This window comes from Perca flavescens, chromosome 3 (assembly GCF_004354835.1).
Source record: "Perca flavescens isolate YP-PL-M2 chromosome 3, PFLA_1.0, whole genome shotgun sequence".
Taxonomy (NCBI): domain Eukaryota; kingdom Metazoa; phylum Chordata; class Actinopteri; order Perciformes; family Percidae; genus Perca; species Perca flavescens.
In genome coordinates this window covers 31,604,862-31,742,781 of record NC_041333.1, presented here as the reverse complement: position 1 = coordinate 31,742,781, position 137,920 = coordinate 31,604,862, and the positions used below count along the sequence as shown (strand labels likewise).

At 39.8% G+C, this 137,920-nt stretch overlaps 1 protein-coding gene and 1 long non-coding RNA gene across 12 annotated transcripts; one reads left to right on the top strand and one right to left on the bottom strand.

The window, feature by feature from the left end:
- Positions 1-16,300: 16,300 nt before the first annotated feature.
- On the bottom strand, positions 16,301-18,323 carry LOC114553357 (transcobalamin-1-like). Of its 2 annotated transcripts, none has more exons than XM_028574625.1 (5): positions 18,247-18,309; positions 17,894-17,932; positions 17,646-17,787; positions 16,846-16,982; positions 16,301-16,714 (listed from the first exon to the last, which is right to left on the bottom strand). In XM_028574625.1, exons 2-5 carry the CDS (start codon positions 17,928-17,930, stop codon positions 16,653-16,655), a joined length of 378 nt encoding a protein of 125 aa, XP_028430426.1. In that variant the 5' UTR covers positions 17,931-17,932; positions 18,247-18,309; the 3' UTR covers positions 16,301-16,652. The 2 variants fall into 2 exon arrangements, with proteins under 2 accessions (XP_028430426.1, XP_028430425.1); XM_028574624.1 differs by having other exon boundaries at positions 16,563-16,714; positions 17,894-17,938; positions 18,247-18,323.
- A 1,729-nt stretch (positions 18,324-20,052) lies between these two features.
- LOC114549958 (uncharacterized) lies at positions 20,053-125,664 on the top strand. 10 transcript variants are annotated; one of them, XR_003691632.1, is made up of 7 exons: positions 20,053-20,228; positions 21,893-22,062; positions 66,596-66,647; positions 74,908-75,009; positions 85,996-86,053; positions 117,172-117,225; positions 118,130-124,339. It is a non-coding gene; the product is annotated as an uncharacterized LOC114549958 (long non-coding RNA). The 10 variants fall into 10 exon arrangements; XR_003691631.1 differs by having other exon boundaries at positions 74,908-75,014; XR_003691630.1 differs by lacking the exon at positions 74,908-75,009 and adding an exon at positions 22,851-22,883.
- Positions 125,665-137,920: the final 12,256 nt, after the last annotated feature.

The window sequence follows — 137,920 nt, the reverse complement described above, 5'->3', positions numbered from 1 at the left end:
GCGCCAGTGTTAGTAAATCAGGCCCTAAGTGTTCTAATCTCTGTAACAGGATTGTATGGTCAATAGTGTCAAAAGCAGCACTAAGATCTAATAAAACAAGTATGGAGACAAGTCCTTTGTCAGCAGCAGTTAGAACATCAATAGTAATTTTTACCAGTGCCGTCTCTGTGCTATGATTCTTTCTAAATCCTAATTGAAAGTCTTCAAATAAGCTATTGCTATGGAGAAAATCACATAACTGATTAGCAACTACTTTCTCAAGGATCTTGGAGAGAAAGGGAAGGTTAGATATAGGTCTATAGTTTGCTAAGACCTCAGGATTGAGGGTGGGTTTTTTCAGAAGAGGTTTTATCACAGCTACTTTAAATGACTACGGTACATGACCTGTTAATAGAGACATATTGATCATATCTAGTAGAGAGGTGTTAACCACGGGTAATGCTTCTTTGAGTAGCCTCGTTGGGATGGGGTCTAAGAGACAGGTAGATGGCTTTGCTGAAGATACCTTTACCATTAGTTGTTGAAGGTCTATAGGATAAAAACAGTTAAGTATATGTCAGGTCTAGTCGTTCTTTCTAGCAGTCCTGCGTTGAAAGGTGAACCATTAGAAGTTGAGGGCAAAAGGTGATGAATTTTATCTCTAATTGTTATAATTTTATCATTAAAGAAGCTCATGAAGTCATCACTACTCAGAGCTAGAGAAATAGATGGCTCAGTAGAGCTGTGACTATCTGTCAGCCTGGCTACAGTGCTGAAAAGAAACCTTGGGTTGTTCTTGTTTTCTTCTATTAATGCTGAGTAATAGTCTGATCTGGCATGTCTGAGGGCCGTCCTATAGGTTTTCAGACTGTCTTGCCAGTCCAAACTCTTCCATTTTGGTGGAGCGCCATTTACTTTCAAGTTTTCGCGAGTTTTGCTTTAATTTACGAGTTTGGGAGTTATACCCAGGTGCTAGTTTCCTTTGCTTCATCTTCTTCTTTTTGAGAGGAGCAACAGAGTCTAAAGTAGTCCGTAGGCAGGCCGTAATACCATCTACACAATTGTCGATTTGAGAGGGACTAAAGTTTACATAAAGATCCTCTGTTGTATTAAAACAAGGTAATGAGTTTAGTGCTGTTGGAATGTCTTCCTTAAATTTAGCTATAGCACTGTCAGATAGGCATCTAGTATAGTAGCTTTTATCTAATTTCGTATAATCGGGTATTAAGAATTCGAAAGTAATTAAGAAGTGGTCTGATAATAAAGGATTTTGCGGGAATACTAATACATCTTCAATTTTGATACCATATGCCAGCACGAGATCGAGGGTGTGGTTAAAACAGTGCGTGGCCTCATGCACACTCTGACTGAAGCCAATAGAATCTAGTAGTGAGTTGAAAGCAGTAGTAAGGCTATTGCTGTCAACGTCCACATGGATATTAAAATCCCCTACAATAAGTACTTTGTCTGATTTAAGGACTACACATGATAAAAACTCTGAAAATTCAGATAAAAATTCAGAATACGGACCTGGAGCTCGGTAGACAACAACAAATATATTCTTCATGGCCCAGCCATGTTTCAGTAAGACAGAATAGATCAATTTGATTATCAGATATCAATTCATTTATTTGTACTGTTTTAGAAGATAGAGATCTGATATTTAGTAATCCACATCTAATTTTCCTATCCTTTTCTATCATTGCAGTGGTAGTTTTAATTCCAATTAGGTTGTTAAGTATTGCCCCTCTCTTGGTTACCTTTGATTTAACTGATCTTAGTCGAGGAACAGACACCGTCTCATTTTCTTTTGGGACAGGCTGTGGCTGGCGTGAACTGGATGCTAAATTGACTATGTTTGCAGTCAACTTCTTATTACTTAGGGGCTTGACCACTTTGTATGGTCTGTTGTTGATTATAATTGGAATAGTACTAGTACTACATGTTACTGGAATAGTACTAGTACTAAATTTTACTGGAATAATACTAGTACTATATGTTATCCTGCAGAAAACATTTTCAGATTCATCCACTTGTATAGTGCTATCAGGATCAATACCTGGGGGACATGAATCTGTGATATTTTCAACAGAATGTCAATACAATACAATTAAATTGGAAGAAGTTTATTAACAAAAGGTACGGTTGTTCAGATAAGATTGTGTACCAAACACTAATCTTTGACTTAGCTTATCTCAAACACTACATCACTCTCACAGTATAACTCATAACTAATGGTGCGCAATGTAGATCGAAACTCAGATTGTAAGTCTGATGTCATTAGAAAACTAAGAACACAAGATTGTCCAACAGTGACTAAAAGGTCACAAATGAAGAGATGCAGTATTAGCAACACTGATTAGCCTTGTTTGGTGCACAATATAACCCCAAATAACACCATTAACATTAACCCTGTGTTAATGCATGGACACACATAAAATTACACTTATTGCATCTATATGAATCTTTTGCTCCTGTGCATGCTGGGACGCTTTCTAACACACCTACCCCCTGTAAGTGCAATCATATGATCAGCCAATCATATAAATACTAGTCGATATCACTTCCGGGTTGGATTCATGTTTTTTTGCCGATGTCCGTTACCTTCCGCTTTCTTTGTGTTGGAATTTTAAACTCCAGTTGATTTCTGAGGACTATGGTTAATTGCTCCTCAGATCTCTGCAGGGTAAATCCAGACAGCTAGCTAGACTATCTGTCCAATCTGAGTTTTCTATTGCATGATTTAAACAACCTTTGAATGTACACATGTTCCACCAAAACAAGTTCCTTCCAGAAGCTATTTTGCAGCGGCACCGCAGCTTTTCCCAGTGCCTAGCATTAGAGCTGAAGATCTTTGTCGGGTTTGGTCTTAATTTCTATCATTTTACACGGGCTCGGGCTTGTGCTCCGGGTTGCGCGGTAAATGAGCGGTCAGATTAGGTTCGATTAGCGCGAAAATGGATGCTGAGGAGATGAAACGGAGGCTGGCTTCTGGAGAACTTTTTTTATTCTCACAACTAAAACAACTTCCCGAGGCTATTTTGCAGCGGCTACTCCGGATCTTAGCGCCGCCCATGACGATTGTGATTGGTTTAAAGAAATGCCAATAAACCAGAGCACGTTTTTCTCCCATCCTGGAATGCTGCGTGGACTAGCTAGACCCTCCTTTGCTGCGCTGTGGAGGAGGGTCTGGCAAAGCAAGACTATATAAATACTGAATACTTCACCTAAGATTAACAAAAAGAATTGTTCTTCTGTTTGGTCCTGCAGGTTCACCTACACAGAGGATCCAAACTATGGCCCGTACCTGGAGAGTGTGAACGGAGTGGCTGGAAATGATAAAGACCATACATACTGGGAGCTGCTGGTTAAGACTCCAGATGACAAAATCATAAGACCTAACGTTGGTAAGTCCACTATGCATATTTATGATCAGCCTTTCTTGTAGTCATTTTTACTGTATATCACATTATGGATCTTTTTGTGCAGGTATTGGATGCTACATTCCCAGTGAAAACGAACAAATCATCCTGAAATTTACCAAGTGGTGAAGATTCAGCAGCCACAGCACATCAACATGAGATCAGAGCCGGTGTTGTTTGACAATGTATTTCATAAGTGAACAAACAACATGCATATGTGTTTAATGTTGAGTGATAATATCATCTGAATAAAAAATATTCTTCCATGTTTGGATTTTACGGGGTTTCAAAGGTTAATTAACATTATGGATAAACAGCTGACATGCTTGTGTTTTGAATATGATATCCAATGTGTTTCCAAGTGTCCTGACAGAAGGCCAATCACCCTTTTAAATGTCCCTTTTTAATGCTGTGAGCACCAGAAATGAAATTATATTCAAATGTCTCAAAACCTGGACAAATGAAATGGTTAGATTGTAATAAGAGACAAAACGTTTTTGTTTTTTTTGTAATCTGGGTAAACTGACTCCACAGAGTCTTTACTGTGTTCACTGAGTGTGTGCAGATTTTGGCAGGTTCTTTATATTGGAATCACAAATCCATTAGAGCAAGAGTGAGACAAAGAGAATGACATATTAACTGAAGATCTTAAAAGGCCCCACCATTGTTTAAGTGTTTAAGCCAACAACCACGATCTAAGCAGCCTACACCTTCCATTATTATCATGTATTCATTTACCAAAGCATACAGCCGTGTTTTAGTTTTTATAATATTGTCCTACAATTAATGTATCTCTGTATAGTCTCAAGAGGGACTCCTTTAAAGACAAGATGGACCCCTTGGTTTGGCTGGTTGTAAAGTTGCTAAACACAGTGTTAAATATCAAGTCTCTACCTCACCTGCATCATTGCAAGTGCTGTCAATCATGACTTAAAGAGCTCATATTATGCTCATTTTCAGGTTCATAATTGTATTTAGAGGTTATATCAGAATAGGTTTACATGGTTTAATTTTCAAAAAACACCATATTTTTGTCATACTGCACATTGCTGCAGCTCCTCTTTTCACCCTGTGTGTTGAGCTCTCTGTTTTAGCTCCAGAGTGAGGCATCTCACTTCTATTCCATCTTTGTTGGCAGTCGCACATGCGCAGTAGCTAGGTAAGGACTGCTAGCCAGTCAGAAGCAGGTTATGAGGGCGTGCCATGCTAGCAGCTAGTCGAGCATTATAATGTGTGTTACAAAGTGACGCAAAATAATGTGCGTTTGTCACTGAAGTAAAGGCTGGACTATAATAGAGCTGTTTGGAGCAGTTTGTGAACAGTGTTTTCTCTGGGAGATGGTAAGTCCCTTTGGGGTAGACTCTTGGCTTTTTCACTTTGTAAACCGATTACATGCACAAAAAAGATATAGAACAACATGAAGGAAAGAGAAATAGCCAAAAAGCATAATATGAGCACTTTAAACCATTCCCCTTTCCAAGGATATATAATCACCCTACAGGCCTGTAACTCTCTTTTCCCTCTAAACCAAACCACATCAGGCAGAACAAAGAGAGTATTGACGTGAGTTGAATGGACATTTTCACCTGTATTGTCATCATCATCATGAATGTTTTGCCTAATTTGTTATTATTAATTGTTTAATGCTATTCAGATCTGCAACATTTTCTTTAAATATTCATTTGTTTAGATGAAATAATCCATCCACCATCCACAACCCCACAACCAAGTGTAAACCATGTCTCTGCATTGAAGACAATAAAGCGTCACCACTAGATCCTGGGTTTTAACGTGCAAACCACATCGGATGTTCATTGAGATGTCCATTCTTACACAGATTTGATGCTGTAAAAGAGATTTTTATTTTTATTTCTTGATTCATAAAGATTCACACAAAGCAGGTGTATTACAGTAGTATGCTATCCTAATCCCTCTTTAAAGAAGGAATGAGAAAGTATCTGCTTAACAAGCAGAACAATTTAAGGTGAAGGTAGGGATTCCCATTGGAAAATAAAGACAGCTCTTTGCTGGTCAGTACATTTTCTTACTGCATTTAGCACACTGTTTACATTAGCAGCCATTTATCACGCCTTTATTTCTCGCTAAATAAGAAACACAAATTAATTTTCGTTGAATCATAATGTGAAATACATAATCATACAGTTGAATCTGGCTTTGATCCCATGGTGATTTCCTGCAGCTGCTCATCCTTTAGTACTTGGCATAGTTCAGGATGATTAGGTCATTCGGATTTGGGATGTAACATCCAATACCTGCAAACAAAATCAAGATGCAACAAGATTATACATTTTCAGTAAGAACAAGATACTGTGGATGTTGACTGCATAAAGACAAAGGTGTTCTCTTGGTTGACTCACCGACATCAGGACTGAATGTTTGATTGTTTGCAGGCTTGACCAGCAGCTCCCAGTAGGTGCTTTTCTTTTGACTTCCAGCCAAACCGTTCACACTCTGTAGGAACGGGCCGTAGTTTGGATCCTGTGTGTAGGTGAACCTGCAAAGACAACAGGAGATGGGATAGAACGTGGGCTATCAGGATACGCATGCTGCAGGGATGTCACATGAATGTATGAATTGTTAAATGACTACAAAGACAAAAGAAAAGACTAAATGGAAATGAACTCTCACAGAAATGTATTGAAATCACACAGAGAACATGAAAATAATGGCAGATCCTTTTTGGCTTTTGAAAAGTTGTTAGAATCTTTACATTTATCAAATGATAGACAGAGACCACTGAAGAGTCAAAGTTCATTTTACTGGAGAACCCAACGAGGAGGCCTTCTCCGCACCACAGAACATTACAGACAATGACCAAAACGAAAAGCTCTCTACAGCTGTGTTTTATAAAACCCAGGTAAATGTAATAAATCATGATACAGAGTAGATGTCGTCAATTGTTTTCTTGTCAGAGTTGATGATGTCTCCCCTATCTGGTCTGGCAGGGCATGTATGCCCTCAGGAACACACCGTGCTCAGACAAGGACACGCAATGGCTCCATGTTATCTTGTTTAGAGTATTCAGTATAATAATATTCTATGCAAACAGTTTAATAAATAACCCTAGGGAAAGTAGGTATCATAATTCCCCTAACAAAAGTGTTCTTTTAGGTATTGGCAATCAGGGGCAAAAGAAATAATCTCTGTAACAAACACAAATATAAAACTATTTAGGTTTTTCCTATAAAGTCCATACACTTTCATCCCAAAAGTTAGTTATGTCATCTTTAATGTATTATCTGTCTGCTATTTGACATCAGTAAGCCAAATCATACTCATTTCAGCCTCCAGGCTTCTTTCTGCCGTCTCAGCGTCTCAGGACTGTAATCTCCCAATACACACACAGAGACCTAGGGAATAAGGCCCTCCTCTATGGGCTCTCTATTCAGTGAGCAAACTCCTTGGGCACATTACTTCATGTGATTGGTCCACTAAGCTGTCAGTCAAAGTCTTGGTCATTTGCCCTTATCAAAGACTGCTGCCAGCTAATGAAAACAGATCACTGTTTAGTACAAAACACAGCAAATAGCCATTCAATCGTGGATTTATCGCTCTGGAGTTGCGTGCGTCGTCTCCGCACAGGCTCCGAAAAGTCCTGTCTTCACGGCCAGATTTCTAAGCTTCTGGAAGGGCTATGAAGACATCGATTGGTCCAAAAGTCGCAAAGCAAACGAAACGCGCAAGTTGATTTTTGGATTTGTAATCATTTATTTATCTTAGTAAGACATTAAAAGACAAGGTAATTCTATGATGGTTTAAAAAAGCTTCTGGGTGGGCTACAATTGTCAGAGGACCTCGATGAAACAGCGCTTTTCTCTGGTTCTAAACAAAAAACACTAAGTCTCCACACTGTATTGATCTGGAGATATTAAATAAGATATATGAAGTGTTATGAACGAAGTGTTTTTCCATCGTCTGTGACAGCGCCGACCTAATAGGGTTAATGCTAACAGCTGATGTGATATTACCTAAAGCCTTTATTTGACTTCTGCAGTCTCGTCAGTCCACCCAGCAAGATTCCTCTGTAAACCACAGAAGTGCTGTAGGTCTTATTGGGACTGTTGTTTACAGAGTTTCTCACCAGGACACGGATGGGATATAGAGTGGGATCTGAAAAAAAGGAAGTCAAAGTTGGTAAAGAAAATACAATAAGGAGGATAAACAATATTTTGCAAAAATACAATCTAATTATTCTCAATGATCACAGCTGAGGAGATTCTGAGGCTTACCTGCAGATGGAACCCCAGGAAGAAGCAACAGCAGCAAGGCCACAGAGAGGAGAGCGGGAGTCATCATTCTGACTGCTGAACACCAGACTGAACCTGAACAGTTATCTATGAAGACAAAGAAATTATTTAAAAAAAAATATCATCCTTAAAAAAAATGCTGAAAAGATTGTTAACAAAAACAGTTAAATGTCACTTTAGCTTTGCAGCATTAGGGTTAGGGTTAGGGGTTAGGGTTTAGGGTTTTGACAAGATATTTTTTTTTTATCACAAGTTTTCAACTCAATAATTCCATTCATCTCTCAGTACAGAGCTCTAATCCTTCTGATGGAAGGCTCCTGTCTTTGAGACTTTTATACTGCTACCGCTGCAAAATGAAAATAATATGAAAATGTGTGAACTTAGGCTGCATGCAATATTCAAAGTCAAATACAGGCAGACTGTACCACCTCACGCAAAACGGTCAAAACTATTAGAAAGTCAAATCAGTAAATCAGCCACCAAACACCATTTGAAATGATAATTAAAAAGGTGGTTACAGGATCTTATTATATCTCTCTAACCTCTAACAGACCTGTAAGGGTGCAGGAGATATGATGGGAAATCCTACCTGTAGTAGTAGTAGTAGTAGTAGTAGTAGTAGTAGTATTAGTAGTAGTAGTAGTAGTAGTAGTAGCTCCTGGTCCTCGTTCTGTTGGAAGGACTCTTGCTCACTAACTTTTATAGCTCTCCTCCACACGTCATATCATAGTAAACAACCAAACATGACATATCAGGCTGAGATCCAGCCGTGTCACAATCTGTGACCAACAGTCTTAGGACAACATGTTCAATCATGAACAATGCACAGTGGAGACGATAAGCTAAAATAACACACCATCCCCAAAAGAAGCAATGTCACTCTTCCAGTAAAACATGTTGGTTAGGCTTTATGGATACACACAATGGGGCTGTTGCTCTGTCACTTAGCATTTGACTAGCTTAGCTGCAGTTTATAATCCAGCTGTGTGCTAAGGGGGACCTGATTGCTGGGTCTAAACCAGCGCAGGTTCAGCTGAACCACAGCTGGGTGTGTCAGAGAGCCTCAATGTTTTGGCAGATGATCACTGTCCATTGGTGGATTACATCCTTAACCTAAAGATGTCAGCTCTTTTTCTTTGCTGGTTGACTCTTTGGGATACCAGTTACACAGTTACAGATCCAGCAGCTGACGCACTATTTTGGGATCCATTGTTAACCCCCATATCTGTCCCTTTTTCTGCACCTGCCTCCACCTGTCTACCACTATCTCCTGCTATACTCTTTTCTACCCCTGTCTGCCTAACAACATTCTTTTCATGTTTGCTGCTCCTTCTACTTGGAATGACCTACATAAAACACTGAAACTACAGTGTCTAATTTCCTTAAACGATTTTAAAGGTTATGTTAAAACCATAGAACATGAGTCCATCCACACGTGTAAATGTTTTAACTAATGGTACTTTTATTTAATTGAAATGCACTTGAGATGTCTTTGCCTCTTTTGTGATTGTTTTGTGATTGCAAATTGTTGTTTTATGTAACATACTTGTTCTGCTATCTTGGCCAGGTCTCTCTTGAAAAAGAGATTTTATATCTCAATGAGACTAACCTGGTTAAATAAAGTTACAAAAAAATAAAATAAAATAAAATTCACCTCTTCACTCACACACACACACACACACACACACACACACACACACACACACACACACACACAAATAAATGCGTTTCAAAAGTGCACAATACCAGCATCTGACAAGCACACCTCAGTGACTCACCCACTGCCACAACCAATGACGCAATGACCACCAAGGATCATGCTGTCCAAATTGCTTTCTCAACTCCTCAAAAGCCCACAAAGTCCCTATTAGCAAAATGAGTGAGAGAGTTGACAATCTAGTCTCATTTGAATGAATGAATGTGCTGAATAGTGTAAGATAAATGTATGTAGCTTTTGATATAAAACACGATTGGGAGGGTAGATACTTTATCCCAAGTTACTCTGGGTGTATCATGTTGCTCTTTTTATACACGTCAATGTGTTTTAATGCAGATGAAATCACTATTTAGTTGTTCTCATGTACATCTTTTCTGATTATGTGGTCAGACAACTGAACAAGAATGACATTTGATTGTGACTTATTAATACTATGTTGACCAGCAGTCATTAGCAAGTTGCTGAGCTGCAGATCAAACCATTATTTTATGGTCCCGGCATCTTCAGACAAAATAAACAAAAATACAAGCTAATGACCGCAGCTGTGTTGTGAGATCGGCTATGCTAACATTTGAAATGAGTGATGACAGAAAAAGTTAGAAGCAATACAAGGTTGGCATATTCAACTACATAAAGACAATAAGTATATGTTACCATCTAAATGAGCTGTTGTATTTACTTGTAAAACACGAAAAATGTCAGCAAAACAAGTCTAAAGTGTACTTTAAACGTGGCTGATAAAGAAACGTCAGCACCTCCTGCCCTGTTTGTAGCCTCTGAGGATGCCAACTCTCCACAATGGCTGGGAAACACCAACTATCAACTACACAAAGGCTCAGTGTATTCATGTTGTACAACTTCCATCCATGTACACTCACGTTTTCCCGTAAACCAGGATGTGTTCCGCTCAAGGAATTAGAAATATTTTGCCACTTTCTTCCTTGTATTAGATCAACAATACAAAATGACAACAATGCTACCAGTCAGAAAAGTTGAAACTGTATTCCAATAATAAATGACTTGAAAATCAGTTTTTCTATCCTCTGTTTTCAACAGGTAAACAATGTTCTCCAATCATCTTCAAACTGAACATTAAAGTTGCGTTGATTCTTGCAAACTGTCCCTTTGGACAAAAGCGGTTGTGTTTTTACCACACCTGCTGTCGTAAAGGTCTTTTCAGTGTGCCGGCTGGTGCTGTATTACCCACTGTATTACTGAGTTAGCGTTACCGGGTAAAATGAGTGATGAAAATAATTTTGTGACTTTGTGGGAAAAATCAGACCCGTGCAAAGGCATTAATAAAAACTCTATGAAAAAAACTTTCTTTTCACTGTTAGTCTTGTTTGCTGTTACTGGTCATTTATGATTTATCAGCTGGAAAACCGAACAGTTCAAGAAACATTTAAAAGGTCCTCATAGTTACTTTAAGAAAACTGTGGAGACAAAGCCTGTTATACATTTCTCTGATAAGACAAAGGCTGGTCAGACCCTCCTTCAGGCAATCTCAGCATATCAGCTAACCAATGGGTTTAAGCAATAATATTTATTTATTTTAAGATATATCAAATCAAATCAATCGACAAGGTTTAAAGACGTGATTGTCTTAGAGTCATGCTGTATGAGGAACTTAAGGTTTTGTTCATTATCATCCTGTGTTTTACTCTCTTATTATTATTATATAGAGACTATCTATAAATTAATAACTAGATTGCAACAAAGTTGCAACCGAGTGAATTATACGTTAATGGATCCTTCCCTAGTCTGTCGTTGGTTTCAGCTCCCAGCAGTAAACATATAGCTGAAAAGACAAATGCCTGTTAGCAACATTTCTGCTGCTTTTGTGAGACTGAATTGTCTTTGCAGTTTTGAAACCCATGCAATCTAGTTCATGGACTTAGTTCAAAAGACTAGTTCTGGGAAACAATTCTTTACAATGATGCAAATGGTGGTTGTTGAGAAGGGTCTCTTTTTAACTACCTAATTTTAATTACCCCAAAATAACATGGATGATCCCATACAACGCGTGTTGCAAGTACAACAAAAGCTCGGATCTCTACTTTCATTCAATTTTTTAGCATTTGAAAAATAAATTGAAATGTTTTGACACAGTATCCCCACTCAACGTTGAAACATAACCTCTCCTTTAATATTAGTCTGAATAATTCATGATTTCTGCTTATTTAACTCTAGGATTATGTAGAATTTTTGGAGGCAGAAATAATCTGAGCAACATCTCAGTAGGCAGCGTAGAACCAAAGAACCAATTATACATTATACAACCTATACTGATGCAGGCGTAAGGCCAAAGAAGAGAAAGCAGATGAAGCCCTTGGCTCTTGCAACTATCTGCACACTAGCCATACTAGAAATAATACACTTTTATTAAACAAAATAATAAAGATAATTATTTTTTTTTAAAGAAATTCTGCTGCAAATATTGTCAATTTCAAAAGTGTATCTGCTGGACACTGTCTCCCACTGACTGTATGCATGTGGATTGAAACTATAAAATTATTTTAAATTGGAAGAAGTTTATTAACAAAAGGTAAGGTTGTTCAGATAAGATTGTGTACCAAACACTAATCTTTGACTTAGCTTATCTCAAACACTACATCACTCTCACAGTATAACTCATAACTAATGGTGCGCAATGTAGATCGAAACTCAGATTGTAAGTCTGATGAAAAACAGAAAGACCTTGTTTGTGTCATTAGAAAACTAAGAACACAAGACAACATAACACCAGTAACATTAACCCTGTGTTAATGCATGGACACACATACAATTACACTTATTGCATCTATATGAATCTTTTGCTCCTGTGCATGCTGGGACGCTTTCTAACACACCTACCCCCTGTAAGTGCAATCATATGATCAGCCAATCATATAAATACTAGTCGATATCACTTCCGGGCTTGCTCAGGATTCATGTCTTTTCGCCGATGTCCGTTTCCTTCCGCTTTCTTTGTGTTGGCATTCTCAACTCCGGTGGATTTCTGAGGACTATGGTTAATTGCTCCTCAGATCTCTGCAGGATAAATCCAGACAGCTAGCTAGACTATCTGTCCAATCTGAGTTTTATTTTGCACGACTTAAACAACCTTTGAATGTACACATGTTCCACCAAAACAAGCTCCTTCCAGAAGCTATTTTGCAGCGGCACCGCGGCTTTTCCCAGTGCCTAGCACTAGAGCTGAAGATCTTTGTCGGGTTCGGTCTTAATTTCTATCATTTTACACGGGCTCGGGCTTGTGCTCCGCATTACGCGGTAAATGCTGAGGAGGTAAAACAGAGGCTGGCTTCTGGAGGACTTTTTTTATTCTCACAACTAAAACAACTTCCCGAGGCTATTTTGCAGCGGCTCCTTTGGATCTTAGCGCCGCCCATGACGATTGTGATTGGTTTAAAGAAATGCCAATAAACCAGAGCACGTTTTTCGCCCATCCCGGAATGCTGCGTGGACTAGCTAGACCCTCCTTTGCAGAGAGGGTCTTTAATGTTGAGCTATAATATCATCTGAATAATAAATATTCTTCCATGTTTGGCTTTTAAGGGGGTTCAAAGGTTAATTAACATTAGGGATAAACAGCTGACATTATGTTTGTGTTTTGAATATGATATCCAATGTGTTTCAGCAGTCTAGGCTACGTTCAGACTGTTGCGGTCACACAGACCCCTGTAGTGAATTTGCAGCCATAACCCCACAAAAGGCCAAAATAGCCAATTTGTCTCTCATTCTCCTCCTCCTCAGCACCTGCTCATTAATGTTATGGCTGCCATTACACAAACATTTTGAAATAGAAGTGAAAATGTTTACTTAATTTCTCCATAACTTCCCTAACTTTAGTGCAACAGCGTGCTGCGTCTGATGTCATTGTTATTGTCCTTTTGCGCATGCAGGTCATTTCAAAACTGCAAAAAGTTCACACTGAAATCTGATATAGGCCACATTTTAAACGGTAATGTGAACAGCCAAATAAAAAATCGGATCTGAGCAAAAAATCTGAATTAGGCATTAATTATGAGGTCATAAGGAGCAAGGTTACCTCCCCACTCTCTGCTTGGCCCGCCCAGAGAATTTGGCCCACCCATGAGAAAGAGACATCATGGCTTGCAAACGAGCAAAGTGGCAGTTGGTCAAGACCACACCCCCACTCTCCACCTTGCCCCCCTCTCTCCTCCTCAATACGCACAACCGGCGCAACGTCATAAAATGTTTCATAAATGAGCAGATTTACGCCCACTTTTAGGTGAAAACAATCCTGCGTTCCCCATAGACGACAACAGCGTAACGACAGACGAAATGTAAATCACTCCAAACTTTTACTTTAAACAAACGGTTTTGAATTAATAACTATGCCGAAAGGTTGCTGAGTAGTTTGTTGCACCAACAATACATCCAAAAACCCTGGTCTTCGATTGTCCTCTTGCCATGTCCTAAAATAGATCCTGATAGATGGGCTTTGGCTCCAGGCTATAGATCAGACCAGCATCACCAAGGCTCCCTATGAGAGGGAAGAATCATGCTGTCACATCAGGAGAGAAACAGCTGTTGTGTAGTGGGTTAATCGAGACTTTACCACTGATATATGTCAGTGTCAGTGTGGTAAATGATGCTGGTGACAGTTACTACTGATGGATAGCTAACGTTAGCTTTAGTAGGAAGCTGCTAATAGTTTAGCAGCATCAGACTGTCGTCTCCGACTAAATCTCAGCTTATAGATCAAACAGTTATTAATAACAGGTTGATTAATTACAGACAACACTCAGCCTAACAATAGTGATTTAATCAGATATGTATTTCTACATTTAGCAGTATGCGGCCACCGTGTTGGGTCATTGATCTACTGATACAGGGGAAGACAGGGGACGTGTGTATGTGTGTGTGTGTGTGTGTGTGTGTGTGTGTGTGTGTGTGTGTGTGTGTGTGAAGAAGGGTGAAGGTTGTTAGGCAGACAGGGGTAGAAAAGAGTATAGCAGGAGATAGTGGTAGACAGATGGAGGCAGGTGCAGAAAAAGGGACAGATGGGGGGGTTAACAATGGATCCCAAATGGACAGTGATCATCTACCAAAATATTGACACACCCTGTTGCTGTGGTTCAGCTGAACCTGCGCTGGTTTAGACCCAGCAATCAGGTCCCCCTTAGCACACATCCCAAATCCGAATGACCTAATCATCCTGAACTATGCCAAGTACTAAAGGATGAGCAGCTGCAGGAAATCACCATGGGATCAAAGCCAGATTCAACTGTATGATTATGTATTTCACAGATTATGATTCAACAAAAATTAATTTGTGTTTCTTATTTAGCGAGAAATAAAGGCGTGATAAATGGCTGCTAATGTAAACAGTGTGCTAATGCAGAAAGAAATAGTACTGACCAGCAAAGAACTGACTTTATTTTCCCATGGGAATCCCTACCTTCACCTTAAATTGTTCTGCTGGTTAACCAGATACTTCCTCATGCCTTCTTTAAAGAGGGAGTAGGATAGCATACTACTGTAATACACCTGCTTTCCCCCTTTCAAGCATCAATAATAACATTTTAGGGACAAACAATGGCCGACTTTGTCCAAATCCTTCACACCTAGCATTAAAGTAATCTGATCAGTATTTAGACTACACATGAGTCTCTCTATATCACAGTCATGGTTACCCTATACAGTCACAAACTTTTACATTAGTCTGTGTTGTTTTGTAGCAAAATTACTTATTCAGATCAGATGTTCAAAAACGTAAACGTGTATGGTTTGAAATAAAACAAATGTACCTGCATTTCTTTTATTTGAATATTTGTTTGCAAAAGTTAAAATGAAGCAATGCCTTCTGGGAATTTCAAGATAGAATTGAGCAGACCGCGCCTGCGTCTTTATATATACTGTCTATGGTCTGCGTCAGCGTGGTTGTTGGAAGTTGAGCGGCTGGCTCTGATGATTTATTCTTTTTTTTTTTTATATATATCTATGTTTTGGTGCAGTTGTTCATAGCATGGGATTTACGTTCACCATCACTGGGGCTATCAAAAGTGTGTGTTCTTTCCGTGCATCAAAAGTTCAATCTGCGACCCCAGTTTTGTTCCCAGTCCATCACTGCAAGTACTAAAAGATGAGCAGCTGCGGGAAATCACCATGGGATCAAAGACAAATTCAACTGTATGATTATGTATTTCACAGATTATGATTCAACTCAAATTAATTTGTGTTTCTTATTTAGCAAAAAATAAAGGCGTGATAAATGGCTGCTAATGTAAACAGTGTGCTAATGCAGAAAGAAATAGTACTGACCAGCAAAGAGCTGACTTTATTTTCCTATTGGAATCCCTACCTTCACCTTAAATTGTTCTGCTTGTTAACCAGATACTTCCTCATTCCTTCTTTAAAGAGGGATTAGGATAGCATACTACTGTAATACACCTGCTTTGTGTGAATCTTTATGAATCAAGAAACAAAAATAAAAATCTCCTTTACAGCATCAAATCTGTGTAAGAAAAAAACAAACTCTTTTGTGCTGATGGGGTTGGCTCAATGAACATTCGATGTGGTTTGCACGTTAAAACCCAGGATCAACCTTGCATTTATTATTTCATTTTAATTACATGTGCTGTCACCAACATATTTTTTTGGAAACACAGTTCCTTCCAATAACAGTTTCCCTCTAGCCCAATTATCCTAACGTTTGCTCAGTTTAATTCATACTCTGACCTCGGAGTACTGCCTCTGAAAAATATCTGTGATAAAAAAATAGTTTACAAAGTGCATTTTCTAAAATAAATTATGTCTTGCATTTATGTCTTTGTGTTTCAAAAGATTAGCAATATTAGAACTTGAAAAACAAATTTTCATCAAATTGAAATAATTGATTTGAACATTATTGATCCAAAATCAAACACTCAAACACACACTTCTCAAAATGCCACACTGTGGCAGCAGTGAACCGCACACATGGAGGCACAGCCTTCTAAATCTCTCAAAAGGGAAAACTAGAAAACCCATCCTAAAATTAAGGCTTAGCTTCATTTGTAAATACAAAAAACTATTGATAAAATATTAATTTTTTCTATCCCACTTATACAACCAATGTTAATTTCCATGTCTCTACTTGCCTTTGTAAGCTGTTTAAGTCAATAAATGGAGGAACATGTGCTTAGCTGTTCATTCTCTCAAACAACAAACACCAAGGCATCTTTTTTTTATTAATAATTATGAAATATATATTGATACACTTGAATCTGGTCCCATTATGATGTCCAGTTATCTTGATTTTCAGTACTTGGTGTAGTTCAGGATAATTTCCTCGTTTGCACTGGGAATGTAACATCCAATACCTGCAAACAAGATCAATACAGTATAAAAATAGTATAAGTTGATTCACAGCGAGAGTAAGAAGAACAAGAGAGATTTTTGACAATGAAAATGACAGATGACAGACAGATTAACTACTTCTTGGTTGACTTACCAACATCAAGTCTGATGATTGGGCCATTGGGTTTCTTGCCCAGGAGCTCCCAGTAGGTATGTTGCTCTGGATTGCCAGCCAAACCGTTCACACTCTGTAGGTACGGGCCATAGTTTGGATCCTCTGTGTAGGTAAACCTGCAGGACCAAACAGAAGATGGCTTGTAGATATGGGCTATTATTATCAGAAGGCGTTGTTCCCTTCTCATACTAAGTCATTAAAATATATTTGCATAGCAATTTTCAACACTAAGTTACAAGGTGCTTCATGAAAAAACCCAGCAGGCAAAAAAAAAAATAGAGAAGAAACACACACACACACATGCATACACACACACACACACACACACACACACACACACACACACACACACACACACACACACACACAAACACACACACACAAAACTCCACCTGCTGATCTGAGGCTGCTCAAAAGACTCATATGGGTTTAACTGCAATTAATAAGACTTTAACGTCGTTGTTTAGTATTAGCAAAATAACATACTGTTACTAAGTATAATTATGTGACATTGTATGATTAACTATCATTCTTTGATATATCATCTGGTGTTTCCTGTGTTTCCCTGGAAGTTAGAGCAGCTAGAGGGGTTAAAGGTTGCATGACGCCATTGACAGGTGACAGACTTTTAATTTCCCTGAACATTGTTGCAAACATTTGGAATAAAGTACACAACTCAACAAGATATATAGCATATAAGTCGTTTTTAGACATTTTTACAGAGAAATTTTACATGTTAAATCTTTAAAGAGAAGAATCAGTTGGTGCAATGATCTCACATAAAGTCTTTGCCACAGTCCTGCAGTCTCCTCAATCCACCCAGTAAGATTCCTCTCTCAAGCACGTAAGTGCTGTATGTCTTCGGATCGTGGGGCGTTACCGAGTTTGTCACCATCACACTGAAGGGGATATGAGCATCCTCTGAAAAACAGAAAAGGAAAACTATTACACTCCTCTTTTTTTTGGGCCAGGATTTTTAGCATTCAGTAATAATATTGAAAGGCATTGTTCTAAAATTGAAACTTGCCTGCATCTGAGATTCCAGAAACCAGCAACACTTCCATTTCTGTTGCTGGGTATGAAAACACATTGTGAGCTGCTGCCATTATTGACAGTATATAATCATATGCATGCAGGGTAAATACTGGAATGAGGTCATGGTATAATTTAAAGTATGGGCAAACGTAGTGGGACTCAATGATGCATAGACATTAGCTCAGGCAGGGATCTTTGAACCAATCTGAACCACTGCAGGTGAGTAACTCATACCAACTCATGTCAAACAACCCACAATATCTCTTAAAATTGTCCCAAATATGTAAATTGGCAAGCAGCATTTAAAATAGCAAAAAACAAATAGGTCACAAAAACGTTTCAAACCTTTTTTTAGCTACCGTTGAGGTTGTTAAGAACTGAATAGAGGATCCTTCCTATTTGAGTAGCTCCTGGTCCTGTTGGGAGGACTCCTGGTCAGAAACTTCTCTTATACAGTAGCGTATCACATCATTGTAAAACAACCAGTGACTGTAACAAATAAAAACAACCACTAATTAAGTAATACTGTACTTTTCAATATGAGGAAGTTACTTTCATTATGAAACTGCTACCGCCTGTTTGCTTGCGTGTTCTCAGTGGTGTGGTCTATACGCAGGTATATGCATTATACTCACTAAGAAAACTCCAGGATTTCCATATACCCACTTAAAAATGTACAATGACACACAACAACATACTTTCCGTTATATTTTTGACATATTTTAAATTGTCATCTGTGGGTTTTTTTTCTTTGCATATGCTAAATAAAGGTATTTTAGCCATGAATTGCTGCATAAAAGTGTCAAAATTCAGGAAATGAAGTCTTTGAGGCTGGAAATTTCCCTGGGGGAGGACACCCAGACCCCCCACTATGATGAATCAGTCTCGCAAACTGGATTTCTTTTTGATACATTGACCTCTTTCCAGACAGACAGACAGACTGGTAGCCCAAAGGTTGCTGGTTGAAATCACAGCTGGCCTATGATGTGATTGGTTTCGTTTCAACATTGGTGGGGACACATATGAAGTGGGGAGTCTGGGGGTCCTTCCCCTGAAGAGTTTTGAGCATTAAACACTTCCTTTCCTGCATTCTTTCTGGTGAATTGTTCTGCACCACTTTATGGGGAAATGTCTTCATTTATGTAAAGGAAAACACAGGTGATAATTCAAAATATAAAAAAACTTTGTGAAATTTAATGCAGTAGGGCTCTAAGGCATTCTGTATATTTCAAATATTTATTCTCCTGTAGATCAAATTTTCTTATTTAATGTTATCTCTGCTGATTCAACATCATTTACTCTTCCTCCTCTTCTTTGTCTTTTGTTTGGGGGAAGTGACCTCTTTAAAAGGGCATGTGACACCTGTTCCCGTCAATAATTTAATTCACTTATAAACCCCCTTAGTTGTTTTTGTTAGTGTGAGTATTGTATGTGTTTGTGTGCATGTATGAAAGTGTGTCGTGTTGCACTTAACACAAATAAATTTTTTTTTTAATTATTTTTCATCCTTTTGCAAAATAAAAGAGCAAAGTGTTAGGATCTGTTTTTGTTGTTGTTACTTTTAGAGGAAAGTGTTTTATTTTGTTAGAATTAAAACTTCCAGGTATGATGTAATCACATAACTGTTTCCCCCCTCTATGCCACCGAAGTACACTACTATTCTTTTGCAGGTGGGACTTCCATAGAACTTATCAAAACTGATAGATAGATGTATGTATGTGTGTGCGTGTGTGTGTATGTGTGTGTGTGTTCCAAGTTCTGCTTGTTTTTGTGGATCCACACTTATTCCTCAAAGTCCTGACTAGCACATTATTATTCTTAACAAGCTGTGACTTTCACAGAAGTGATCATGGAAACTTGTCTGTGTGTGTGTTCAAATTCTGCTAGTTTTTCTGGATCCACTTGTTTCAGCAAGATATCTAATCATGTTCAACTCTTATTTGTGCACATTCAAAATATAACTATGGAGGGTTGTGATATTTTGAGTAAAAAAAGTCGTAAAATTACGAGAATAAAATCACAATTTAATAGAAGTAGCCACAGTGTTTGCCTTTCACACATAGTGGTGACGACAGTGGAGAGCTATAAGCCGTTACCTTGTATATGCATGAGTCCCGATAGTAGCCTATAGTTACACATCAGCCACTACAGTGGACTCTACTGCGTCATGCCAAACACTGCCACCCATTGGTCAGCCGTAGGAAGTGCATCCCAAATATCTCAAAACCAAGATGGCCGACGGACGCACAGATACTTGTGATACATGCTAGAAACCGATTAGCTCAGGAATATCTTGCCAATCCTTCTATAGCAGGAGACCTTTGCAGGTAAATAAAATTTGGTAACGGCAAGTAACATCTAGGAGTAATATAGTTGATACAATTTATAACAAGCCTATTGGTTTTGTGTTGGGAGGAAATTATGATTTATCACCTGTGCAGTTAATTAGATATCTAAACTACAATTCATACAATTACGGTAAGTTTGTTCTTGAAAATACTTCATCAGCGGCAACGTTTTTTTCTTTTAATTAGAATATAACTTTAACTAACAGTTTTTGTAATAAAAACAATATTTTCTGCAGATAAGTTATGAGAGCCATTATATTTAGTGCAATGTGTGATAGATAGGCTTAGCCTACAGGATAGTGAAGCAAATACCATCTGAGTCAAGTGCATGGATGTATTAAAAGCACAAGGTTGAGTCAGGATGCTAGTGGCAGTGATGATGAATGGCTGCCAGAAAAATGATTAGCAAATGCTAGCAGTAGTGGCGCTGAGGATGCTAAGGCATTAGCCTAACAGCATTATATGTATACTTTTTTAATTTTCACAAAATATATCATTTTATACACTGGTTTGTTAAATGCATATTTTTTCAGTTGAAAACTCAAACAATGAAAAACTCAATGCATGTAGGCCTACGAAGTTAAAAAAAAAAATCGTGACTAAAGAGGAATAAAAAAACACTTCTGTCACACATTATGCAGGAAAGGAGACTGTTTATTCTGCTGTCTTTGTGTCCCTTAAACACACACACAACTGTGGTGTGGTATATATTGGGTTGATGCCCATGCAGTCGTTATTGGCCTTCAAGGGAGGCATCTAAAAAAGGAAGATAGGACTTGACTCTTCTAGTCATCCTGTGTGAACCAAAGACTAGGGTGTACCTGATTGGCAAGAGAATTATCAAGATGAAAGTTATAGCTATAAGGCTCATTGGAAATAAAGCTAATGTTTAATAATATGATCCATAAATTGAATAAGTAAGTTAACATTCAAAAGTGAATTTTTCTCATGGTGGTACCCTCCTGATGGGAGTGATAACACACGATAAACAAACGGGACCTTGGTTCCTTGTGAAAAATCCAAAGCAATTATTGGAGAGCAGTGAATCTTTGCAATCTAATAGTGCTCTCTGTGTTCTTTTCAAGCTTTTAAACTAATCTGTGATTGATTGCTAATTATCGGTGACGAGGCCCATGGGGACAGCCATGCCCCTCCGTCCTTTTCATTGCGTGAAAGCAGCTATAACTTTCAAACCGTTGACTCGGCGCCTTGTTCTCGCAGCTCAATAGTCTTCAAGACGTTTGAAAAATTTAGCGTGGCCTTTTTCCCAATAAAGAAAGTGGAGCTTCCCAACAATAAAGCACTGGAACCAATATTACCTTGTGGATGGTGCAATAGTCTGGGCCACAGGTAAATAGTCTAATGATCAAAAGTTCTTTGACTGCATTATCATTTTCAGAAATATGTCCATAGCAATCAGCTGTTGAACTTTAATCCTCAAGCCCAACATGAAATGAAAAGTCCAGGTCTAGTCTACTTGTTCATGTTATTGACTGCGGTGTTGAGTCAAAAACGCCGGATTGATAACCTTCTCTGCGTAATGACAGAAGTGTCTCTTAATAGCGCACCGATTGATGTTGGCTGTTTGGAGGTGAATCGCTCTTCTCTCTTCATCGATGGCAATGTATTTATTTTTTTTCAAGGTCGGATCAATCGAGGGGCAGGTTTTGTCTTGGAAATCTATGCCTCCAATTTGCTGCAGGATCCAGACTATAAAAGTGGAGCTGATGTGGTGATGCTGCTCAGAACTGCTGTGATGGTCTAACCAGAGGAACTCCTGCTAAACTGCATGGAAACGGCACAAGTTGAGCAGGTAGGTCATGACCACTCTGACAAATAAATCCACTTAAGCTGTAAGAGTGTATTTATGAATCGAAGATTGTAGAACAATTTGCAGGTCATGATAAGAAGAGTGAAAGGTCATTTAGATTGGCTGGAAGCTAATAAAAGTGCTTTGGTTCTCCAAGGCCGGTTTATATGAATATTGAACAACTTATTTCATTAATAATAACTACTCAAGTAGAGCTGCTAAAATGAATCAGTTAGTTGATCCAAAGAAAATGCATTATGCACTATTTAGAAAACCGATACATTGCTCGAGTCATTTTACATGTAGAAATGCCGGTTTGGAATGTTGGTTCCACCTCAGATGTGAGGATTTGCAGCTTTTCTTTGTCATATATGATAGTGAATGTGATATTTTTGGGTTTTGGACTGTTGGTGAGACAAAAAAAGACATTTTAAGGTGTCACTTTGGATTCTGGAAAATGTTCACTTTTCACAACTTTTTAAGATTTCATAGACCAAAGTCTTAATGGACTAATTGAGGAAATAATCTGCATATGAATGAAACAACGATGACAACGATCAACAATGAAAATAATCGTTAGCTGCCGATGTTAAAGCTATTAATATCATTATGGAGCGGTTTTTTAGCTGTTGAGGCTTTATAAGTTGGAAGAAGGCTACAGATATTACTGGATCTTGTCACCACAGCGTAATTGCACAGAAAGTGGGGAACAAAGCAGATGTTTTGATTTGTCACAGTAGGAAAAGCACAGGTGTAACTAATAACATGATTAATGGCTGTGTTCCATTCAGGTGTGCTGGTTCCAGGGTCTTGCTATTTCACAGGTAGAAAATATGACTCACTTTGTGGATTTAAATCTAAAATTGTGCCACTGTTCAAATTAGAGCCCGACCGATAAAGGATTTTTAGGGCCGATATCGATACAAATATTTGGTGATTTAAAAATCCGATATTCCAATATATCGGCAGATATATATATATATTTTTTTTAAATCCAGAAACGCGTAGCAAAACAAACAGATTTCCATAACATTATTTGTAGTTATTTATGAGTCCTCACTAAAATTATATGATAATGCAGTTTCAAAATAAACGTGTTTGTTTTATTGTTACAACAGAACAGAGGAACATCAAAATATATTAAAGTTCTGATAAATAAAATGTATAAAAATACAAACTTAAAATATGAAACTTAAACACGGGTGTTGCCAACAGGGACGTTATGTTTTTTATTTTATTTTTTAAATATTCATTTATCGGCCATTATAAATGCTGATAGCGATAGTTTGGAAAATGCCTAATATCGGCCCGCCGATATATCGGTCGGGCTCTAGTTCAAATGCACGTCAGTGTATACAACAATAAGTGAACATATCACACTTAAATGAACGCAAAGTTGAGCTTTTGTTGGTCTTTTAGTAAGCTTTTAAGCAGTTAGTGTCACACTATTAGTAAAAAGCTGCTGATTCGGTCAGTGTCAACATTCAGTATAGTCCGTTCAGTTTGAAGACTTGGTGTTAAAGTTTTGTTTGCACATGTACTTAACACCTCTAATGCTGGCTCACTGGAATGGTTTACTGGGACTCTAAGCCATTGTTAATGTTATTAGTTATACCTGTGAAAACTAAACAGAGAAGCAGCATTCAGTTTTTATGCACCACATATCTGGAACAAACTCACAGAAAACTTGAAGTCCTGTCAGTGCTTTTAAAACATTTCTGATTTCCACTTGATACAGTTTTATTCACATGCACATTTATCATTCTGCTTTAGCTTATTTGTATATATTCTATTTTATTTTGTTTTACCCTTTTAATCCTATTTATGTGTGTATATTTTATTCTATTGCCTTGTGTTTATTTTACATCTTGTCCCTGATAATGCCTTTATGTCAAATGGAAGCACTTTAAATTGCCTTGTTGTTGAACGGCTATACAAATATACTTGCCTTGCCAATGCTTCTCCTGCTATGACAAGTCAAAAGCTATGTCCCAGTTCCATACTACATACTGATTGTATACATTATTTACTATATGCTATAAGTCACAGAATACTCAATTTGCATCGATCACCAAATAATCAATGTACTTTAATGTTTTCTATTTAACATAAATGAATGCAATACATCCACTGATGTACAGCAATCAAACTTCACTCAAACTTCACAAAAAAAAAGCTAAATGTTTTCCCCAAGATTTAATACAGTTTTTGGTTGTATTTCAAGAGATCTTCTCTCAGCTGTTTAAAAAAAAGAAAATATTTGTCAGGGACAGCTCATATTAATAAACATTTCTGTAAATATGCCAGAATTAGCCAAAAGGCTTGTTTTTATCTGCAGTCCCTGGCCAGATGTTACAATAGGCTCCCTTAAAAACAATGATAGGCATCCTAACACAAGCGTGACATTAAATACAAATATAAATACATGTGCACTAGATAAAATCACATTACATTCTTGTCTTTTCACCACCATCTGCAATTCTTTTTCTTCTTTTTTTCCAGCTGTAAGCAGCTCTACACATATCTTTTGCATTGTGGGAGAATAGTCTACATTAACTGCACTCAAACATTAAGTAAATTAAGTGGACTTCATGTCCTACATTTCAACTATTAAAACACTATCTACTTAAAACCTGCTTGGAATTGCTATGTAGTATGGAGCTGGGACACAACTAAAATCATCCCTGGATAAAAAGCTCTATTTCTACCATACACAGACACCTACATGAAGAAAGTGATTCTCTTGATAGCCTGATTGCAGTATGAGTTTAGTCCAAAGGGTGGTGCTAGAGCTCCATGTTTGGGTTTACTCCACAGGAAAGAGGAAAATCTTGAGCACCATGTCTTACCTTCTGGTCTCAATAGTTCTCAATATCAATCATCTTGTTTTAAAACCCAAACATGCTTTATCTCCAATAGTTTGACCAAAGTCATTCACTGTAGTCTGTTTGTGCACTGCCTCTGCTGATATATCACATGTCTTGTTACACCTATAAGAACATGTAAAGAGGTGTTGAGGTGGCAAAAAAGAATGTGTTCAGACATTTGTTGCTAATGATGCTTCAAGCGTTTTGTCAATATGATAGCCTATAACCACGTCCATCAACGCCTGGCAAGAATAGATCAATACTTTTGCAAAATCAATTAATTGTTTTATCAATAGGTGAAAGTGTTTCACAGTATCTAATGTCATGTCTGCTCACAATTAGTCCAAATTGGACAATGTAACTGCTCTTTTGTAAAGGCTGAAAATTATTTAGTATTTTATTTCACTTAAGGAACAGTGAAATAAAATAAAATATTTTATTTCAGAAATAAAATAAAATTTTATTTCAGTGGGTGTGATGATGGAGGTTTAAATGGATATCCTGCTTTCCTAAAAGTGATCCAAAGGGCTTGAAGACATACTGTATCTATTTATTGTACTGTGTGTATTTGTACTGTATGTAGAAATTGTCCTGTTACAACCTGAGGAGCTTCTTGGCAAACATGCAAGACTTAAAACTTAAAAAAAAAATGTATGTTCTATTAATCAAGGTAGCTACTGGTCGAAAATATATAACAATGTGATGATGGATGCTGGGTTTAGTAGCGCTGTTATGATAATGGTAAAAATATTTTAATTGATTTTGATTCCTTTATATTTTCATATCCCTTTATAAATGAGATAATATTGAGCTAACTCTCAACTTATTTTTCACTTGTAAGACGGGATCAATACAAGGCAGCATCATACTTGAATACAGGCACCACACTGCTTAGCAAGTTGAACATGCCTGTGTGTTCTTTAGCTACTTGTTATTGGTTTATTGACTGAGAGAACGAGAAAACAAACAACTGCCTTGCCACCATTATTGCTTTCCAACCCCCCCTTCACTGCGCACTTAGGGTTGGCTTGCTGCACCAATACATCTCACACATCTGTGTTTGCACAGGAGCAGGTTGATGGACACTGTTCCATTATGGCCTGTAAACAGCTTGTCAGTCCCTGCCCTCTTCCGATGGCGGGGGTGGCGGGCTGGTGGTCGTCAGGGGCGGGGTCAAAGTTGATGAACGGTGCGTTGTGTTTGTCTGACCCACTTCATTTCATCCCAGACAGGCTGCAGGTTGTGGCAGAGGGGGCAGCTGAGCCACAGATAATGACAGGGCTTTGTTCAGGGCTGGGGCTTTCGTCAAAATAGGCCCGAGCCAGACAAAAGCCGGGGTCACAGGTCCTCGGAGACCCAGGGTGAGAGGGCTAATGAGTCAGTGTTGAGCTAAGAGGAGCCGGCCAGTGTGGTCTACAGCCACAGGCTCAGATGGTTCTGACACAGCCAAGGCTAATTTGTCTGTTTTGTTCCTGACTGGAGACTGCAGAGCCGACATTACATACAGTTACTGTCTTATCAGCATTAGCAGCATCAACATTTGACAAGTAACACATTTTCTTAAAACGGTTGAGTTTTCAGGGACTATTCTTTGTAGCTACCAAGAGAGAACAACTGAAGAGTTGTTTAGTCAGCACTCATAGAGCTGGATGGCTGTTCATGGCTGTGTGAAGGCTGGAACTATAGGTCCGGATAGCGAGAGGGTCCAATTCGAAAAAGGACGTGTGCAAAACCCACCCAAATTCAACATGCATCAATTCATTTTCAAAAACAAAATACTGTCCTCAATACCATCATGACTATTACAAAATATACAGCATCACTGGCAGCAGCAGGATGTGCCACCAATTAACAAGCAGTCATGGTCAAAAAGAGCTGGAATGCATATATTCTCCTCAATAATTATTCGTTATGGTCCGCTCTAATCCACTAGGTTTTAAGATAATATTGACACCAAGATGGAAGACGCAATACCCTTCCCGACTGGATTAGACTGAATACAGTTTGGATCCTGGGTCAAGTCTCGGTTACTTGAAGCCGAGTGGACCCATGAAGACCTGGTGCATGGTTGGAGATGTTAGTGCATACTTGTAATATATATAACAAATATTGGCTATAAAGCTAATGTATGTCTTTTCGTCAGCGTCCTTTTCTTTTCTCTGCGACCTGTGGTTATCCATAACCCCCCAGATGTACAGTAGAGCCACAAAGATATTGACATGTATCTATGCAAAAGTATAAAGGCCTCCGTACGCTTCAAACTAAGTGCTGTTGGGACTGTCTAACAGTGTCTTAAAGTGTCCTTCCTAACTACTTCCGTCACTTTTTCCTGTGCACAACCTCCGGTAACGCCATGAATGCCTTTTGAAGACAGACTGTCCGAAAGTGTGTGCCCTTATCCTCATTTGCAGGATTCATTGTTTCAAGACTACAAAGACAAACGAAAGACACAAAATTCTAGCGAGAGATCAGAGGAGGAGGAGGCCAGGAGGAGGTTATGACGTGCGTAGTAAATTCTGTGGACCTGGCATTTCTTCCATGTTTACACTCCCACAGTTAAATCAACACTGGCAATATTTCTGTGCATGAAGCGCGCCTGTGACTCCTTGAGGCTTGACTGGCCCCTCTCTTCCTTTTGTTTGGCTTTGGGCTTTGTAGCTTTTCATTTTGATCTCTTTACACTTTCGCCTCCGCTCCCCATCACTCTATCAACCGCCTACGACCCAGACACATGCGGCTCTGGCTTATCCAGCCGTGGCATTGACCTCTCATCTTCGGATTGACCCGCTGCTTCCCATGACCTCTGACCTCTCGGGCTGAACCCTGCAGCCGTCTGGACCTCCTCCTCCTCCACCTGGCCCCTATCTCTACCCTTCAGATGGTCCAGATGGATTACTCTCTGCTCAAGATGTGTACCGGATTACATTGTTGCCTCAACAGAGGATCCTCGAAGCCTCAGGTCTAAGCAGCAGCAGCTCATACTACAGAATTATATTTGTGATTATGTGGAGATATCTTCCATCAAGCCCTGAATTGGCAGACGTTAGGTTCTTCCAAAGCATTTCTTTGGATTTGTTACTTGTCACTTTAGATGGCAGTTATGTGCTGTTTGCGTGAGTTGCACAATACAGATGCCAAACTCTCTCTCTCTCTCTCTCTCTCTCTCTCTCTCTCTCTCTCTCTCTCTCTTTCTCTCTCTCTCTCTCTGTCTGTCGCTCTCTGAACTTGCTGTCCCCATTCCATAGCCTGGTTTTGATACATAGTGTTCTGATAGTTTGCCGGGGAGAATCTGGGTCAGCATGGGGAGCCTGAGATAGAACTGGCACAAGGCTGACTTGCTAAAGAAATGCGTCACTCATTGCTGTACAAAGACTAGAAAAAAACAGTACTGTTCTCCCGCTTCAGAACCGCAAATTCCATATGCCTAACATAACCTGTCGGAAGAATCCGCTTGAGTTTTTAGCAACATCGCTATGTGTATTGTTGGGACCAGTAATAAGTCACAACAGAGCCCTGTTGCCTATGCAGACTTTAAATAGGATGCCATATAGGTTCAGATAATATTTTTTTTATCTCACTCAAGCAGAAGAGATGCACGAAATTGTTCACATGAGGACATTTCATTATCAAAACTGACTGTGTGTGATTGCCTTGCCATTTTGAGCGACATTTCCATTAGTTTTGGGTTAGGTATTACATCACTGAAGTCTAGACAGACATCTAATGTGCGATTGAATTACATGGACTGGAAATGTGCAGAAAGCCAACAATATAGTTAATTTGGACAGCAGAGAATGTTTTTCATATTTTCAAATTGGAATATTTGTCTTTTCCTACACTGTTGTTTCAGTCTGTTGCGTTTTAAAGTGTGAAATTGTTTTTTCGTGCAAAGTGGGGCTTGCTCCGTGGACTTTGGTCCGAGCAGCATTCCTGATCCCTGCTGAACTGAAAACTATAGTGAGAGGAGAGGGAGGGGAGGGGAGAAAGAGCTGTGAGGGAGGAGGGGTAAGGCAAGCACAAGAGAGGAAGTGAGTGTTCATTACAAAGTGTGCCTCTCGGTTATGGGCATGCCCAGTAGAGTTAGCCTTGCAGCCTGAAATCCAGCCTCTAAATTTGAACAGGAGGGAGACGAGGTGACTGAACAGACTTTTGTTGCTCTCTCTCTCGCTCTCTCTGCCTCTCACTCTCTCTCTTCCTCTCGCTCTCGCAATGTTAATTCCTACTCTTCTCCCAGTAGTGAGTGTGGAGAGATTTTTTTTGCTCTGGAAGAGCAAGAGGAGGTGCAGATTTCATCTAGTGCAAACTAAGGGGGAAGTAAAGAAAATAAGAAGAAGAGGAAAAAGAGAGAGAAAGACATCACCCCCATCACACTCCCTCATTGCCTCCTCTGCCAACGACTTTCACCTCAGAAATAGCGGCGGGACCAACTTCAAAAGGAAGTCAGCAAGGAGCTGGAGTGTGAAATCTGAGAAGAGAAGCAAGATGAGAGGCTGACCGGCGCTGTGTTTGCTATGCTGTCCAGGTCAGTGCCCAGGAAAGACCAAACAACTGCTCACTCCTTTCCTCTACCTGCTTTTTCTTCTTCCAAACTCCTGTCTATTGAGTGTACATTGTGCATACAGTGCTTTTACATCTGCTTGTTAGAAAAGAGTGGGTGTAGTGGTGAGGGGTTGTGTAACAAGACTGACAGACAGATTGACAGACTGCGCACCGTCTCCTCTCCGCACCATCCAACCAGTGTCACACACAGCCGAGTAAAAGTACTCAAACTCCAGCTGCTCCCTTCAGTGCTAGATGTGGGAACTGTATAGTTGATCAGCTCAGATGTTCACATGCATACACGTGTTGAAGGAGGACAAACTCGCCGAATGCTGCCACGTGGTTACGATAAGGGAGAAATCACGGAGACGCACCGTAGGCTGGGTGCACACTCCCACTCACGTGGGGGGCATTGCGGCGGTGGTACAAAGACGTGATCAGAGTTGCAGTAAGAACAACTTCAAGTTCTGAGACTTTTGAATGCATTTCTGACCAAACTTCTTTCTAGGCATCAGTACATGCTCACAAATAGGCAGCAGATTGAATGAATTGCTCTGCTTAACGATATGACAGCCGGGGGGAACGTATTTTCAGTCGTCAGCGTGTCATGTCTTGCTGCTCAGTTTCTACCTTTTTAAAATTTCCATTTTTAACTTTAACATTGAGGATGTCTCCTGATTTAGTTTCATACATGCATTTTACTGAGAACCCACATATCTCCTATATCACAGAGTTAATTAACAATGTCTCATTATTACATTTATTCCCTGTAATTGATGGTGTATTGGCCTTACCTTAAATCCCCCCAATCAAACAATATTACTGGATGTAATCAAAGTGGATTTGCAATTATTCAGTAATAGCATGAAGTCAGTGGTTTTTTTACAGCAGAGATCAGTGATTTGTGATTTTAAGTCCACAAAGGTTGAGAGGTTATTATCGATGACTATTTATTTCATATGGGAGCTGTCAGACAGCTCACCTGTCTGGGGCTGTCCTCTGTCCGAGGCACCCCTGAGGGCCTGTCCCATTAGCTATCCCAGCATGCCTTACCACTGACAACGAAGTGTCAGCAGTGGCCTCCCAGGAGGCTGTTGTTGACAGGTTTATTATTCCTAGGCTGGGGTAGCGGGGCAATACTATGGCACTCTAGGTGAGAGGAGAGTGACTTTTATATTTACAGTAAAAATTATGAGTATTAGTAGTATTACATTCCGGCAGTAATCACATTTTTTTGTGTCATGGCTTTATTATTTAACCTAGTTTATATTTTCATTTTTGATAAAATGCTCCTGATTATTTTCTTATTTTTTTAAATGTCCCAATTATAATTTCCCAGAGCCCAATATGACATTCAGTAGAGCCCAACAACTCAAAAACCACATCTTTGTCAGATAAGACAAAGAAAAGCATCAACTCATCGCATTTGAGGTGCTGGAACTAATGACGAAAAAAGACAATTAATTATAACCTTAATTCAGTTTACTTTATACATACTTTAATGTACAATATACGCTGTGACCACTAACTATTTTCAAACAGTATAGTGTCTGACTAGTAATACTCCATGTGAATAGTTTTATTGAATTGAATTTATAGAGTTATTGTTGAATTTGTGTTGATAGAAGTGATTCATGTTTTGTCAGTATTACTCTCCTTCTCAGTGATAAGCAGTACTTTCATATGTTTACAGTAGTAGTGGCTGTTAACGTCATCTCCAGCATACCAGACATTCTGTAGCTGGCCCTCTCTGCTCACTTCTCATGCCTGTAATGGTTACAATGGGTGTTCCCTCAATATCTCAGTTTCGTATATGTACTAGTGCTCACAAAATCTGTCCATGGAAATTGGCATGGGTCGGTATACGATTCTGACGGGATGATAACCTTCAGCATAAATATCACGGTTTCACTGTATTGCAATTACAAAATGTATTTTAATTTAATTATAATATTTTTTTTAAATGTCTGGGTAAAAAACTAATTTTCTTCCCCCCTTTGAACACAATGTGTTTTATTTTTTAACACTCTGCACACTGGCAGGGAGACGGATTACTAAACTGCAGTACCTCTCCTTGACCACTCATGAAGAACAGCTGATACCTTAGGAACGGTATGACAGAAAATGTTACTGGTTTTGAAATCTTGACTTTTTCAAACCGCGGTATACCTTGAAATCGGTAACCGGCCCATTCCTACATGGAAACATTTAAAGGATTGATTATTGGTATCACTGTTAACACTTTCATTTCATCATTATAGACAGTCTACTACTACTCTTAAGGTCTCTCTGAAGGGAAAGGCTTTGTTTGTTTATGTGATTTAGGTGAGATTTAAGACCTGTGAATGGTCAACATTGTATGACCATTTAAGGTCTAGAATTGTTTTAGTAAAATGTGTTTAATTTCTAATTAGGTTTTTAGGCCAGATGATTAAAAAAACGGGAGCAGATTGTGGCAGATTTCTTTTGCCTAGCTTGGGACAGAAGACAAAGTTCTTTGTTGGCAGTTTGTAAAAAGTTCACTCATAAATGTTCCTCTACTGAAATGGTAATTTTGATATGTTGTGCACTACACATTACCTACACGTAAGATAACTAACTACTAGAGTGGACATTTTTAAATTTCTTATCAACTTACATACGTACTTGATCGAAAATGGTCTATGGAGACAATATTTAAATTTGATTCAAGCGTGGAAGTTCATTCTTGGCCATTTACAAGAAAATCCCAACCCAAGGTGCACTTACTAGCTTTGGTCAAACTGCTGAACAAAGCTAATTCAATTTTTTCCTCATTAAAATTAGTTTCAAAGATTAAAATTCCGATTTACTTTTCTAAAGAATCATTTCTTTTTAATCTAGTTTCTGACTAACTGAAGGAAGCACATCACAACTAGACTTTTTTCAACTCGAAGATTTTCTTCATGGTTAGAACTAACTGAGCCTTTAAAAACAGTTGTCTGATGTCTTCTGCGGCTGTGGAGGAGCTTTTAAAGTTAAAGTTTTGACAGAAAATTGGGCTGGGTGGAATGAAGTTTGAAAGATAAGGGCATAAGATTGAATTGAAATATTCTGTTGACTGACATTATGGGAAATGTAGCATTTTGTTAAAACTTGACTCATGCTAAGGACTAAACGTTAGAATGTCTGAACCTCCACTTGAGAGAAGTTGGAGGAAAGTGCTACATACACACTACGTTGCTGGAGTACCCCTTTCAGCCTCCACTAATCTGGTTTTCCCCTTTTTAAATAAAAGATCTGTTCTGTCAGCTGTAGTCGGGGTTCACTAGCATGAGATCTTCACAATTATTTTTTATTTCCAACTCAACTGCATTCATTTGCAAGCATCATTCTTGACATTTTTTCTTTTTCTGCCCCATATATTTAAGAACAAATACATGCAAATGTACTGAATAAATTAATCCTTGTGGTGTGCATAGAGGTTGTCAGAAGAATCGGTCTTGTCTTTTCTTAGCAGCAGTATTGTATTGCTCCATATGGGGCAACTCCGAAAGCTGTTGTTGCTGCTTGTATCAGAACCATCAGGAGTTCATTTATTTAACTCTCAGGATGACTCCCTTCTTCCTGGGAGACTGGGTTCCCATGCGTTCCTCCGTGGGTCCCACCCCTGATGGCCTATCTAAGGCTCCATGATCCATCACACAGCAGGCGGCCATGTTTTCTGAAAGGGCTGTGAACTTGTTACCTCCCTCAGCCCGCCTGCCTGAATGTCAAACCCATTTTTCTCTTCTTGTGTCCCCTTTCTCGGGTCTTCCCCTTCCCAGAATTGCTGGTTTATTGAAATAATTGGGCTGCATTCAGTGCGACCAGGTTGCCAGCGCAGCTTTTTGAATTGAGATATCAAGTCTGGTGCTGCGATTTCCCTCTGACCTTCCTTTCAGAGCTCCTTCCTCCGCCTCTGCCTGCCTCGCTCTGAGGTCGTGATGGGTCACCATCATGACTCCAGCCTCTCGGTACAATGACACGACATCCATGGTACATTATCTACAGTGGGTCAGCTGGCCTGGAGCTCTGTCTATAGACTATTCTTCACTGCTGCGTTGTCTCGGTGATCTCTGGATCCAGCCTGTTCAACATGGCACACATTCAACATGGCAACCTCAAGGGGCGTTTTATTCTTCCAGCAGAATTAAATCACTTTTCTCTCTCTCCCCTTTCTGCCTCTCCACTGAGTTATTCAGAGTTTAATGAGGAAGGGAAGATAAAGGGAAGCTTATGGTTTGCCGGATGATGGAGAGGCTGCCTTTTTGTTTCTGTTGGAGGAGCCACACAGGAAGCGTTCAAGTGAACCAGAGGGGAAGGTGATTGAGATGTCTGAGAATGAGCCAGGGAGTCTGGAGAGGCAGGGGTCGTTAAAGTGTCAGAGGAGCTACAGTTTATCAAAAATTCTTCTGCATTTTAGAGACAGCCTAGGTTGCAGTGGGTTAATGTAGAAGTCACGTGCAGTATGGAGATATAATCTGTTGTGCGGTGTTAGGATTATCGAACATTAATGCACTGATTTCGCCATAGGCATCAAATAGTTATGTGCCTCTATACCTCCAGTGCCGTGCATCATTTTAATGACGGCACAGGATTATCCTCTTACATAAGCGAGTGTGGGCGGTTTGGAGGCGGCTCCTGACAGTGTGGGAGGGCATCAGACCGGACCGGAGGAAGCGCCAACCTGACGCTGTTGTTGTGAGGTTCAGCATGGGGTCAAAGTCCATACTACGCATCAGCTGTCAGAGAGTGTGTTTGGTTTACCGGCTGCATGGGCGTCAGCAGCGACGCAGGGTTCTTCTGTCTGACATCAGAAAAGACACTCAGAGTGGAGAGGTAAAAGAGGTTAGCTGGTTTACACACTACTTCTATCTCTCTGTCTCTCTCTTACACACACACACACACACACACACACACACACACACACACACACACACACACACACACAAAGACTCTGTCACTGAGGTCAGCGCTGGTCTATCTCTCTGGAGCTGTTTGTTACTGTTCCCTTCAGCAGTTGTACCAGCCAGCTGCTGTGGACATGCAGTTCCTAGAAAAAAAGACCTGTTCACAGTATACAAGGACAGTTTTAGTACAAAATTTACAGGGATTTTGACAGATGAGGCAGTTTGTTGGGGGGGGGGAACCATACACTCAACTCATGATTCAGTACGATTCATGGTTTTAAGTTCACGCTGCGATTTTCTCGCAATAATGAAATGACTGAAAAAATATTTCTTTATTTATATAAACTGTGCAAAACAGCAGATGTGTCCTCTTATCAAAAGTGCAATTAAATATTATTTTATCTTAAATAAGAAAAAGCAAAAAATGAATCAAAGATTAAAGAACGGCTTGTTTATTACTTTTTTACGTTTTTCATCCTTTTTAGAGCCACGGCACATTTTTTACATAAAAACAAAAATCCTGCGGCACACCACCAATCAAAAATTTTACAAAATGACACATTGTAGCCTAATACAGTATATATAATGAAAATGTAGTCTCTCAATTTTGTTTATACTCACTTAGTGTGAAACCTGGGCCTGTTTTAGATCAACACAAAGCTGATATCCTGCCAGGAACTGAAGAAAGGCTCACACGAAGCACTTCCTCAACCGCTCTCAGTCGCTCTTCTTTTTTTAGTTTTTTATAGAAGTCATGCTTGAGAAGCTCAGCTCGCAAAGATATGTTGTGGAAAATGGGAGCAATGCTGAAATAGCTCTGTTTTGCCAGAATGGGGAACTCCTTGGCAGCAGTCAACCAAAAACTGTCCAAAGGTAGATCAGCAAAGCTTAGCTTTAAACCACGGTCTTGTCTCAGTTCAGTTAGTCCCTCCTGCTCCTGCAAAGTCATGTCCTTTCCAAAAACTGCTGCTGAGCTATATGGGTCCCTAACCCAGTCAAGGCATTCAGTGGAGGTTGAGGGGAAATAAAATGACAACTTCTCCTCAAGAGTTTTCAAATGTTTACGTATTATCTCACACAGTGCAGCAGTGTTGAGTCTCCTTGCCATTTCTGGGTGAGTGGGAACATGTCAAGCTTGGCATTTTCCAGATGTTGTTGCCAGAGGTGCACCTTTTGAACGGAATCCATTTAGTTTATCTGTGCTTGTGAGCAGGTTTTCATTTTGGCCTTGCATTTGTGAGTTCATTTCATTCAGATGCTGAAATATATCTGCCATATATGCCAGCCTTGCACACCACTCATCGGATGCAAGCAGCTTTGCGTCATCGCACCTCTCATCAGTCAAAACGCCGCGGCACAGTGGTTGAAAATCACTGGCTTAGGCCATTATGGTCATATTGTAATGATGTATTTCAAATGCAATTTGACAACAACTTTATAACAACTTTTTTCACCAGTCATTTGCTGTTAAACAACAAAAAGGAGAAACACTAGATGGCAAAAGGGTATTTTACAACAACATCAAATGCACCACTGAGTCCCGTCTCTGTTGTTTCTCCGGCTGCGTCCATGCTGTCTCAAAGTGCAGCTGGTCTCCTCTGTGTCTTCAGCTGCAGACTGTTGTACGTCCCGGTGATGGAATCCTTTCCAGTGAAATACAGTCACACTTTACACCGTTTAGCTGTCAGCATTTTAACCTTCTTTAAGCCAGGCTAACGTAACTAGCTAACGGTAGGCTAACGTTAGCTGCTAGACTAGAGTCACGCCCTGGGCTGTTTAAAAATTGCATCATCATACTCATTGACGACTCTGTAATGTGCATTGTATAGTCATAACATAGTCACCTGTAGTCTATATAAAACAGTTAAGAGGATGCTGTAAATTGTTGCTGCTGAAGGATTGTTAATGTGAGCAATAGAGACAAATGTGATCGGGGATTAGCCTATGGTGTTCTGAAAAGTAACAAGTTATTTTATAATAAGGTATACAGTTTTAATACAGGCACATGTTATGGGGGTGCAGAAGGTCATGGGCTTAGTGCTGCATTTGTTCGCTGAATGAAGTGATGCAGACCATTACATTTTATAAATTGTCTCTGCAAATGTGTAATTTGCACCCTCAAATTACTTTGCTTTGCCACTGTCCCATGTAAAATATTTAGCCCCACGTATTGTGTGTAGTGTTTCAGTGTAGTTTTTATGAAATGACATCATAAAAAGCTTTTACGGTTAAATCATTTTGTTACCCCATAAAATACTTTTTAGAGAAGATTAACAGCATTGTATTTAACGGCCAAAACCTGATTTACAGCTACGTGTTACAAATTTATCATTTGCTTTTATAAGTTTTAACTAGTGATTTATCAAAAAACGTACCCTCCTGAAACGAATGTGGCACTGAACACAGTAGTTGTGATATCTCATCATACCACACTCACCTGTCAATCTCAGTGTGTGTCCAGTACTTTCTCCTTTTTATTTTCTAGGCGACGCTCCAATCTTTGTTCGGTTATGGGGGTTGTTACTGCTCATTCAAAATACTCAGTTCTTGTTCTGTTTCTTGTAAACAAAAGCAGAAATGTAGAACCCGTCGTTTCCTTTTACACAAGTGGATTTCATGCCAGGGAAAGCCTCTGAGCAGCAAATGTAAATACTGTCCATGAAATGTCTACGGGTTGACTCAGGTTACATCAGTGATAGAGAAGAGAAATAAAACGGACAGCTATTTGAAAATGTCAGAGATTGTTTCTTTAAGTGCTGAAAGCTTTTATTTGAAAGATGGTTATTCTCAAACTGACCACCGTGGCTCTTACGTTTCCACACTCAAGGCCTCTAAGCAGAATATAGCTCCCAGTGCTCCCAGCTCACACTGAAGCCGGGTGTCTGTGTGTCTGTGTCTGTGTGTGTGTGTGTGTGTGTGTGTGTGTGTGTGTGTGGTGGGTGTGTGTGTGTGTGTGGGTGGGTGCGTGAGTGCGTGTGTGGTGGCGGTGGTGGGTGTGTGTCTAACCGACTCCTGCCCTCTCTCTTTGTAACTCTCTTCATCTCGGTCTCTCTCTCTCCCCAGCCTCGCTCCACCGTTTTTCATACCCCTCCGTTCTCGCCTCGGCGGGGGTGAGAGTCACAGGTTGACAGTCTCACAGGTTTCCTCATTACGCCGTGTCTGAGCCAGCAGAGATTTATAGAGATGATAAAAGCAGTCTGGAGGGTGATAATGACCACGGGCTGTGATGCAGGAGGAGGAGTAGGGGAGAGGCAGGGCTCTGTCTGGCCGCTCGCTCTGCCTCTTATCACTCACTGTGCTGCCCAAATGACTCATAGGGAATAAAACAGCAGGAGAAGTTACCTACGATGTTGACTGCTGAATATATTCAAATCTATATGTTCACATACCTTTTCATATCTTTTAATCCAAATCTCCCTCTGGTTCATGTGTGACCTATAGGCGGTCGCCAGCATGAGGCGAAACTACCAGATTTCATTCTCATTTTCATAAAAATATAATTCCATGCATTATTTCCTTCTTTATACTGTAACTTTGCTTAATCAGTGCTACTTACTTGAAATTATGCTGACCAAAAGCTAAAGCTGACCTTTTACCCCCAAAAAACGTAACGTCATAAGTGTGACAACAATTCGTCATTATTTCACAAAAACGTAATTTTTTACTGGCTAGTTTCGAAATCTTTTTTTTCAAATTTGTGGTTTGTGAGGGATGTTTGTGAGCTGAAAAGAAAATATGTTGCCTCGTCAGTTTTATACTGTTCACTTTAAGTGAAGGAACATTTACATTTACTTCAGTTGAGAAGTGGAAGGGTGATTTTTTTTTTTTAAAACTTCAAGTGGTTTAACTCCATCAACATCTCTGTAGCTTTATGAAAAGAACATAGTGTGTTCACATTGTAAATGGCGTTGTTCCCATCAGTTTCTGTCGCTTATCTTATTTTCTCAGTTATCAAGTGTCCTTCTCTAGCTGTTACATTTCACTTGTGGCCTCGCACTGAAGGACAAAGAACAGTTCTTTCTATAATGGTTTCAACATGAGACTAAGAGCTTGGTCTTTTATTGAAAATCATTACATATGTTCTGTATATATTGTAACTAAGGCACTAGTCAGGCAATATTATGTACTCGTCATTATTTTTATTAGTTAGATTTTTTCTGGCATGGTCAAATTAAAGATTACTTAATATCTTCCCCAATTTTGTTTTGGTTGTAATTTAAAAAAGACATTGGCATTGCCCTTTCAAACCCGTAATTCATGGTTAAAACCCTTGGCGGGGACAACTAACTGTTCATTTCACTTCAGTCTATGTCAACGTCAGTTTTATTTGTATGGCACCTTTTTATTACAAGGAAACCCAAAGTGCTATACATTAAAAACACATTTAAAAACAAAGCATGAATAGAAATTGGATTTAAGTTTATTTGCATTTTATCTTCATTACCTTGTCCTATTTCTAATTTTGCACTTACTGTGACCGTGTGCCCCCTTCATTCTGCCACCATTGAGCTCTAGTGATGTTAGAGAGCGTGCTCAGTTCTTCCTAGGTGTGTTTGCAGATCTAACCCTAACCGACACACTGGCTGTCTCTTCTAACTGCTCCTCTGCCCTAAACCCCCCCTTAATGCATCTTTACACCTGTACTACTCCCACCCTACCTTTACTTTCACCTCTCCTGCTCTCTCCCCCATCTGAGGGTTAGAGGAGGACAACACACAATTTTTCATTTGACCATTCTCTGTGAAAATATAAATATTTTTTTTTAATAAATATTGGCAGCAGAATAACTTGGCACAACTGCTATTTAATGTTAACTTTTGAAGCTCCTAAAAACTATTTAGGAGTGGTATGTTAATATTTTTCTATAACATTAAATAGCCATGACTTAATAATCAACAGTCAAAGTAAAATCATCATATTTATTAAGGGGTTAAAACCCAGGACTGTGTGGGTGTGGGTCGATGAGATTTGTTTGACTATGACCAAACGAGCCCACAACTTTCATCATATTCTGATTTAAATGTAGCTAAATCCTGATTATTGTACAGTGCGTGCCATCACCTTTTTCCAACTGAGCCCCATCTATGTAAAAAAAGCAGCTGTTTGAAACGCTAAAAGAAAATAATGCACTATATAGGTTTTCATTGCTCGGAGTAGAAACTAATTCTGAAAAAAAAACTTATTTTTTCAGCCTTTTAAAATACCCCATTTTACAAATATTCATACATACTGTATATTTTAGTCTTGTATAACATGTGTGAGGGGCCGTTTGATGCTTGGGATGAGCTGTTGGAGTTTTCCCTGTAGTTTCCCTTTGATTGGGTCCAAAAGTGTTTGTGTTATAAAGTATGGCAGAGGATGCTCTGAATGCTCAGCCTAAGGGTAAGCGAGACTTCCCTGGTTTTAAAGCTACCAGACATTGAACAGCTGTAGTACCTTCTTTAGGTGGCATCTGTACATGTATGTCTGTCCTAGAGTGACATGAAGAGAAGAGACAAATTCTTACTCTCAGCGAGCCAGAAAGGTAAACCAAGCGCTCTGAAAATGAGCCATTTTGCCTGGACTCACTCACTCCTGTGTCTCTCTCTCTCTCTCTCTCTGCTCCCAGTTCCATTTTCTGGCCCATTCATATGGTAATAGGGGTCAGGAGATGAGGGGGTTCTCACGTTCAATGTGAAACTTGGCCTTTTGTGTTGCCTCGGCTCAAGCTGCCGCGACAGAGGCCAGAGGTGAAATTGAATTCAGATGAAATTCCCCAGTGTGTCTGGCCTTGGGCTGGACTGTGCTAGACTGGACTGGTCTTGGTGCAGGGTGCACGTCACGGCTCTCTGTTTGGCCAGGGTGTAAGAAGATGTTGGCTCGGTAAACCTGAAGCTGAGCCAGGGCTGAAGGGATTTCTGCCATCTCTAGCTTGTCATTTAGGTTTGATTGGCATGTTTAAGAATACCACAATGATTTATGGATTTGAAGCTGCAGTGCTTAATATTTTGCACTCAGTCAGTGTCTTTGATTTAGAACTTATAACATTACATTACATGTCATTTAGCTGACGCTTTTATCCAAAGCGACTTACGATTCTTACATATCAGAGGAGCTTAAGTGGGGTTAAGTGTCTTGCTCAGGGACACATTGGTTGATGTATCGCAGTGGGAATTGAACCCGGTTCTACCACACCAAAGGCATGTGACATATCCACTGTGCCATCACCACCCCGAAGCTTAATAATTGTCCGATTATTAAATGTTTATGCCAGAATGATCTTCAGTGAAGTTCAGTTCTGAGACTGATTTAAGACTATCAAAAAGGAAACCAAAGCAGTCAACTGAAAACAACCCTATTGCTAGACTGTACATTGATATTAGACGATTCCACAAAACCCTAGATTATGTTCAATTACTAAATTTCTTTTAATCTCATTTCCTACAATATCTCGACATGGCAACTACATTATGATTCAGGCTAAGGATAGATTGTGGTTATGGCAAATACAATTTGGTTAAGGTTAGTGAAGGATCATGGTTAGGGTTAGGCAAGACTAAGATTCAAAGCCAAAGTACAGCTGAGGATGAAGTCATTAATTGTTTTTTTATTAGGAATTTGGCCAGACATCGAAGTATTGGACACATTTTCACCTGTTGATGGTATTTTATGAAAAGTTGGAATCACCGAAATACAAATCATCATGAGGGTATCATGAATATGTGATATTGAGAATGTTTTCGCATGTCTGTAAAAGACAAATTACATGTGAAATATCAAACCAAGTCATTAGCAGGAGTAATCAGATACTGAAGGCTGCGAGTGGATAACTTAAAGGTCATTTTGGGAATTACTTTGTTAAGGAAGTGGTACATTTTATTTTATTTATATGGACAACACACATTAATCAACATGTCTGTAAATGTGCCACACTCTAAGAAATATCTGTGTATTAACAGTTGTATGTCTCTAAATTTTAACAGAAAATGTCCATAGAACATGATTAACAGTCAACAATTTACATTTTGAATTGCATAATTTGTGCCCCGACAACTTTTGTTGGCCAAGGAGGGTTTTGGGATATTAAAGAAGTCCACGTTGTGACACTCTCCACGACATATTTGTTTTTTTTTCCTGCAATTTTTTTTTCACATTTTCAGAAGTTTAATAACTGCTTTGTATGAAAGAATTTGATATAGGCCTAACAAAATGTTCTGTATTTTAACTGTAGCTACACACATACTTTATGTTTTTTTAATTTACGGGACAAAGTCCGAGACATGAGCTGCCAGAACTTTTTCTGTTTTTTTACGGATTTATTTTTTAGAGTGCAGCCAACCGGCTAATTTTCAAGATAGACTATGAATGGACTCCATTTTGTGTGTGTAACCTTGAACTTTGAGTAGCAGTGGGAACATTTACTTTTCAGAGAAGTGAAGTCAACCCTTTGTCATCCTCCCTCAAAAGCATTTATTTGTGTCCGTGGGGCCTACAAGCATGAGCTGGATTTGTCCCATTTCTAAAAGATGTTTACACCACACACATTCACTCAGTACAGCACCTTGGGTTTCTGAAATGTAGAGTGGTGAAGGGATGAAGGTTTTAAATGGAATGAATAAGGGTGCACAGGAAATCGAAGGTGTCCAATGATAACAAAATGTCACTACTTGTTTATTAGCAGCGAATGTTTCAAGCCCTAACTGAGGTGTACACATTTCACAAGCAGTTACTCCACTTAACTATGCCACATTTCCCCTTTCGGTGTCCTGTTTCAGGAAAGACAAAGAAATGAGAGGTGCTATTTTTCAAACTGCTTTCAACATCCACCCAGGGTGGTAATTCTGGGAAATAGGAGACGGCTATTTCCAGCCAAACTAATGTTGTTGAGGGCCTCAGAGAGAGCAGCAACATGCCCTCAGACAAAAAAAAAAGACACAAGACCAAAGTGTCTTGGGAAATTTATAGTGGCCTTGCATCATAATTTAATCATATTTGTTTATTTCCTAGTAAAGGGAGTTATGATCTGGATAAAATCCATCACGCCTCTCAAAGTATATGTGACACACACGGTGGGTGCATTGGGTTCAAAGAAAAATCCTGTTTACAGTAGGAGCCTGTGTTCTCTAGCGGAGGAGCCCGCTAACTGCCATTTTAACACATTTACACTTGTACATTGCAGGGGGAGTATGGAAGCAAATTACAAGGCGGTTACATTTGGCTCTGGGTGGAAAGAAAAGTAAGCTGGGGAGGCCCAAGGCTAGATCCCATGAGGTCCGAACCGCTACCCTGCCACCTGTATGTGGTTGGAGCTATGTTTGTATATTTGTTTTTGAAAACCGCAGTTTTGGGATATTTTATAGTTTTTATATGAATAAAAAAACAAACATCCTGGGGTGCCTGGGTAGCTCACCTGGTTAAGTGTGCGTCCCATGTACAGAGGCGCAGTCTTTGCTGCAGCGGCTGCGGGTTCTATACCGACCTGTGGCCCTTTGCTGCATTTCAATCTCCCTCTCTCATCCCTTTCATGACTTCAGCTGTCCTCTCAAATAAAGGCCTAAAATGCCCAAAAAGTTATCTTAAAAAATAAAATAAAAGTATCCTGTAAATTATTAATGGCCATTACTTGGCCACTTTGGAGCAGTGCAATAAGCTGTAAACAACACAACATCTGCATTTATTTATTTAACTAGGTATGCCGACTGAGAACAAATTCTCATTTGCAACAACGACCTGGGTAAGACAAGGCATAAACATGCGAGACAACATACAGTTACACAGGAAATTTTGCAAAATATAAACATACAAAATACTGCATATAACCGCAGCACAAACTTGTCACAGTGACCATGTTAGCAAACAGTGGTAAAGGGACTACATTTACATAGCACTTTTCTAGTCTTAGCTAACACTCAACGGGCTTTACAACACAAGGCAGCATTCACACACACACTCATTCACTGGTGGCAAAGGCTACAGGGCGATGACCATTCACACGCACACTCAGACACACACACAGATGGCTGTGCTTGAGCAATTCATGGTTCAGTATCTTCGACGTGTAGAGTGCAGAGGCCAGGGATCAAACCACCGACCTTTTAATTAATGGACGACCGCTTTACCTTCTGAGTACAAGTAAAGATGCGGACCTTTAAAAAAAACAAAAACTAAAAGACGGTAAAGAGCTCCATCGGGGAACTGCAGACTGGATGATAAATATTGGTGGGTTTGTCACTACAAGTGAGGAGAACAGTTAAGCTAGTTAGCTATTTTATTTTTATTTTATTTTCTTCTTCATGTTGATTCGTTATGTATAAGCTCCTAGGTTTTGTTTACATGCTCGACCCGAGGCAAAAGCTCTATTTTTGAAGTGGATTTGTAAAAAAGCCTTGTTTGTTTGTATATCTGTATTCTGAATAAATAATTTTTTTTTTAAAAGTTAAGCTAGTTAGCAACTAGTGTTAGCTTCCTCAAGCCTAGTAAAAATACCCTAACCCCCTACCTCTAACCATAGACTGTCTATGCCTCTAACCTTATCCTTCTAACACTAACATATTCCCCTCAGTCAAAAGTCTTAACTTAAATCAACTTTAAATCACACCACATGCCTTGATTAATACATTCCCACGCCAAGTTGTCAGGGTCCAGTTAGAGACATAAAAACCGCCTAACCCTAACCCTGAATATAAAGTATACAAATGTATGGCAACAACAACAATATAATGGATGTTGGGTACTTGCTGTATGTGGAGTTTGATTAGAACTAACTTCATTTTAAGGGCTTCCCAAATGCAACTCTTCCATTGAAGGCCCTAATACCTGCTCGGTTCTGTAGTAAATACACTATTTTCATCTGAGGTGAGCTGTGTGATGTTTATTAAGTGTTTGTGCTGAGTGAAACTTTAGTGACAGATGTGATGGCCCTGAGGAGCAGAGTGACATGGGCTGATGAAGAGAGAGAGAGATTTATTTATTCTTTTTTTTTGCTCTCTGTTTCTCCTCAAATGCTGGCAGGCGGCCAAGCACCACAGATAGTGTTTATTTTGTCACGAGGCGTGTGAGAGGTGCATGCAAGCTGAAATGAATGTTCTTTGCCATTATCCTCTGCCACTGGTCCATCCCTTCATCCTCCAGTCCATCCGTCAGCAGGACTTTGCTTTCCATTTGGGATATTTTGTCCGAATAAAATGTCTTGATTTTTGAATTGTTGGATTTTGCAGTTTGATATTAGGAGTTTTGGACCGCACGGTATTAAAGTTTATATTTGTGCAAGTCATTAATTTCTTTAATTTAATTTTTTTAATTTAAACATACCATTTTTTTTAATGCGAATTCAAGAGGAACCGGTTACGTCAGCTAACTGCATCTTGCATTTCAGATGCTGCTTTAGAGCAAATGGCCAAGCAGCCAAAGGCTACGCTATTAAGTTCATTTGTCCATTCGTCTGTCTTTCACATTTTCATTATTTATAACCAGAAGTTGCATTTCATCATATTTTTTGTTTTGGAAGTTAACTTGTTTTTGTCATCTCTTTAATATCATACTTCCCATACTTCTGATAGTGAGGTTGTGCATGCATGTATCAGTCAGGCTCATTGACAACCAGTATCCATCAATTATATTATACAATTATACAAAATAAAGTCTAACTCTGTTACAAAGATAGAAGTGGAAGTGTGAGGTTTGTTTCATAATACACACAAGTCTAAAAGCAGTTATCCATTCTGTGTCTTATTTTGTGTCTTGTTCATCATACTACTAGCCTGTAGTTGCTAAAGTGTTTCGTGTGTAAGCCTGCCTAGCCGGACAGATGATTGACATCTGGTAATAAATTGTAGAGAAATGTGAGAGACCAGCACAGCAAGAGGAAGTGCAATGAGGGAAGATAGGTGAACAAGAGTGCAGTAAATTAAAATATAGCTAGAGAGGGGGAATAAGAAGACTACTTTTTTTCATGCTGCTTCTCGCCACAAACTATCACCCCCGTGTGACAGGTAATTATTTTGGCGGCCAGCAGACCTCCCCAAAGCCTCCCTGCCAACCCGGTATCTGCACTTCTCTCAGGGGGCCATCTGTGCTCAGCTACCCCAGATAAGTGAAAGAAATGTGGGGCAGCCATGCTGTGATGTGAGAGGCTTGCCTGGAGCTAAGGTCCTGGAGGCTGGGGCTGCACCTGGACTTTGTACATAATTGTAGAATGGAACAAGAGGTTTGTGGAGAGGTTGGAAGCAGTTGAGTGTGTGTGTGTGTGTGTGTGTGTGTGTGTGTGTGTGTGTGTGTGTGTGTGTGTGTGTGTGTGGGGGGGTCAATACAGTCGACAGACATCTGTACCCCCTCTGACATGCAGATTTGTGTTTCAGAAAGATTTCATAAAGATGATGTTTTTCCACCACATAGGCATTACCTAACAATAGCACGAGTTGGTCAGACCTTCATATTAGAGGGATCGCTACCACTTATGTTAAAGCAAGTAACTTTTGGGTATAATCTTAAGCGCTAAATCTCCAAAGTAAATGATTTTGTCATGTTGAGGAATTCTTTTTTCTGAATTTTAGATTTCACTCATGTAAAAATCTGACATGCTATTGTTTTTTGTGTGGCCTAATAACGCTTCTGCAATATTTTATTCAGGGCTTAAGTGTGAATTCAATAAAGTTGAATTTGTTAATAGGCATGCATTTGCATGTAGGATGTTATGTTGTATGCATTTGGCATGTTAACCAATCACAAATGATTGTAAATGCTGGCTTTGATCATAGATCTCATTATAATGCAGCAAATTTGACGATGAAGAAGAGACTTTTGACAGCTACATTAGCGCCACTCGTTTGGTAAAAACGAAAGGAAATTTAATTTAAGAAGTTATAATGCAGAAACCTTCTATTTATTTTACAATCTGGAAACATAACAGCTAAAATATAAAGGTTAGGTTTTCAAGATTGACAATACACAGTGTGGATAAAGACATGCTTCAACTGTGTTTTTATTTTAAAATTTGCTTGTTTGGCACAGCTAGCAGGTCAACACTGTGTGGAATCAGCACTCGATGGCCACTTCAGTGGTTTCTCATGCTAATTATTGTAGTGCTTTAGTCACCTTGCAAGAATCAGGCTTTGAAAGACGTGGCTTGCTTTCTGCAATGCAAAATTAATGAAGGTGTGAATCTGTAGGCATACTGAAAATAATTCATTTGCAAGATAGTAAGATAAAGTGAAATGTTTTGACACTAGTACTGTATATGAGAGACAGTCATCCTTTCCATATTTGGGACAAAAGGTGAAGAAGTTACTTTATTGTAGATTTGTATGAAGTTCTGTTTGTGCCAAAATAGTGTTACAGTTTTTGTGTTTATAGCATACTGTCTTTGCATCGGTCTGATGTCCTCACTACTGTTTAATGCCTGTTCTTTCAGTTGGCATAAAGTTATGTATGAATGCAAATGATTTAACCGAACTGATGTGCAAAGTCAAACAACAGAGGCGATCGACAAAGTCAAACGAGAAAAACACCACACAATCAAACACAAGACATGCACAAAGTCAAGTCAAAGAACAACAAGAAGAATATCTGTAAACAAAGATGAAACATGACCGTGATATATGCACATTTTTAATTCCAAACCACCCGGGTAACAGCCTTTTCTCCCTGTTGAGGTTAGGAAGAAGGTAACGGATACACCAGGCCAGCACTGAGAGGCTCAGAAGGAGCTTCTACCTTTTTGATTTTTTGATTTATTTTGGATTAGACAAACAACATAATCCAAAGGATAGCATGTTAAAGTGTAAACACTTATTTCCAACGTGGTCCTTTTTATGCTTCTGCAGAGCCTCCACACTGAGCTTTCAGTGAAAGCCTATGAAAGTGGCCTGAAGTTTATACTTGTGCGTTGGTGTGCGTCAATCTCTTCTAGAGAATAGCAGGGCCGGCATGTTTGTGTGCATGGAGAATGTGGTAGAGCGAGTGAGAAAGTAACGGTGATAAGCTTCGGAGCGAGTACCGACTCCAAAAAACAAAGCGTCTCCCCTGGGCTTTCTGACCACAGTTGGAAATCTGTAGCAGGAAAAGTGAACCCTCTCCTTGATTTCATGTTGTTTATGGAGAAGGAGAACCAGGAAATGATTTTGGGGGGAATGCAACGCTACCAAACCACTGCCAAGCGGACCAGTCACAGTTGTAGCGGTTTGCGTCTCCGCAATGTGTAGTGACACTTTTTAAAGGAGAATTCCGGCCAATTTTTACGTTAATCTTGATCGCTATAGCTACGCGAGTACTTTCGATAGAAAAAAGCCCGACCCAAATCAGTGCAGGTAACACGGAGAAGCTGCAGCTACGTACTACAAGCGTCCCCTGAGCTAAAACGGCAGTGCTCGGGGCAAGTTTTAGAGTGCCTTTGTGCCTCTTAACAGACACAATATGCAATTAATATGTCTGTGCCACATGAACAGGGCCCTTACGTGTCAACAAGATGCGTTTTCAACTCAGACATTATTTAAATTCACCTACCCTGGTCCCTGTCTCGAGCTCTGCAGCAATTCAGCACACGGCAGATAGTGCGGGACAGGAAGTCGAGTACAGAAACAAAATAAACATCCGGTTAATTTTCAAAATAAAATACACCGTGCTCACAGCGGCTCATATTACCCTGCACTACACCTTGAAAACACAGCACAGAGTTGTTTCCCCTCTACTCCTCTGGATGGAAACAAACTGTTGTTGGTTTTGTGGTTCTATTCTACGTGAATTCATGAGATCTTGTGGGTCCTCGTGACTACAGCTGTCAGTCATGGCCGCAGCCGTGCTGCAACAAATCCAGATACCTGGTGGGTATTGACGGACGGCGGAGCACGCAGCCGACACGCAGCGGAGCCGGTCCGCAGACATTCCGGAGTTAGTCTACCGGTCCGCCACCTGCAACACAGCATGCTGAGAAAACACAGATATCAGGGTGAACAGCACCATTCTCTTGCCGGGAGGGAAACAGCACACATTCAAATAATAAAACATTATGACTCAGGGTCATAACACCCCCCCCAACATAAACCTGACAATACTGAGAAGAAGAGCCTTGGCAGAATCAAATGAGTCCTGACACACAGCAATCCAGACACATTGTCTGGAAGGGCTTACCAAGCTAGTGAGGGGCGCAACTACGCTAGTACAATTCTAACAGAACCCATGATAACAGCCACACATTCCCAGAACCACGTTTCTGGCACAGGGAAGTCCAGAATATGTGTCAGGGTCATAACAAAGGTGCATGATGAAAATATAATATCCTGAAAGGACACAGATGCAGAACTCGATAAAGAAAGAGTTGTTTGTTAACCTCCAGTGTCTACAGTATATGATTGACAGAGAGCCTCAGAAGCAAACAAACTGGCAGACAGGTGTTCTTACACCAACTTGCTATCATGCCTCACACATCAGTCAGTCACTCAGTCAGTCAGCTATCAGGTCATCCAACCAGTCAGTCAGTGTTTCATCTGTTCTGTCAGTAAGTTCATCATTCAGCCAAGCAAGCAGCCAGTCTGTCTGGCAGAGAGCAGCAAAGGAACACATAAATAAAACATACTGTAGTGAAGGCTTTAGAAGTATCGAGCTCTTCAGTTCCTCTGGGCACGAGACATCTCATTTTCTCTCTCTCTCTTTCTCTCAATTTTTCTTCTTTAAGACAACTTACTCTCACTGCATTACTTTATCTTTGCTCCCCCTTTTCTCTCTGTCTCCTTAGTCGGTTAGTCCGCATCTTATGTGCAGTGTCTTGGGCAGGTTAAAATCCGATAGCATAATATTTATTGTGTTGAATTCTGTTAATTTAGCCATCAATCTTACATCTTGCATTCCAGATCACATACTGGAAACAGCCATTTTCCATTTGAAGTTCATTGGGTTCATTGTGTCACGTTTTTCTCCTCTGCTGCCATCTCTATTTATTTTACCGCCTTCAGTGGAAAACGTCCTCTCTTGTCCGTGTGCCTGTTTCACACACACTTCCTCTCGGCTTCCTCCCTCTGCTAAGCCGTTAAAAAAAACACTAACTGTGCCCCTCTATATGTGCCCCAGCAGAATGTGCAGTATACTGTGGCGACTATAGCGACTTATGAGTTATAGCCCTGCAAGAGAGCCTGGAGCTGAAACACTCAAAGGAAGGGGAGGGGTGGGTGTCTTCCGCTAGTGGTGTACTAGAGGAGCTAACACTGCATTGTGTGTACAGTAGGTACAGGGTGTAACATCACCCTGTTAACCCAATGTGTCTGTCCTCTAGTTTCCCATGCTCGATAAGACAGTGCTGATTGATTTAAGAAAGTTAATGAACAGGTGAAAACATGTCTTGTCATGCCTCAAGTCTTTGAGACATGACATGCAAGTCAAAAAGCAAGTTTGTCTGGTCCATTGATGCATTGTGTAAAAATGACAGCAGTGCAATGACCAACAGCATTCTCACATGTGTTCCTCTGGTCCAAGTACGCAAATTGTAGTGGGTCCAGAGAGTCGGGGGAGGGGGGCGGGGCGGTTAAGAGTTTGACTAACCGCTTAAAGCACTTTGATGATGGTGGAGCCGAGTGCTACTGGGCGGTAGTTATTCAGGCAGAGGGCTTTAGTCTTTTTTGGGGACAGGGACAATGGCGGTCTTCTTGAAACACCAAACGGTTTGGTTTGGTTTGCACACACCTTGAGAGCTCGACCAGGGATGCCATCAGGTCCAGGTGCCTTTGCGTTGATTAATCCTTTTTGAGGGATCAGCACACATCTGCCCTGGATATTACTAGTGGACATCGGTCCTGGGCCTATTGTACCTCCTCAGATTGGGGAGTTTTTCTCAAAGCATGTATAGAAAGTTCTTGTGAAGTTGTTCATGTGCTTTAAGCTTGGCACAGACTTCCCCGTTAACCCAGTGCTTCTGATTTGGGAATGTCTCTATAGTAGTCCTCAGTACAATGTCATTGATGCATTTGCAGATGTAAATGTGTGAGAACGACCGAGGTAAACTCCCTTGGGAGATAATAAGGGCGGCATCGGATAATGAGGTGCTCTAAGTTAGGAGAACAGCCCGTAGAAATGATCTCCACATTATCACTGGTTGTTGATGAAGCAGATGCCTCCCCCCTTGCTCTTCCCCGATGCTATTGTCCGGTCTTGGCAGTGAATGGAGAGCCCCTCAGGAACAATGTCCGACTCTGGGATCGAAAGGTTTAGCCAAGTCTCTGTAAAAAAAATATAACGTTGCATTCCTAGTGTTCTGTTGAAAAGTCATACTGCTCCTGAGTTCATCCGTTTTATTATCCAATGACTGGACATTTGCTAGAACAATACTCGGTAGAGGAGGCCAGTTTTCATGTTTCCTCTGCCTGACTAGGACCCTGGCCTGCGACCCTCATTTCCTGTCAATTGCTACTCCGTACTCCATATTCCAGGTCTATTGCCTATTCTTGACACACCAATGATCTAATGACCACAGCAAACCAATATTCACTTTACCTTTAGCTCTGTTTTGGTCTCCACCATCTCCTGAGTCAAATATTTATGTCTTTAGATGTTTGACTTTTTTTTCGCTTAGCTGTGTTTATCTACCTGGTGGTGCTGAACAGGTTGCATATGGTGGGTTATCTTGGCAGCTGAAGACAATGGGCTAGAGGAGGCGTGCGATATATCTGGGTGATATATCTTTGTAGGTTTATTACTATGTAGTCATTGTTAATGTCAAAATTATTGATTATTGACTGATTATTAAGAAAAGTATAATATTTATTACCTTGATACTGAGTGAAAACTTACTGTGAGCTATTTTTATTCCAGGTAATCATATGGAATCTCTACTTAACTACCCGTTTGTGTGTATCTATGTTGTTAGGTTGAAAGGATTGTGATCTTATAAGTTGTTTTAAATTTGACTCCTTTCTGTGGTTGTTGTTTGACAAGACCCACTTATTACCAAAATCATACTCTCACAGAGTTGACGCACTCTGAAGCGTTGTACTGTGGAAGTAAACGAACACAAAACAGGAAGATAAGAGCGAGGGAACTTTTGGTGATGTAACTGGGTGGTAAAGTAGAAGAAAAGCCCTGAAACCCACAACTAAACAATATCACCTGACTCCTCTCCTCTCCTCTCCTCTCCTCTCCTCTCCTGCTGTTCTTAATGCCATTACTAACCAGTACTGTGGACCGCACTGGACAAAGCAGACAGCATTGAGAGGAGGGGGGAAAGAAAAACACCTGGCAGTTGTGGCGCAAACTTGACCGAATAATGAAAATACAAAATGAATGATCATCACGCTGTGGGCGTTTGCGTCCCTCACTAAAAAAAAAAAAAAAAAAAAAAGAATGGGGAAAAAAAAAACTTTGTTGCTGGATTACTGTGCAAAAAAATCGGAAAATGAATGACATACACACATTCAAAGACAGGGAGAGGGAGAATGTGGCGGACAAAAGGTGAGCACGGTTTGCCGATCTTACCCCTTCCATTCATCTATCCCTCCCTTTATCACCCCCTTCCACCATCCCCTCTGTCCGCTCTGTCATTCTCTCTGTCCCCTCTGTGCTCTTGCCTTTGTCTGGGTCCGGCCAGTGTCTGGCGGACCCAGACAAAAGAATTCTGCCTGTCATGGAGAAAAAGCAAAGGTCTTTGCTCTCCAGGAGGTGGGGGGTGGAGGGGTGGCTGGGTGTCAGGGTGTCAGGGTTGGAAAGGCATTGTCAAAGCCGTGGCTATCCATTGTTGTTTCTGATCTGACGCCTACCTCGCCCATCTCTTCTGTCTCAGATTTCCTTGTCTGTCCACCTTTTCTCTGGGCCTCCGTCTTTTTCCGGAGTGCGGGATGGGAACATGGAAAAAGGGAAATACGACCGATGTCTGGCATGAAGCTGTTTGCCTGTCTAGCGCCGTGGCTGCTTCAAGCTTGGTGGCGTTCCGCGCAGCTCCTCCTCCCCGTGGCGCTGGTTGTTAATACCCCAGGGGAGGTGCTGTTGCCTCCAGTGATGGTGCAAACTTTGGAGTATGTGTCTTGGTCTTTGAGTGATGTAACATTGCGCCATTTTGTTAAAGGTAACTAAGTACATTAACTCAGGTATTAGGGGGTGCAAAGGATCACAAAACGCACGGTTCGGATCGTATCACGGTTTTGAGTCACGGGTCGGATTCATTTTCGGATCAGCACAAAAAAGGGTCTGTACCCGGCTCTAAGCCCCCTAATCTCGGGTAACTCAACTACCAACTGATAGGATGGAGCTCTGTAGCCAGCGTCTGTACCCGGCTCTAAGCCCCCCCTAGTCTCGGCTCGTCCAGTAGCGATTACCGCCTCAATCAACTGCTTTTTAATATGCTCCGTACACATGAACATACAACAGATTTGAACATGTGCCGTTTATGTGAACAGAAAATTGCATTGCCTGTATATTTTCACGGCAACCCTACATGGAGATTTATCAGCCCACTTTAAGTGACAGCAACAGTAAAAATGTATTTCACACTAGTATTATGTTTAGACTTTGCAATTAAGCCGCGGCTCACATGCTTTCCCGAATCGTGATTGTTGATCCATATGGACCACAGATATGGTCCATCACACCACTATCAGGTATTGTACTTAGTAATAGTACTTAGTAGTACAATATTGAGGTTCAGTATTTCATACTTCTACTCCACTCTATTTCAGAGTGAACTGTTTTCCTTTCAACATCACTACATTTATTTGACAGCTATAGTTTCTTATTAGATTAGGTTTTTTAAAAACATTTAATAAGCCTTTTATAAAATAGGAGACATTGTTAAAGATTAAACCAGTGTTTTCCAACCTTTTTGGCCTGTGACCCATCCCATAAATACTAGTTGGAGCCCTGTCTAAACTTCTCAGATTTAGCATTTGAATAACTTCTTGAGCTAAAGTTTTCCAAATAATATAGAATTGTTTTTATAGAATGTGGAAAAGTATGGGTATAAATTGGGGTTTTCTTATCCCATGAATTATCTCAAAACCCCTCACATTTATCTTGTGACCCTTTGCAGGGACCAGACCCCTCGGTTGGGAACCACAGGACTAAACTACATTATTGTATATAAAACTTCCTCTACCTCAACCAGCTACAACAGTAAAATGCTGCTTACGCATTGATACTTCAGTGACATCTAATATTGCAATACATGATAAATTATCAGTTTTTCTGCATGTCGAGTTATTTTACATGTTGATACTTTAAGTACATTTTGTTGCTAATACTGCTAGTACTTGGCTGCTTTACTTTTACTTAAAAAGGGTTTTTGAATGCTGTACTTTTACTTGTAATATATTTTTGTATGAGTTACTTTTACTTAAGTAAAGAATCTGAATAGCACCAACCAGTCTTAGATTTATAAAAAAACAAAAAACAAAAAAAAACATTTGTATTTATTCATTTAACTGTCCACTTAATTTCTCTGGGGCTTTCAGCCACATCAGAGTTAAGATACCTTAGTTAAGAGATAAGGTACCTAGTGTACATTATATTCTGATACCAGGTATGTAAAGTACTTTTTGGTGGATAATGCAAAATTCCTTTTATTGTATTTGTAAATTTTTCTCTCTCTAAAACAGTCACATTTATTACAAAGTTATCAGAAACAGCTTTACAAAAAACACGTCATACTGTATGTGTGTATTTGTATTTCTTCCAATTATTATTTATAATTTAAGGAATATTGCGGGGGACATGGCCGCCATGAAGAAGAAGTTAATTCCACAGCAGATAACAGCCCCGTGATCTTTTAAAAATATACTAGATGTCCCTGTTGCTTTGACAAGGTTACAGTAACATGACTTCCTGCTGTCAGCATGCATTTGTGCAACAGTCTTTCCATTTGAAAGGTTTGGGGAAATCTTGGTCAAATGTCAGTCAGTCTGTTGTCAAGTGACAGTCAGCTCTCAGAGACAAACGTTCAACCTATGACTCAGCCTCTCTGTGATTTTACTGGAGAGTACAAAGCAGAGCTGTGTTGAATGATTAGTTGAATATTGATGCTGAAGCTGTATACCATACATGGATGATATTCAGAAATAAAACCTGTGCTGTGTCATGATTACGCTCAAACACATGGAATGGAGGACAAATGTGTCCGATTTGAATGTAGTTAAAGATTCTCCCATCCCTAAACCTTTATTCTGGTGTTGTTGCCTCTGCATATTTCCCTCTTTTGCGACGAGTGTTGCTATGCAGCAGTCTGGGGACAAATTGATTATTCAGTCCGGAGCCCAGACAGCCAATTGTCTCCTGTACGGCTTTGATATGCTGAAATGTCATTCTGACTGATGCCAGCGGGGATAATTTCCTCAATGTCACAGTAAACAAAAAATATTTACCGAGTGTGAATTGTCAGCGGCTAAATCTGATTCAATTGGTAATATTTGTATCAAAGTGGTCTGGAAAATAACCAGCCGGAACATGGTAATTTTTATTTTTTTTTAAAAACAAACTTTTCTATGTTTAGTAGTTTCTTAATCTCATATGGATGGGTCGGGTTTCTGTATCTTTAAACTGACAGAATAGGGAGTTTGAAGAGACACTACATTTATTTTCTGTCTTGTTACAAATTATAACCTTTGACAAAATTGCACTATTTTCTCATTATGAACCTTAATATGCAGTGTTAAAACAAACCAGTTATTGTATATAACAGATACCACATTTCCCACTTTCATTAAACATTATAGGTATATGGCATACATACTTAAGAGCTGATGAAGTGACTTTCAGTGATTTCTAAATGTCTCATAGCACTGTCTGTCTGTCTGTCTGTCTGTCTGTCTGTCAGCAGTCTGCATGCAGTCTGTGCAGTTCCTGGCTGTACTGTAGTTTCTCTTTTGTACCAGCAGATGGGGAAAGGAAACATCTTAATGGGATGAGTGTAAGTATGTACAGGAGGATATGGGAGATGATTGTAGGGCTCACAGTGTATCCTGCGACTGCTCGCCGGTTTGCTGCTGTTTTATGAGACAAAACTTGTGGTTGATGGCAAAATCGAGGATATTTGAATAAAAAAAAAATGCTTAAGTTCTTAAGTGATTTTTCTGTTTTTAGAATTAAACTGCTGTTGCAGATTACTTGTTAATGTTCTCAGGAAAAAAGTATAAAATTGATATATAATTTGACTTTGTTCTAAGCAGTAAAATGTATAAATTTTCATGTTGAATTAATATAGTAAATTAATGTAAAAGTAAATGTTCATGATAATAACTTTCTTGCGAACAGTTTCAGTACAAACCATTCTTGATTTTTCAAAGTTAAGAAACAGTTTTTTTCTTTGTGTTGACTACATGTATTTATCTTTCTGTCATATGAATCAAGTCAAATCTTTCAAACTTACTTATTTAAATTATAATTGACAGAAATTCAAAAGACTGCAATCTGAAAAGGTTTGTTAGCTTCTTTCTAAACAATTTAAGAAACAGCATTGACTTTAAAATGGTAACACAAAAACTGCATGTTATTTAGCATGAAATATTAACGTAATATATATAACCATTTTGGTTAAGTATTCTTAATTATTATTTGATTGAAATCTTGTATTGATTATCAGGTTATACTTGGGAGACCAAGTAATCACTCTCAATTTCTGTCCTTTTTTCTTTCATTTCATTTCCATCCTCTACAAAAACTTTTTTTTAAATTTATTTAAGATTTATTAAACCCCCTCCATACTTTCAAAAGTTTGGAAATTACATACATTATCAATGCAGGTCAAATCCCATCCAGAATGATGCAACACTTTTCAAATTTCAGCTTAATTCCTTTGATTTCAATAACGGACGTGCCACACGGCCTTCCGTCGCTGTAGGTTGATGAAGTTTATGGTTGATTTAAATAGCGTTGGAAAGAGGAGGGGGAGTTGGGGGGGATCACGGGGGATCACGGGGGATCACGTTACTCCGGTGCTTTAGAAGCACACTATACAGCTACAGGATAAGCGACACACACTCTCTCCCTCACTCTTACACGCACACACCCCCCGCCCCTGAAACGAGTGTCTCCGGGAGATGATTTCCTTCCCTCCGCGTCGTCCCCCTCGCGCACCCCCTTTCTCTCGGCCCCCGCCCCCCTCCTCTCTGCTACGCAGTGTAAACACAGTGTTCCAGAGGAATGTTGGACTCCTTGACCTCCACTGCAGTTCACTCGGTTCAGCCTGGCCGCGCTGTGCTCCAGCATCAGCAGCAGCAGCAGCCCCCACCTCCCCCCCCCATCTCCCCGTTACCTCCCCCTCCAGAGCCCCTTCACTCCACTCTCTCTATTTTTCCCCGCCTTGCCTGGCTCCTTCTCCTTGTCTCGACTCTCCTCCTCTTCTTTCTCCTCATTTTTTTTCTTACTCCCTCTTTTTTCATCCTATCCTTATCCATCGCCTCCCTCTCCACCCTCCCCCCACCACCTCCCACCCTCTCTTTTCCTTTCCCTTGTTCTCTCCCTTTTTCCACTTGTTTCATTTAAATCACAGTCATTTCATAGCATAGCGGTGGATTGTGTCTCTTTTTTTTCCTCTTTCTGGTTTAGTTCACTTACTTGATTGGCACATCACAATCCAAACTGAGAAAACCTGCAGCTGTAGTGAAACCACCACACTGAGAACATGTAGTCGGTGTAGTAACTAACTATATTCTACATGAAAACATGACAAATGCACTCAAATACACACACCTTGCTTGGACTGCGGTTCCTAGAAACAGGAACTGAGAGCCAGAGGCTTTAGTGTCTCTGCACCGCGAGGTGTCTGAGGGAACAGAAAGCAAAGGGTTACAAGTGCATCTGGCCGCTCGTCGGTTTCATTACCACGGTGACAAGATGGCCAGAGCAGACGTGCTGCTCGCAGTTTTCCCTGACTGTGCCGTTTTCAACGGTTCAGGGGGTTTAATTGCTGCAGGATAGAGCAGATTATAAATACATGCAGCCGGTCATCGCAGGTCGTGCTGAATGAGAACGTCTGAGGGAATCAGAGACTGTTTGTATATTTGCAATAGATGCTGCTAGTGCTGCAGGGGCTGCACGGGGGCAACCGCGTCCCAGCCGGCAAATCAGCCAGTCAGTTTTATAGGCTGTCTGTCTGTCTGTCTGTCAGGCTGCCAGCTAACTGACTTGCAGGGTCAGCAGCCAGCCAGCAGATAAGCATGGATAGCACGAATATAGATAGATCAGAGGAGAGCATTTTGTGTGTGTGTGTGTGTGTGTGTGTGTGTGTGTGTGTGTGTGTGTGTGTGTGTGTGTGTGTGTGTGTGTGTGTGTGTGTGTGTGTGTGTGTGTGTGTGTGTGTGTGTGTGTGTGTGTGTGTGTGTGTGTGTGTGTGTGTGTGTGTGTGTGTGGTAGGAGAGCATGTGGGGGGCTCTTTCAGATCATTTTTTGCATGCAAATCCGCTCAAACTCAGCATTAGAGCAAATTCAGGCATTTACATTTGAATAGACCGTTTTACATCTTTATATTAATTTGACACAGCGAGGTGCAGACCAGTGTCAGCCTGAATTCAAGCAATGCTACAAGTATTTTGATCTCTTGCTTAAAAAAAGTAGCAATACCACATTGTAGAAATGTTCTGGTATAAGCTGAAGTGCAGCATTCCAAATTTTACTTAAGTTAAAGTACACAATTACCAGCAACAAAACATTTAACCCATTATTGGGTTGGTGCTATATTGAATTGGGTCAGTTTTGACACAGTGACTTTTGGTAGTGTGTTTTTAATATATATATATATATATATATATATATATATATATATATATATATATATATATATATATATATATATATATATATATATATATATATATATATATATATATATATATATATATATATATATATATATATATATATATATATATATATATATATATATATATATATATATATATATATATATATATATATATATATATATATATATATATATGTATATATATATATATATATATATATATATATATATATATATATATATATATATATATATATATATATATATATATATGTATATATATATATATATATATATGTATATATGTATATATGTATATGTATGTATATATATATATATATATATATATATATATATATATATATATATATATATATAAAAAAGAGATGGAATCATTCTGAGAATACTGTTATAGTAGTAGTACTTTTAAGTAAAAGTATACAAAATTCACTGCTTTTTATTGAAAAAATGGATACTTATACTTCATAATCATAGATGGGTAAACATGTAAGACTATTTTATTCAAAAACAAATGGTTGTAATATTGCATGTTGTGTGTTTTATGGTCATTTATGCAATATATCTCTAGTACAGTTGTTATCCACTTAGAGTAAATATGGTATTTTTTAAATATATATATTTTTTAAAGGATGATGATAATATTGTTTTGTATACTTGGTAATCATGTTGAACTATAGATCACCCCTAACTGATATCAAGGAACCTATACAGATTTTCTACTTTACTTTTTATTCTTTTATAGGTTTCTTGCTGTACATAAATAAACAAACTCAAATGGAATTGTATTTGACTCGTAGAAAATGAGCACTGATTTCAAAACCTGAAGGGTTAAAAACACACTCAACCAAAACTCATTAAAACAGATTTTATTTTCTGCACACTAAATACACACTTCAGTTTATACATCCTGTTTCTGTGGTTCAAAAACTGCACACGAACAGTTTTCTTCCTCCTCATTGTCTTCTGCATCATCGGCCTGACTTAATTCTCTCTTGTGATCCTCTCTCCATTAACATTAACCTTAACTGGAGCTTTTCCCTATCTTTCTTTCTGCTGGGCCGGCGGCTCTTCCTCCCTGCCGTCTCCTCCTCCCTGCCGTCTCTTCAGTGATTTGAGACCGTCCTTGCGTTTGCCCCGACTGCTTTTATTTGCCTACATAAATCCCAAACGCCATGTGATCAACCAGTTGCTATATATGTAACAATTACATATTAATCTTCTCTTAGATTGTGATCCTTGTACTGTAGCTGCGAGCATGAGAGGATCGTCAATTACTCGGGTTGGCGTAATTGTTGCACGCAGATAATAAAAAACGATGCTGTTGGAGGAACATGTGGTTGCTTGCTCATTATGCTGACAGGAAAGAGGAACTTGGCTGACCTCTGCTGGGCTCTGACAGGCAGTGTTGCAGATGTTGATTACGGTTTATGATTTGATCCAGGATGAGTATTAATTCTATATTATATAATTCCCCTGACTTCTTTTATACTTCCCCTGACTTCTCATTAGAGAGTCTGTGCATCCTGCTGTTGTCCAGCAAAGAGCATCAGTTTACCAGCAGTAAATATGGAGTCATTTTTGTAATAAAACAGCAGGCTTCTTGAATATAATAATGTACATGCAAAAAATATACATTTCGCAGGTTTTCTAATTGGGATTTTGCATGTGGAACCCCGTCATTGATCACACACACGAGAAAGAGAGCAGAATCCGAGAGACTTTACTGAAAAGGGAAAAGAAGAATGATGGAGGGAGAGCAAGTGACAGAGAGAGAGAGAGAGAGAGAGAGAGAGAGAGAGAGAGAGAGAGAGAGAGAGAGAGAGAGAGAGAGAGAGAGAGAGAGAGAGAGAGGGGGAAGCAGATGGCTGGAAATATAGCCTGATAAATTATTCATCTAGGCTGGAGTCTGGAGATAGATAGATGGATAGGAGCTGGCATGGACACCTTTATTAGGATTCCAAGAGCTGGGAGGAGAGTGGTTCAAAATACTGTGATTGCCTTTTGAGACTAAGAAAAGTAAATGCATCAGGCCTGGGAACAGCTATTTGCCGGAGGAATTAAACATCTTGTATTAAATGAAACTGCGAAATGACAACCGATATGTTCATATACCGAACTTGTGAAGCCTAAAAATAAGTTTTAGCCAGTCATAGATGTGATTGTTTCAACTGCAGTATTGTTTCCCTAAAGCCAATGCATGTATAGTGTAACAATTAAGAAACAAACTGAGGAAAAATCGTATACAACTGCCTGTAGTCGACTCCATATGAGGTGATTCAGGATGCTGCGTGTCTGGAAAAACGCTGGGATGCTCAAAAGTCCCAGCTGCCCCCGACAGTTTGGGTTTCAGAACAAGTTGTCTCAACAGTGAGGTAGAATAAAAATTAAAAACGGCGAAGAGGGGAAACAACCCGGTTCGTAAAATAAGATTTGTGGTATGCATCTGTGGTGAACGTCTAATGCAAGTCCAGGAGTCCTTGACTGGGTTTTTTAGGGTGTCCGAGTTTACTGAGGAATGGATGAAGTTCCAGACTATAATTCATCAGAATGTCTTCCTCTGACAAGGATATCTAATTTGAATCTTGTAATTGTAGCAATTTCCAAACTTAACACTGTACAATGTATCTAAAATATTTGCATCGAAAACCTTTATTTGCCTTGAGATAGCTGTTGTTTGCTTTATTTCCCCCTCAGTTCAACATATGGAAACAGTAAATATGCTCTCTCCATGTTCTATTTTTCCTCTTTGCTTTGTGCATCATGTGCATCATATATGACTCTCCCAGATTCATAGACACACACAGACACAGATGCACACACACTCCTGAGTGGAGGGCTGCGGGGAAATAGAGCAGAGAGGAAGCTACGTGCCTTCGCCAAGCAAGGGCTGTCTGGTGTCATGGCAACCAGTGCAGATTACCCCACCCTCCATCAGTCCGAGAGAGAGAGGAGAGAGGAGAGAGGGATGGGCACACACATGTATACAGTACACACATACGGGAATGTATGGAGACACACATCAAATTGTTACACAACATCAAAAATGCTTCTACAGGGTTTTCAATTATTTGACGTTTTAAATAATCAGTTTAAACGTATAAACTGGTGCTTGTCAGCTTTTAAAACGTAACGTTTTCTGCATTAGCGACATTGTCTCCAACCATAGCAGTAAACACAAAAAACCTGATTCGACAGGCGAGCACAAGGAGAGAGCAGAGGTAGCAAGGAAGCGAGAAAGAAAATGAGCAGGGAGGGAATTTAAAAGGTGAGCGATGATGAGAGTGGTGCAGGGAGAGGTTGAGATGTGTGAAGGGGCCATAAACATATAGTAGAGCTAAATACGTCTGGGGGATATACTGTTATTAAAAGCAGTTAGGTTATCCAATAAACAGCTTTACTGTGGGGGTGGACACTTTGCAACGTGTTAACGCGTTTCACGCCGCCAGAGTCCTACTGAAGGGAATATAGCGGGACATATTATTCTCTAAGTGTGTATGTCTGTAGGTCAGTGCTGCAGACTGAGAAGAGAGGAGGGATCCTAGGCAGGAGGAGAGCAGAGGCAGTGATACATGCACAAGCTGACATCAAGAGAGGGGGGAAGAAGAGGAGAGAAGATACTATTAGAGTCTGCATGAGGCAATAACAGGGTAGTTGGATTAGATTTTTTAGGCAAAAAAGCAAGAAAGATAGGGTGTGGAGGAGATAAATGGCACTAGCACGAAGAGAGGAAAAAAAGGATGGAGGGGTGGGGGAGAAAGAGAAAGGAGGCAGAGACAGAAAAGGAAGGAGGAGGAGGAGGGGGGAGGGAGTTGAGGCCATTTGAGGATATTGACTGCGGCACAGGCTTAGCCATCGTCCACCGTTACATCACAGCTGAGCTCAAACTCAGGATGAACCACTCCTCCCTCTCTCTCTCTTTCTCTATCTCTCCCTTTCTCTGTCTCTTTCTTTGTTTCTGCCAACCTCTTAAAGCGCTTCAAAGCCAACTTTTGACCGTATGGCAATTAAGCAATGTAGGATGATAGAATCTGTCATTATTTTAATGGAATACACCAGGACGGGATCCGACTGAAATCCAGAGCAGTCGTTTTCTCGTTGGCTTCCTTTGTCTTTGTGCTGCAGTCGTCATCGGTAGCAGCAACATGGTTGTAATCAGCCTCATTAAGACTCTTGTACACATTGTAAACAAGGCGCCGCACTCATTTGATAGGATGTGTCCTCCACAGAGGCGCAGTCTGTGATTAGAAATCAATTAGCATCACCGCCATGACCATGGTGCACTGAATTATAAACTACTGTACACAAAGTAAATCTGTCTTTAATGAAATATCCACTCCCCGTCAGCAGGCCTATGACTTTGAAAAGATGAGTATTAACAATATTAATTTGTTTACAACTTTTATTTAGGCAGTGAAATCTGACTTAATGTTTTGCTCTTTTACAGCATCATTCTGCCTCAAACCTTTATAGCTGCACGCAGTCTGTACCAGCTCTGCAGGAGCAGTCAGGGGTTCAGAACCCTGCTGCAGGGCACCTTGATATAACCTAATTTACCTTCCTTTCTCTAACTTGTGAATAATTTGGGGATTTAAGGCAACCTCACTTCCCATTTTCCACTGTGCTGCGTTCCGGCTGCACTGCGGTTTTGTCTCGTCCCCCGCCATGCGCCATACCACACCGGGAGCGTCTCAGAAGCAGAGCGTCTTGACTGCCCGACTCACAGATTTTGTCTCTACAAATACTTGAAAGAACAATCACGTTTATTAGCCAGCATCTACCTTCCACTCCAAGCACTCCTGAAAATTTAAATCCATGCCTTATCATTTCTAACGTTGTCCTTTTTAAAAAGGATTTGTGACGTTTATTGTGTTTTTCCACCTGCAAAATAAATCTCTCGTCGTCCATGGTGTTGTAGAGGAGACGTAAATGACGTCTACCTGTTTCACTTCCTGCCCGGCTGTCCGAATGCCCTCTGGCTCGCGTGGAAATAGACCTATCGCATATCTTTAGCGGAGCGGAGAGCCGCTTCACTATCAAGCATTGACTTGAATGGCCGCGAGGCGGTTGTGGCGTCTCTGGAACGCAGCACAGACGCGCCCGGTGGAAAATACAGTAGTGGTAAGTCATGATCCCACTAGGCTGTACCTGTAATCTGCAAATAATTCCACATGAAGCATTATTTTCCTTCAAAGGTTGGCTCACTTTTCTTTCATTTTCAAGGTCTGATGTTCATTTGTCATTGTACAACACAGGCCTTCATAAAAGCAAAACAAAAACAGTATTTCTGTTGTGCATTTTTTAAATTTGCATTAGAAGGAAAACAGAAACACTGTTGGTAAGTGTATCTCACATAGAAATATAATGGATAGAAAGTCAATTCATGTCAATTCAAATCAACGTAGCAGAATGTTCAGAACATTAGCCATTTTTATGTGTACCATGGTAACGTATGAACTTCCATATAAGCAGACTCTCGGCAAGTCGCGGAGGTGAGGTTTTGCAGTAACGGACAAACGAGCAGTGGAGTAGTAACGTTACGAGGCAGAGAGCCAGCCGCCAAATGAGTCAAATTAACTTATACCATATATATATAATACTTCATCCGACCAAAGCACACTGCTTCCTCACATGAGTGACCGCTTTATTCAACTCGTTTTCTGTGAACAATGTGGCGAGGGGGTAAGGTGGAGTTGGCAAGCTAATGTTAGCCAACTAACAGGTCGGCCAGTGGCTGGCTGGCTAACTGGTTCCACCGTGCTTTCATGCTGCATTAGTTACAGAGAATGAGCTGAACAGCGGGCTGGGTCTAACGTTATCGGTCCACCGACCGTTGCTGCTGGGTCTAACTGTCCCTCATTCTCACTCCCACGCAGCTCCAAGAAGGTCTACCGAGCTGCGTTGGGTTGCTCTTCTCCCAGCGATCTGCGACACAGTTTACAGCCCCACTGATGCATATTGTCATCATGACAACTACCAATAATCGCCATTTTGTTGTGTACCAATCAAATGATCACGGCAAACAATTCAATGGCCTTTCTATCCATTTTATTTTATTGGTATCTCTGTCATAGGCAATCTAGTCATCTGTCAAATTAAAACAAAAATATAGCAAAGCTCATGGGAGCTGCTGGCCGCCACATCTGCATGCAGCGTTGTAATTGCCAGGAAGCAGCAGAGAATGTCTTGCTCTGGTTTTGCCTTCAATAAGAAAGCTTTATTTGTAGGGATGTACTGTTGTGACTTTCTCTCTCCAGATGCCAATACTTCAACACAGGCTATCTTCTCATACCTATCACCGATCCAATACAACTGCTCTCTTTTTCCCAAATTTAAAATCTACACCCCACTGTGTGGAACTCAATGGAATAATTTTGATGTAAGGTAATATGAGGGCAGGGATTGCTGTGGTACTAAAAACTGTGTTTGAAATGTCCATGGCTTGATGAATGACACTGAATTCCATAATTACATTGACAAAGAAACTGTATTTGGGCAGCTGTGGCTCAGGTGGTAAAGTGGTCGTCTACCAATCGGCAGGTTCAATCGCCTTGCAGTCTACATGTTGAAGTGTCCTTGGGAAAGACACTGAACCCCCAATTGCTCCCAATGCTGCGCCATCAGGGTGTGAATTTGTATGAATATTAATCGGATGAGCAGGTGGCACCTTGAATGGCAGCCTCGGCCACCGGTGTGTAAAAAGTGAATGGTTCCTGTAGTGTGTACAGGCTTTGAGTAATCATTTATTTGTAGATCAGTCATATCTGTCTGATACCTGATCTGTGTGATAAGGTCACGATTGGCCCCGATCCAGCGGATTGGTTTGGTGTGCCCTTACTTCTTTGTAGCTATAGTCCTTTCTCACAGGATACATTTGACCCCCTTTTTTAATTCAACCTTTCTTTAACCAGGATAGGTTCCATTGAGGTTAAAAATATCAAGGGAGTCCTGGTCATCATAAGCTGCAGCACAATATACAAACAAGTGATTGTTAACAAACACAAAACCAAAGAACAGACATTATTGTTACATCTCAAGGAACAAATTGCAGTACATGCCATGCATCCAAAATATCATTTTAATCACCTGCAATAAATTCCAGTCTGAGGGTGTGGATACCTTAAACCCCTGTTCCCATTCTCTGTACAAAGAATTTGATACAGACAACATAGAAAAGTCTTGTGACCGCAATGAGGACACTACTGTCCAGCACTCTTCATTTACCCCTGGTATAAACCTCAATCTATCTGGAGATTTCATCTCAGGAAAAATCATGTTAATGCAGGTTTAAATTCACAAAGAAGGCAATGCAATTGGAATGTGATGGCATCGGCCAGAACACATACGGAGAAGGCTTGGCTCACATGATCAGATCTCAGTCAGGTTTAAATGCCGTCTGTACAATTGGCCACATTCTTCCGAAAAACATCTGCCACCCAAAGGTCACTCAACTCCCAGGGCCAGACTAATCTTGCCCAGATACAGACAATTAGCTACTTGGGAATTATACCTTTCTCCCACTATTGGTGCAAACTGTACAGCTTTCTATGCTAGAATATACCTAGCCACAGATTTTCTGTGTGGTAACATTCATTCAGGAATATGCTACATACATATACAAAACTGAAATAAGGAGGGTCTTAACACTAGTTTTGGACACACTTAAAGTGCTCATATTATGCTCATTTTCAGGTTCATAATTGTATTTAGAGGTTGATCCAGAATAGGTTTATGTGGTTTAATTTTCATAAAGCACCATATATTTGTCATACTGCACATTGCTGCAGCTCCTCTTTTCACCCTGTGTGTTGAGCTCTCTGTTTTAGCTACAGACTGAGGCATCTCACTTCTATTCCATCTTTGTTGGGAGCCGCACATGCACACAGTAAGGACTACTAGCCAGTCAGAAGCAGAGTATGAGGGCGTGCCATGCTAGCAGCTAGGCGAGCATTATAACGTGTGTTACAAAGTGACGCACGTTCGTCACGGAAGTAAAGGCTGGACTACAATAGAGCTGTTTGGAGAAGTTTGTGAACAGTGTTTTCTGTTGGAGATGTTAAGTCCCTTTGGGGTGGACTTTGGACTTTTTCACTTTGTAAACCTATATCGTGCACAAAAAAGATACATAACACAATAAAGGAAAGGGAAAAAGCCAAAAAGCATAAATGAGCACTTTATGCCCTGTCAAAACGGCTGTCAAAGCAGGGCCCACCTTAAGGCCTGTGTTTAGTGATTCCAACATGCGTTTAACATTAGACCAATAGCTACTGTAATTTAAAACCCATCACATTTGCAAGGAGAAGAAAAGGGAAGAGACGGTTGGTATAAAAAGACACCACCGTTTGTCTTTTTTAGTCATAAGACACACAGGCAGGTCAGGCTTTCAGTTAATTGGTTGAAATTCAACATTTTACCTTCATCTACTTAAGTACTAACCATCAGAATAATCCTCCCAATTGGCTAAGTTATAGTGTCTCTCTATGTAGGTATTAATCTGTCTCATCTATTTCTGTCCTCAGGAGCTGCCAGGACAGCAGACTGGAACCTACAGGTGACCCCTGGCAGTGATCTGTAAGTACCCATGTGTCATATACCTTTTTAAAGTTGAGCAGATGAAAGCAAGTGTGTTGGAGAGAATTTGAGGTTTTGGGATGACAGACTGGTAGTGGTCTGTGTCACAGTGTGAGGTGTGTTATCGAGACCATTATCACTGTAAGGTATTAACACAGCATGTGAGAAAAGAGACAACACAGATTCACAACAACAATACGATTCAGAATATTGCTTACACCTTATACTTGGTTACACATACTGTACTCTCTAGCTAATGTTTACTTTGATACAGTGCTTCTTTTTGTGCATTCACTTTATTTATTTTTTCATTTTCACACACTGTGGTTGTAATCCATACAGCATCTTTGCTACTGCTCTACTAACATGCCCATGCCCAAACTCATGGGGGAAGGAAGCATACTGTTCATGGCAGGGAAAGCTACAGTATTTCACAATGAACGCTCCATTCAGAATCAGCGGCATCTACCGTGTATCACTCCAAGCAGTGACATTTTCCTTTTTTTCAAATGTTTTATTTGCAACTGCCACTTTATCCTCCTCAGTGCTTCAGTGGACATGTCCCATAAGTCTCCCCTGCATTCTCTGCCTTTGATGTGCCAACAAGAGGCTGTTTGAAATACTGTGCATATATGTAGTTTGCACAGGTTCTACAGTCATTTGGAGTACTGGCAGAACTGAAGAGAAGAGTGTTGAACATGTCAGGTTCCTGTGTCCTCTCTGTCTCACTTTCTGTCTCTGTCCCTGTGTGATGCAGCTGTTAGCGTTCTGTACTCATCACCCTATAAATACAGCAGCTGACTGATGGACCCTGCAGCAGCTGTCTGCTGTCCAATAGAACATGGACACACAGTGTACACACAGATACAAATACAAATGTGCAAAAACACATACGTTTTGTTTGTTGTTGCAAAAGAATTTCATGGACTCCTTCTAGTGGGAGGAGAGCCAACATTAGTCCAACACCAGCATCATTTCTTTCTTTCTGTCTTCGTACAGAATTCCCGTATTACAATTTGTTCACCAAGCAAAGTATTACTTATTATTGGCTACATTTCACTAGATTCACGAGTCAAACGAATTATGGCATTGCTCGGGCTAGTATGATTTAATCCATCACACTCGTTTAATTAATAGAAAGTCGCTTATTTGTTAGGATTATGGCTGTCAAATTCTGTGAGTTTTGATTGTATAATTTCCTAGCTTTTTTATTCTATGTATGACTTTTTTCATTTAAAAAACATCTTAAGTATCCCTCAGAACTGGTGTTGTCTTTTTCATGGTGGAAAGTGATAAAATAACAATTTCCTGCAAAGAATTCTTGATATCTCCACTAAAAACTACAAATAATGACACACCGTGACATCCAACATATCAAGGGTGAAGCTGATATATACTGATATAAGCCGATATCAGCTTAAGCCATTTAACAACATTTAGAAATGAAATGAATGTGGATGGAAAAACCCAATGGGAGCGTTCCCCTCCTCTGTCTACCACACCCGACAGCAGAGAGTGGCAGTGAAACAATGATGCGGATGTTGAGGATCCCACATTTATCCTCACTATTCAGCACTGCAGCAGCTGCACAGACATAAGGAGAGGCATCATTACAGCGGACCAAGGTCTGTTAATAGGCTCGCGACGTGGGGGGCCTGCCGGCTCTGCACGGGGCTCATGAGAGAGGAGAGGAGGGCGGGGAGAGCAAGGGGAGGACAGGGGTTAGGGAGGAGGACTAGATGTGGAAGGAGTGTTTGAGACAGGACGAGCAGGGCGGGAAGGGTGAGAAGGAGAAGCAGTGAAAAGGAGTTTGTAGTATATAGGGTGTATTTTTATCTTTCCAGAATGAAATTGCATTAATGGATTTGGTATTGCTTGCCAATTTCTGCTGCGAAATGGCTGTAACCCAGCACACATTTAGATGATGAATCAGCGTTGATATGATGGCAGCTGTTTTGAAAACCTGCGAAAATGAAAGCTGAGTTATCTGCAACCATCCATAGCTACTAATCTCAATCAAAATATTTTATCCTAATTTTAGAAGCTGTACAGTAATTGATGTTTTACAATAACAAAATATCAAATTACAATGTGAAAGGGTTCGCTTGTTGTGATGAATTTACAGAGAAGTATCAGATGAATCTGCAGCTTTCTTTGGCTTTAGTTTTAAAGTGAGTTTCAGCTTTTTGTTATCCGTCCTGCAGCAACTTTACTGTCTTGGTTCACTCTCACCACCCTCATAGCGTTGTTTTCGTCTGAGGCAGGCAGCTGTTTTCAAAGAAAAAGCTATTTAAACCCACTGTACACTACCTGCTCAGCACCAAACAGCACACAGACACAGTTACATAGTGACTAGCTGATGAACACAGTGGAGCAATTCGCAGCTGAAGAGTCAGATGTTTTTCTCTGTATTTTTCTATCTCTATTTTTTGTCTGATAGAGACCAAAAATAAAGCTAAAAGAACAGTGAATATTGGACCTATATTCACCAGATGGACATACAGTATTACTCAGGTATGTAATCTGTCATAGTTCTTAAACCTTGCCACATGCTGATTACCCTTCTGGAATTGTAGTTCCACTTTCTTCCTGTAGTCCATTTTTTTTGCCTCCTTAATTGCTCTTTTTTTGTAGGCTGCTGCTTCCTAATTGTCCATATTTCCAGGCTGCAGTGTGTGTTTATGGCCTCCTGGATGGTTCTGGTAATCCATGGTTTCTGGTTGTGGAATGAGTTTTGGGTACAATTGCTTCTGTTGTTTTTCAAATTAAATCTACCACCGACTCAGTGCATCCACGGATGTCATTGATGACATCGACAATGGTGGTGTGGAATGTGCTCCGAACTGCGTCGAGCAGTGCAGACTGTATGGTGGCTTCTGATTGGCCTGACCATGTCCTCAGCCACTGGGGGGCATGCGCCATAGTTTGTTTACATACTTTGACCTCAGTGAGATGTCAGCATGGTCGCTCTTCAAGAACGCAGCTAGCGTTTCTGCTCTGTAGCCATTTTGAATGGCGTGTAATAGTGATCCAGAGTGTTTATTCCCCTTGTGGCTCAGTCAATGTGTTGATGGAAGTCAGGCATAACTTCCTATGGTTCAGGTTTTTTTCAGTTCCCAAAGATCAGACAGGGCAGGCTCTGTACTCGTCTGTGGTGGAATGTAGATCACTGGTATGATTACTTTGATGCTAGTCTTGAATTGTCAGACCTATCTCTACAGTGCTGCGGAGGAAGGTCTGGCTTGGCAACACAACATTCCGGGATAGGAGAAAAACTTGCTCTATTTTATTGGCATTTCTTTAAACCAATCACAATCGTCTTGGGCGGCGCTAGGCGCCGGATGCAGGTATGGTGCCTCTGCAAAATAGTCTCGGGAAGGAACTTGTTTTGGAGGAACATGTGCACATAGGGAGGCGAGCTCTGGAATTAAAATGGCTGTTGAGTGTGTGATGAGAATTTTACTCCAAAAAAAAAAAGATGAATATAATTTCAATGTCGGTTATAGCTCGGAGGATGTTTTCCGAATCGACAGGAGTTTAGACTGCCAACACAAAGAAAGCAGAAGGTGGGGGACGTCCAACTGAAAATGAGGGCCATCCGGCGGAACCTTTGGCGGCAACGGAACAATCCCATTAAAGAAACATCGTCAATATAGACTACTTTGATGCAGAAGAAAACTCAAAAAACGGATGATTCTTGGGAAGTTCTGGAGTTTTAAGGAACAACTTTTTTTTCTGTAATTTCTAAGCAAATTGATGGACATCAGAGATAATGATATCCTCTGTTTCATGCATCTGGCAGCCTCTCCAGTTTGTTTGTTGTTGTGTGTGTGCATGTGTCATCTGAGCCTCTTCTTGACCTTCAGAAAGTACTGCCATGCCTGTTTGCCACTCTCTCAGTCGCTCTCCCATTGTGAGAAGTTGAGCGTTTGCCTGCGAGAAAGAAAAGGTGCGGACATTTTGGGAAAGAACGTAATTTGCAGGCTTTTTTTTGTGTGTTTGTGTGTGTGTGTCTGTGTGTGTGTGCATGTGTGTCTTCCTCCTGCTGTTCCCGGCCGTTTGAAGGGCATGCCATCCCCATGCTCAGCTTCATGGAGAGCTGCCAATGCTGACGGCTGCGGCTGCTGCTGCACTGTCTCTGCTCATGCTTCCCCCACTGCAGGGCATTGATTAAGTGTCACAGCTATGCCTCACCTGCTGGAACCAGCCAATACCAATACAGCAGATGCTCCAGCCAACCAATACCAAAGCAGGGAAAGGTTTGGAGAGGCTGGAGACAAACCGGCAGCCAGCAGACAAGTGTTGTTGTTTTTTTCCCCTGGTGAAAAAAGAGAAAGTATCATGGAGGAGGAGTAGAAGAAAGATGGAGGGTGAAGGAAGGCCGGGGAGGAGGGGTAGAAATGTAGAGAAATTGATAGGAAGGGTAAAAGGTAATGAAGCACGGTGAGATGGATGACGGAGGATAAAGGGACAATGGCTGTGAAGGAGGGAGCTATTGAAAGAGAGATGGGAAGAAAGACGAGTCAAAAAAGAAACTGCTTTTGAAATAGCCATAGGGATGAGCGGACTTTAGGGAAATGGGCAAGGAAACTGTATTCGTGATCACACACATACTGACACACACACATAAATATTTTGAGCTTTTTCACAGTGCTTTAATGAAGCTGTCAAGATGAAAAATGAGCTAGTCACATCTAATAACTCGAGAAGTTAAGAAGCAAACTTTTCATGCAGAACTGTGGAGGAAAGTGGATTCTGTGCTGATGAGCGCGAGCAGAGCAGACGTACAGTATTTGTCCACGTTGAAACATTGATCGTCTTGCTACAGTGCAGTAAAAGTATGAAAGGGATTCACCATAGCATGAATTGATTTGGGGTCTAAAGTATTAGACACAGTTTGAAAGAGAGTAATTAACTGATACACTGAATGCGTTTATGTTTCTTGTCACCTGGCGAATATAAATCCAATATTTACTCTCTTTTAGCTCTATCTTTGGTCTCTACCAACTCCTGAGAAAAATATTTGGCTCTGCGCCTGTTAAACACTCTACTATATTCACCAGCTAGTCGCTAGCTTTGTATGTCTGCTGTTTGGATAGAGCACATTACATCATTATTGTCATTGAAAAACATACTGAAATGATTATGTTGTGATTTTTGCGGGGATCTGTACCAAAAAGATGTTTACTTAAGTCAGTAGAATATGATGTGTAGGCTAGGACGTCTCTGCAGACATTTTTTTAATTAAAAATGTTTTTTTGACAATAATACAATATTCTGTTTTCACATAAAATGCATGCATGCAATCATGTCTAGTACGTGTTTGCATCGTTTCCTGTGAATCTCTTGTGCAAAGGCACGCTCTGCTAATAATGACAACTACTTTAGGAATTACAGAAAGCAAATCCATTAAATAGCTATTGTTGAAAAATGCCAGCCATGAATGGTATCAAAAAGGGTTTAACTGGAACATTAGAGCATGCATATAAACACATTATAATTGCCAGTACAATTTAAACAGTGAGTCTTAATTAGCAACAAAATAATAAAAATTCAATATTAATAAGATTGAGCTGTTAATTTTAGGGGGCTGTCTCGGTCTGTCTGACCTTCTCTATGACCGTCTTCCTTACGTCTCATACACTGGAGCTAGCTACTGAGGGTGGATGCAGAGGTGTGTGTGTGTGTGTGTGTATGTGTGTGTGTGCACCTTTGGTTTGAAGCATATGGGTTTGTTGCTTGTGTGTTTGTGTGGGGGCGGGTGCGAATACATGGAAGCAAATACCATCTACTGAGTGTCAAATAAGGTAATTACAGACTGAGAACAGCTGTCCAGAGCCCAGATTTATTTGCGTGTCATGTTAGACTATTTTTTAAATTAATCTGGGTACATCCATATACATGCGTATTAGATCGTTTTCTTGGGTTTTTACATGAAAAAGAGAGAGATTGTGTGTGAACGGGGTGGGGCAGGCAGCAAAAGAAAAATAAGACAGAGGACCAGACAGAGTCAGACAGACAGTCAGACAGAGAGGTGTTACCTCACACTCTTGTTGTAAATGGTCTTTTTTTGATTGTCAGTAATGTATTCCCAGATGTATTTTACCATCTATATTATTAGCACAGCCACGCTCGTGCTATTTTGATACACCAACAGGGAATAAAAGCTACAGTGATTTGATTTGTGTCTCTTTTTAAAGTGCTGATATTGCTTGTGCATAGACAGTATGTTTCAATAGGGGTCCAGTGGTTTGAAGCTGCACATAGATGAAATGTATTGTCAATAGTTTGTGACACTATAGAGCATTAAAAAACTTCTATGGCAAATTATTTTGTTCTTGTTAGAGAGGAAAAAGTTGTCTTTCGACATCAAATCTTTCCATTAAAAGCCAGATGAATGATATTCTTTTTGATTTAGTAGACTACTCAACGAGATAATGAGGCACATTATCTATTGACAGTCGGAGGACCTCCGCAATATACAATATTAGTTCTTAATGAGTACTGCAATTTAAAAAGACCTTTGCTTAGCATATACCTACATTATTAAGGACAATACCTGTTTTCAGTTTTTCCTAAAAGCCATTTATTAAAGTGGCTATATGCAACTTCAGTTTGTGTTTATTCTAGCAGCTGCTTTGGACTAAAGCGGGTAGTGTTTTTACCACACCTGCTGTCGTAAAGGTCTTTTCTTTACGGTGCTGTATTACCCACTGTGTATTACTGATTTAGCGTTACCAGGAGGTCATATAGTTGCGATAAATGTTTTTCTCATACAGAAAATCATTCATTTACAATAAGACAATAAGTTACAGATGCATCGTTGCATTTCAAGTGTTGCATATGGTAACTTAGCCTACTTTGGATGTCTCGTGAGCTAAACCGGTTATCACTGTCACTGTGTCACGAGCCAAAGCATTAAGAGATTGTTGTAGCAACCAACGTAATAATAACTTGGATCAATACAGCGCATTTCATGAAACCCACAGACGCTTTACAGGGGGGACAAGGGAAATAAAAAATAGTAGGCCAACACAAACACGGCCTGAAAATAAATAAAACCGGGCGCAAAATGGAAGGGGGGTGTAATTTAATGTTGGCTACTGACGTATAACCACCCGTCAGTTGTAAAGTTATTTTATGAATGAAATAGACATATTACATACCTGAGGGCATACATATTGACTCGGTTTCACCCGTCGTCTGTACTTTCCCTTTTAGCTTTTAGTTGTTCTTTGTTTAATTTCCTTCTTTTCTGGGATGGTCCTGCCCCAGTATCAGCCATAACTACAACAGATCATTTCTAAAATAAAATAAAATTACAATTAGACCTACATAAAGAAATGTCCTGCTACCTTTTACCATACTGCATAGGCTTTTCCGGTGTTACAAAGAAGTCTGTGACCCGTCAGAATATGTTACTGTAGAGTCGTTCTACCTGCCCTAAATCATTTTGTGACTTTGCGCAAAAAATCGGACCCGGGCAAAGGCATGAATAAAAACTATAAAATAGCGTTCTTTTCACGGTTAGTCTTGTTTGCTGTTACAGGTCCTTCATGGTCATGAGATGGAAAAATGACACAGTTTCAGAAACATTAAAAAGTTACATATAGTAACTTTAAAGTCTGAATACAGATATGGTGAAACCAAGAAATGGAATTTCCACAGCTAAGTCCTTTCAGTTAGTCTTTTCGTCAGTGCTTCTGTCCTTGACTAATGCTCAACATGGATCTGGAATCAATATATTTATTCCATCAACACGAAAAATGCTGCTAAACCTAGCTGATTATACAACTCTCACAAACCGTGATGAAGCAGATTTGCTGAATGTTTGACCTAAGAATGTGTTTGTATCAAATATCAACTTTGACTGTTGCTTAGTCGCTCATGGATATTCAACGTAATAGAAAAATACTTGTTGAAGTTACGTTTTTCAATGCTTTAAGTTTATGCTCTGTGCTCTGACGTCATTCAATTACTGTTTTTTTTCTTTTTGCTTGAAACCAATTTGGCAGATTTCCCTGCAAATCCAACTCCCACAAAGTCAAATGTCACTGCAGTGGCTCGTAGACTCTGCCAATCTACTCAATGAAGATCTTAATCGATTAATTATATGGTGCAAAATTTAATGATAGCTTTTTGTAGTAAGTTTGTAATTAAAATGTTGATACACTGTATATACTGTATACTGTAATATACCTGCATATTTCTAGGATATCTCCATCAACATACAATGGAGTGTATGTTTTTGTATTTGAAGGGCGGCAGGGAGGAGGAGGGGGGAGGCTGGCAGACTGATATGCTGACACAGAAAGACATTTCGCTCTTAACAGTTCATCTTCACCTCCTGACAGAACCTGCTGTAAGGTGACCCGAGTCTCGTACATCATGCACTCACAATCGCTCTGTCTAGTGTGTACACAGACACACACACACACACACACACACACACACACACACACACACACACACACACACACACACTCACTCTATAATGAAATAATAGATGCATGTACAGGATGATATGCAGTGTAGATGTACTCCAGTAAGACATCACAGATGTATGAGATAGATGCAAATTTCAGACTTCCAACAGTCCCAGACAGCCTTGTACCTGTAGCCTCTTGGACAAATCATGTTATTTGGTGTATGTGTATGGTTTTGTGTGTTTTCAGTGTGTGTGTGTGTGTGTGTGTGTGTGTGTGTGTGTGTGTGTGTGTGTGTGTGTGTTGTAACAGAACAAAGGATCCTTTTGTACAACAGGCCTGTGGCTTTAACGTCTCCTAAACAAGCACTTTTGCTGCTGCATGTATTTTCATGTATGCTCATGTGTGCTGCCAACATGTGTGTGTTTTCTCACTCATTGTTTATCAGAAGAGACTTGAGCTTGAGTTCAGTGTATTTGTATCCCTGTGGAGTGCAGCTTTCGCCCCAGGGCCGGGCTGACTTTAGGCCTCCTGCTTTTTGTCAGACCCCACTCGCCGTTCTCTCCTCTGGCTATGATCCACCAGACTTCTGCTGCAGCTAATGCTAATCCTTCTCCTCACAGCTCCTTAAAACAGCTACACCACTGTTGTCGTGAAGGCAACATTTTCAATTTGATATGATAGTCAAAGAAAGTATTGTTACAAGCTGACAGATCAAACGTTGAGTGAAAAATATAGACACTCTCTTGAACAACAATGAAAAACATCAGTAATGAGTAGGGCTGTCTCTAACGATTATTTTTTTTTGATTAATTTGCATATTGTTCTAAAGATTTTTTTAACTGAACTTTGGAGAATCAGTATTTTTACAGGTGCCGCAAGAAATTTCGCCGGATGCACTACTTTTCCATTTCCTTCCGCTTTCTTTGTGTGGATTTATGAGGACTATTGTTGATCTCTGCAGGGTAATTTGAGACAGCTAGCTAGACTATCTGTCCAATCTGAGTTTTCTCACGCACGACAATTTGCTGTGTGGACTAGCCAGACCCTCCTCCGCTTCGTAGCGCTGTGGAGGATGGTCTGGCAAAGCGAGACTAGGGGAAATGCAACGCTACCAAGCCACAGCCGAGCAACGCGCGTCGCCGCAATGTGTAGTTACATTTTTCAAGAGGTGCACGTCAGGCTACGGCGTAGGGTCCGTGTCTCCATGTACCTACTTACGTGGCCACGAAGTAGATTTAACGCAGAAGCATAAATCACGCTTTAGATGACCATTGGCAATGTTTTTTAGCTGCAGCTTCTTCAGACGAATCCATGCTTATGGGCATTTTTCTTTTCTTTTTGACACTATGGCCATGAAGAAAAGTGTGCCCATTATATATGTACGTCTAAATCAGTGCTCACCCTGTAGAGTTGCAAAAATTGGTGAAGTTATTTCAGGTGTCAAGAATTTCAGAAGTAAAAGTCTAATTCCTTTTCTGCATAGACAATGTTAGGTGACAGACTCAACTACAAATGTACAGTGGGGAAAGAAACTTCCAGAACAAGCAGCTCCTCCTATATGCAACTCTATACTCTGCTCCAAGGCAAGGCAAGTTTCTAGCACTTTTCAACAAGGCAATTCAAAATACTTTACATACATAAGAAATATATCTAAACTATACCAATGTTATTTTTATTATTATTATTATTTTTTAAAGATTTTATTTTAATGTGAGACAATACAAGGAACCACAAGTGATACAAGACATAAACAATAACGAACACCTAAAGAAAAAAATAAAATAAATAAGAGAGTAATGTAAAATAAAACTAGCAGTTGCAGTGCAAAATTAAATATTTCATGTGCTTTTTCAGTCACTTTTCAAATTCCTACCCTTATACATATTACTCTAGGCCATTCTTCTTTCATGTATAATTCTAATGGGGACCTTTCCCTTGCAAAAACATCGAGCGTATTTCTTGTACATGTGATAATTTCTCCAATGGCAAGATGGACATACATTTTTCATACCACATTGTAATATTAGGAGGATCTTCGTCTAACCATTTATGTTGTATTGTGAGGCATGCAGCATACAAAGTGACTCCTGTACCTACGATCAAAATTGGTATCCAGTCCCAGTACAAATTGGTATGAATTTAGTGGAATATCAAACCTAAAAATGTTCTTAATCTCGTTTTGGACCGATAGCCAGAAACTTGAGATTTTTAGACATGACCACATTAGATGTCCATAAATGCCACAGCTATTTTTACATTTTACACATAACGATGAGAACATAGGGTCATATTGACATTGAATAGCAGTGGTTACATGCAGTCTGTGGATAATCTTATATTGAGTCTCATAGGATTTATAATAACATGTAATTTTCTTTGCATTAAACAAGATCCTTTTCCACATCCCCTCATCCAGTTGGGATCCAAAATCTTCACCCCAGGAAGTTTTACTATTGATTGTAGGGATGTTGACAAACACTTGAGAGTCAATATAATTTATATATTTGTTATAGACTTATACCAATGGTATAGATAAACATTTAAAGTTATAGTGCGTAGTTTCTGTCTCCCCCCATGAGGAATTCTATTTAATGACAACAACACTGTTGTTGCGTCAACATGATACAAGCCTTCTGTGATCGCGCACCACCCCCATCCCTCGTCCATGCAGCTGCTAGTAGCCAAGGAGGACACGGAGGATTTAAAAAAAACATGATGGACTCTTCAGAAGAGGTAATTACTTTCACTTTAGTTTCTGCGCGCAAAAGTCACCCGGACGACACAATTTATTTATTTTATTTATTTATTTCAGGTATTTGTCAGGGACTATGCACACTAAATACGCTATGCCAGAATTAGCCTGGAGGCTATTTTACATCCACTGTCCCTGCACTGGTGGTAAGGGGTCACCCTAAAATGACATAAAACGATTAAGCTATCAATAGTACATACAGATTTGGCCCTATACAATAAAAGTTGATTATACTAATGCTAAAAGACAATAACATAAAAACAAGAACAGTTGGGTGAGATCAACATACGCCATACTGAGAAATACAGAGAGAGTTGTGTGGAGCTGGTAGTCTTAATTAGCTTTTTAGCAACTCGTTTGGCGATGGCTTGAATGTAATGGACGTTCATTAATATCAAAAAGTTACGCACTAAAGCTTTAAAGGTACCCCAGGGAGTTTTCTTGTAAACAGTGTTTCCGACCAAAATGCTTTGTGTGTATCCTTGAGGTCTAACAGCATTTTAAAGCCTGAATTATTTACGTTGATGCTGTTCTTTATTTTTGTTGGCACATTGGCACATTTGTTGGCGGGTTAGAGGGTGTCAATTGCTGGCTTGAAATCTTCTGCAGAAATACGTGTTGTGTTACTGCCTGTATGACATTGTGCACCCACTTGTAAAAACATTACTTCTTCAATGTAGTTCTGTTTAATTCAATATGGGTACCTGGATAGCTCAGTTGGTAGAGCTGGTGCCCATATAAAGAGGTTTACTCCTCGATGCAGTGGGCCTGGGTTCAACTCCAACCTGTGGCCCTTTGCTGTCAATAAAGGTATAAAAATACCCAAAAAAAGCAATCTTTAAATTTTTAATTCAATACAACTTGTAAGAGGAATTGTTTGCAGCAGCTTGCCACTTATCTACAAATACACAATAGGAAGACAGACTTATACTGTTAATCACAAAAAAACATTCAAAGGATATACATTTAAAAAAAATGATTTATGGAATTTGTAGTAATAAATAAATAACTAAATATGGAAACAACAATATTAAAAGATACACCAGGTAATGAAGCTGCACAAAAGTGAATGAAGAAGGAACACAAAGGAACCGTAATTTTGACATTTTTACTCTGCTAAGTGGCCATGGTATATTAAGATCATATATCCCGAGGTGTGCTGATGTACTAAATGCTGCAATTAACTTGTTAGAGAAGCATCTCTCCACCTTGCTTCATGGAATTTCTTTGCTTACACCTTGTCCATTATTTTCTTATGCCTGGACACTTTGCCTGGATGCATTGTGCATTAGGAATTTGATGCAGTCAAGTGTCACAAGTTACAAGCTCTGAAGAAGTGGCACCAACATGGACTTTCTTTCTTCAAAGCACATAGTGAAAGTGTCCATTGTTTACAGCACTTGAATTTAGTCTTTTTCATTGGCTGCTGAAATCTATAAGCTAAGTGCTCAGCTGCACACGCATACTGTACAGTACACACACATACACCTTCAATCATGCAGCGTCAAGAATATGCACATACACACAGTATACAGCCAATGTAATTCCATCGTCTGTGACTGCCCATCCCTGTGTCCTGTGTTTGTTTGTGTTGTATCTAGTTCCCAGTGCCATATGCTATCCGTAGCCAAAGGTATCACGCTCTGTGGCAGGCCCTCAGTAGCCTGCTGTTCTCAGGGCTCAGCTCTTCTTGTCCAAACAAAGACTGTACTGACAAACACAGTGAAGTATTAGAGTTCATGATGAAGGTTTCAGAGCAGAGACTCATATTGTTTTACTGATTCACTTTCCACACAGCTATGCACCTCCATTACAGTAGCCCCAAGCTCTGCTGCAGCCATTGACTATCAGGAAGAAAGGCTTCCTTTGAAATCAGTGTGCAGTGTTCCACTGCTGCAGTGCATTAGCAATGATTTAAAATACAGTGCTAATGCATTGCAGCAGTGGAGCACTGCACACTTTCTTCAATGCATTTCAAAAATACAGTACAACAAATTGATGTAAAGCGGGCCAAAACCCGTGATATTTCCCAAAAGGTTCCCTGAACCGGCCCGACCTGTGGGTTGTGAGTTGACACGTGCATCACCGTTTGCATTAAGAATTGACCCCAAAAAGTTTGATTAAAGTACTTTTTATTTAAAGCGTAACTCTCGCCAAAATGCATCCTAGGGTATTTTTGTGAATGTACGTGAGTCAAACTTTAGTTTAAAAGCATATTTAGGACCAAATCGCCACTTTTAAGATTCACCGTATTCTCGTTTTTGGGTCAAATGGCCTTTTGAATGGGAGTGCTAGGGGCACTCTCATGCTAGTCTCAAAATAGCTATTTTCGAAATACTAAGAAGGCTCAACACATCTTTGCTTCAAGTATCACCAGGGGCTCTACACCTGAGAAAAAAAAAAAAAAAAAAGCTCCTATGGGTCGTATAAGAGGATAGGAAGCGCCGTATGTCGTCGTATGGTTTATATAACTTGTTGGCAGACTGTGTCATAGTAACCTCATTTTTTAAACTGTCTGTATTACGGAAAGCCAGGTGGATCAAATTGTCAACATTTACAATAGTTTTAAGATAAGAAACATGTTTGAAAATTGTTTAACTCTCAGACCAGTCCCGCTCTTTTCAGTACATTTCCTATCATCTGTGTTTCATACGTTGAATGATGAGAACTTTATTATAATGCATTACATTGGAGCAAAGATTTTATCACAGTTGTCAACTTTCATCACAGACAGCTCACAATTACACAGTGTAAAGGGGCCTTAAAAATGTTAGAGACCTGCTTGAGTTTGAAGGCACAGAAATAATTAATACAGTGCAGTAAATTTGTATCTAAAACATGCATCTTCTGGGCTCTGAATGTTGACATGGCCATGTTGTACATTCGGAAAAAAACCATGCTGCTTCCAGGAACTAAAAAAGGCCAACATGGCTGCCAGACGCTGCATTACATCACCTGAAAGCCCTCTACATAGCTTTGACATTGGCCTTGGATGTACTAAACAAATGAGTTAAATGCATCCCTCCCCTTGACTTTTTTTCATTTGACTTGAAGACGTGATTGGCATGGCTGCTATTTTTGACTCTCCTCAGCTCTGTGTGGAAAATTCTTTTTAAACATCCTTGGCAACTCTGATCACTGTCCTGAAACCACCTGTAATCATTTAATGCACTGTACTTGTTTAGAAAAAGAAAGCAAAAACTCCTTCACACTGCTGTCCTAGAAATTCTCTTTCAAATGCTTTTGTGTATTCTGTTTGAAGCCCAGCTTGACAGCTTCATTTGTGAAGTGTCTCAATTAGGCAGAATATTTCTGCCGACATATCTCAACGCCCAGACTGTCTCACTAGAACATGAAAGCCAGGGCTTAAGGAAGTCATCACACACCTCCAAAGAGAGAGACATTCACACACTCATGCGTGCACACACATACACATGCAAACACTAAAAATAGAGGCAGCTATCCTACTAACGCTGGTTAATGCTCCTCACCCCAGACAGTTGGATTTGCATATCTTTAATGTGTTTTTTTTTCTTCTCCTCTCTCCTTCCCTTCTCTGTGTTTCTCTTTTTTTCCTTCTCCCTCTGAATTCTGTCTTGTGTAAAACAGTCTGGTCTCCTATAGGAATTCTCAGGAGGGCTTGCAGTGCATGTTGGGAGGGAGCTTTTGTGTCAGAAAAAGCAAGAAAAAAAAAGCAGCCTTTAACAATTGTGGTAATTAGAGATTTTGGAAAGGCGAGACACCCCCAACACCACCTCTCTCTCTCTCTCTCTCTCTCTCTCTCTCTCTCTCTCTTCTTAGGTCTTTCAGGCCACTGTAATGGTCTCCATCTGGTCTGTGAGGGGGGAAAGAAAGGTATTGAGTCCCTGGGCTGTATAGGATGGCCATCTGGGCCAGGCCACTCCCACAGCTCTGAGGCCACTTCTCAGCTGTCCCAACCGACCAGTGAACAGGCCCACTGGCCTTTTACACCACCTCTAGTGGTATTCCAAAGTTACTAGCCACAAAGCATTTTCGCTAGCCATAATTTTGTTGTTGTGAAATTACATTTGGTGTCGTAGGGTGCCGGCTCGGATGGGGAACGACAATGGGCGTCGGCTGCGTCAACCGCAACCCCAGGGGTAGTTCTAAAAAAGACACCATGTGATGAATAGGCTGAAAGCAACACTTAGATTGCAACAATTTCCCGCAGAGTTGTCTAATTTTTCTACAAACATATTCCACCATACTGTATATATTGCAGATACTAGAATCTCATAGAAATATTACACATAGTGGCTTTCACCTCAGACTTGTTTTGTTAGAGAAACATGAAAACATTAATTAGGCACTTTAACAATGTTATAGAAATAAAAAAAGCCATCATCGGCTCAATATATTATTCTTAAAGAGTTAGTACAGTTTTGTTGTGTTAGACTCTGGGCTGTGCTGTATTTCAGTTCAGACTCTGCAAATTAAAACAAATAGTACAGATCAAGCTTGTGTTTCTAATAAGTAAGCAGACTCTCAAGATGAGGGTTTATAATAATATATGGTAAACGCTTGACCAGACCACTCAAAGGATGTTGAACCAAACGCATAACAGAATCTAAGACCCAGAGCTTCAGCTGTTTATTTATTAAATAACCCGCAGCAGTCGGAATGTCATGACAATCTAAACACAGTCTGATTTCCTTAAGAGCCCTCGAAATATCAACAGTCCATCCTGTTAGAGCTAACTGTATACAGTATATTTATTCATCCCATTTAAAATAGTTTCCTGCTGATCAGTTGGTTAAGTCAATCATTTTAAATAAATCTGTGTCCTGGTGTTTGTGGCAAAAGATATCATCAGATTGAAAACATTCAGATTCCCTGAGCATGTTATGTTTACATTTTGTGTAGTAGTGAGTTATTGGAGTGTGGCTCTGCCCATCAAAGAAACCTCTACCAAAAACAAAAGAACAAGATTCCCTCGCTTAGGTTACAATAATCTTTCTTGGATCACACAGATAAATAAATCTGACCATAATATATTTGATATTCACAAAATACCTGAGACTCTCTGGCCAATGACTTCTCCCAGTAACAAATATATTCTGGTTGTATGGCTCTTTTAAAAAGTGTTACTTATTAAAGCTTGTTATATAATGACAATGTATAGTGTGAAAAGGGTTGCTCGTAGTGACAAAGCTACATTTTCCCTCAATTCTACAGAGCCGATTAGCCTCTTTTAGGTTATTGTTTTGGTTTTCTTCTCTGCTGTCTAAAAAACACCCATTCTCTTCTTCACTGTCGTGCCGTCGTTACAGCCATGGTCGAACGTGCGGCAACCACCTGACTGGCCTCTTGCTTTGAGCTTGTGATGTTTAAATGGCAAATGACTTTGGGCTTCTGGGACATTGTGTTTGTTAAATGCTAAAAACAGAAATATTAAATAAATAGATACTTTTCCTAAAACCACCATCATTATCTAGACATGAAGTGTGCCGCGTGACATAATATTGATTACGTAATGCCAATTTAATTTTGAATGAGGTTTTGTTACTTCTGAAAGTTCTGGTTTCACTTTCTTTTCCAAATTCCCTTAAACTATTATTGCGTTGACGATGATGCTGGTTTTGACCTCTAAGTACAGGTACAGACCAGTCTGTACTTATTAAGATAAGTACTGGACCATGAAGAACTCGTATCACTGCTGTACTAAAGTTGACATGTTTGACATTGTAGTAAACCATACTGGTTCAGTTTTCACTTAATGTGAGTCAATTGATACATGGCATTCCAACCTCTAAAATCTGCATTTTCCCTCCTTTTTATTCTCGGTTTTGTTATTTCAGACTGCAACTCAAGGTTGACTGAGCATATTTAGCATGAGATCTGCCAGGAGAGTGTAGCCTTCTTTAGAAATGCCAGGCTCTTCTAACTGATTGTTTATTCACAAGTTCTCAAATGGAAATCAGGAAAATGAATTGTAGCTTGCCACAGCCTTGAAATGCTAAACAAAAAAGATGGATATACTAACGTCTTACAGATAAGGAAGTGTTGATAATGGTTCGGTTCAACTTCAGCATCAGGAAATCTTATAGGTTGGCATCAGTTGAATGCACACAGATATTTTTATCAGTCTGGCTGCTTTGTGTTTTTATAGAGTCTTGCAAGGGACATGAGACATCAAACATCTAGCCTTATGCTACCTCTGATACAGTAATTAAACCCCTATCTCTATGTAAAATAGAGTGTAAAACATGTATGAATTGAGTGTAGGTATGTACCCCATATGTATTACATTCCACCCAGTTTGTCTGTCACTGATTCGCTAGTCTGTCTTTGCCTTTGGCCTCTGTGTGTCCTGTGTGTTTGATGTTGCCTCTGTCTGTCTGTCTGTCTGTCTGCGGTCTGTCTGTCTGTCACCCCTGACTTTCCCTCTCTGTCTCACAACAGTCATACAAGCTATACAGCCGCCCAGCCAGTGGAAGAACGTTGGGCACTGTGCCAGTCAGCCGGGGCGCCAGTTGGGCAGTCCATCAGTAGCATTAAAGACATGTTATCCACCCGAGTGTATTTGCCTGGCTTAGAGCCCTGATCCCCTGTCCGAGCCCCCCCATGTTGCCCCTCGACTCACTCAGGGGCCTTGGGTAAAAGTGCAGAGTTCCCTTCTTGCTTTATCAGCATGGCACCCAGGCATCCAGCCTGCTGCTTTAGGTCTCTTAAAACACGTACACAAATAAATGAGGAGGGTGCTGGAAATAACTACTTTCTCATCTTCAGCCAAGCTGCCCTGCTAGTCAGGTCATTGTCTTTAAAGGGACAGGGGACCAGAGAAAGCAGGCCGCTGCTGACCTCCACTCAGTTTTTCTTCATTTAGCCCTCTTGTAATATCGAAAAGATGAAAGGTTTCACAGAGGCTTTAAAAGACTGTTTGTTTCCTGTTATACTTAGCCAGATAATGGACTTGGTGCTTTTTCCATCACAGCTAAAAATATTGCTGTTGCTCTTTTGATTTTGAATATACAAGATCCGTGCTGTGTCTTGTCCTGATTCTATCTGTTTTTATATAACGGACACTGCTTTATGGATCTACTATTATTATTGCTGTTGAGTGGTTTGAAGTGTCACTTAAAGGGTCAGTTCTGAAGCACAAAGTAGCAGTCAATAACCTTGGGCACATAAACACCATTTCTATCCCTTTAGCGGTTCCATATTAGCCTGATATTTACACCAAATTTCCATTACATTCCCACTCTATTATTCAGTATGCCTTTGTCAAGCCTTTTAATTGTGTGTGTGTGTGTGTAACTAATGTATCTGGCCAAGTATGTCATACTCTCTAAGGCTGTACGTTAGCTAGGGTTCAGGTAGCATAACATATTACAAAGAACAACATTTGGTGTTTAGAATACTATGTTATACTATGTGTTTAGAAAATGTTGCTTATGCAAAGAAAAATAATAGATAAGGTAGAGCCAAAAATATTTACAGTTCCCTGCTGCCATGATAAGCGGTGGAAAATGGATGGATGGAGGGTTTTGAATTTCAATCAATGTTGACATACCCGTCACAGTGGTGTCCAGAGATTGGCCCAAAAGTAGTCTCCATATGGCAGCGGGTGGGAAAGGGAGAGGGAGATGGAGCAGGTGTAGCTAAATCACACAAACTTATAGCAATGTTTTGTAGCTAGAAGGTAATGTTAGCAATGTTAGTAACTTCACTGTCAGAGCAACATTAGCTACATTAGCTTTTTGTCAAAGACATCTAAAGAATCTGCTGATGTTTGCTAATTTGGCACTACTACAAAGGTTTTAGCTCTCTATCTGACAACACCTTGTATTGTGTTATTACAATGAAGTATTACAGTCAGAGGTGTTTGTATTCTTTAGCCATAATTTAGCTAACTTAGCTAGTAAACTGAGCTAGTTTAGCTTACAATGATACTGGCATTGTGTGTAGAATTGCTTTTGTTAATCATCCAAAACATACAGTATTTATCTTCCGCTCTAGTGTAGAGCTATTCTTATCTATTCTGTCGATTTGTCATAAGGAAAATCTTCATTCCACACGCATATCACTTGAAGTGATTGAGTTTCTAGATATTAAGATGGGTTTTGGATATGGAACATAACTTGTCCAAAGTTGTAGGTTACATGTGTGGCCTGGGTGCATTAACTTCAATTGTTTCTGTTCACAGCAATAATCACGGAAGACACTGCTGCTGAAGACAAGGACGTGTGGGGATTACACAAAAGGTAAGGCAAATATCGAATAGCATATTGAATGGCTGAAAAATCTCCACCTTGACAGCTCGCACCTGGTCCACCAACATGTAGGCGTTCAACCTTGAAAGTAAAGTATTCATTGATTTGGAATACTGGCTCATACAAACATGAAAATCAGTGGCTTTGTTGCTTCAAAAATGAACCACCCACACATCTTTTTAATTAGTGTTTGGTTTCACAAAAACATGTAAGACCGCTCTGTTGAATTAAATCTGTTCTTAATTAGCTCGTAGACTTGTGTAATGTGAGGTAGTTGGACAAATAAAGACACATTTTAAGCCTAGAAAGTTACCCCTCCTATCCCAGGATATGTCTAAACCAAGAACCTGCTGACACTGACAGTCGGTAACACCTGCTGACAATTGACAAAGTGGAAAACAGCTCAATTTGCGGTTCGGTACAAAATGATGTAGAGCAAGTAATAATAGGTTACAATGTAAAGAGACAGCAGTAGCCACTTGGAATCTGTAATTGCGTCACTCATTACCAAATTGACATAGTAAAACATTCTTGTAAATGTTCCACAAGGCACACATTTTCAACTGGAGTGACTGAAGCTTAGCAGCTTCAAGCTGGAGCTCATTCAGCCATGTTTTCACTTTGAAAAGTCTAAGGCTGGAACTTCTCTCTTTTAACCAGCTCTGAAGAGGTATAAAATGTTCACAATACTAACAAAGCACATTGATGCCACGTGACGTGTGTGTGTGTGTGTGTGTGTGTGTGTGTGTGTGTGTGTGTGTGTGTGTGTGTGTGTGTGTGTGTGTGTGTGTGTGTGTGTGTGTGTGTGTGTGTGTGTGGCCCAAAGGTGCTGTACAGTACAAAGATTTCCATGCCAATGGCATTCCTTGGGTGAAAGCAAAGAAGCAGTGTACGGTGGGGGGCATTAAGAGCCCACACCATCTTGGGGAGCAATAAGGATCCAGCATTAGTCCCATTTAAAACAGTAAACCATACACGCAAAGGCTGGGTGGAGGCAAGAATTAAAAAACAGAGGAGGGAAAGAAGTAGAAGAAATAAGAAACCTTAATACTCAGATTTTGCCAATAGGAATGGGGTTCAAGTTTTCAAGTCCACCATTTTGAGAGTTTCTCCCTGAATATGTCACATTCAAGTTTTATTTGTAGCCTTTAATTTACAAGTCTATATAATTTATAAATGACAAAATGCCACATTCTTCCTCTTACGAATGAGAAATGAGCATTCAAACTCACCCTTGCTTATTTCAATTTACTGAGTGGTTTTGCTTCTACAGCCTTACTTGGTCTGGTATGACTAGTAACTTTTTTTCTTTGTTAGCAAACTTTAGGTGAATATTGCCAATGACTTTAGGACTCTTCTTTCTACCCTTGTGCTACTGTTACGGTAGGTTTTCATATGTAGTACTATCCCATAATTGGCACCTACTCAAAAGTTACACAATTTCACTTTAAAGCTTTAAACTGGGAAATGATAAAACTGGATGTTAATCGTGGACCACAATGCCAAAGTCAAGTAGCCTATGCCAACCCATCGCCACAACTTTATACTGTACTGCACTATGAGACCATTACTGGACTTCCTGCAATGGCATTGATTCATTGAAAGTAATTACTGTTTTGCAAATGAGTTCAGGGGGAATTATGTTTCCCCAACATCTAATTGCTAATAACTCATAGTAGCAGATTGGGTTAGAAGATGAGTCATACTGTATGTCAAGGGTTTGGCTCGATCCTGTTTATGAGACGTTTTAGGATTTAGAATTTTGTTTTGTCATTTCACGTATACCAAGATAACTTTTAAGGCCTTCCTTACACAAAAACAAATGCATGTGTAATTTGTGTTCAAATGTCTACAACTGAATTTTGGGGTGGATGAATTCGTCAAGACAGTGTGTTACTTTGAGACAGGACGCCACTGTTCGCTTTCAGTTTCCACAATCAAAAGGAGTTTCTTTTCACCATTATCATGATCACCTAACCGTAACCAAATTTAGTTATTTCTGCCTAAATATAACCATATTTTAACCATAATGGTGGCAGATAATAAAATACTCATAAATAATTGTTAGACATTGGTAACAATTTACAATCTTAATGCAATTACAAACAATGTCGTCCTGCTGTTAGGAGTGTCAGATCAGAAAAAAACTTTTTGGAAAGCAATGACAAATGGCATGTTTTGTCATTTAGTTTGGAGGACTTATTGAAAACATGAGAACAGAATTTTCTTTTTTAATCAGGTGACTCTTTCTTCAGTCATCTCAATTATTGGGGACAAGATGTTCTGCTAAATGTTGTAATTTAGGCAGATATGGATGCATTGTAAACTTTTCTTTTGCAGTTTGATTCTAGGCCTTTTTTACTGGTCTGTCTTGTCTCACCAAAACATATGTTAGAGACAACAATGCAATGCCAAATGTCCTCTCTCTGTGTGTTTAGTCTTCATGGTGGAGGGATTGACATTAAAGTGATGGTTCGGGGTTATCAGCTGAATAAGGTAATGTCTCCAAACTTACCTCAATTATAACTTGTCTCCTGCTAGTTATATTACAGCACTTACTTTAAAAAACAAAAGTTAAATAAATAAATATTTTTGTTGTATCTCTTTTCGGTGTTGTAATTTGTAGACGGCCCTAAGCACTCGTTTTATTGCCGGCAGCAGCAGCAACAACAACAGCAGAGAGCAGAAGCCAGCAGGCAAGTGTTATTTACATAACCTTCTGGTGTACTTACAAACTTTCCAATCCATCGTTTTATGAGTGCATAACCTATTTGTACTAGTGTAGAAGTTTGGTATCATTTCGGGCATTATTAGTGGGGTCATTTACCAGATACAAACGTGGGTCCATTAGCCCCTGCGCTAAGCTATTCAGCTGATAACGCTACTCTACGCTAACTCTCCCAATGTTCGACCCAGCTGAAAAAAGCTTCTGGGGGGGTGTTTGGCTTGAGGTCATGGTGCAAAGGACCCTAGGGTGAAATTACTCCGAACCATCACTTTATGTATTCCTAAAAGCTCACTTTGACAGCCGCTGTTTCTGTTGCTTTACATATTTGTCTTTTTGAATATTCTTTTACAACAAGTCTTTTTCAGTTCTTCAATATCATTAAAATATTGTCATCAATGTTATGTTAACCTTTACCATCATTCATTTAAAAAGAGACAATGTTTCTCAAGTGCTGTGCATTGAGTGTATAGCTGCCACTTCCATGCAACGCTTTGTATGGAAGTGAATGTGTTCAATAACGCATGGGGGTATTCTTCCTCCATTTTTCCTTCCCAAACACCTCTCAGTGGTATTGTCTCTGCTGAAGTGCAGCAGCAGATTCAGGGGAAGAAATCATTGCTCTTTTTTTTGACTTAAATAGCTGGAGGAAGTCATAGACAGCACTTTTCCTCTTTCCTGTCTTTGCCTTCCTCCCTCACCCGTTATTTGTCTATGAAATTAAGTGCATCACAATGTTCCCATATGGCCAAATGCACCAGAGAACTCAAGTACTTTGCATGATAAATGATACACAGTTGGAGAACAAGTACAGCTGTGAAATGCTCTCCAGTGATAAATTGGGTTTTTATTATAAAAGGCTGATATCGACCTTTTATCAAAACTTGTGTATCATCCAGTCACTGTTGTCCACTTATGAAATCATAGGTGTAATGCAGCTTTATTGGTTACATATGTATTGTAGTGTTGATTACTCCATAGGATCAGAAGGATGCATTGCATCATTTTGTCTATTCGATTGAATTGATGCATCCTTTGACCAGATTCCGCTGGCATACACATTTATTGGACATCCTACTTTGCTGAAAACTCTCAGCCAGCTGTAGATGAATGCTGAAGCCAATGCAGATTGTGTAAAGGGGTTAGCTTCCCAGACCTCTCATTTAACAGCTTGTTTGCCTGTGGAGAAAATGGCAGAGCACAGCTATAGAAGAACACACGTTTTGTTTCATTAAATGAATGAATTCTACAATTTAAACATATATAGTATATATATATATATATATATAGATCATCCAAACTGTAGCTGTAAGCCTTCAATAACTATATGTTCGCATTTCTCCTGACCTGCGTTGCTCCTCTTTTTCTCTTCTTCCCTACCTCGTCCCCTCCTCGAGTCTCCAAGGCCTCTTTTACTATTCCCTCTGTCCTCTTCTCCTCTGCCTTCCTGCTGTACCTCCTCCCTCTTCTTTCAATCTCTGTCTTGCTTTCTCTTCCTTTCTGTCGTCTGTTCCATTTATACCAGAAGGCATCCCTATCCCCCTTCCTTTTAGCTCCTTGTACTCTTTAGCTCCTTTTTTTAATTTATTTTTTTATAAGTAATGCAGCCTCCCACTCTGCCTACATCTGCAGCCGCTGCTGAGCCGTCTTCTAAAATTCCTGGCATGTTTCTTCTGTGTGCCTGGCATCATCTGGCTGGCTGTCTCCACTCAGGATCCAGCAGCATAAATTACACTGTGTCCTCACACAACCTATGCAGATAGTTAAATTCTAAGGCATGCACTATATCCTTTAGACGTCTATTAGCCAGTATTTTTACATGCTGAACAAAAAAGAGCAGTAGTGTTTCATAATATGCCAGCTTTATTGTCTTAAGTATGTTTATTAGAGGCTGTGGCAGACATGGCAGGTGTAATATCAGGATTAAATCATATATGTATACATCATAGACTTGCACAGGATGAAATCATAATTGCAAATACAAGGTTTTGGCAGATTAATAATATACAGTATGTCTCCAATAATAACAACATACATGCAACTTTGCTTACCTCTTCCATTGAGTCAGGCACATGTGGACCATCGTTGCATGTGTTTCTGAACAGGCCCACAGCGTGTGAATTCCATTACTAAATAAGTAGCCATCCAAGTGTTATTTATTTCTCTGCTTCTCCTTTGTTTTATTTAGCAAAGACCACCCTTTCACTGCAATAGCCTCCTAGCACATCCTGTGGCCTTCTGCCATTTAGATCTACATGGAGGTCTTTCTGGCAAGACTTTAGTCAAATCTCCCACTGTATTGAGATGTATCACAGTTTGTATCACAGCAGACCTGATTTGGATAATCCAAGGAGGCTGTTCGCAGATACTGCACTCAGTACGAGGGCGTTCACAATTAATGATTCACAATTAACAGTGAAATTGTGATTTAACAACTTCAGTGATAAAATCTTCACCCGGAGAGGTATTTGTTGCGTACCAGAAATATTTGCCAAAATCATACGTCAAACAGTGAGCATTACTGCTCATCAAGCAAAATAGGCAACACACAACACCTTGAGCAGTCCATCTTTGTGACCTCCCCCCACCTCGGCTCTTTCTTCAGGGTTTATCTGTGTTTTTTGCCCCCAACGGTGCCTTCCAGGCAGCGCTGCCTGGAAGGCACTGTTGGGAGGCACTGGTTATGATGTCTCTGTTATTAAAAGGTGCCTCATGAAGGCAAGTTTATCAGGATCTGTCACTGAAGTGAATAACGAGCAGCAGCAGACATTCAGTTTTAAGTAAGTAGACTTGATGGTTTTAGTATCGATAGGATCAGGCCTAACTTGGGCTGAAAAAATATAAACTGTCAATACAATCCATTTTCTATTTCCTGCAGTCTGGGCTTAAACTCCCGGCTGGGTTACTGGCTCAGTAACCGGAGAAATAATGATGCCCGACAGCCCCACCACACTTCTGTACTCAATCTACTATACAGTACATTTTGTCTTATCCGGCAGGGACATTGTTAGGCCTATTTTAGGGGTGCTGAAGCTACCCTAAAATGTTCCTAAGCCCCCCTAAATAATAATAAGAACAACAATAATAATCAGATTTTTTTATACAGTGCACTCTGTATCACTAACTACGGTGAATCAATCTTCCTTCACCATTCATCTGTGTGTGTCGGTGTGTAGGGTGTTTGTTTTACGGTAATTCTATTTTACAACTTTCAGCTGGTCAAAATGACAGTGTTAGAGGCTCAACGAGCACCCACGGGCACGGTAACGGTATGTGGACGAGCGAGGTAGAGAGCTAGCTACTGAAGAGAGCCAAGCAGCATTAAAACAAAGCAGAGAATCAAAGATTCTGCAACTGTATCAAGCATCTCATTATCACTAACCGTATCCCAATTCATATACAGACGCAACAAATGATATATATCCAGCTACAAAATAGCCGAAAAGGCAAACATTAGACAGAAGTACAAAGAGTCGTTGTGCGATCAAGATGATGCACCGTCTCGTTGCATTGGTGTGTGAACTGGCAGCTTTCAGAGCGTTGCAGACCGGAGCGTTGCAAGTAACTGGAGGATTCATCTTGTCTCGTTGCTACTCTTTGGTCTGAACTTGCTACTGCATGTAGCCTACCGGTGTAACTTTCAATTAATTGAGCAGATGGATATTCAAGGATATTTTAGCAGAGACAAAGAGAAGCAGGAGGGCAGGGCAGTTGATTCTGAGGGAGCCGGCGTGATGGAGGTCAGTAGTGGTCTATAGGTCTAAGGAAAGGTGGGGTGTTTTGTTTTCTTCTAACAATAAGCATGTATTGGTAGGTCTAGGCACTGAGGCATAGCCTAAACTAAATAATTTCATTATATTATATATGCTAGCTATATTCTGACAAATTTAACTTTCTGCATTCATTGGCTGTGATAAATTAAATAAATATGTAGATGTTGCCTAAATGTAGGCTAGGCTAAACATGAGCATATGCCCACAGATACACATGAGAAAAAAAATTCTTACTCCAAATATTGTATTCCTTCTGCCATCAAGTTATTATATTTAGACAGTAGCCACTTTAAATAGGATCCTTATCAATAGCTTTATCAATAATTGTTGATTTAAGTCATACATTGAATACATCATTTGGCAGAATAAATTATATATTTTAGAAACGCTCAAACTTTTGTTGTCAAATTTCACTATGACCTTAAAATTCTGGTTCTTGGGTTATACTGTATGCAAGCCAAACTACACAGCGAAATGACACTGATTGAACCAATCTACAGCGCAGTTACAGTAATTAGTGTAATTAAATAGCATTCTTTGGACAACTTATCTTATGAAGAGAGGAATTAGATATAGTATGCTATTACTTTATCACGCATTTACATGAGCAGACAGATAGCATTTAAGTCATTGTTTACAGAAGAACTCATCAGGAGCAAAGTCTGGCCTAAGTAAATTCCCCCATGCAGCTTTGATGTGTCTAAAAGTTAACATTACAGTAACTTTTGTTGAACAGAGTAGAAATGGAAGAAGAGGATATGTCTGTCACTTTTTACTTGTCAACATCTTGGTTTCTTGACTGGTTGTTGATATAAGTGTAGCTCTAATACAGTAACAAAAGATGTGAGTGCAAAGATTTTGCAAACACAAGTTACAAATACCCTGGGGGCTAAGCACCCCCTGTCTTTAAATTCTAGTGATGTCCCTGTTATCCGGTAAATACAAGGTCTGGCTAACTATCAGGTAGTAACAATAATTTAAGGGCTCAGTAGTCTTCAAACAAAGTGCTTGTCAGATAAAATAAAACAAAATAAAGCCTCACACATTTTGGATGTCAGATTTTTGTAACTTTCCGAAACAGATAATAACAGTTAACAGTTACGGCTACTTCAAGCATAGATTTCAACTGTTATTTTTAAGCTTTGTTTTCATTCTCCACATCACTACTTCAGTGACTTTTTGTGTGTATAACTTAACAGCAGGGTGCGCCGTTATCCCCATTCGAACAATTATCGGGTCTCCCCCTCTTTATGATGCAGGCTTTTCACCACATCTTCAAGTGTGTCTATTCTGAACAGTTATAAACTCCTTTGCCTTCAGACGTAGTCTGATGACATGTTGTACGTACTATTTTTTCCCCAAAATTTCCCCGATCTTTAGGACTGGGGGCACATCAGCAGTTTGGTATTTTCCTGGACTTAAAATTTGCTTTGCCCATCTGTGAGGTATTTTCATGCCCAGCGTGGCTAACACACCGAGCAAAGGTAAAAGGTGAGGCACAAACAAGTGAGACTTTCATTCAAATAAAGCAGTTTTAAAAGAAAGTTGTTTTGGTGTTAGACATTACATTTCCTTGAAAAGCCCTAACTCAAATTGTCAAGGCTTTTTTTTTTTTCTGTTGCAGATCTATATGACAAGTAATCTGACTGGTTGAGTAGATAATGAGTCATCGTCACACCCTCGGATCTATATAGCAGCCGTTTTGGTCATAGCGCCTCTGCGCCTATTTTAACCAAAATAACAGGTGCACTTGAAGGCGCCAACCATTTCACACTAATCGTTGTGTTTGAGCCATTCAAATTGGGCCCCTAGCCTCAAAGTGAAACATGAAGCCATCATGTTCCAGCTAGCTGCCCCCTGATTGGTTGTGAGATTTTGCGATCAGCATACCATACCATCAAATGTTTGCTAGTTGAATTCAGAACACATAACCTATTTGTACGGTAACCATTAGAGTGTGTTCCATTTACCTTGGAACTCAGAAGCTGAAACTGAGAAGGACGTCACACCTGAGTTGAATAGATCCATTTACAGTTTGGATTTTCATTGTTTTCATTAGCTCTAGCCAGGTTAGCCATTGTTAGCATGCTAGTATACAACAACACATTACGCTGTTTTTTTTGTGCATACAAACAGCGCAATAACATGTCCATAGATTAGAAAATGGACAGCACTGCGTGTGCAACTGATTTAGTGAGACAAAAATTACACAGAAGTGCTTATAACTGTACATTACTAAAGCTTTCGCAACGGTTGGATTTTTAGCTCGGGGTATTCGGTGGTTGCCCGATTTCCGAGCTCGGAAATCCGAGCTCAGGGGGCGTGTTTCTGACTTTGACCTCAGAAAATCTGACTTCCGAGTACAAATGGAATGCACTATTAGTAGCAAACCAGGTCAACTAGAGTCATATTTGGTGCCACGGCGAGTGTGTTAAGAACATATCATCTACGTGTCTACGTCTATGTGTTGGTTGTGACTTTGGTGCAGGAGACTGGAGTTCACACCTTGCCAAAAACCTTCCATTGACGTTCACATGTTAATTAACTGTAATCTGATCTTTTGATTTATGGGTATGTTTTCATTAGCTAATCATAACCACGCCTTTTACTATAGTTTATTTGACCGTATTTTTGCCTTGCCTTATCCATACCATTGCTGCCATGTGCAAACATTGTTTAAAGAGGATTGTTGTGCAGAATCATCCAATAACGATGGTCTTGAACGATGGAGTTGTATATCTGCAAAATGGAGAGTGGGGAGAATGGAGAGATGAAAGACGACACTGCTGTCGAACCCAGCATAGTTCACAGCTCCCCCCGATGATGATAGACAACCTCAACTTGGTTCTATTAGCTTTGGCAAATCAGGGAGCCTAGTATCTACTTAATTTTAAAGTACTGTTCTGAGTGCATAAAAACAGGCATGAATTAGATACCCACATAACAGGCAGGGGTCACCATCTTCCACAGTGGAAACAGCTCCTTGGCATTCATCTTGTGGGATGTTTGTATACAAGGATTGCCTCCTTTTCTAAAAGAATTGTCTCCATTTGACTTTATTCTGGCCTTAAACTATAACACTGTTCTCTCCTTTTTGACAATCAGACATTTGTCTTTGTGTTTCTTTCTCTCTCAGGGTCAATGCCAGACTCCCTTGCTGTTGGTTCTCTAAATTTTTTTTGTCAGAAAACTTGTAGCTTAAATGTCACATGTACTTTCTGATGAATGCCAATGCCATAGATTTTTGATAGTTTTTTCTTTCTTCTATTTCCTACTGTGGGATGCATTTAAACTGTTTTTAGACACTTAGTAGGCTCTAAAGCAATAAACCAATATCATCTTAAAACAATTAACAAAAGCACAGATTTTCTTTCTTATATTCATCTCACAACTCTGCTGCAGCAGCTCCCAGACGGGGTTGGGGGGAAATCTACTGTTGGGTGTGGTTAACAGTATAATGCCCCTCAGTGAAGGTGTGTGTGGTCAGAGACAGGGGTGGAGCAGGGGGGGGTGGCTTCTGGGGCTCCAGCCCCGAATCTTTTAGGGTTTTAAAATAACTTCAACTTTGTGTCATTTCCCCTCAGTCTCTCTGACTGTAACTTAAAAATAAAAACGGTGGACTGTTTTTGCCTCTCTTTAGGAGGCAGGAGTGAAAATAAGTCATCCTCAACATTTGTTCTGTTCTGGTTTCAGAATGATAAAATGATTGGAGAACAATGAGATACAAAATAGAATGTAAAAAAGCGACAGAAACGTTGGAAAAAGCAACAAAAATGGTTTTTAAAAACTACAAAAGTCAGAGGAAAAAATGGAAGTGTCAAAAAAATGTTGAAAGCAACAAAAATGTAGAACTTTTGTTTTCTTTTTTTACAACTATGTTTTCCCAAATTATGTACAGATTTGTAGGCATTCTGTTATTAAATTGTTTGAAAAACAGTGCATATAGCTGCCGTAAATAGAGCATGCCCCCGCACACCTCTAGATTTGAGCCGAGCCCTTAATGTTTACAACGTCTGGCTCCGCTCTTGGTCAAAGATGAAACAGAACTTTGACCGGATGACTCAAATACTTTTAAGTTAAGGTCATCTTTAACAAAGCAAAGATCCCAAAAACAATGTGCACATAAGAAATAACCCTTAAATTAATATTAATTCACATATTTATTCAGCCAAATTAATTAAACCCTAAGCAGTGTCAAAACGATTTGATTGGAACAAAGTTTTGACATGAAATTGATGGTCAGACAAAGACTTCGAAAATGTAGCCCATGTTGGTTATAATCGTAGAGGAGGATAAGTCCAGCTGCTGCAGTAAAAGGAGTGCAGGCGATCCCAAGGGTGCTGGCAGGACCATGCTGTGACCTGCAGAGAAACACGGCAGCGGCCATTTCATACTGGAGCATGCTGGGTTACGCTACATTCCGGATCACAGTGAATTTTACTGCCTCACAGACTACTTCAAGCCGCAATTGCTTACAAAGTTAAATCAAAGCCCTCCTGTCTGATTGGACAGTGGTGAAAATTCTGCCTGGAATTTGATTGGTCACATGCAGTTGTCTGCCTCAAAAACTGGTCTGCATGGCTCTGCTCACAGGCAGATTTGTCCAAAGGGCTGTGGGGTTTTGCCACAACAAAAGCACAGAAAACACCAGTTGTGAGCCTTTAGTTTGCAATTCAGATACTATATAGATAATATATTTAAATGCAGTTCAGTCTGATTAAAAAAGTTTTAGCTATTGTTTTCTTACAGCATTTTAATTGGCAAAAGGCTGCAGCTCTTTGGGCTAAAAATAAAAACATGTTAGACTCATTTTACAGTATGCCATTTTATGATCTATGTTATATTACATAGCTTCTTAAGTAAATATCAAACATTACACAGTCAGAAGTACTGCAATCTCTGTAAGGATGTTTTAATTGGCTTTTGAAAACATTTAACAAACTATTAGTTTTGCCCTGCCTTGAACTGCTAACCAACATTTAAAAAAAGCCACTATAGTGTGTTTCAGTGGAGAGTTTCGGTGTAACATGATGGTGAAAAAACTTTTCTTCCATTCTGAAGTAATGTTTTTTGTAAATTATTGTAAAAGGACTTTATTCACCTTTTCAGCATTTTGTGACCTTTCCATTGTCCTCAATTTATTGTCTAACAAAATGTAAATTTTGGTGTTGCCCCTCAAAACCAAGTTGAATGTGCTGCACTTACTTTAGTGTCTCAAACTAAAGCTGAGTTGTTAACCATTCATTATTTCAGTGTTAACAATTTACTCTGACAAAGACCAAAATATGAATGTATAAAATTCAGATATTAGTAATTTAGTTTGTCCGTTATATCCCAATCAGATCGTAACCTGATCATCAGGGGGTAATACCCAGCGTTGTATGTCCTCTGACTGTAATGGATGATTTTTTTTCTTTCTTTCCTCCTCCTTCCTCCTTGTTAGTTGATTTGGTTGTCCAGATTCACACAAATATCAAACTTATTTGGTTGATTTGGCAGCTATTTGTCTTTTTATGTCATTGGTTACAGAAATAACCCCAGCTCCAATCTCTTTAGCAGTTTCTATCTTTACCAATCGTTTAATACTAACACATTTATTGAAAACGGCAAACAAACACCTACGTCATAGGTGTCATACTGTCTGGTTACTAAATGTTAATCAACATCTGTCAACCGATCAGATTCAAGAATCCTTGTTGGCAATGGTATGGAGTAGAATTATGTGTTTTTTTAAGTTTTAAGTTTCTTAAAGTAAAAATCACAAAATTACTATTTAAATGCTATATTATCAGCGTAGAAGTGTGAACACGCCATAAGTCATAGTTCAATGCTGCTGTCAGCATATGTTTTTTTTCCCTTTGGAAGCCATCATGAAAAAGGACACATTTAAATAGAACTATTCAGTTCATTCTATGAAAGCCTTCATCCCTGTTTAAAGCACTGAACCAACAATTGGCTCAGTGTATTATAACTCTTCATGCAGGCTTGCAAAAATCACAATTTTTCGCCTCCAAACCTCCTTAAGCCCACAGCTCCTTTGATCGTCATAAAAATGTAAGGCATTGTCATTCACAAGCATCGTTTTCATATTTTCGACATGTTATAAAAAGACCTCCCACAGGCTGGAGCTGTTGATGCTACCTGACAGGCATGGCCGAGCACCAAATGAAGACTGGAGAGGGTTCAGTTCAGCGGGAGCTTTTATTTTCATAGTAAATGTACTACTTCCTGTGAGAATTAAAACAATCTTCAAACATTATAATCCTATTAGGAGCAGAGATTAATGTTTTACGATATAATCATCTATTCTATTTACAAAAATGTCATTAATTCTACACATGCCCCATTAAATATCTTGTATTTTATTGTAACAATTAGCATATACTTATTGTTCTTATCATGCACTTATGAGCACTGCTTCAAAAAGTGTTATCGGAGCTTCTTTCTGGCTCTCTGCTCTGCACAGCAGACTTTGATTTTGCTCCTTTGCTTTCATTAAGCTTATCGGCAACTGGCACAAAGTGAGCCATTGCTGCAGCGCCGTCCAATCAGCTGCAAACACACACACTCCACTTCCTGGTCTTTATCGACCCATGACATTTGATTGGACTGAGAGTAGCACAAATGCCCCCTTCCTATCATCCACGCTTTGTCGTTCTTTTCTGAAATGGCTGACAGGTTTATGTTTATTCTTAATTTGTTATCATTGTGTGTTTATTTTATAATTCCGTCACATTTCTTGAATGGTAGAACAAATAAGATAAAACTTTAATGATGATGAGGACCAATGGCGTCATTACGGCAGGGAAATAAAAACAGATACAATAGAAAATATAGAACATGAGAATCTGAGAAATAGGGCCAATTTCATTATAATGATGTGTCTCTCAGGCAGACAGACTGGCGGACAGGACAGACAGCAGACAGCATTGGTAATGGCACTCGGCTTTCAGCGCCAGCACCAGCTGTGCCCGATCCAAATGGGCAGCGACAGCGACTCAGGCCAAGCAGGGTCAGATGAGGACACAAACACAGAGCGGGGAGGGGGTTGTGGGGATGGGTGGGCAGAGAGAGAGAGAGAGAAAAGGAAGAAAGGCGAGGAAGGCAAAAGGGATTGTGAGGAAAGGGAGGGAGGAGAGGAGAGAATGAGGGAGCGTTTGGCACGGTGACGGAAACAAAAGAACAGTAAGAAAGGCAAACAAAAGGCTGGGCGGCAGGGTTAGACCGATGAATCTGCTTGCTGATATGTGAAGCCAATAATGACTTTGTGGTAAACACAGAAGACACAAACTCATCATTTACCTCCAATATGATTGATTTGATGCATATTGTTTGTATTACATTATATCTGACTGAGTATAAATGACTGTTTTGGATTCTGTTTTAAGTGCTCGGTTTGATTTACACAGATTTCGGTACCAATATCTTATTTATGGGAAAAGAAGCATGCCTTTCTACAAACCCCTTTTTTTATTTAGCAAAAGAAGCCACCGTTATCCAGTGTTACATGCTGTCTAAACAAGGTAGCCGTGCAATAACTTTGGCTGCTGTAAAGCAGCCTCAAAATTATGTCCACATTGGATGATTCTGCACCTCATAATTTGTATCCAATGCCAATGTTCAGTCCCAATTCAGGATGTAGTGTGAACTATATGTGACAATCTGAAGAGCAAGGGTGTGGAGGTTGTTCTTTCACAGACCTGAACGTTTGCCTTGTTATCGACTGTATCCACGATCTTTCCTTAAACGTGTGTTTGTTGCCTATTTCTAACTATAACTTTAGTTGCCTAACCCAGGCATATATTAACTACAGTATGTTTGCCATAACCACAATCAATCCCTAACCTTAACCATAATGTAGTAGCCAGATACGATACAAAGCATGAATTCTAAAGATGTTGGCAATGGATGTAAATTAACATCATTGAACGTAATCTGGGCTTTTGCAGATGCTCATTTAAATGGTTACTCACATAATTTAAACGGTATGCCTCACTACATGTAGGGCACACAACTTAGTGCTGTATACATGGCGCTGAGTGTTGGCATACGGCGTAGATTGTGGTGTGCGTAACCGTCCAAAGCAAACGCAATTCCTAGGGATACTGGGCTGGCTAAGAATAGTTTTCTATAGATAAGAAGTAACTTCTAAGAAACTGAATGTATGTGGTTGGGATCAAGGTGGAAGTTCCCTCATAATCACATCTAAATAAAATAAATTAATTCTTTATTAGTTCACTCTTGCATGAATCTTTATCGACCAGGACTGACTTGTTCCAGTTGCTATCTACACTACACATCATGTCTCCCTGCCTGCAGCTCCAAATTCAAGCCAAACGAGATCAGCTTTGTCTTTTCCCAGCACAACAGAAAGATTCCCAAGACTGGAGCCAAACGAGATCACTGATAAACTTTAAAACCCTTATGAGGAAAATACTGTCGGAGGGGAGACTACAAGTCCAAGCCAACAGATGCTGACTAGTGGCCTTTACAGAGGGGTCTTTTCTTCCCTAGGAGTCTATCGCCAAAGAATAAGAGTGTTAGTGACCATGCAATTAATTAGTGACCGTGCAATACAAGAATGTTAAGGAGCCTAGCATCCCAATGAAGATAAGTTCATTATGTGGTGGTCCTCAGCATGTGCTCCTCTGCTTTTATGACTGGCGTCTGTGATCCAGATTTAGTAAATATTTGAGTCATGCTTTCCTAGTGGTATTAGAATCCTGACTATACATATATTTGCAGCTCTGGCTTTGGATTTTCAATCCTTTCTAATCGCATTCTGAAGGTTCAATTGTCTAACTCTCCTTAATATCTCCGTGGTATATTCCACCTGGGACATTCAATGCATTCCAAAAGTTATATGTGTATGGCATTTTAATCAGTCCTAAAAGCTGCACTGTTTACTTGCACGCGTCTGGGTTTTATGTGCGCCGGTTTTGAGACCAATTCAACTCCATATTTTTGGTGATTAACATTGTAGTGTTACAGTAATTCAATTATTTGACCTTACCGGCCTCGTTTTTGTCCTAAAGTGATTTCTTACTTACTGAAACTTCTTTTGTTGCTGCGCCACATTCTGGTTTATTGAGGTTTCTGCGGTGGAGAGGTGGGCTCTTTGCTTTGCTGGTGAGATTTTTGTTGATTGTCAGTGCAAAATGACAAAGAAATGAGATTAAGGCATTTTTTTTAAATTTCATACACAAAAGCTGACAATTACTATTGATATTTGTTATATTGAATTAATGTCAGGATGTCTACGTTAGACCAATTATACATAAAAAAATTAGGAAAATAGTAATTTGGGGGTATGAGAAAATTGAACAACCAAACAAGATCCAGATGCTGAAATATATTGCTAAAACCTATTTTCTAATAATCATAATTAGAGACTTAGGGCCCTATCTTGCACCCAGCGCAATTGCCTTTGTACACCGACGCATGTATCATTCCTATTTTGCACCCGACGCACAGCAGACTTTTCCCTCCACAGATGTACATCGGTAAATTAGGGAATGTATTTGCACTCGCGGGGGTGGTTCATCGAAAAGAGGAGGCGTGTTCAGGCGCAAACGTTCCCTGGTGCTATTTTACAGTTTCAGAAAACAATTCCGCCACAGACCAGGAAAAACCTGGTCTAAAGTCAGTGGTGCAAGTCTAAAGTCAGTAGCGCGTTATTCAGATGCTATTTTAGGGGCGCATGCTTGGCCATAATGTAGCGTGTGCACAACGCGCATACACTTTGTTTCTCTCATATCCACGGACACAGCAGTTCCCATTTTTGCAAACCATACATATTTACAAGGAAAAAATATTACTGAAAATGCGCTTCAGGTGTTTGGATAGATTAGGAGGCACTTTACAGTACAGTCCTCAAAAAGTCGCAGCATTCTTTGTGGCTTGTTGTGTTTTACACAACATTTCCATGAATCATGGATGTGTTGACATAAATGAGGAAATATTAGAGGACTCAAGGAGACGTGATGTTGAACTACGGCGGGATTGGACACTCCGGTGGAATCTGATCCGGGAGTAATGCGCGATGCGCTCCTGGTGGAGCGGGTGGACGGAGATGGAGTGGGGGGAGGAGGAAGGGCCACAACAGGAGCAGGTGGTGCGTTTGGAGGCCCACGCTCCATGGCTGCAGCAATCCTCTCCAGACTTGAGGAGATGCGCCCGAGAGGCTGCAGCAACATCGCCACCCGGTCAAGACGGGCATTTATTACTTCGCCGCATCCCGGACAGCTCCCGCTGGCGTGCGCCAGGCAAATCCGCCGTCATAATAGCAATCCGCCATGGAACAAGCGCGCCTGCTCTTAAAGGGAATGAGAGATGACGCTCTGATTGGTTTATTGCACGTTACGCCCAAACCACACCTAGCTACTTCAGACCAACCCATTTTAGATTTGCGTCGGGCGCAAGAGTCATTTATCCCGCCGGTATAATAGCAACAGCACCCGAGATCCGCCCACAAAGCTACTTGCGTTTCACGTTTGATACTTGCGTATCAGATCATTAAAATAGGGCCCTTAGTGTTTGTGCCCCTGGTTTGCACAAATCCTGATAAATGGGATCTCGGACTGTTGGTCTACTTGGGGGTCTGCGACTTGGGAATGTTTGAGAATCTCAAATGTAAAACTTAAAAAAACAACAACTGAGGAGCGTAGGTCTACTCTTGAATGTTAGAGGGACGATTTGTATTGGTCGGTTGCAGTGCCGCCATTTTATGTCAAATGGACTCTGGGGAAGATAAGGAGATACTTTTGTCAAACAGGCCGTGGCTGAATAGAGAGAAAGAAAGGGGACATTTAGAGAATTTGAGAAAGAAAGAGGCAGAGCAAATGAAACTGGACGATGAAGAGCCACGGGGAGACCGAGTGAAAGAAAAGGGGCTCAAGAGGAAGGGAGAGGTAAGCGATAGAGAGAAGGCCAAATCTGTCTGGGAAAGTTCTGAAGCTGAGGTGCATTGTGGGGGAGCAGACAGTGTGTCTGGGGGGTCTGAGGTGTGGATTAATGCCAGCGATTGGAGGAGGGCTGCCGCAGTTGTGCGTGAGCAGAATATCAGACGAAGGGAGAAGAGAAAGAAGAGAGGAGAGAAGATGGAAAGGGTGCAGACGGAAAGGGTGCAGACACTGAATTTTGGAATGGGGTGATATTCTATGCCTGAAGACACTAAAGACAAGCCGCTCATGCTGCTTGAAAGAAAGGGCCAGTAAACTTCAACACAAATGTAAAACAGCCCACTTATAGAGTCCTCATTTGCATGGAGTTTAGTTTATAAGGAGCTGTTTAAAATAAAAGTAGGATAAGGATTAATCCCAAAGTCTTAAAGTAGGAGGACAACAATCCGGCTAAACTATTCAGTTCTATAATAAATCTAGTCTATAATGTTTCATCTAATTTAAAGTAACATGTACCCGATGTAACCAGCCACCCCAGATAGTAAAACTCAGGTCTGGGTTCTGCCTCAAATGCACATGATGAGCATTTGAGGCAGAAACCATAATCCATGATCTATGAAATGGCACCATACCACTTTCATTTCTGTATGAGAAGCAATTTGAAGGGATTACAAGGGCTGCTGCAAACACATCTTTTGAACCCCGACTCAGGCTGCAGGCTTGACACAGTAAAATTTCATTACAGCAAGATTATTGTGGCTCTACTTTGAGTTTAAGGCATTTATTTGTTTGTTTTTTGTTCCCTGAAGGAAACTTTATACTGGTTATCCTTGTGCTAGAGGTTATACTGGAGTCAATGATATCAAAGCCAGTAAAGGATGGACTAGAGATCCTAAGAACAGAAAAAGCAGACAGGTCAAACAGTGTTTTGCCTTTTGCGAAAAAGTGAATTCATTGAAAACAAATCAATGAAATGTGTATCCAAAAGTCCAATGTTTACCTCATTATCGCTTCGATTTTCAAACATTCACTAAGCTTTGGACCAACTCCAGTTGTCTGATAGAAGACTTGCGCTTTGACTACACTGCACGTGTAATGTATGCAGACCGTTCACGGAGCGGATTTGCTGCGGAATTTATCTTTTTACTGGCTGTGCCTGGGTAGCTCACCTGGTAGAGCGCGGGCCCATATATAGAGGTTTTCTCATCATCGCTGCAGCCGTGGGTTCAACCCTGACCTGCGGCCCTTTGCTGCATGTCATTCACCCTCTCTCTCCCGTTTCATGTCTTCAGCTGTCCGAAAAAAAGTAAAGGCCTAAAATGCCTAAAAAACAAACTACAAAAACAAAGTGTCTACACCTGCAGCGCACACACAGCCGGAGGATTGAGTAAGTCACAGGCGAGACAGTGAGCTTTTGCTTTGGGATTGTTGTTTCTTCAATTTTTGGAGCCAGCACTGCGCTGTGGAGACATAAAAACATAAACTCTTAAAATAAAACTGGTAATGTGCTCATTGACAGTCATTAAGTCATTTCCTGTATATCGGTAGTTTAATAAAAAAAAAATCTATAGACACTTTATAATTAATTTCTGTGTAAATTTCTCACATATAAAAAATATAAATAGAATACTGTCCTATTTTTACGCTTGTAGAGCGGATGTCCACGGCGCATATGCTCCACTTATGCGCTCCACTTATGCGCTGCTCTCGTGCCCGGTGTAGCCTTTTTTATTGATTGTAGTGGAAAGAAATAGTGTTGGAGCATCCGCATCCGCAACACGTGCAATGTATCCGGCCTATTATGGTTCACTTTTGAGCTTCTTAAAGGTCCCAAGGCATGAAAATTTCCCTTTATGAGGTTTTTCAACATTACTGTGCATTCCCCCAGCCTGCCTATGGTCCCCCAGTGGCTAGAAATGGTGATAAGTGTAAACCGAGCCCTGGGTATCCTGCTCTGCCTTTGAGAAAATGAAAGCTCAGATGGACCGATCTGGAATCTTGCTCCGTATGAGGTCATAAAGAGCAAGGTTACCTCCCCTTTCTCTGCTTTGCCCGCCCAGAGAATTTGGCCCACCCATGAGAGAGAGACATCATGGCTTTCAAATGAGCAAAGTGGCAGTTGGTCAAGACCACACCCCCACCCTCCACCTTGCCCCCCCCCCCCTCGGTCCTCCTCAATAGCTACAGACACAGAAATGGCACATACTAAGGAAAGCTCATTGTGGGACTGGCTCTAGTGGCTGTAATTCTGCAACAAGGCTGAATTTCGGGAAAGAGACTTCAGATACAGTATTAGGGAACCACTAAGGTCTATATAAAAGCATCCAAAAAACACCATGTCATGGGACCTTTAAAGCTTCTACTTCTGAGTTTTGAAATTGCAAATTCAAAATATACTTTGAGAAAAACGATTTGTTTTTTTTTTTTTAACATTATGGAAAGTGGTTCTACTTTGTGCTTAACTTATTTGTACATTTTTGACCTTGGGGTAATTATTCACTGGCTCAAGCTTTACTTGCTACCTTTTTCCAGAGCTTCAGCAAACTTTCATGACCTCTTTAGGCTCAGGTGTCATGACCTGGCCTAAGTACAGAATTTTTGTAAAAAGTAAACGTCTTTGAGACTTGCAGATATTCCAGTTTGTGTCCGTCGTGGTAATGGGAGATTTAACCCATCTTGAAGTCCGAGTTTAACTACGATGATTCAACTTCCTCATTCTCCTCAGTCTCCATGGTCCACATATGGACTATATATGGACCTTCTTGGTCAAATCCTGATTTGTTATATGCTAAGTAATACCTGATGAAGATGTAATGTCTAAAGCTGGACTGAATAAATACTTTTGGAGGCATCTACAGTAATAAGAGCGCTGGCCCCTTTTTCTTGATATTGTTTGTGCTTATTCTTTATTCAAAACAGCGTTAAGAGTAAGTATTTATCTTTTAGGAAAAAAAACTGCTCTTTAGTAATTCCAATGGGATAATGATATATGAGAGGAATACACTGGGGCTAGTCTGCAAAATGACATGAGGCTCTTGACTGGAAAGTGTGGCTCCCACAGTAGAATATGTGGTATGGTTGGCTCACCTAACTGGAGGTTTGTGTTATGGCAAGATTAAAAAGGTCATGTTCAGTTCAGTTTGAAGTAGTTAAGTTTAAATATAAAGTTGAATATGGTACAATTAGATATGGCTGGAGTTTGGTAAAGGTTTGGTTTAGTTTAGTTGACATTTAGGTAAGAATGCAGGCAGGTCTTTGGTCTGTGCCCATAACTGCAATGGGATCCATAATAACCCAGAGGAGGAAATACATTTTATTTTGGGTGATCTATTCCTTACACTTGAATACCCAGAATTTTTGTAATGTGATGTCAGCATGCAGCATGCCCTTGTTTACTAAACCAACCGGTCTGTGACACCTCGTACCAAAGAATACCAAAGAGATGAGGGAGGAAAAGAGCTCATTTTAGTGAGTCCAGCTTTCTGTGGTTGTTTTATACTTTTATATACTTTTATACATTTAGTATAATAATTATTATAATATTAGCGTATTATACTTTTAAGTTTTAATTCTAAAAGATAGCTATTCCTTTCACCTGAATGTAATTTGGGAAAATGGGGTAAACTTTCAGCACCTCAGTGGAGTATGTGTATCTCTACTTCTGCAGCTTAAATTGAAGCTGTCTTTCTGTCTCTGAGTGCTGTATTGATTCACTTGGCACCCACTTATGTCCTATAACGGAACAGAGCTCATGTGCTGTCACTAGCATTCGGAGAACTCGACGACCCTACCTATTAATTCCGACACTAAAAACACGACAAACAAGTCCAGCATTTCTGGTTTGCCAAATGCTATCCACTTTCATGGTCCTGTTGCTTTAGCTGGATATTATCAAAAGATATGAGTGACAGAAGACGTTTTTCGCAGTATTATGATACAGTCAGTTCTGGAGCAGCTACCGAGCTGTGAAAGGCAGGCATATGGAGAAATGGTCTGTATCTGTGCCTCAGCCAAGTCCCGAAATGACTCCTTCTTTTCTATTCGCAGCTGAGGCTAACTAAAGATTGGTATTTGTTTTTGGTGCATGGAAGCTTTCCAAGAAGTGTGTGTGTGTGTGTGGGTGTGGGTGTGTGCATTTCTGTATATGCACTTTTCTTAGTGCATCCATGAGTGTGTACGTGCAAGCCAGTCAGTCTGCTTCTGGCTGTGTGGGACGCTCTGGGAGACGAGGATACAAGTGTGTGTGTGTATGTGTCCAAGTGTTTATGTGTCGGAGTAGTGGGGCGTTTTGGGAAGAGAAGGACTGAGTGAGTAGTAGCTATACCTGGACTGACTGCATTTTGGGAGGGGGGAAAGGAAGAAGAAGAGGTAGGAGTGTGCCTGGAGGAGGAGGGGAGAAAAGGGAGAGGAGAAGAAGGGAAGGGGAGAGGTTCAGGGGTGACAGGAGGATGGCTTCATGGCTGCATTTTCCCTTCGCTGAATTTCCACACTCCCCTTTCTTTTTTTTGTTTGCCTTATTCAGCTGAGCGAGAGAGGGAGTCAAACAGGAGAGTTTGCAGTTTCAAGACTGAAAAAGCGAGAAAAATCAAGCCATTTCTTTTATTTTTTAGGCTGGGATTTTGGCTGTCTTACAAACAGATGTTGCTTGTCATTTGCTCGTAGTGCAGGGAAGCAGCTTGTAGATTGCAGAGGTTTTACAGGCTGAAAGATTACGTCTCGCTTATTTATAGTTGTTATTATTACTAGCGTGCGGTGAACCAAAATTGTAAAAACACCAAAGAAACTAGTATGTTTTTCTGTTATCGTTTACTTTTTTCCCCACCTTCTCTTCCCCCACCAGCAGTTTCTCTCCCTTTTTCTTTTTTCTTTTTTCTTTTGTCTGACTGTTTCCCACCCTCTCCCCGAGCTCCCTTTCGGGCTGGTTTTGTTACTGTAGTTGCATGTTTGAGCCGGGTTTTTTGATGGGCCACAGTGGACATGACTGCCTATACCTTCTGCCAAGCACCATAGGCCCTGCAGTGTAGAGAAAAGAAACATTTGGAAACTAAACATAAAGGCAAATCGGTAAGTCCTCATGCTACCAATGTGCTCCGAGCTTTTTCCACTTCTTTGCTTTGTGGCACTTGATATTCAACTGTGTGTGTTTGCTGTTTTTGTCTCAAAGCTGAGCTTTTCTGTGATGTTTACTGTATATTAGCTGTGGTGAGAGGGCCCTAAACTGAACGCTACCTGTTGGATAACCGGGGCTATCTGTTTACACTGCGTGATATTATAAAGTGCTAACGACATACCACTTCCTCACCTCCCACTTCTTCACCTCTGTTGACCCCCCCCCCCCCCTCTGCTTCTCCACACATACACACACCACCTCTGTTGCTAGGTAGATTTGGGCAAGCAGGGCGTGTAGTGCCGCTGGGTTTGGCCGCTGGTGCTGTTCAATGGCGAACAATGCAGGTGGTGGCCTTCAGCTTGTCTTAGTTTTGTCTGTGCTTTCTGAGTCTTCCTCACACACACACACACACACACACACACACACACGCACACACACACACAGACACACATGTTGGTGCTGTGGACCCCGCTAACCTCTTTGTTCGGCCAATCTCAAGGTGTCTTTCAGCTCGCTGGCAGAGCCCCACTGACATACTTTAAGCAACTTGGCAACAGCTTCAAAGTCAGACATCTCATTTAAATTCAGGCAGGGGGAAGAGAAGGAGAAAGAGAACTTCAGATGGAGTCTGAAAGTTGAAATTGGACCACTCACTCTCTTTTTAATCTCTGAGATTTACAGGTTTTACTTTGTTGCTTGTGCTGCAGAGCGACAACTCTATTCACATTAGACAGGAATGTGCCGAAACACACATTAAAATTTAAAATTTGACTTTCAGTGAAAAGCCTGTAATGCAAAGTGAGTGATTGTGATTGTTTTAATATCACAGAATTTGTAAAATGACTTTATTAGTCCTTTAAAGATTCCAAGAAAACACTCTTAAAGTGTAATTGGTTTGTCTTTGCAATTAAATATATATTTTTCTTGCTGTTATTAGCTGCATAATATCACTACGTTTTGTCATTATTTTAATTCACGGATTTAATTAAGAATCTGGGAATGTAGTTGTAAAGGTTTTAAATAACTACATTGTTTTGTGTTTTTTTTCTAAATTATTTTAAGACGGTTCACATTATTCATGCCGTGTTTACTGTACGGGCAGTCGTCTTTATGTCATCACAAAGTTATGTTAAATATCCACAGGCATTAATAAAGCAAAACCCCTTCACAGTGTTTCATGAGAGCAATTTTACTCTTTTTATTACTTATGTCTCATTTGAGTTCAGCCACATGCGTCCTAAAATACCAATTGAATTCTTCCACCTATCAATCACTTAAATGCCTCTTTCGCAGTGAGAAACAGATTTATATACAAGTGTTGGCATAATAATAACCTATAAGCTAATAATAAAGTACAATATGAAGTTCAACATGTGTTCTGTTAGAAATTATGCAGTGCATTGTGGGATCAGGGGTTGAGCTACTGGAGTTTTGGAAACTGTGTGATACCATGTTATATTGTGAATAACATGTTATAATTGTGGGGGGAAATATTTCTTTATGTTTGGTTTATTTTTTGTTTATTTTTCTATTTTAGTTATTACACTTAAATGCCAAATGTTGAACATCTGTAATTTCATTTGAGATCAATTGTAAACTTTTTAAAATTATAGGTAGAATGGAAGACTTTAGGTAGAATAGGAGACTTCCATCATTTTTATTGAATATTAGGCAAATTAATTGCATCAAATTTTCAGCGATAAGTGGTGTTAACGTTTGTTTATTAAGCTTTAAATCCATAGAATCTAACCTTCCACTTATTCACTGCCTTTAGAAATGATTCCTGATAGACAGGTACTTTTAGATTAAAAGGTTCTGCTGATTAAAGAGGCTGATGTTTTTCTGTCTCGTCATGCTCAAGGATGTATGAAGTCATCTGCTCACGGCCCCAAACCCGTAGATCCGAACTTGTGTTAACTGACACCACAAGCTTGTATCTACAGGTCTGCGTCTGTGCAGCTCCAACGTCCCGAGAAGCATCAGCAAAATACAGCGTGGGCTGCTCACCAGCTCTCACCAACTTTATTAACCGTTTCCCCCGTCACCAATACCAGCAGCACTGCTTTATTCTGCTCAAGGGAAATAGTCATCACCAAGAAAGCTTCCTCTGACCTGGGATCAAACTGCATCTTTAGGCTTCTCATTCAAAGAATCCTCTAGAACAGGGGTCTTCAAAGTTTTTTTAAGCTAAGGACCTCTTAACTGAAAGAGAGACGGATCAGGGACCCCCTACTACATATATTGTAGAAAATAAAGTTGCATAATTAACTGGGCTTATAATAACGTGTAGGGCAGCCTAAAACCTTTATAAATACCTTTTTTTTCCATATGTTAAGCTATTAAAATAATAATTGTTGGCATGATTTTATAAATCATGTTATAATGTTAAACATACATGTGGCACAGTGAATGCTTAGGATGAACTGTGTCTGTGGATTGCTACCTAAGGAAATAACTCACCTTTAGGCCAGTAAGCCTATCATCACTTGAGATTTATACTTGCTAATAATATGTTGGATTCATGTTAAGACTTTTTAATTTTTGAAAAACACTTTCAAAAATTAACAATAATTGGAATTCCCCCCTGCATTGACTCTGAGGAACCCCCGTTGAAGATCCCTGCTCTAGAACATGTTTCCCCAACCTTCCCCAAACCTACTTAAAAATGTGTTCGAACAAGTATCAATTTAAAGGTCTCAAAAATCTCATAACCAAAGACAAGAAAAGTTGCGTGTGGGTCTTTTAGTGGTCCCTGACACTTTCCACCCATTTTAGCTTGTCTTCTCCAAAAGTAATTGGACTTTGAGGGGTTAAGAAAAGGCCAGTGAGGAGTCAATTAAAATGGAAAATGTAATTAAAGCTACCATTTCCTTGTGTGTATTTCAAATGTTACTTTGTAGATAACTCGAAAAGGCAGAGCTATTTCAGTCAGCAGTCAATATGCTTGGAATTGCTGGTGTTAATGAAGTAGACAACGGCCCAATTAGTTTGTTTTCTCGCAAATGGTCATTACCTCCCACATGTTAACAGTTTAAAATGAGCAACTGCAAGCCTTTTCTTTAAGGGAGAAAATCTGATTAGCATTTGGGGGGAGGTTGGGCTCCGTTGGTGTGATTTGGGGTCAGTGACGTTAAAGAGTTTGGAGAAGCTTCGGAGTAAGACATGTTTATCTGCTTTGTGTATAGAGACTGTATCTAAGATGCAAAGTTGCACTACTAGGGCATCTCTTAATTTGTTCTAAGCACTCGGTTAAATGGGCTAAACGTATGTCATGAACAAAGAGCAAAGTAAATCAGAGTTGTTGTTTTTTTTATACCATGACTGGCTTCCTTTTCTTGTTCAAATGTTTGCACTCTCCCTTTGTTTTATTCCCAAACCCCCTGAGCCATGAAGCCCTGGTGTCCAGGTCTGCTTGCCCCCAGGTTGAGGTAGTAGGTTGTATAGTTGAAAATTACACCCTGGGAGATAACTGTACAACCTCCTAGCTTTCCCTGAGGTACGCATGGCGCTTTGCACAGCTGGATCAATACAATCCAATGTTATTACTGTATGAGTCACACCAAAAAAAAGAGAGATATGCTCCACATGGTCAATAACAGTCCAAGCTGTTTGCTGATGGAGCAGGAGGGTTTCTACTTTAGGTCTGTGACACCACGCCTTTATGTCAGTCCATGGCATGTGTGTGTACTTGCGCATCTGGGGTATTTGCTGATATTCGTGGGGTGATGTATACAAATGACGAATGTGATATATGTGACATTTTTACATGACAAAATATGATCTTAAAAGAGATGCTTTTAGTGGTTCCCTCAGATTTCTGTTCTTGTCCAATTTAAAATGCCTCTTAATTTGTATACATTATTACGGCTGCAACTAACAATTACTTTTATTGTTGATTAATCCTCTGGATTTTTTCTCAATTAATTGATTGATCGTGTGGTTTATCACATGTGAGGAATGCCCATCACAGTTTTCCAAAGTTATGTCTTCAAGTAGCTTATATTAACATTTATTATAACAACGGATATACAATTTAATAACACAAAAAAAGCTGCAATTCACATTTGACAAGCTGGAACTAGATAAAATTGGTATTTTTGCTTGACAATAAACTATGAATCGATTGTTGTCAACGGATTTTCTAAAAATCAACTATTTGATAAAACGACTAATTGTTTCAGCTCTAATTATTTCTTATATATCATTGTATTATTATGATGTAGTGACTGTGTATTAGAAGTGGATCAGCTGATACCCAATTATTACTAAAATCTCTCTATATGTTTGTGTGTATTTTGACCTATAAGATGTGTGTTTATGCACGTGTCAGTTGTCAGCAGAGCAGTATATTCTGCTTTGGTCTATTTTGAAGTCAGTAAAGTGATGGTCTGTGTGTAGCAGGCAGGTAGAGATCAGAAGCACTGCATTGCTGCAGAGTTGATAGGACTGACATGTGAGAGCTTTTAACCGCACTCTGTGTTTGAAACATCAGTTCCTTTCCATTCTGAGGTGACATTTTATTATTCGCTCAGTGATAACCTCATTAATGCTGATGGTTGTGTGGAAGAAGTCCGGCTGCTTCAGTCTTGTTGTTTGTGTGATGACAGTTAGTGGTTGTAAAGGATATCAGACACAAAAGGAAAAAGAGTTTGCCATCCGAACACGAGCCTCAGACTGCAGCATCCCAGTCAGTTTACAGGCAGCAAAATCGGTTGGCACTGTGAACAATTCTTGTCATAATATTTCCAATCAGCAGACGCAGACTGCGTGGAAGCTACAGCTGTCAAAATATCCGACATGTGAAATATTGTGACACTCAGGGAGGCATAGGAAATCTGCTGAAAATGAACAATTACAGCAACCCACAGAAACTTCTTGAATTAATACAACATGACATTGGGTTGGCTGTTTTAACAGATGTATTTGATTAACTGCTGAAATCCTTTATTGATTTATTTTTCCACATCCAATTAAATAAGTTTTATTTAAACTGAAATCCTACTGAAATGAATCTCAGTATCTACTGAGGCTCACATCTGTCCTCGCACACCGGCTGGCAGTTTACTATCAACGAGAACTTGTTCCTTCCCTCTGCTCTCTTTTTTACAAAAAAATCTAGTATTTTTGCTGTGAATCTCCTGGCAGAAGTATGGTAACGAAGCTGGACTGTTGGATTTACAGCCTCTAACACCATCCCAGTGCAGCAGCACGTGTGTATAAGCCTTCACATGGTATATACTGAAAACATACTGAGGCCTATCAGTTACCTACCTCCCCGTCTACCAGGATGTGTGTGTGTGTGTGTGTGTGTGTGTGTGTGTGTGTGTGTGTGTGTGTGTGTGTGTGTGTGTGTGTGTGTGTGTGTGTGTGTGTGTGTGTGTGTGTGTGTGTGTGTGTGTGTGTGTGTGTGTGTGTGCGCAGTTGAGGTAATAGGTATAGGAGCAAAAGACTGCCCCCTGTTGGTTACCTTTGTGAATTGTTAATCTTTTGGAGGTTCAGATTTGGGGACTTGGCAAATGATGAAAATATGAAAGTCATTTTATGGCACATAGGGCTATGCTAAAGTGAGATGTAACCTTGTGTGGTTTTTCGATGACTGTGTGTGTGTGTGTGTGTGTGTGTGTGTGTGTGTGTGTGTGTGTCTCTGTGTACAAAAAAAAATAAAAATATAAAGAATGAGAAAGAAAAAGACCATTCTTGCAAAAATCCATTCAAAATCAGGCAAACTCTATTACGGTAGAACCCTCGTCTTGCAAAACCTTTTATTTTCATCATCGCCGTTGCCATGGCAATGACTCCATGACCTTTGCAACAGCTGTCCCCTTCGCCCCATCAATCAGAGGTGACAGCTGTCAATCACTCTGGCCACAGCACCACTGTCTCAGCCATCCAGCGAGTGTCCTCCTTGTCACCCTGCCCTGCTCAGTGTACAGACAGACACACACACACACACACACACACAGCGTCCACACTGTATGTTTGTTTTCTACCTCTCAGACTCTGCCTGGCCCCGGTGCTGTGGGCTTATTTGCAGTCCTGCTGCTGTTTTCTTGGATACGTGTGCTGGCGTGACAGATCTGGGTCTCTCTTGATGTACTACTTGGCTAGCTGGGGCTGATTCCTGGCCATTAGCAGCAGATAACGAATACTTAAAGAGAATGAATTGGATCGGTAAATGAGTGCCGATGGATGCAAAGTTTATCAATTGCCATGTGAAGTTTTGCTCTAACATTAATCTAATTACTCATATTTCATAGCCCTGAAATCCCTCTTCTTATTTATATTTCTGTGTTCTATCTACCATGTCTGCATGCCTCAGTATGCACGTGTGTGTGCAGGCGTGTGTGAGCCTTTGTCTGCCTGCTGCGGGATCTACACCGTCAAAGCAGGCTAATATTAGAGGAGACTGTGTGTGTGTGTGTGTGTGTGTGTGTGTGTGTGTGTGTGTGTGTGTGTGTGTGTGTGTGTGTGTGTGTGTGTGTGTGTGTGTGTGTCAACAGGGGGATTTTAAATTTGGTGGCATCAGTGTTTTTTACTGGGGGGTTGCATGCTGTAGATCCAGATGCACAGTTTTCTCCAGCAGCTGTATAGAGATAGAAAAATGGCACAATGCTCCGTCTGCCAGAAAGCAGTCAAAGAGGATTGGAGATTAGCTGGGGTGCAGACACAGTCAGTCGATCAGTCAGTCAGGGAGGCAGCAGAAGAAAAGCAAGAGGGCAGTGTGGTCTCAAGGATTTTTCTTTTTTTTTTTTCCCTTCCCAGTCTCTCCGGGCCCCGTCGCTGATTAGTGCCTACAGGTTGTACGTCGTCGCTCTCCTTTTCTACTCCATCTGTCCCTCCCCCCATCATCTCTCCTCTTTCTCTCCTTCCTCCCTCCCTCTCTCTCACTCTCTTTTTCTCTCTCTCTCTCTCTCCATACCAAAGCCTGGGGGAGCCAGTGGAGATTAAATGTAGCCTCTATAAGCCAAAGCACATCATGTAGCAATGTTTCTATGGTCCCTTCTCTCTCACACGCTTTCTCTCTCTCTCTCTCTCTCTCTCTCTCTCTCTCTCTCTCTCTCTCTCTCTCTCTCTCTCTCTCTCTCTCTCTTTCTGACTGTCCTTACTTTGCTAAAGGGATTGTGTGAATGATGTTGGCTCGTGTGAGACACAGAATAAGAGAAAAGAGTGCAAGAACTGGAAAATTGATTTTTTTTGTTTTTTTGCATGCAGAACAGAGGATTTCTTTTATGGGTGGAAAACGGACAACGGCAAGGTAGAAAAAAACAACAAAAGGAGGAATAATTTCTCTCTACCTCCCTCCCATCCTCAACTCTCTTTCTCTCTCTCTCTCTCTCTCTCTCTCTCTCTCTCTCTCGTTTGATGCAGAGGAAAAGTGGGCCTCTGGCTGTAAGCGATTACAGCTGTGAGGCAAATTAATGGATGATATTTCTCTCCCCCCTTTTTTCATTTCGATCAACACGAGAAGAAAAGGAGAGGAAGAGGTGTAGTACTAATATTGGGGAGAAGGAGAGTGAGCAAGGGGGAGTTATGCTTTTTTCCTGTCTTCCCTCCTTTCCAGCTCTGCATGTGATTGAAAGAGAAAGAAAACAATGCAAGGGAAAAGGGCGAGGAAGAAAGACAAGAGATCAGCAGCCGCATTTGATTTGTCCTTTAACTTGGACTTGGTGTGTGTGTGTGTGTGTGTGTGTGTGTGTGTGTGTGTGTGTGTGTGTGTGTGTGTGTGTGTGTGTGCGTGTGTGTGCGTGTGTGTGCGTGCGTGCGTGCGTGTGTGCGTGTGCATTTTTTTCCTCACCAACCTGCCTTGGACCTGCAGGTTAGGGTAAAAAAGTAAGTAGAGGCTTGGGTGCGAGGAAAGGCAAATGAGTGTGTCACAGTCTTGTGTATGCAATTCATCCGTGTGTGTGGGTGCGTGCGTGCGTGCGTGCGTGCGTGCGTGAGTGCACGCGCACCCCCCACCCCCCTCTCTCCCTTCAGTGAGGCAGCATAGTGGTATATGCTTCACTGGCACTGTTGCCACGGCTGCAAGCACTGATTCCATGGCTCGCTCTTTTATTTTTTAATCGTTCTCTCTTTCTCACTCTCTCTATATATTTCTTGCTCACTATCGCTCTCTCTCTTTCTCTCTCTCCTTTGCTGTCTACCTGTTCTATCTAACCTTTAAGTATCACTTTCTTTCAGCGTTTCGTTTTCTGGGAAGAGAAATCGTTTTGCCGACTCTCTCTCTCTCTCTCTCTCTCTCTCTCTCTCTCTCTCTCTCTCTCTCTCTCTCTCGTGTGTGTCTGTGTGTGCGTGTGTGCGTGCGTGTGTAAAAGAGAGCAAGAGAGGGAAGAGATAGAGGGAAAGAGAGCGTGCACATGGTTCATTCCGGCTCGGTCCTACCACCCATCCTCATACCTCTCTTTCTTGTCTCCATCTGTCGCTCTCTTGACATTTATTTCGCCTGATTTTGAGCAGCTCGCCGGACGGACATCTTCCTTATGTTGCTTTTGAAAAATAATTCTTCCTCTGAACATCGGTAATCTTGTTGGCGTGCTGTAAGTTAAAATCTGAGCTTTCTCTTTCTCTCTCTGTCTCTTTTTCTTCCTCTCCCGAAGCAGGAAGCGAGCTAGAAGAACAACGGGCAAGGGGGCATCCTGGATCCGAAGGGGAGGGTGAGTCGATACCAACGAATACTCTTCCTCTCCACTTCCCTCTCAGCTCCCCATCTGTTTCCTAAGCTTTAGACCACCATGGTAGCATGAAGGAGCCGCAGAGCTTTGTTATCTGGCTCGTTCTTTTTCTGTGCAGCCTCTCTGGAGGCTTTAGAAGCCATGCTGAATAGCGAATTGCGCTAGTAATGATTGAGCATGCATTCAATGATTTTATTAACAGTCGGATGAGCATGCAAGTCATCATGTCAGAGGGATTGTTTGATGCTGTGCGGGTCCTAGATTCAGATTTCGATGCTGTAATTGATTTTGATTTTTCCTCGAACATCCGCGCAGTGATTAGCAAACATCGGCTGATTTAGATTTTCCCCGCAACGGCGGGAGATCTTTAGGCATACTGTACAGCAGCAGGCCCTGTACCTGATGGCAGGAAGCATTTTTCAAAGTGCTGTATTGTTCAGCTGAGGTGGGGGAGGGGGCAAGGGAGAAACAGAGAGAGAGAGTTGGGAGAGGGTGGGGGGGAGGGAGGGAGGGAGGCTGGCCAATGTTGTGTCTAGCTGAGGCTTGCACTTGTTGTATGTTCACGAATACATAGGCTTTGGGGCAGCGGAGATAGCAATGAGCGTGCTCAATTAACGCATAGAATTAAGGAGTGTGTGTTGGACGCGTAGCTGCATGCTCGCTCTGTATGCGAGAGATGCTCAGACGCTCTGAGTCCTCATTTGACTTAAAGATGAGTTCAGTACATGGAAGCTTTCTTGTTCAGGATTTTTCTTTTAACATTTCAAAATCCCGAGAGGGCTGAAAGCTGCTGTGTGAGGAGGTGGAGGGGTCCATGTGAAGATGTATCTCTCTCCGTCCCTGAGACCCTAACTTGTGACGTTGTGCTTTCATGTCCACGGGTTAGGCTCTCGGGAGCTGAGAGGGATGCACGGCCATCTCCCACACGTTCCTGCCTCGAACAATGCCGATCAGAAGGGGAAGGCCATGGCGCAGTGAGCTAAGGCGTTCACTGCACGCTCACCATGTCACACTTTTCAGTTTGGCTCACACCCTGCTGTATGTTGCATTTCACCTGGGTTTATCTCTTTTCTGTCTGCTGCATCGTTGCACATCATTAAATGTAGATTGAGTAGACACTGCAGATTGACTATATATTGTTGAAATCTCTGGGGTTTGGAGGATGGGGATGTAGTGGCATGAATGCTGTTTTAAGGATCATGTGACAGAGTTAAGGCAGGATGATCTGAGCCATCTAGATGGATTACAGGAAACTGTCATCTTTTAGCAACAGAGGCCTCATTGTATCAGTATTGACCATTGACACGAGGGCTACATTATTTTTTGCAATTGCCTAAATTTAACCATCAAATATTAGTCATTATTGCCAACCTTTAATATGATTAGGGCTGTCCTCGACTAAAGAAATTCTTAGTCGACTAACACTTTTACAATTTTGTCGACTAATCGATTAGTTGATTTAATTGACAGAGCTGTGCGCTTTGAGAGGTGGTTAAGACTAGAAAACCACAATATAAATGTGGTTAATTAACCATCTGTAAAACTGAGTTTCTCCACAATTAATCCTGGAAAAAAAACCACTTTAAATCTTGTGTTTACCATAAATGTGCTCATAAGTTTCTTGGAAATGAGTAATTAAGCATGAATAAGCATAAAAAATGACTAATCAACTAAAGAAATCTTAGTCGACTAAGACCAAAACGACCGATTAGTCGACTAATCGACTAAGAGGTGGCAGCCCTAAATGTGATGCTACTTGTTTGCTCACATATAAAGCACTTATTATGGTCTCATGTTAACGAGGCCACAATAAGCATTTTGATCCGAGTCCACACAAGTAAGACATATAAATGACTTTTATTCTGCTTTTCAATGGATGGCCTAAATGCTATTTTAAATGACTTCCCACTTCAGTGGAATAACATATCTTTCAGGTTTTTAGCATCACAGCTAATTATTTAGCAATCCAGTACCATAACGATTAGCACAGTTAGATTTGAAAAAAACAGCTTCAGGTGAAATGCTAATTGGCATCCTGAGCCACTAGCTGACTAAAACTAATAGGCAGTGGCACTGCTGCTGTTAAAAAAATAGCAGCTGGTTAGCAGCAGTAGCTTATGAGAGATAATGCTAATGCTGCTGTGATAGCATTAACCTCTTCATACACCAGTGGATACTGTTAGGTAAAGAAGCTTCTGTCAGTGTGATAGCTCTTTGTTTCTCCAGCGGGCATGGCTGTCTGTGTGTGTGTGTGTGTGTGTACCTTTCTTAATGGAGAGCAGCACAGAGTAATGTTGAGAGCGTGACCATGACAGCTCTGTACATTATGTGCTTGACCTCAATGAACCCTCAGCGATGTTAAAACTCACTCAGTCATGCTAACACAAATGTAAAGGTGGCAGTAACAACACACTCACCAGGCAGCTAGTGATGTCCACTGAGAATAATCTGCAGCGCCTTTTGTCGCTAGACGACAACGATGACATCGCCACCATCCATGATTCACATGTGAAGTGCTTCTGAATATGCAACTGATTTTAGTGTCGACCTGCAACATGATTGGCAAGCACACTTTGTCCTAGACAGTAACAAGGATCCCACTTGCTGACTTTGAATAACAGTTCAGTTGGTCATAGTAGCAAAGTAGCACATGGCAACTCTTAAGGGCACATGTCCATTTTTGTGTGAGCCACGAGGTTCTTTTCTTTCTCCGAGTGGTAATTGAAGGGTTCGTTTTCCATGTTGTCGCCCTCATTTGCACCTTGCAGTTTGCTCTCAGGGGTCCATCACTCTCCTGAGATCCATTTGCAGCATATTGTTTAGGAGCAGCTCTTTGACAGGGTGATTCATCGATATTTGACTTAGGCCCATCACACCATAACTAATATTTTGTTTTAATGGGGCGTAGCGGGAATTTTGATGATAACTCAACTTCATGGACACTTCCCTTCATTGAAATGAATTCTAAACTCCATGCACTTGTGGATATAAGATTTTAGGCAGTGGAAATTGTGCTGGGTGCTGGACATTAGTTGTGCTAATGGCTATTGTAAGGCCCTACAAAGCTGCTTATGAAAAACTTATTTTTATTTGGTTTTTGTTTTACATGATGTAATATTAGATATTACGTTATTACATACCTAGATTCCTATATGAATTTTCTTTTTTATTCAGACACGCTTGAATTCAAAGATTGCATTGCTGCGCCTGTGTGCAACAAAGAGCTGTCATTTCAAGTCATTGTGAAGCTGAAGCTTTATTTATTTTGATCTTTTTGACATAATAGACATATTTGGTTTTACTCTTGGCCTTGAAAGCTATATTTAATAATTTTCCCTCCCTCAGTGCCATTTATTCCACTGACAAAATACTGGATATGATTTGCTGATGTGTTGCAAAAGATGCTTCATTCTGTCTCAATGTATTAACCGGGATTGTGTTGAGTCCCACAGATGCTTCCGTCCTGTTGTTAATGAACTAATATGGATTTTAACTTGAACCCCCCCACCCCCCCCCTGCACTGCTAATCTGCTGCTTTAGCAATTATCTTATGTAACCCCTCTGTCAGCCCCCTCTCTCTCTTTTTCTACCATCTCTCTGCCTCAAAATCGTTTTTTATTTGTTCAGTTCGGTGAACAAACACTAACCTGGAGCGAGTTAGTGTCTAGCCGGTAAGCTCGAAAAGGGGCTGCAGGCTTGCTCTCCATTGTTTGGCTGCATCGCAGACTGTCTGTACACTGTGTCCCCATGGCCGAGGCAGAAATGGAGGACAGACAGACAGACAGCTGTTTCATCGCCTCAATGTTGATAGAATCTTTTGCAAAAAAGACTATTTGCCGATAAGTGTCGTCAACTCCTGACACAATGGAGATGATGCGGTTTGCATGTGCTGAATTCCGAACATTTGAGACAGATTCAATGAAAATGTTCTTCTGTGATTGAGTGGTGACTCTTTGGGAACCTTTAACCCAGCAGCTTCAGGTGTGTAAGTCAGTCAGTAAAACCTGCATTGACACCTGCTTTACTGAGATCCTGTACCAATAAATCTCAGATATTTACTAGTCTAGATTTCAGTTTCAGTTTAGTATCCCAAAATGGTATCCATTGATTCCAAATGCCATCAGGCAGCTCTTGATTGATTGAAGTCCATTTTAAGGTTGGACTTTTGTTAAGGTGGACTGTGAAAGATGCAGTCAAAAGGGAGTGTGTAATAGTTCAAGTGTATGTTAGGAGGGTATGTTGGATGGGTTGCTGCAGGGTTACGCCCAAAGTGCCTCAGGGGAAATGTTTGCACGTGTTTGCACGTTTAGATAAAAGTAAAGGTTAAAATATTGATCAGAGAGATTGATAAGAGAGAGAAAAAAGCATTGAATGAGGCGACAAAAGGCTACAATAAGCCTACACATCTCTTTGTGGAAGCAGGGGTGGTTTCTCTCCGTGTCACCATTCTGCAGTTTTTTCTGCCACTCCCTTCAACACACTGCCTCGGCTCAGCTAAAGGCGTGTGAAGCACACTCATCAATAATCAGAGCTGGTCAGCGCTTGTGTGTGTGTGTGTGTGTGTGTGTGTGTGTGTGTGTGTGCGCTTCTTTAAGTATCTGTCAGCATGTCTGTAATGTCTGTTTGTGTGTGTTTAGCAGTTCTTCCCACTGCAGAGGGGTTCACTACCCCTTCCTTCCAGTCTGTTGGCGTAACAAGATGGCGTCGCAGCTCCACGTGGGCCCTCCTGCGCTGGTTAATGCCCGTTACCTATGCCACCGGAAAGCCATAGGTACCCTTGAGGCGTATTTACTCGCCACATAGCTGAAATTGCTGAGGCACTTCTCGGTACTGTAGCTTGGCCGACTTTAGGACATTTACGATTTGGGGCGGATCCAGTGTTTTCATTGTTTTTCCTGTTGTTGTTGGTTTTTTTTTATCACTGTCTGTGTATCAGCTGCCAAACTTTTGTCTGCAATTTGGGCAGTTTTAAATGTGCTGGAGGGGTGAACGAGTATGTTTTCACCACGATATAGCATGATTGGAGGAGCCTAAGACCCAAGATTTTCAGTGATAATGACTGCTTCTGTAATTGTTGTGCATCTGACAATAAATAAACTGAAACATTGTGTGTGTGTGTGTGTGTGTGTGTGTGTGTGTGTGTGTGTGTGTGTGTGTCTCTCTGACTCCGGCTAAGGCCAGTTTAAAGGAGCTTGGGAATAGTGCGCACAGCCACATCACACCAGCAGATTAACCAGACTACACATTATTAATCTGAGAGAGACTAATGTCACCAACAATGTGTCAGCAGTCACACATACACAAAAACACACTTAAAAACACGTAGTTAAATCTGTGCACTTTTTCTCTTCCTTATAGTAACCCAGGTAGTGGTGTGACTGGAGGCCGAGGCCGAGCCTGTCTCCTCCTCAGTGTCAGCGTTGCCCTGCTCCAGGTCATGTTGGGTTTAAAGACAGGCTGGAAATCCCCTGATGAATCCACATTTAACCCTTTGCTGCCACGTCAACCAAGAAGCTAAAGAAATACTTGTTTGGGGTGTTTGAAGGAGAAGAGCTTAAGCACGTTAGCTGCGGTTAACATTTTGGATCATTTTCTGCCTCAACAGCCTTAATACCAGGAAGCTGTGCAGATGTGATCAGCTATTGCGTGCACAGAGAGATTTGATTCGGGGGTTTCAAGTTGGTTTCTTATTCTTTTTTCAACTGAGTTGGCAAGATTTTGAGGAACTGTGTCTGTAATCTATTTGATGGTGATGGGCATGTCACGTAGCAGCTGGATCACAACAAGATATACCACCAACAAATCTACACAATTTGAGACTTTGATTATATCTGGGTTGTTTAAAAAGATGTTAAAACATCTACGTACCTGTAGCACCATAACAATCTTTGAGACAATATGGAAATTTCTTTTTTATGAATTTTACTTCTTTTTTTTTCACAATTTCACAATTGGTCAATTGACAAATCTCTAAAATAAACTTTTAAACCCCACACAGGGAAATTGAAGTGCCACAGCAGCAAAAGGAAGTACAAGATGAGATGCACAGTATTTAAAAAAAAAAAAAAAACTACAATACTACATACATTATGTTTTTATTCTAGAATTGAATTCTATTTTGTATGGCTTTTTTTTTTTTTTTTTTTTTTTTTTTTCATGGGAATCCTGACTAGATGTTATGTTCAACAATAACATAACATATGATAACACCACTTTCTTCCTTGTAATAAATATAGCAGTGATGTGAGAGAAGTACAGTAAGCCCAGTGTTCTCTTCAGAAGCCTGGTATTGAAATAGAGACGTCTTACAGACCTAAGGAAATACATGTCATTTCACTTGATTGTCAAGTCTTGTGATGCTTATCAGTAGAACCTCTAAATGAGTTGTGGGAGTTTTCTAGGCAGACATGTCATCTGTCATGATTTATATTTTTATCTTTAGAGTTAATTTTTTTTTACCTTTTTAAAGTCTTGAATCTGTTACGACAAGATTAATTCTTCGGTGTGATTTTTGTTTCTGCAGAGCTGACAAGACGTATTACAACATCCTCTCTGCTGACCACGAAGACATCGGACAGTAAATGGACCGAGAAAAAAAGACATTAATAAAGACAGTTGACAAGCAAGTTCTCAGTAGACAGGATGCTTGCAGTAATTAGTCCATATGATCTGCAATTGGATGGTCCATGGTCCATGGTAAAAGGGATTACAGTACCACATTACTACATTTAATGAATAGACCTATACCATATATACAGTTAATATTTAATTAGTAATTATTCATTTAAACTTCAGCAGTAGGCCTACCACTGTGGTGGGCTGCATGTACTGTACTGTAGGCCTATGTATTGCACATTCTGACACAGCTGTTAAATAGCTTTTTCTTTCTCTCTCTTCCAGCCTATTAGACCAGGTCAGGACACGTCGGGGAATGGTACATGAACATGAGACGGATATGACAGCCATACTGGAGCAAGCCTCAACTGTTCATATACACACTTACTGAGATACTTAAATGTTTTCCATAGTCATTTACATGTATTTTCCTTTGTAAAACAAAATATATTTAATGCTAATAAAATATTTATTAAAAATACCCTCCTTTTGTGTTATTCCAAGAAATGCACCATTCTAAAATTGTATCATCCTTAGCATATTAAGTGTGCTAGTATTTGATATTCTATGCATAGCTATGTGTTCGTATTTGCCATGTCTTAACAGCTCCATGCTAACCTTTTTGGCACATAGTATGTTAAGCGATAGCTGGCATCATATTAGCACTAAACACTTTATGTGATAGTATATTACAAACTAACATTTTAGTGTACACTATTCTGGGAAATAATGCTTCATGCTAGCCTTGGTCTATTACAGTAGCATACACAGTGTTGAGTGGTAGAAGGCTTCTTAACCCTTTCTAACATACATTATACTATATGATAGCAAACTCAAAGCTAATATTCACATTTACACTATTGAGTGATAATGCTCTGTGCTAACACTCTAGTTAGTAAGCATTAAAGTAAGACTAATCATGCTAACATTATAGCATTCATTAAGTGAGTGAGCTTCTATGCTATGCTATAATTCCACCCTTGTATGCTCTATGATGCTGCAGATTATCAATCCATGGCATTTATTCCAGTCCATTCAAGTTGTTCAGTGATGACGTGTCAACTTTTTGTGGTGTCCACTGAACTTCAACCTGCAACCTCTACCTCAGTGATTCACCACATTTCCAAGAATGACTTTCAACACCCCAAGAGTTCGTGCCTGGACTTGTTATTGCCAGCTTTTGGTTTTACATTGGATAAAGTGATAACGACAGGGAAACAGGCACATACTGTCAGGCTGATACAGAAAGAGAGTTAGTAACAGAAACAGAAACAGAGTGAAATTTTCTGACTAAAAAAACAACACAGCCATGTCTCTTCTTCAGAGCACAGCATGTCCTTTAGCTGTATTGCATTATAGGTAATTAGGGCTACTGTAAAATAGATAGCTCTTGCTTTTTCATCTTATTATGAAATTAATTATTGTAGAAAGAAGCCCTACAATGCAAAAAAAAATGTATGTAATCCATTGTATGTTATTGATTAACTGAAAGATTTTCTCATATTATTCCATCAGAAGTGTTCTCTACACAACATCATATAATCTACATTTGGCTTTATAGACATTTAGGTGAGATTATAATACCATACCCCATATTTGCAAACCTTTTCTGTGTTATGCTTATTGGATTTAGACCATGTTTACAGTCCTTGGTAAGTGACAGACAGCAGCATGAGATCCAGATGTGCCTTTTAATTTGTTGAAGATAATAAAAAAATGAAATTGTATCTTGTTCATAATTGGTAGTTTTGTCCTTTTAGACGGATACAAATTTTTAATTTGTTGACTTTCTACAAATTATATTCGCATCAGTATGCAATTATAGAGGCCAATACATGTAGAACCTTGTGTTCAAATAAAATTGTAAACAGTAAATACTGAATGTGTTATGAATGTGATTTGTTGTTGTTGTTGTGTGTTTTATTTAATTATTTTAAGTTTTTAAATAAAGAAAGTAAGAAATAGGTACTGATGCCTTTTAAGTACTGTATTTTCACTCTTTATGCATACAAAAGATATGTAACCCCCTATTTATAAACCAAATAAATGTATCAATGGGTCCCTTTATATAAAATGTGTGCTTTCAATCATTCCAAAGACTATCATGATTACTACATAAATCCATATCTGACAGTGCAGACTGTACCCATTTATGATGTTATAACTTGAACTCAGTCTAAATAAGACAAAAGTGTATACACAGTATATTTTGAAAATTTGTCACTTTGTTTAAACACTTTAATTTCCCATTCCACATACCTCAACATGACGTCATCTTATCTTGTGAGTTGCCTGACTGTGGTCGCAATGGACCACAAACAGCACAGTAATTATTTACAGCCTGAGAAATGCATGCTTTTAATAGGATGTATTGATGCATACTTTTGAAATTAGTTGCTATCTCACATTTTAAGGAGGTCTAACTGTGAGTATTTTCCATTAGTGTCAAATGTGGGAGTTGTCAGGCTCAAGTGCAATAGGTTTCACAGCAACAAAGAGAAATGATCAAATACAGATAAACCTCTCATTGAATGTATTTCTAATAGATGTGGTTATTACCTTGACCAAGATGATTGGGATTATTGTAAGATACGATTCCAGTACATAAAGCTGTTTGATCAAATCTGTAAAAAATGTCAAAGATGTAGAGGCAGAGAGAGTATACTGACAGCACAAAGCTGAATCTCTGTCTCATTTGACATGATTTTTTTCACTCATTCGCTGTCTCTCGCACTCTCTGTCCCTCCATCTCTCCCTCGCTCTGGCTGTAAACCCATGCTGCGATTTGGCTCACACACACTGGAGCTCTCTGCAGCCGAAATTAGGCCAAAAGCCATCTGAGGACGGGGCTCAGAGAGAGAAAAAGGGAGAGACAGCGAGGCAGGGAGGCAAAGACAGGAGGGTGAAGAAAAATGAAACAATAGAGGACATGAAGAAGGACATGATTTGATCTCATTTGCACATTAAATCCATTTGATTTGTGGCTCTTCTTTTGCAACTCATCACATTTAAAGGTCTTTGTTATGAATAGACTCCAATAAACATGTTTTTAAGGGCTGATATTGATTTTTTTTTTATCTTTCATTATGATATTTCAATACACCGCCACATTTAGACAATAATATTTAATACATTCTGCACAGAAAGCAATATTGATGACATTCCTTGAGATTGTTTAGGTTCAGAATATGATCTCCTGAAACTGTTGGGCAAAATTGGAAAGATCTTCTGGTCAAAATCGAAACAAACTTAATATATTTGCATATTTGTGTGAAATTGGAAACATCAACTGATATAGGAAGTTCTATGAAAGCTGTGTGTAGGGAGGGAACTTCATGACATTGATGGTTTTAAAATTTGAATGTAGGTATGTGCAGGATATTTCTTTATCCTCAGCTGAGTGTTTAACATTTCTGCGTCTGTTGTTCAATTGACAAAAGAGGCAAAATGGTTTCAGTTGTTGCAGTGAACAGCCATTAAGAGATGAGCATTGAACAAAATGTCCAAACCCAGCATACTCTCTTTACTGTGGTAGTAAATGCTCCATTGTTTAACCTTGTGTTGTCCTCGGTTCAAATTTGACCCCTTTTCAAAGTGTCTAAAAATATGGGTTTCTTTCAACCAAATTGCCCAAAAATAACATGGATAGTTCTGTACATGAAACGGGCTGTAATTATGCATCAACATACGTTCCTCTGATCTTAACTAGTAGCTAAAATAATTAATAATTTCTGGGTCTTTTAACAAAAAAATTAGGCTGAATTTAACATGAATTGGTTTTATTGACCATGACTTCCAAAAAAAAAGTGTAAAACTAGCGGTGATAAGTTGGAATGAAGCTGGCTAAGAAGATGTAACACAGAATTAGATGATAATTTATACTTTATGCTTAATAAAACAGGCAATATAGACAGGTCAATTTTTACCATGGTTGAAGACAACACAAGGGTTAACCAAACATCTTTACTTTGTCTTTATTACATTTCTGTGCTATTTTATTATTTTTTCAACTATTAAATGCATATTTAAACAGTGCACGGACATTGTCTCTAAAGGCTTCACTTCAAAAAATATTTTTTTTCTTTTCTTATTATTAATTCTTAGCAACATTTCTTGTCTCACTACCTAAGGGTTACATTCTCTAACTTTTCGGGACACATTTTAGTTCCAATGTGTATAATTAATCAGCAGAGAATCTGTCCTCATGTCTCTTCTGACATCAGTCGTGCCTGTTTAATTTTCTTGGATTCTATTTTGTATGGCTTTTTTTTTTTTTTTTCATGGGAATCCTGACTAGATGTTATGTTTAACAGTAACATAACATATGATAACACAATTTTCTTCCTTGTAATAAATATAGCAGTGATGTGAGAGAAGTACAGTAAGCCCAGGGTTCTCTTCAGAGGCCTGGTATTGAAATAGAGACGTCTTACAGACCTAAGGAAATACATGTCATTTCACTTTCAGTTCTTTACATATTTTACCTCCAAAACAAATCGATTTAATACATTAAGATAGATACAAATTCTTTGATTATGGATTGATTATTGTGTTATGGGCTTTTCCCCTTTTAATACTATTTTTTTTCTCTCTAATATGCAATGTATAAACACATGTTCAGATAAGATTTTGAAAATGTGAATACTGAAATGAATATTTCGACACTTTTATTTTTACCGATGTGGACCTGCCCTGAATGCAAATTCAAACAACGCTGTTTCATTAATACTTCAGTATTTGATTTTCTTTCATAAACGCTTAACATGTCTTGGTCCCTGTCTCACATCCTCAAAGGCTACATTCTCAAACTTTTCTTTGCATATTTTATCTCCACAACATATTTGCCATCAAAGAGTTTGTGTTCACTACTTTTCTGTCTCAAAGCAGCTCATCCCACTTAGGTAAGCGGGAGTCACTGAGGTAATAACTGGAGGTTAACATTGTCTAATCTTCATTCGTTCGCCTTTTAACAGTATAAGAGACAAGTTCTAAGCACATGGTTTTGTTTTTAAATGTTCTACTTTGCTCACATAAAGATTACTGAGTAAAAACAGTTGATAGGTTGATTGGTTACATTTTGGTTTGGATGGAAATCAATGACATTGTGATATCCAGTTCATCTGCCTTAAACTCTACTTGGGTTTGATTTCCAGCTCACAGAAGAATTCTTTTTACATCAATTTCATTTTACACAGTTGAATTCCTAATTATGCACTCAACCTCTAAATGATATGATTGTATCGAGTCCCAACAAAATTGTTTCTCTTGCATTAACTCTAGATTTAGTTAAAACTATTCCCTTTCCTGGGGAAAGAGAGAATGGCTAGTTTGTTGCATAATTCAATTATTCATGGAGGAACATAATCTCTATAATTATTCGGTCATTATTATGGTCTACATCATGTAATGTAACTTTGTCTCAGAGCTCATTCTCATTTCACTAAATTAAATAAGACTGGGTATTCACTGTCATTTTAGCACAGCTCAGCGTCTTTGCACTGCTACCTTATATGCAAAGTCCTACCAACACACAATATATTTCAACATGTTCACTGTCTTTAGATTTTATTATTTTAATTCAATAATCCATCACTGTTTTTCTTCACCTCATACAGTAAACGCATATTCCCCAAAACATTCTTTTACATATTTGCTAAATAGGTTTTGGGGGAGGAAAGCTTATGCCACCTGATTACATTTTTTGTGATCATATTAACATACAAACATTGATATGAAGCATCTGCCAAATTTTCATTGCCAAGATTTATTTTAAATGTGTTTTCACTGCTCAAGGCAAGGCAACGTTATTTCTACAGCACATTTCATCAACAAGGCATTTCAAAGTGCTTCACATTGCAATTGAGTCAATTTAAACATTAATTAAAGACAATATAAAATAAAAACCAGATAAAATATGATAAGACAGGTATAAAATACATGAATAATAGTTATGGTGCAGGGTAAGAAATTAACAAATACTTGGATTTAATATAAGGTATTGTCAAACAGAAAAGGTCCGTTTTCTCCTCAATATCCAGTCACGACAACTAAAGCATAATTGGGGTATTGACGATTATGTTTAGGCTTCTCAAATTTGAGGCTGTTGGGGTCATGGTAAGTACAGCATGGTTTTGGTTAGGCAACTAAACAATTAGGTAAATGTTAAACAAAGGTTATGGTCATGGTTGAACATCGAATATTAAACACTGTAAAAGTATTTTCACTTGAACAAAAGGCATGTAGTGCTCCAATGTCAAAATCAAGCACGTATGATATTAAAAATGACACACTACTTCCTTTGCTACTGAATGTTGTAATTGATAATAATGGATTTTGCATCTACATGCCATTTGACCTTAATTTGAAAGAGACAAATTAGGATTCTGGAAAGGCGAAAAGCTCGTGAATAGCATAAGTGGCAGTAATACACTTTAAACTAAATATGTAATTTATTAAATTGCTAAAATATGAAAATATAAAATGCCAAAAGTAAAATGTCAATTGTTTATTTTTTTTACCCCCTCCATGAAAGTACTTAGTACAGCCCTTTCATTTGGCTTTGAAAACTGTGTGGCATTTCCATTATTAGCAGTTATGAAAGTAAAATTGAAAGTTCTCTACGTGTTGTCTGGAATATGCTGAAATTTATGTTGATTAAAAGAGAAAAAAATTTATTTTACTTAATTTGTTTTAAAATTGAATAAATTTTTTTAAACACTGATCTGGATCAATTCTGGCCTTTATGGCTCAGTCCTGGCAATGTTATGAAACCATTTTAGGGAGAGTTTGGCCAATACATTACCATTACATGATTGTAAGAGTATGTTTTAACGTGCAATTAATATCAATTTGCAATTTTATGTTTAGAGTTACTTTGTTTCAAAATTGTACATATTTCTTTCAAACAGCAGTGTTAATTTTGCCATTTGCAACTCAGTTCCGGCAATGTCATCGGTCATATCGGACAATTTTCTTTTTTTTAAATTCTTTATTGCAGTTCTTTCACCCCCTTCCAGACAATCGTTAAGACTTCTGAGTCCATTGCACATTTCCTTTTTATACAGCTACAAAGATATTAATATCTAATAAATAATAACTGCAAAACGCCAAAACAAAACCAGAAAAAATGAAACGTTAGCTTATGAAATATCAAGTAGAGTATAAATAAAGAAATGACTTAATACAGTAATATTCAATACTTGATTTAGAATAAAAAAATTAAACATGTTTTATTTTTTTTTTCATTCATATATTTATGAAATACATAAGAAGAGGGTGTGGGGGACTTCCGGAGAGGTGGCCCTCATCAGGTTCTGTTACGGCCCTGGTCTAGCCAGGCTCAGGTTGAGCATTTGCTGTCATTTCACATCATACAGTACATACTGTATGGACCAGAAAGTGGGATATGTGGACCACAGTTGGGCCAGATGTAAGTTAGTTTCTGTAAAAATATTTTGTAATTCACTTCACCCTCAGCCCTGTGAATTCCTTCACACATGAAAAACCGAGAGCCTTTCCCACAACTGGTCTCTCCAGATGTCTTTCCTTAAAAGACGTCCTTCTCGCTTCCCATCGAGATTCATTTCACCTTCTCTCCTTGTCTCTGTCTCTCCCTTTGGCTTTCAAGTAGTTGCAAAGGCTCTTCTGGATGTTAAATACAGCTTTCATTTCAGCCAGTTCCTGCTGTAATGAAACTGTAATGATGCCCATTCACTGCTGTCAGCCCTGCCAGAACAAACCCATTGACCTGGAGGTAGTGCATGGCATGAAGGCCCCGTCCCTCCAGTGCTGAGCGGGGCTCTAGAAAGGGCCTCCTGGAGAGCTGGCTGGGCCGGCCCCCCAAACACTCTCAGGAGCCGGCCGAGGGGAAAAAGTAGAATGGAGGGAGATAGAGAGATACCCGGGATGAGAGAGAAGAGGAAAATAAGAGAGAGAGAGAAAGAAAGAGAGAGAGATCTCAACCCAAATACCACCCACCTCTTCATATCTTATTTCTCATCCACCGCCCCCACCCATCCTCCCCACTTTTCTTCGTTCTTTCCTCGACACAGCTCTCCAACTCGTCTTCTTTTTCAAAACATACAGCTGAAAATACACATACTAAGTCTTTGTATGTGTGCATGTGTGCACGTGGATGTGTATGTGTTTGTTTAGCTCATGCTGAACTATGTGAGCAGTGGTAGCAGTTAAGTGAGGGAGTGATATTTTCCATGTACTCTACAAGGGCAGGACTATCCATTTCAAATTGGAATAGCTGCTTCCTGTTCCATAATCATTTCCACCTTGGCCACAGCAACCGTTTCTCTGTGCTACTGTACGCAGAGGCTCACTCAGTTAAACTGTATACATTGTACAGTAACTATTTATTCTATTTAATAATCTATTTATTCATCACACCATTGTTCGGTAATGTTGTGCTGTTGTTTGTTAGTTAGTTGTTATCTATGTAGTCTATTTCGTGTAAATTAATGTCAAAGGGTAGGTAGTAATACATCCCTGTGTTTCCCTTGGTATTGAGTTACAGTAGTTCTGTTTATTATTTAAGGGTTTTATTAAAGGCCCATACCACTGTTTTCTACAGTTGCCCATTTATCACTCTCAAACTTTTTTTTAAAGATCCCCTACAACAGTTTGTGTCTATATAGTTTTTCCACAAAAAGTTAGGTTTTTACCCTTTCTCCAGGTTGGTTGGTTTTTAAGTGTGTTTCCAACCTTGCAGGCTTCCATTAATTCATTTATTTTAAATATATATTTAAAAAAAAAAAAACTCAAGGTCCACTTACTACGGAAGAGGATTAGGGCCACGTGAAAAATGAATTTGAGTTCTGAGTTTAAATGTCTAAACTTTTTTTTTATTTAAAAAAAAAGTCAGAATTCTGACTTTAATATTTTTTTTTTTTTGTGGCCCTAATCCTCTTCTGTAATTTACAATATTGGCTTTCTCTTGAGATTTCGACCCATGTAACAGTGTTCATCAGCATATGGAGTTTGGCCAGTCCATATAATAACCCCATTCTCTGTTTGAAGATACATACAAGACCATCAGATATCATGTAACCAAAGTTCAATGTATGTTTTATAATGAGAAGTGAGCCATCATGAAAAACTGAGCAAACTCCATCCAATGATGAGGACCATGAGTTGAATAAGCTTCAGAAAAACCTTGTAAGTGGACCTTCAGTTAATGTTTTGTTTTCAACATTTTGGTATTGCTACTATAAGATAAGTAACAGCTCTAATTTCTTCTTCCACCTCTGTGAATAACGGATATCCTGCTTTAAAATATCATCCGTGGTAAAGGGACCATAAATGTAAAATTATTTTACCATGGGAATAAACCCTTTACATTCAAAATGTGTATATCTTGCAGCTGCAGAGAAGAGTGCATAATGTCCACTTCACATTGAGGCAGCTAAATTGAATAAATAGCATAAATGATGATGGTTTTAAGTATATCACAGACAAAGTTATCATTTCAATTAGAATAAATGTCAGACAATAGAACAAAGCATCTGTCTTCCTATCATATTAGATCACCCCGTTTAATGGATTATATGTTATCATTTATAAATTCATATATAATGTATTTTTTAAGTAATTTAGAAGTAATTAACCTGTACATCAGCAGCTGAATCGAAAAGACGGATACATACAGTCTGTGCTTCATGACTAAAAGAAAAGGAATTTATTTCTGCTGCAGAATCTCTGTAAGAATGATAAATTAAGTCTTTCTTAGAATATCAAATAATTTGAATTTTGACTTTACATTCAAGTTGCTGTTATTCATCCTGACATGGAAAATAAAAATCACAGTAATGTTGAAGGACATCCATTTTGAAGATACTGAAGAATATTGTTGGTTCAGATGTGAAGTACCAGTATTGGCCTTTATAAACCCGTATCAGCTGGATCCTGATGTTGTCATGTGATTTGAGGACAGGCAGCTCTTTGTTGGGTTTTACCTCACTTCATTTGACTTCAACGCTCTCTGCTCCCAAAGGTAAACAGGAGGCATGATCTCTCTGTTCGTCCTCTCTCCCTCTCTTTCTATTTCTCCCTCGCTGAAGTCAGATCCCTTCATAATAAATGACAGTAGGAGTAGAGGATAAGAGCCTGCTGTTGCCATAGAAACCAGATCTTTGTGGTACTGTGTTTTCTCTCTATCTTTCTGTCTCTCTCTCTCTACTGGAAAATGACAGTCAAATCTGAACTCCTACCTCCCTCCCCTCTCTCCCACTCTTTCTCACCCACTCTCAGTTCTCTTCTCCTCCCTCTGTGATCCTGCTTTTTTCCCCCCTTCTCACACCCTCCTTCCCCATTTTTTTTTTTTTTTATCTCTCGCTCTTCGTCTTTCTCCTTCCTTTCCCTCCTTCCTCCGTACTACCTCAGCCCCGATGCTGCTTCTTCTCAAAGCTTAATCTGCACTCGCTGAGCCGCAGAGTGCTACACATGCAGAAAGCAGGGTCACGTTGAGTTTATGCTCGTGTCTACGGGTTGTTTGCCGCTGTCATATCTGAGGAATGGGGCTGGGTTGAACTACAAGTGATTATATGACGAATGGAGGATGGAAAAATGCACCCCCACCACTCAACCCCATTTCTCCAACCTCCCAACCCTCCAGCTGCCAATGCTATTGTCATGTGGACGCTCCTTCTACTGGTTCCTCCATCCAGAACAGCCTGATGGGGTCCATGTCACTTTTAAGTTTCAGGGGAAACTTTGAGTGTTCTTTCCAGCAGCAAATAATGTATCATCAAAGCCGGGATTAAAAGGTTTTTTTCTCCTCTTCGTCTTTTTCTTTTCTTTTTTTTTTTATGGAGGAGCAGCTTTGGCTGCTGGGAGATTTAAGCTTATTAGCTTAAAGAGCAGGGGAAGGGAGTTTTTAACTGATGTATGGCAGACTTCAAAGATGGTTTAATCTGTCAGTACACATGCCCTGTACAGGCTATTTATACTGGGGAGCCATGTTTCTTCCAAATGACTTCCTCTAGCTACCCGACCGTAGCTCGGGATTTTCTGTTTGTCAGTATGTCTAGACAGCGGAGATAGCTCTTCTTTGCACATTAACACTATTTCCCCTAGCTAAAAGAAGTTTTTTAAGCTGCTGTGAAGGATGAAAGTACAATGTCTTTGATGTACTCCATTGTTTTGTAAAATTTACTGTATTGTTACAGCTTTTTGTGTAATTGCCACTGATTTCTGCCAGTCTAAGTGGGAAGTTTAAAGGCAAAAAAAAGGGAAATAAAGCAGCTGTTTTCTACACCCCTAGTAAACTTTTACCCCTCTTTCTACGTTTGTTCGGGTTTCCTATATTTTAATTCCAAGTTCAGCTGTTGTTTTACCCTATCACAATATTAAGACCAGTGCCATTTTCACTTCCCGTATTTGTTCCTGATCACCACAAAGAGCAGATGTCGCCATGATTGATAACAATCATTATGGATTAGAAATGCACTTACAGTCAATCCCTGTTAATACACAGCCCCGATTCATCTATTATTTGCAGGAGGCCTTTCATGATCACTTTCATGAAAGATTATGGAGTTATACTCTGGATTAGTGTGAAGATTCAGGTGCAGAGTTGATTTCAAGGTTCATTGGCTGGTTCATGGTTTGACTTCTGCTGAATTAAATGACAGAGGACAATGAGACAAAAGAATACATTTGAACTTAAATTTGTACTTGAAGGAAGGTTAGTTTCAGTATGATTTTCTTTTTTTTACACATCTACAGTTTGGCATGATTTAAGGACAGACACGGACCACAGGACTGTATGTACAGAACAATGTAAAACAAGCTATGATGAAAGATATGATGGATAAAAAAGTGCATCAACAAAGTGTCAACGATCACCAATATTAAGTAAAATATGAATTGAATACCAATCCTTTTATTATTATTGCACAGAAAACAATGACATGAAGTAGCAATCCTGACAATGCATTCACACACACATTTACACATATCAAACAGTAATTAAAATCAGAAAGAAATATAGGCTTATTTTCAACCATTTTAAGTAATTTAACACAACCCTTAGCTTTATCAATTTTAAGGTAGACCACAATCCTCCCCTTACCTTAACCATGTAAGTAATCATTCCATAGTTGCCACAAGCAGATATTGTAAGAAAAACAAATGAAGTACAGCATCGTCATTGAAAATGTGGCATGTTTTTATATTTTATATGTGTATATATATATATATATATATATATATATATATATATATATATATATATATATTTTTTTTTTTTACCTTTAATTTGCTTTCTACAGTATTTGCACATGGTAACTAAAGTATGGTTAAGGTTAGGAAAAGATTGTGGCTACAGTTAAAGAAAAACTTATTTGATGGACGGCAATGTTGGCCTGGACTGATTCGTGAGGTGTGAAATTGTCCAATATGGACAATATGGTTGAATAAAAATGTTAAAATCTAAAAAGAAGTTTGTCATTAAATGTATGCTTCCCAGATTATACCCCTGTCCTATTCTGGACACTTCAGTGGCTAGTGCCTGGGAACCAGGAGAATCCTTTGTTCAGATAAAACTGACAACCACTTGTCTGTGGATATTCATGGTCCCCAGAAGACAAATCCGTCGCTCGATTTGTGGTGCAGCAAGGCATACATGTTAGACAATCAGACACACAGCACAACAAAAGACAACAAAAGACAACAAAAGGAAATCCACATTAAGTGAAGCACTGAAAATAAGCACATGGAATGCATAAATCACATAATTTAAAGTGGTTAAAGCAATAGTGCATAGTTTCTGTCGCCCCCATGAGGAATTTTAAGTAATGACAACATAACTGTCTTAGCACTGTCCCCACTCCTCCCCGCAGCTGCTAGTAGCAAAGGAGGACATGGAGTATTAAAAAACATGATGGACCTTTCTGTGCGCGAAAGTCGCCGGACAACATAATTTTCTAAAAAGTATTGCCATACTGAGATACTGATAGTCTTAATTAGCTTTGTAGCATGTCATTTGGCAATGGCTTGGAATGTAACGGACGTTCATTAATATCAAAAAGTTACGCACTAAAGCTTTAAGGTCCTATAATCCTTCATTAAAGTGCCAATTGAAGTTATTACATCAAGTGCTAGTGCAATAAAATACAGATAAATAAACACAGACTTATATAAAAACCATCATCAATCACTAAGACAATCTGAGCAACAAGTACCATCACAAATAAAACTACAACCAATCCCTACAAACAATCATTGATTGCCCTACATGCAACACTAAGAAATACCCTAGAAATAAAAAGTCCAACCAATAAGTAGCTAACAACTAGACTTGCCTTTTCTACAGTATCATCATCATCATCATCATCATCATCATCATCATCATCATCATCATCATCATCATCATTTGACATCAGGACCCAGGCATACCATCACCACCTACAGCCCTGGCCATACCTGAGTTCAGGAGTGAGATGGCGGTCGGTATGAATGAGTGTCTGTACCTATTGCTGAAGCGGGAACCAGAGGGGAGTAGCTGAAACTTGTAGTGAAGGGGGAGGACACTGACTGACTGGATTGATTTGGCTTTTTGAATCACTTGTCTATTGTAAAGGTCAGTGAGGTTATTTTGTTGAATGCCGAGGATTTTGCTGCTAATCTTAACTATTTTAGAGCGTTTTTGGATCATACAGTACATTCAGATTGCCATACCAGCAGAGAATAGAAAAGGTTGGGGAAATGCTCACCAGAGGATGAACCCTTTTCATTTTGGACATTCTATTGCCTTTGTTCTAGTGCCACCTTAGTCCAAAATGTTGACTTTGCACAGAAATTATCTCATAATGTAATGGGCAGATTGCCTTGAAATCTGTTCACAACATTATTTATATTTTATATTTATATTCAAACAACCTGGAGCCTTTCCTCAGACAATGATCTGTAGTTCTATTCCTGAATTATTGTTATGAGATAGCATGAATTTTACTTATTTAACATTAAGTGTGTCACTGTGATTCCATGCGCCTGACAGACTTTGTGTGACTGTATGTGTCACGTGTCTACGAAGAGCTGTTAAGTGCTCTGGAAA

What these genes read in the sequence shown, in the direction of transcription:
- LOC114553357 (XM_028574624.1), bottom strand. Translation starts at nt 17,930, where the DNA reads ATGGAAGTGTTGCTGGTTTCTGGAATCTCAGATGCAG. An exon ending in TTCTGGAATCTCAGATGCAG is followed by an intron (nt 17,788 to 17,893) that starts GCAAGTTTCAAT and finishes TCTGTTTTTCAG; the next exon opens with AGGATGCTCATATCCCCTTC. An exon ending in GACTGTGGCAAAGACTTTAT is followed by an intron (nt 16,983 to 17,645) that starts GTGAGATCATTG and finishes TTGGTCCTGCAG; the next exon opens with GTTTACCTACACAGAGGATC.